Source organism: Chanodichthys erythropterus, chromosome 20 (genome assembly GCF_024489055.1).
Source record: "Chanodichthys erythropterus isolate Z2021 chromosome 20, ASM2448905v1, whole genome shotgun sequence".
In the NCBI taxonomy this organism is placed as follows: domain Eukaryota; kingdom Metazoa; phylum Chordata; class Actinopteri; order Cypriniformes; family Xenocyprididae; genus Chanodichthys; species Chanodichthys erythropterus.
The window spans coordinates 26,152,914-26,271,902 of NC_090240.1; the positions used below are offsets into that span (position 1 = coordinate 26,152,914).

At 37.5% G+C, this 118,989-nt stretch overlaps 6 protein-coding genes and 1 long non-coding RNA gene across 23 annotated transcripts; 1 reads left to right on the plus strand and 6 right to left on the minus strand.

Annotated features, from left to right (window-relative positions):
• Positions 1–16,253: 16,253 nt before the first annotated feature.
• znf362b (zinc finger protein 362b) lies at positions 16,254–74,000 on the plus strand. 4 transcript variants are annotated; one of them, XM_067371967.1, is made up of 9 exons: positions 16,254–17,009; positions 65,956–66,036; positions 66,320–66,566; positions 67,790–67,894; positions 67,979–68,300; positions 68,412–68,636; positions 68,722–68,800; positions 71,159–71,317; positions 71,400–74,000. In XM_067371967.1, the coding sequence occupies exons 1-9, from the start codon at positions 16,986–16,988 to the stop codon at positions 71,514–71,516; spliced, it is 1,359 nt and encodes a 452-aa protein (XP_067228068.1). In that variant the 5' UTR covers positions 16,254–16,985; the 3' UTR covers positions 71,517–74,000. The 4 variants fall into 4 exon arrangements, with proteins under 4 accessions (XP_067228068.1, XP_067228069.1, XP_067228071.1 ...); XM_067371968.1 differs by lacking the exon at positions 16,254–17,009 and adding an exon at positions 63,751–64,222 and having other exon boundaries at positions 66,293–66,566; XM_067371970.1 differs by lacking the exon at positions 16,254–17,009 and adding an exon at positions 63,751–64,222.
• zgc:154075 (uncharacterized protein LOC556929 homolog) lies at positions 17,165–22,988 on the minus strand. Of its 3 annotated transcripts, XM_067370865.1 has the most exons (15): positions 22,776–22,988; positions 22,444–22,514; positions 22,206–22,310; positions 22,027–22,111; positions 21,863–21,936; positions 21,662–21,721; positions 20,204–20,311; positions 20,056–20,112; positions 19,839–19,969; positions 19,360–19,414; positions 19,163–19,255; positions 18,408–18,542; positions 18,196–18,297; positions 17,946–18,107; positions 17,166–17,858 (listed from the first exon to the last, which is right to left on the minus strand). In XM_067370865.1, exons 2-15 carry the CDS (start codon positions 22,444–22,446, stop codon positions 17,721–17,723), a joined length of 1,308 nt encoding a protein of 435 aa, XP_067226966.1. In that variant the 5' UTR covers positions 22,447–22,514; positions 22,776–22,988; the 3' UTR covers positions 17,166–17,720. The 3 variants fall into 3 exon arrangements, with proteins under 3 accessions (XP_067226968.1, XP_067226966.1, XP_067226967.1); XM_067370866.1 differs by lacking the exon at positions 22,444–22,514; XM_067370867.1 differs by lacking the exons at positions 22,027–22,111; positions 22,206–22,310; positions 22,444–22,514; positions 22,776–22,988 and having other exon boundaries at positions 17,165–17,858; positions 20,204–20,304; positions 20,816–21,721; positions 21,863–21,935.
• On the minus strand, positions 31,120–41,347 carry ttc34 (tetratricopeptide repeat domain 34). Its single transcript, XM_067372134.1, has 8 exons — positions 41,150–41,347; positions 39,999–41,038; positions 36,838–37,060; positions 36,544–36,736; positions 36,037–36,203; positions 34,180–34,480; positions 33,144–33,358; positions 31,120–31,681 (listed from the first exon to the last, which is right to left on the minus strand). Exons 1-8 carry the CDS (start codon positions 41,345–41,347, stop codon positions 31,145–31,147), a joined length of 2,874 nt encoding a protein of 957 aa, XP_067228235.1. The 3' UTR covers positions 31,120–31,144.
• Positions 44,316–50,010, minus strand: LOC137009574 (uncharacterized). 2 transcript variants are annotated; one of them, XR_010892930.1, is made up of 5 exons: positions 49,197–50,010; positions 49,032–49,095; positions 48,690–48,778; positions 48,300–48,374; positions 44,316–44,798 (listed from the first exon to the last, which is right to left on the minus strand). It is a non-coding gene; the product is annotated as an uncharacterized lncRNA (long non-coding RNA). The 2 variants fall into 2 exon arrangements; XR_010892929.1 differs by lacking the exon at positions 44,316–44,798 and having other exon boundaries at positions 48,140–48,778.
• On the minus strand, positions 51,474–59,756 carry si:ch211-112c15.8 (tumor necrosis factor receptor superfamily member 1A). 2 transcript variants are annotated; one of them, XM_067371335.1, is made up of 10 exons: positions 59,556–59,756; positions 58,498–58,576; positions 58,270–58,377; positions 58,042–58,167; positions 57,812–57,923; positions 55,236–55,288; positions 54,957–55,115; positions 54,717–54,754; positions 54,448–54,574; positions 51,474–52,818 (listed from the first exon to the last, which is right to left on the minus strand). In XM_067371335.1, the coding sequence occupies exons 1-10, from the start codon at positions 59,583–59,585 to the stop codon at positions 52,499–52,501; spliced, it is 1,152 nt and encodes a 383-aa protein (XP_067227436.1). In that variant the 5' UTR covers positions 59,586–59,756; the 3' UTR covers positions 51,474–52,498. The 2 variants fall into 2 exon arrangements, with proteins under 2 accessions (XP_067227436.1, XP_067227435.1); XM_067371334.1 differs by having other exon boundaries at positions 54,717–54,757.
• A 726-nt stretch (positions 74,001–74,726) lies between the features above and the next one.
• Positions 74,727–102,765, minus strand: ccdc30 (coiled-coil domain containing 30). 8 transcript variants are annotated; one of them, XM_067371020.1, is made up of 30 exons: positions 102,715–102,765; positions 102,505–102,591; positions 102,055–102,198; positions 98,353–98,532; positions 98,070–98,190; positions 95,937–96,115; positions 94,621–94,689; positions 94,376–94,450; positions 93,745–93,898; positions 91,064–91,135; positions 90,741–90,856; positions 90,560–90,634; positions 90,388–90,446; positions 90,102–90,294; positions 89,939–90,028; positions 88,811–88,936; positions 88,082–88,219; positions 87,773–87,951; positions 87,421–87,640; positions 86,644–86,766; positions 85,958–86,128; positions 84,878–85,087; positions 84,624–84,781; positions 82,927–83,092; positions 82,722–82,843; positions 78,971–79,112; positions 78,756–78,892; positions 78,555–78,672; positions 78,393–78,457; positions 74,727–76,897 (listed from the first exon to the last, which is right to left on the minus strand). In XM_067371020.1, exons 3-30 carry the CDS (start codon positions 102,067–102,069, stop codon positions 76,684–76,686), a joined length of 3,687 nt encoding a protein of 1,228 aa, XP_067227121.1. In that variant the 5' UTR covers positions 102,070–102,198; positions 102,505–102,591; positions 102,715–102,765; the 3' UTR covers positions 74,727–76,683. The 8 variants fall into 8 exon arrangements, with proteins under 8 accessions (XP_067227121.1, XP_067227125.1, XP_067227117.1 ...); XM_067371024.1 differs by having other exon boundaries at positions 74,727–74,995; positions 95,925–96,115; XM_067371016.1 differs by having other exon boundaries at positions 95,925–96,115.
• A 3,039-nt stretch (positions 102,766–105,804) lies between these two features.
• usp21 (ubiquitin specific peptidase 21) lies at positions 105,805–113,107 on the minus strand. 3 transcript variants are annotated; one of them, XR_010892882.1, is made up of 14 exons: positions 112,981–113,107; positions 112,338–112,530; positions 112,046–112,084; positions 111,908–111,961; positions 111,698–111,815; positions 110,289–110,403; positions 110,034–110,156; positions 109,884–109,948; positions 109,305–109,408; positions 109,137–109,223; positions 108,977–109,055; positions 106,719–106,849; positions 106,524–106,638; positions 105,805–106,286 (listed from the first exon to the last, which is right to left on the minus strand). XR_010892882.1 is itself a non-coding variant. In XM_067371530.1 (14 exons), exons 2-14 carry the CDS (start codon positions 112,491–112,493, stop codon positions 106,196–106,198), a joined length of 1,254 nt encoding a protein of 417 aa, XP_067227631.1. In that variant the 5' UTR covers positions 112,494–112,530; positions 112,981–113,107; the 3' UTR covers positions 105,805–106,195. The 3 variants fall into 3 exon arrangements, 2 of the variants coding, with proteins under 2 accessions (XP_067227631.1, XP_067227632.1); XM_067371530.1 differs by having other exon boundaries at positions 106,742–106,849; XM_067371531.1 differs by lacking the exon at positions 112,046–112,084 and having other exon boundaries at positions 106,742–106,849.
• Positions 113,108–118,989: the final 5,882 nt, after the last annotated feature.

A 118,989-nucleotide genomic window follows, 5' to 3' on the forward strand; every position in this document is an offset into this window, starting at 1 on the left:
CCAAAAACGTTGGGACAAGTAGCAATAAGAGGCCGGAAAAGTTAAATGTACATATAAGGAACAGCTGGAGGACCAGTTTGCAACTTATTAGGTCAATTGGCAACATGATTGGGTATAAAAAGAGCCTCTCAGAGTGGCAGTGTCTCTCAGAAGTCATGATGGGCAGAGGATCAACACTTCCCCCAATGCTGTGGCGAAAAATAGAGGAGCAATATCAGAAAGGAGTTTCTCAGAGAAAAATTGCAAAGAGTTTGAAGTTATCATCATCTACAGTGCATAATTTCATCCAAAGATTCAGAGAATCTGGAACAATCTCTGTGCGTAAGGCTCAAGGCCGGAAAACCATACTGGATGCCCGTGATCTTCGGGCCCTTAGACGGCCCTGCATCAAATACAGGAATGCTTCTGTAATGGAAATCACAACATGGGCTCAGGAATACTTCCAGAAGCCATTCACCGTTGCCGGCTAAAACTCTATAGGTCAAAAAAGAAGCCATATCTTAACATGATCCAGAAGGCGTTTTCTCTGGGCCAAGACTCATTTAAAATGAACTGTGGAAAAGTGTAAAACTGTTCTGTCAGACGAATCAAAATTTGAAGTTCTTTTTGGAAAACTGGGACGCCATGTCATCTGGACTAAAGAGGACAAGGACAACCCAAGAAGCCTGCATCACTGATGGTATGGGGTTGCATGAGTGCGTGTGGCATGGGCAGCTTACACATCTGGAAAGGCACCATCAATGCTGAAAGGTATATCCAAGTTCTAGAACAACATATGCTCCCATCCAGACGTCGTCTCTTTCAGGAAAGACCTTGCATTTTCCAACATGACAATGCCAGACCACATACTGCATCAATTACAACATCATGGCTGCGTAAAAAAAGAAGGATCCGGGTACTGAAATTGCCAGCCTGCAGTCCAGATCTTTCACCCATAGAAAACGTTTGGCGCATCATAAGGAGGAAGATGCAACAAAGAAGACCGTCAGTTGAGCAACTAGAAGCTTGTATTAGACAAGCATGGGACAACATTCCTAAACTTGAGCAACTTGTCTCCTCAGTCCCCAGACGTTTGCAGACTGTTATAAAAAGAAGAGGGGATGCCACACAGTGGTAAACATGGCCTTGTCCCAACTTTTTTGAGATGTGCTGATGCCATGAAATTTAAAATCAACTTATTTTTCCCTTAAAATTATACATTTCCTCAGTGTAAACATTTGATATGTCATCTATGTTGTATTCTGAATAAAATATTGAAATTTGAAACTTCCACATCATTGCATTCTGTTTTTATTCACAATTTGTAACGTGTCCCAACTTTTTTGGAATCGGGTTTGTATGAATATGCTAGCCTTAAGGTTATGAATAAGCTGGTGTGTTCCAAAACAATGACAAAATTCACATTTAGGAGATATAAGCATTCAAAACTTACAGTTTCTCACTTCTGCTAAAATGAGGATTTTGGGATTTTCATGACATCACTGCAGACTTCAGCTTCTCATCAAATCTTCTGTCCAATCAAATGCTCTATAGAATCTGAAATCCTGCCCCCTCCTACACTATAAACAGATGCTGAAGCTACGGCTGAAATCAGTCATTTGTTCACACGTTTACTAGTTCCTATATGGTAAATGGCACATAGTGCACAATATAGGGGATAGGGTATGATTCCATTGACCCAAATGAAGTCTGTTTTTGCGTTAGTGTCACGTGAACAGCCGCAGCATGAGCACAGTATGCTCCGGTTTAGAGACAAAAGAGCACAGAGCGGACCATACGCGTGAGTCGGCACAGACCACAAATCATTCGGACACATTTGAATTCTACAAACAATGCTATATTTTAAAGCAATATGCTGGAGAAACGGTTAGAGATTATTGGGTTTTACGAGCTCAACGGCTCTGGCTGAGCTGTGATCTCTAGGCGATTGGCTATTTGAAAAAAAGGGGAGGGGCTTCTAGATATATCACACCCTATCTTCCTGTTTCACTGGAAATTGTCAACAGAGTGAATAAAACTGTGCATTCCAAGGCACTTCAGGGGGCTTTAATAATGTGGAACAAGTAGGTTTTCCATTTACCTAAGAAGACCTGGTAAACTACTTAACAAACCTGTCTGAGATTGATACCAGTTATTTAAAAAGATATGAGAAATAAAACAAACGCTTTCTTTGAAAAACTAAAATCTGAATGTTTATTGTACTAAAATCCTACTGATATGTCACTTGCATAACCATTTGAAACACAGTGTATTTAATTACCTTAGTTGCCAAGGTTCTAGTTCTGTAGTTCTAATTCTGTTAAAGTTTTTCATCTAATATTTATAATTTATTTCAGTGTTATTTCAGTTACTGAAAATGATTTTTAATAGTTTTAGTTAACAGTAACAACTCTGGCTGTAATAAATCTGCGATCACACAATATAACCTTACAAGCAATAATGTGAGCTGTATCCAACATCATAGTCTTGAGATTTAACCAACTTCCTGTTAAAGCCATGAACAATAGGCACCCCGTGGGCCTTCTAACAACCCCAAAATCAGCCTTGAGAAACAGCTTATCTGGAATATTGGGCCTTTCTGGGAATGAACTGTGGGTGTGTGGTCAAAATGAAGTGCTCCCAGGTAGGCGAACACAGTGCAGAGCAATATCTGAAAACCACAAATCGTTTCTACAGGAAGTCTATATTTGAATGCTATCTCCTGATGCAAATTACCAAATGTTTTAAAATTACCTATTTTAGCCATGCTTATCTGAAGCATATAGCATACATTTGGCGTACACTGAGGAATCGCGTGCCGTAAACTGCAAGGCAAATGTTTTACAAGGATGACTGCTTTCGGTGCATGTTTTGTCAATTCACAGAATGCTTCCCTTGACATACACATCTTTTCACCCTCTGTTCTGGATGTTCCGCTGAGTTCTCCACAACATGAATGATGGCAGCTTGAGAATCCTTTGCATGTTCTCTAGAGCAATAGAGAAAGGAACAGCCTGCTGACTGATAGCATTTCCTCTGTCCTGATTACTTGCTCCAGATATACTCTTTATCTCTAAGAGCAATAGAGGAAAACAACTGAATGGAAATGACATTATAGCATGGGAGGAGATCTCTGAGCAAAATAAAAATTTTATTGGTGTTTTTTCTATTAATGTTTTAGCTGTTGTAAAAGACATTGTTTTGTAGCCTGTCAAATATACCATCACTTTTTTTTTTTTTTCTTTTTTTTTACCCCTTTTACATGATCGACTTGAGTTAGTTTAGGTGGAGGAACCTGACAGGGCTGTTGAGTGGCTTTCTCTCTTGTTGTTTTAATGGGTCATGGTGGCTCAGATCACCCACTGCATTTTTTCTTATGAGTAAGTCTCTTTGTAACCAAGTGCTGCAGTGAGCTTCACTCGAAAGGCGGGGTCATGCAAACACACTGGCTGCCCCTGTCACTCCATAGCACCACTGTACTGCTACATGTCTGTGTATGGATACACTCACACAATGTACAGAATGAAAGGAAGTAAAATAATTCAAGGATGCCGTAAGATGGATGCACAATTTCCAACTCAGAATATGATAATGACTATAGAGCTTTATTGTTTGACTATAGAGCTTTAACCATTCAAGTCATTTTTTTATTTTATTTTTTTGGGAAAGAAATTACTTTTGATCAGCAAAGATGCATTAAAGTACGGAAGAGGATTAGGGCCAAGCAATAATAAAAAAATAAAACCATCTCGAGAACAAATTCGTTAAATTATGAGAAAAATGTTGTTAAATTTCGAGAAAAAAGTCGAGACAAAATGCTGAGAATAAAGTCATTAAATTATGAGAAAAAAGTTGTTAAATTATGAGAACAATTACTTTTTTCTCGTAATTTAATTACTTTATTCTCATAATTTAATGAGTTTATTCTCGTAATTTAATGAGTTTATTCTCAACATTTTATCTCGACTTTGTTCTCGAAATTTAACAACTTTTTTCTCGTAATTTAACGAGTTTATTCTCAATATTTTATCTCGACTTTTTTCTCGAAATTTACCGATTTTTGTTTTCTCGAAATTTAACAACTTTAATCTCGAGATTTTTTTATTTTTTTATTATTGCTTGGCCCTAATCCTCTTCCGTACTCTTCCATATTTAAAGGGATAGCTCACCCAAAAATGAAATTTCTGTCATTAATTACTCACCATAATGTTGTTCCAAACCTGTAAGACTTTCTTTCATCTTCAGAACACAAATGAAGAACTTTTTGATGAAATCTGAGAGTTTTCTGTCCCTCCACTGACTGCACAACTACCACTTTCAAGTCCCAGAAAGGTAAAGACATCATTAAAGTAATCCATGTGACTCCAGTTGTTTAACATAAATTTTATGAAGCGACGTGAGTGCTTTGTTTGCGCTCTATAAAAACAATTTACCACTTTATTTACAAAATATCTCTGGCGCACATTCACGCGACCGTCTGCTCTCATGTCAACACATCACGCATGAGTCGTCATGCTCTCGTGAACGCAGAGATTACTGTTTTTTAAATAATGTTAGGAATTATGTTTTTTAGCGCGAACAAAGCACTCGCGTCACTACGTAAAATTGAGGTTAAACCTCTGGAGTGGTAGTTGCGTAAATAAACAGAAAGCTCTCAGATTTAATTAAAACGATCTTCATTTTTGTTCAGAACGACATGTGGGTGAGTACAGAATTTTCATTTTTGGGTGAACTACCCCTTTAAGTTGATCAAAAGTGACAGTAAAAACATTTGCAATGTCACAAAAGATTTTGAACTTTCTACATAAAATTGCATTACGGTTTTCACAAATTATTAAGCAGCACAATTGTTTTCAACATTGATAATAATAAATATTTCTTGAGCAGTAAATCAGAATGATTTCTGAGGGATCATGTGACACTAAACACTGGAGAAATGGAAATTCAGCTTTGCATCAAGGAATAAATTACATTATAAAATGGTGAGATTAAAAATTATTTTAAATTCTAATAATATTTAACAATATTACACTTTTTACTGTATTCGTTAAAATAAATGAGCAATTACAAAATTGACTTTTTTTACAAAATGTTACCAACCCCAAACTTTTGGACATAGTAAATACACACGTAACATATATATATATATATATATATATATATATATATATATATATATATATATATATATATATATATATATATATATATATATATTTTAGTTGGTTGTTTAAATAACTTAAAATGTTATACTTAGTATATGTGGACAATACAATTACCCAGGATCAATGATGTTAAAGTATTACTCATTGTCATTTCATGCATGCTGAAAACAGCCCCACTTTCCGGATATGTTGTAAGACAAATGGTACCAAAGTTGGACTATTTAAATAGTCCCAAAGGTTGATTTAGAAATATTTGCATTTCATCATATTCTGGGTATTGAACAAAGGTTGTTGGGATGTGTCAGGCTGCCATACGCAAACCACACAAAAACTCCAATGACTACAAAAAATGTCTTTCTAACACAGAAAAATATTAGGCTTTTAAAACATAATGAAAAGGATCTACATGGGAGTTTTTTCAATGAATGAACAGGAGGATCAATTTCCTGTCACTGAGTCCCTTGAATGTGACCTTGAGCAGCGAGAGCAGCTGCGGGGACAGTAAGTGCGGCACTATCAACCACGACTAGCAGGACCAAAGAGCAAACGGAAGTATAGATGTGTATTTTTATACCAAAGCAGCTGCTCATACAAAAAGTGGTTGTATTATATAGATAACAAAAACATGAGGCAAAATGCTTATCTATTGCCCCTTTCATTAAAGTACTTTAGCTTACAAAAATCACAACGGCCACTCTCAAGAGGAGTCTGGGACAAACACAAACACACACAAACACTGAGCTCCAGTCACAGGAATACAAGGGCATCCATTCTCAAGTCACGCACACTTTCCCAGGATTCTAAGGGAACTGAGACAAAGGGAGTCATTTAATTGAATAAGTGTGCTAGGAAGTAGCAAATGATTTGAGGACAAAAAACTAATGATTTCATGGTAACAGAAACTATGAAAGGCCATTTAGGCTGGATCGTAGAAAAGAAAGAGGTAATTACTGCTGTTTGCCTGGGATACGGCAATAGAAGGACGGGTCACTCAATTACCCATGGTTCCAGGCAACAGAGAGGCCATGAGGTTTGTTCACTCAGAGGGGAGGCTTCCGCAGTATGTGAAGAAAAGACCAGCACATTAATCTCCTCGAAAAGTGCCTTTTTTCTTTAGGCTGAGCTCCAAAGACTCAGACTCAGAGAGGAATACAAAAGAGGCAGATCTTGAGGAATAAGAAGAGAGAACAAACTTCCTTGGATCATTTATAAGGAATTTGGTTACTTGGGGCATGTGTTTTGACTGCTAAAAAGCACTCGTTTTATATGTAAAACATTGAGATTAATGTTGTGTTTTTAACGACATTTACATTAGTACCAAGGCAGCAGGTCACCATTTAAAAAATGTGCAAATAAAAGTAAAGTAAAATAAGAGCCTTGTCACCCTTCATGACCAGCAACAACTCAGCTAAGTTCTATCTGAAAGTTCTGCTGAAAAAGCAGAAATAATAAGAAACACATATTGTTTGTGTTTATTTTAAGTATTTACAATGCTATTTGAAAATTTGGTGTCAGTAAGTTTAGTTAAAGAAATTAATACTTTTAATCGGCAAGGATGCATTAAATTGATCAAGCATAACATGGTACAAAAGATTTTGGTAACACTTGAACTATCACTATTAACGGGATAGTTCACCAAAAAATGAACATTCTGTCACCCTCATTTACTCCCCGTCAAGTTGTTCAAAACCTGTATAAAATTATTTGTTCTGCTGAACACAAAGGAAGATATTTGGAAGAATGTTTGTAACAGTTCTCGCCCCCCATTGACTGCCATAGTAGGAAAAAAAATACTATTGTTGTCAATGGGGGTTGAGATCTGTTACAAACATTCTTCCAAATATCTTCCTTTACGCTCAGCAGAACAAAGGATTGTATACAGGTTTGGAAAAAATTCTATTTTTGGGGGACCTATCCCTTTAACTAGTTTCTTATTAAAGGGTTAGTTCGCCCACAAATGAAAATAATGTCATTAATTACTCACCCTCATGTCATTCTACACCCATAAGACCTTCGTTCATCTTCATCTTCAAATTAAGATATTTTTTGATGAAATCGAATGGCTCAGTGAGGCCTGCATGGCCAGCAATGGTACTTCCTCTCTCAAGATCTGTAAAGTTACTAAAAACATATTTAAATCAGTTCATGTGAGTACAGTGGTTCAATATTAATATTATAAAGCGACAAGAATATTTTTTGTGTGAAAAAAAAAGACTTTTTAACAATATCTAGTGATGGCTGATTTCAAAACACTGCTTCTGAGCATTATAAATCTTTTGAGTCAAATCAGTGATTCGGATCACATGTCAAACCGTCAAACTGCTGAAATCACTTGACTTTGGCGCTCCGAACCACTGATTCTATTTGTAAAGCTCCGAAGCTTCATGAAGCTGTGTTTTGAAATCGGCCATCACCAGATATGTTAGTCGTTATTTTGTTTTTTTTGATGCACACAAAATATTCTTGTTGCTTTATAATATCAACTGATTTAAATATGCCTTTAGTACCTTTATGGAGAGGAAGAGACAGGAAGTACCATTGCTGGCAATGCAGGTTAACTAAGTTAGTTTACCCAAAAATGAAAATAATGTAATTTATTACTCACCCTCATGTCGTTCCACACCTGTAAGTCGTTTGTTCATCTTCGGAACACAAATTAAGATATTTTTGATTAAATCAGTGAGGCCTGCATCGCCAGCAATGGTACTTCCTTTAGTCTAACCCTTTAACATGCATATTACTAGGAAACTGGCTGTTTATTAGTACTTAAAATACATGTTAATGCATTATTCTGCATGACCATATTCTACATCCCTTAATCCAATACAATACCTAGACATAATAACTACCTTCCTAACTGTTAATAAGCAGTAAATTAGGCCTTTATTGAGGCAAAAGTCGTCAAAACTTTCAAATGAAAATTACCCAAAGTTTTACTCACCCTCAAGCCATAGGTGTAGCATATATGACTTTTTTTTTTCTGATAAACACAATCGGAAAAATATTAATAAGTATCCAACGCATCCGAGCTTTATAATGGCAGTAAGCATTACCAAACGAGTATGAGCTGAAGAAAGTGTCTCCATCCACATCCATCCATCATACACATAGTCCACATGGCTCCGGGGGGTTAATAAAGGCCTTCTGAAGCGAAGCAATGCGTTTGTGTAAAAAAAAAAAAAAAATCGAAGAATTACGAAGAATGTGTAAAACTCTAGCAGTTCACAAAGCTTATGCTACGACCTACGCCTTCTTCCCAACTTACGGAAAAAGTGTAACTGATGCGATGCCAGTTTACACTTTCTTCGTAACTTGAATACGGAAGGTGGTGTATCTTACTTCACAACTTGGATTTTATTTATTTATTTATTTTACACAAATGCATCATTCTGTTTCAGAAAGCCTTATTAACCCACCAGAGCCGTATGGAATATGTTCATGATGGATGGATGGCTTGAGGCTGAGTAAAGCCAAAGTCCCTTTAAGACAAGTCATTTCACTCGGAGGCCATCTTTGAAACGCCTCTCGGGCATCCTGGGCATTATGCAGCTCCTATCTCTTTGAATGGGGAAACATCAAATTCTCCAAAACTGTATGCCAACCTTACGATTAAATTTCATATTTGAAATCACCAATGAAATCTAACAACAACCGGCTCATAAATTTAGTTTCTAAACGCTCGAATCATGACAGAAAAAAATATTTTTCAGGCTGGATCAAGTTAATACGCATGCGCAGACTTAAATGCGCGTCTCTTCGGAGGCGCGAGTCTGACTGTTTTTATAGAAACCGGTGATTCTAACGGCCGCTGAAGTGACGCGATGACTTTACCAGTCGGCGATGGCTCATTTAGAAGGCGGGATTCCGCCATATTGCGCGTTACACTTTCTCCCGTTCAAAACAATACGAGTGACACGCCTTGTGTTATTCTATAGTCTTTGGTAAAGCTTGGGGTAATTTTCATTTTGATAATGATACAGACAATTCAGCTTCGTCATCACAGGAATAAATGACATTTTAAAATATATTCAAATAGAAAACTTCTATGTAATAATACTTCACAATAGCCTATTACTGTTTTTACTGTATTTTTGATCAAATAAATGCAGCCTTTGTGAGTATAAAAGACATTATTATTATTATTATTTTTAACATAACAACAATACTGTATAGCGTTTATGTTTTTACCCTTACAGAAGGGCAGAAGAGATTAAAAAGTGAGAGGGAGTGACTAGTCATGTGTGGAAAGGAGTATCCGGTTATAAATACGGAAGCGGTCTGTCTATTTAGTCCTACAGATTTCCTCTGAGGTCCCAGCCAGGAACTTGTTTTGGAATCCAGGAGGCTGCTGCTGCCTCCACGTTTTTCAGCCAACACTCACCTCACAAGCTACATCCTGTGACTCACCATATCAGAGTCATGTTGAACAGTAACAGTTCCTGGCCTGACTTTTTTCCTGATTCCATCAGCGTGACCTACATACATCAAAAGAATAGATTTTGAGTGTCATTCAGAGACTTTCAGGATGCGACTCAAAGATTTAGGCCATGTGCAATTATGGAGTTCTTTTTTACTTAGACTTCCTGTGGCTTACAGTTTGCCATACTGAACCGTTTTAACTCCCACTAACCAATTATTTAGAAAACACACATTGATTCCCGGAACTGACTTTAAGAAAAACAATAATTCCACTCTGTTATAAGAACCATTTGAGTGGATTATTGAGCAACCCAAGTTTTGAATAACTTTTGTGCTCGCTAGAAACCATGAATATGTCCGAACCTGACTGGAGATTTTAATCAACATAAAAATCCAGTTGAAACAAAATAGGTGTGCAACTTTGAATGTGCAATATGCACCTCAATACATCCTAGTGACATCACTAAACCTAGATAACTAACTAAGCATATCACACAGCTCAGTAAGAATGCAATTGTACTTCCAAAGGATAAAAAGCCTGCTTTTGTCTGAGTCAACAGCTGTATTTTATGAGTCACAAGGTTCTCAAGCTGAGCTCATGATGATGCATGCTGGTTTCGAATGGAAATCATTTGTTCTTGGCTTTGGCCTCACTGATGAGATGTCATAGTAAAAAAAAAAAAAAAAAACATTTTCTGTTGGCTATAATAATCAAATCCATCTGTGCAACGCTCATGTTAGAGGTGGGAGCTAGTCGTCATCTGATTCATTACACAACCAGTGAGCTCACTGTTCACCCTCCCTCACAGTCATAACGAAACTATGCTTGTTGAAAAGTGGCCACTGAGCAAAGTGACGCAATGTGGTATATCCAGTATTTTAGACATTGTGGCAAGGAGAGAGTTTTTATTTGACATTTTGTGAGTCAGTCAGGGCAGAGATTTTTAAAATGCACCAAGATTCATCCCCTGGCTCTATATACAAGAGAAAGAAATAATGACTTCAACAGGGCCTTAACCACAAAGCTTAGGACAGAGATTTAATAAAGTTTCATGAGCTCTACTGTATGGACTACAGTTCAGCCTCAACCATTAATTTCTGTCTAAATCATTCATACATCCATTGAATTGAAATCAACTATTTACATAAGAATGGTTCCCTTTCATGGGAATTATCGATGCTACGTCGGATGACGTGATGGGAACCCTCTGTATTTTGTGTTCGTGAAGCACCTCTGTATCCAACCAATGAAAAGATGCGACGTCAGAGGCGGGTGACGTCACGGATCAGGAAGCTATAAAGCACACCTGAACACAAAGCACGCCAGCTTCTGTTGTCTTCAGCAAGCGCTCTCTGTATCTCGTTTGTCTTATTTATTGTTTGTCTGTCTGATATATTCACACAGTGATCTCTTCGTCCGAGGACAAGAGTTTCAAAGCACAATAAAAAAAGACATATAAAGAGAAATATTATGGCGGAAAAGCAGCAATTCAAAAAGTGTGTTCCTCCCTGCCCACGCTTCATTGTGGAAGGGGATACACACGATATGTGTGTAAAATGCCTGGGGGTTGAGCACGCACAGGCGGCTCTCGAGGGAGCCGTCTGTGTGCACTGTGAGCGGCTCACCCTCAGAGTGCTGCGATCGCGTCGAGCGCTCTTCGAGGAGGGTGCCGAGGCGAGTGTTCCCTGCGGGTCCGGTCCCGCTGCTGCCGAAGCACAGCGCAGGCTGTGCTTGTGGGGTTCACAGATGGATCTAGCGGAGGGGGAAGAGACGGGCCCTGCCTTATCGCTTCCCTTACCTGCTAGACCCAGTGTCTCTCCTTTGGTGGCGGAAGCACGCGTAGCGGTTTCTTCCCCCCGAAGAGAGGCACCGATGCTCAATATATCTTCCTCCGAGGAGGTTGATGTAGAGAGTGTCGATGATGTACCGCCATCAACATTACCGGCTTATGAGGAGCTATTAGAGGTAGTGACCAGGGCTGTTGAAAAGTTGAATATAGAATGGCCTGCGGAGAAAGCCGAGTCCAGAGTTAAAAGTAAACTGGATGAACGCTTTCTTCCCCCTCGGTCACTGCCTCAGTGCTGGGGTCTCCCGTTCTTTCCCAACCTCCATGCCGAGGTGTCGAGGTCGTGGAAGAGACCCGTGCAGTATCGGCTGTACAGCCCGCAGACATCGCTGTACAGCAATATTGTTGGCCTAAAAAATCATGGCTATGGGGCGATGCCTCGGGTAGAGGAGACGCTTGCGAGCCATCTCTCGCCCGAGACCGCGTCGTCCCTTAAGACCCCGGCGCTGCCCACCAAGCCTCTGAAAACTACATCCAGCTTGGTGGGCAAGGCTTACTCGGCAGCAGGTCAGGCGGCGGCATGCCTTCATACTATGTCTATCCTCCATGCATATCAAGCCGACCTGCTGGGGGAAATTGATCAGAGCGGGGAAGCGTCCTTTGAGGCGATTCACGAACTGCGTAAAGCCACAGATTTAGCTCTCCGGGCCACCAAGGAAACGGCCAAATCCATCGGCCGTTCTATGGCAGCCCTGGTGGCCACGGAGAGGCACCTATGGTTGAATCTGTCCGATATCAAAGAACGTGATAAAAATACGCTCATGGACGCGCCGCTGTCTCCTGATGGCCTGTTCGGCAACGCAGTTTCAACAGTCGTTGACAGGTTTCAGGAGTCATGCAAACAAACGGCGGCGTTCTCTAAAATCATTCCCCGCCGCGCTCATCCCCCCGAGGCTGCTGGGCGGGAGCAGCCTCGGCCGACAGCCAGCTCCTCAGCAACATCCGCGCACAGAGCGCAGCAAAAAGCTAGTGTCGCCTCCCGTACTCCCCCACGCAGTGCCTGGGGACCGGGACGGGTGGCACAGGCGAAGCCTTCCGGAGGTAGGGCGGATCTGAGGACCGTCATTATCTCTCGGAAGGCTTCAAAGAAGAAGTCCTGACACTAGTGTCACAGGATTTCTTGAGGGCAGCCCCCTCCGGGAGGATTCGGATATCGGGTCCTCCTCGGTGCCCTCAGGGGACCGTTCTGCCAACCCTGCCACCAAGTGTGAGTCAGGGTGCAGCGGTCTCCACCGATCCTCCGAGGGGGGTCGGTCAGCACGTGATTCGCTTGTCTGCCGGTGCGCCGCATCAGATGGACAAGCCAAGTGCTCAAAAAACACCAGAGACCAGTCTCGAGAGACTGGTTCCCTTAGTAGAATATTTGGAAGAATGGAAAAATCTCCCGAATGTTTCGAAGTGGGTGCTGCTCATGATAGAACAGGGCTACAGAATTCAGTTCGGTTCACGACCGCCCAGGTTCAACGGGGTGCTTCCCACGGTGGTAACCCCAGAGCAGTCTCTGGTGATGGAGCAAGAAGTAACGACGCTTTTGCAAAAAGGGGCTATAGAAAGGGTTTCCCCTCCCAGCAAAATGTCGGGCTTTTACAGCCGCTACTTCATTGTTCCGAAGAAGGATGGAGGGTTGCGTCCGATCATAGATTTACGTGTGCTAAATCGATCCGTAAAGAAGCTGAAGTTCAAAATGCTTGCACTCAGACAGATCATCCCTCAGATCAGGTCCGAGGACTGGTTTGTAACGATAGATCTGAAAGACGCATACTTTCATGTATCCATCCATCCTTCACACAGGAAGTTCCTCAGGTTTGCTTTCGGGGGCGAAGCTTACCAATACAGGGTTCTTCCGTTCGGCCTATCCCTCTCACCCCGCACGTTCACGAAGTGCGTGGATGCAGCGCTGGCTCCGCTGAGACTCCAGGGCATCCGCGTGCTGAACTATATCGACGATTGGTTGATATTAGCTCAAACAGAACAATTGGCAGTTCAACATCGAGATGTTGTTCTGTCGCACATGAAGAGGCTTGGGCTGAGGCTCAACGCCAAAAAGAGTGTACTGGTCCTGAGTCAGGTTGCAAACTACTTAGGTGTATTCCACCACGATGCAGGCGCAGTTGTCCCCTGCTCGTGTGAGTTCCATTCTCGGGGCCGTGAAAGGGGTGAAGTTAGGCCAGTCACTCACTGTAAAACAGTTTCAGAGACTGGTGGGTCTGATGGCAGATGCGTCCAACGTTATTACTTCTGGCCTTCTGCACATGAGACCCCTACAGTGGTGGCTCAGGACCAAGGGGTTTTCCCCCGAGGGGAAATCCTTTTCGCATGGTCAAAGTCACGCGGCGATGCCTTCGTGCTCTGGTCATGTGGAGGAAGCCTTGGTTCCTAACCCAGGGACCCGTGCTGGGGACTTCTGGTCGTCATGTAAGGCTTACGACAGATGCTTCCCTCACGGGTTGGGGAGCGGTCATGAGTGGCATGACAGGTCTGTGGGAGGACCATCAGCGCTCCTGGCACATAAATCGGCTGGAGATGATGGCGGTGTTCCTTGCACTAAAACACTTCCTCCCCGACCTGAGAGACCATCATGTGTTGGTCCGCACGGACAACACTACGGTGGTCTCGTATATCAACCATCAGGGGGGTTTGCGGTCTCGCCCATTATCAAAGTTGGCCAGCTGCATCCTCCTCTGGTCCCAGGGAAAGCTCCTCTCGCTGAGAGCAGCTTACATCCCCGGGCAGTTGAATGTGGGAGCGGACGCCCTGTCGAGGCAGGGCGCGAGACCGGGGGAATGGAAACTCCACACCGAGGTGGTGGAGTTGATATGGAAAAGGCTACGTCTACGAGGCTACGTCTGTATGCATTCCCCCCAGTCTCAATGCTCCCGGGAGTTCTGGAAAAGGTTCGCCAGGAGAAGGTCGACCTAATATTGGTGGCCCCTTACTGGCCGACCAGAATATGGTTTTCGGACATAATGTCTCTACTGCACGGCTCTCCCTTGGAGCTTCCTCTCAGGCAGGATCTCCTGTCTCAAGTGGGCGGCACGATTCTCCATCCCCGCCCAGAAATGTGGAAACTGTGGGCCTGGCCCCTGAGGGGGCAAGGCTCATAGAAACTGGTCTCCCAACCGAGGTTGTGGAGACCATCCTTCATTCCAGAGCTCCCTCCACGAGGAAATTGTACTAATACAAATGGAAAGTGTTCTCTCTGTGGTGTGAACAGCATAATTTGGACCCGGTCCATTCCTCAGTCTCAGAGGTGCTTTGGTTCCTTCAGGAAAAGTTCTCGGAAGATTTAACCCCTTCCACGCTGAAAGTATATGTGGCCGCTATTTTGGCTCATCATATCCCTGTAGGGGGCTCCTCGCTGGGTCGAGACCCCCTAGTAGTACGCTTCCTCCGTGGTGCACTCAGGTTGAGGCCTGTGGTGCGCACAAAGACCCCGACCTGGGACCTCACTATTGTGCTCCAAGGGCTGGCTGAGGCTCCCTTCGAGCCAAAAGAAGAGGTGTCAGACAAGTTCTTGACACTCAAAACTATCTTTCTCTTGGCCATCTCTTCTCTGAAGACAATTGGTGATTTACAAGCACTGTCAGTCACTCCAACTTGTCTTGAGTTTGAGGTGAAAGCCTTTCTACATACCAGGCCGGGCTATGTCCCAAAGGTTCCGACGAAGGTCCCAGGCCCCATTGTACTGGAGGCCTTCTGCCCGCCTCCTTTCGCAAACGTGGATCAGGAAAGGAAGAATCTGCTTTGCCCTGTAAGAGCATTAGATGCGTATGTCCACAGAGCTGCCCTGTGGAGAAAAACAGAAAAATTGTTTGTGTGTTATGGGTCCCCTAAGAAGGGGGGCCCAGCATCTAAGCAGTGGATGAGCAAGTTGGTGGTCGAGGCCATCTCACTTGCGTATGAGACGGTGGGGCGCCCGTGTCCTTTGATGGTGTGGGCTCACTCCACGTTCCCTTAGTAAGGGAACGAGACACTAAGTCACGTGGCCGTATCTCCTGCATACCTGGTGCGCTTGCTTCAGAAAACCTACAGAAGCTGGCGTGCTTTGTGTTCAGGTGTGCTTTATAGCTTCCTGATCCGTGACGTCACCCACCTCTGACGTCGCGTCTTTTCATTGGTTGGATACAGAGGTGCTTCACGAACACAAAATACAGAGGGTTCCCATCACGTCATCCGACGTAGCGTCTCGTTCCCTTACTCAGGGAACAAGGGTTACACTCGTAACCTGAGACGTTTTACACACACACCGTACTGTTCAAAAGTAGTGGGGTCGGTAAGATTATTTAAAGTGTTCACCAAGGCTGCATTTCTTGTAATATTGTGAAATATTATTACAATTTAAAATATTTTAAAATGTAATTTATTCTTGTAATGGCAAAGCTGACTTTTGAGCATCATTACTCCAGTCTTCAGTGTCACATGATCATTCAGAAATCATTCTGACATGATGATTTGCTGCTCAAGAAAATTATCAATTTTAAACACAGTTGTGCTGCTTTTTTTACTTTTTTTGTGGAAACCATGACACGTTTTTTTTTTTTTTTTTTCACGATTCTTCAATGAATAGAAAGTTTAAAAGAACAGTATTTATTGGAAAAACACATTAAATAAACATTATGGTAACATTATAGGTCATCTTTTGATCAATTTAGTACATCATTGCTGAATGTTGAGTATGATTAACAAAGTTAAAGTTCTGCTCATGTTTCAAGGCACATGATTTTTGTAAGAAAACAATGTTTTGTAAAACAGTTGCTATACAGAGCATATTTAAAGGTGGTATGTGGTGTTCATAAAGACATTCATAAAGGTTTTTTTTTTTAACTTCATGAATGTCAAATGCATTGCTCTTGTAATCTGTTCAAGTAAGATAACCAACCCACAAAGTCACCAAACTAATAAGGTTGAGAACTGTGTGGACAGACTGCAAGGTTATGACACCCTACAACTCACTGTGACACTCCACCTCTCCTCAGTCTGAAATGCCATTTACTAATGTAAATGACTAATGTAAAAAATGGCTGTTACATAACTATAGACAATTTCACTATCACGTCACCAGCGTTTACATTTTAATGTATTTCAGTGATCATTTGTCATCGTCATTGCTTTAAAATATGGCATTAAATATGGCATTTAAATTAAAGGGTTAGTTCACACAAAAATTAAAATTCTCTCACCCTCATGTCGTTCCACACCCGTTAGACCTTCGTTCATCTTCCAAACACAAATTAAGATATTTTTGATAAAATCTGAGAGATCTCTGACTCCTCCATAATATAATCAACACTTTCAAGGTCCAGAAAGGTACTAAAGACACCGTTAAAACAGTCGATATGACTGCACTGGCTCAAATTTAATTTTATGAAGCGATGAGAATACTTTTTGTGCGCAAAATCAAAACAAAAATAATGATTGTATTGAACAATTTCTTCTCTTCTGTGTCATTCACCTACACTGTTTACGTTCAGCGCTTCCAGGTTCTATTTCAGAACGCCAACTCCTTATTGGTCGATGCTGTTCACATGACCAGCACGACGCATGCATGTGAAGCTGACGCAGGAGCGAGACAAAAATGAGTCGCCGTTCTGACATGAAGGTGAGTAATTAATGACAGAAATTTCATTTTTGGATCAACTAACCCTTTTAAGAAATATTCTGATTTCATTACATAAAAAATACAGATTTTTAAAAAACTTTATATAAATTCAAAGCATATGCAGACAATCACTTAATTTGACTGTAAGCCTTTTTCATAGTCCACTGCATGACCGCAAATGATTATGCATCTTTTGTACAAACACAAAAGACCATTATCAGAGTAAACCACTGACAGATAAACAGAATATAAAGATGAAAATTTGCACTTTAATTCTGTAAAATCCATATTTTGTTTTTTCAAGTTTTGGAGGGCTACTAAAATAATAAAACAAAATAAAAATCCATTCAAACTGAACAAAACGGGCAAAATATGATTATTTTTATTGAGGTAATTTATAATTACACATGATTAATTTGAATTTGAATACATGGTCACATAACTTGATCTAGATAAATATTAATATAAAACATTAGGTGTTACACAAATTCAAGTATTGCAAGAAACACGATTCAAAATGTACTGTTTTATAAATCTTCTAAATAAAACAGACACGATTACATAAAAAAAATCTACATTTATCACATTTGGACAACTTCTAAAATAACTGAATAAATCACAATGTAAGAATGTAAGTGACATCTAGAACAACAAAGAGAATGTGAACACGTAGTGGAATATAAAACAAGTCCACAATGTGCTCTTATACATTTATCTGCTCTCGCCATCACATGGATTCCCACAGAACATAACTCTGTTTTCCAAACGGGCCCGTTCAGCCGCAAACACTAGTTTATGACTTGCCAATGTCTCCTTAGGACCTGACCTAATCAGAGTTGGGTCCTTATTCTATATTAAGAAAGAGAGAAGCATTGGAAGTGATCAATTTACTCAGATTCTACAACAAATACAGAGAAAAATTATCTATCGTCTCACCATCACAGCTGCAATGAAGGAGTCGATAAGGTGATAATCTGCAGGCCCGTGACCACCTTTACCAAAGTTGCCTGGAACTCTCATGTCTGCGGTGTGCTTTGTGGTCCTATTAGTGAGGAAGTCAAACACTTTGATCTCATGTCCATCATAGGACAGTTCCCCCTTGTGAGAGAATAAACAAATAGGTGTTAAGCCCCCTTACAGTCATCAAAGTGCTGGAATGTTGACATAAATGAGCAGGAAGTCATACCTTACTACCATGGATAGATGTTCTGCGTTTACATATTTCCTCTGTAAATGCTACCATGGTGAACGCAGCAGTCAAGCCTCCTTCAAATTCCATGGTTACTACCTGCAATAAATTAATTAAATAAATAATAAAACAATATACTTTGTTAATGACAGGAAACATCATTACTGATTATGTGACAAGCAAGAATATACTGTATGAGATTCTCCAACCTGATTTGAGCACACATCATTGTCACATTTGTAGACACAGCGGCCATAAGGTCCTGTTGTGAGGGCTTCAGTCACAGATTCAATATCAGGAACCGAGTTTTTGCAAATCACTGAAACTGGCCAGCCAACCTCCCCCTGATTTAATAAGCATACATTCTTTTTGTATTAAATACATCAAATGATTATAATAAACATCAAAAAGTACAGTAAAGAAAGTTTTGAGGTCTGTAAGATATTTTAATATTTTTAAAGGAAGTATTATATGTTCACCAATTCACCAATTCTGTTCATAAATACAGTTAAAATAATAATATTGTGAAATATTCTTTAAATTTAAAAGGTTTTCTATTTGAATATATTTTAAAATGTAATTTATTCCTGTGAGGACAAAGCTGAATTTTCAGCATCATTACTCCAGTCTTCAGTGTCACATGATCCTTCAGAAATCATTCTAATATGATGATTTGCTGCTCAAGGAACATTTCTTCTTATTATCACAGTTGAAAACAATTAATATTTTTGAAAAATACTGTAATAGATGTTTTTCAGGATTCTTTGATAAATAGAGAGTTCAAAAGAACAACATTTATTTGAAATAGAAATCATTTGTATGTTATAAAAGGTATGTTATAAAAGTCCTTACAGTCATTTTTGAGCAATTTAATGTGTCCATGCTGAATGAAAGATTTAATTTCTTTAAAAAAAAATCTTACTGAAGCCAAACTTTGGAATGGTAGTGTACAGAAATACGTTACTCTTTTCACTCGATCCAGGTAGATCTTCTTTGCAGAGTACGCACAATCCCCCTCTACAGGACAGTCTAAACAGCGATTTGCAGCGTTTGCTGGCTAGGAAAATTGCAAAATAATTGCATTTTTAAGAAATCTCACAATGGCAATGTTTTTCATTTAACAGATAAAAAATAATATTACATAATATTAAAAAACCCAACCTTGTTCTCTTTTGTGAAGTGGCTAAGCGACCCAAATGATGAAACTTTTACACACCTGTAAAATAAAATCCCAAAAACTATTATTTCACCATCTAAACCAGGGGTGGGGAACGTTGATCCTGGAGGGCCATTGTCCTGCAGAGTCTTCCGGATTACTAAAGTTACAGGCAGGCGAGTGTTTTTTTTTCAGGGTTGGAGCTAAACGTTAGGAACATTAATACACAAAGAAGCTGGAAAAGTTATATTTGCGAAAAGGAGTGTTAAAAAAGGCAAAGACAGAGCTAAAACTTGAAAGCCTTTTCCATATTATTGACCCAATAACATGAGGTTAAAAAAGACCATCCCATGCAATCAGCCTGAACATATAGAGAAACACTGATAAAAGAAGATAAGACATTCCATTCATTCTTTCTATGCATTCACTATTTTTTCAGCCCAGCTCTATCACATGTGTGCAAGTCATGTTAGATTAAGTGTACCTTCGTCCACCAGCCCAATGATGAATCAGATCCAAATCATGGCAGGATTTGGCTAACAGAGCAAAAGAGCTTTCTGCCTCGTTTCTCCAGTTTCCTCTGACAAAGGAGTGAGCAAAATGATAGAACCCCACCTATCAGAGAGGACAGGGCTGACACAACACAAAGAGACATTGCACGCAGCACACGCACACTGCAAGTTTATTTAAACACATCCTACCGGTTCGAAATGTTGAATGTGGATGACATCTCCAATTACTCCGCTGTCAATCAGCACCTGATTTGTAGAAAAAAAAAATTGTACATGTTTACTTTTGCCTGAGAACTAATATAATTGTTTATTAGGATTTAAAGGAAAGTGTAACTACTTTTATTTTGTGGATGACTGGGTCGTATCGGAGAACGTGGCACACCGTGAGCATGACACCACTCTGAATGCAAGTCTCTACAATCTCTGTGCAGTCCTCCTCTGTAACCTTAGAAATATTATTCATTTAATAATAAAATAAAATCATACAAAAATCACAAACAATACCACAGATGTTTGTGTATCAATGAAATATAGTATGAGAGTGAAAAATCGTGTTTATGTAAAAGAAAAAAAGAAAGAAAAAGCATTATGTCAAGGACAGGGTAGCATTAACGATTTTGTCATTATTTACTCACCCTGATGTTGTTTCAAACCTATATAAGTTTCTTTCAAAAAAGAAGATATTTTGAAGATTGTTGGTGACCAAAATGTCTGGTCTCCATTGACTTCCATAGTGTTCTTTTTTATACAATGGAAGTCAAGCTACTGTTTCATTACCAACATTTTTCAAAAAAAAATCTTATTTTATATTCCACACAAGAAAGAAACTTATCCAGGTTTGGGACAACATGATGTTCATAAATAATGACATAATTTTCATTTTTGGGTGAACTATCTCTTTAAAGGGTTAGTTCACCCAAAAATTAAAATTATGTCATTTATTACTCACCCTCGTGACATTCCACATTCGTCGTCTGAACACAAATTAAGATATTTTTGATGAAATCTGATGGCTCAGTGAGGCCTCTATTGCCAGCAATATCACCGAACCTCTCAGGATCCAGAAAGGTACTCAAAACATATTTAAAACAGTTCATGTGACTACAGTGGTTCAACCTTAATATTATAAAGTGACAAGAATATTTTTTGTCTGCCAAAAAAAAAAAAATAATAACAATTTTTCAACAATATTTAGTGATGGCTGATTTCAAAACACTGCTTCGAAGCTTTACAAATCTTTTGTTTGGAATCAGTTGTTAGGAGCACCAAAGTCACGTGATATCGGCAGTTTGGTAGGTGATCCGAATCACTGATTCGAAACAAAAGATCCGTAAAGCTTTGAAGCAGTGTTTTGAAAAAAAAACGCCACCAAAATGGATAAAATGTCCCTGAAATTCCAGATAATGCCCCTGAATGAGTTTTCTTGTTTTTTTATATTTGTAGTGTACACAAGCAAGAATGCTGTTTTCCTGAATATCAGCACAATTGCAAATGTGATATTTACTTTATACTAACAGTTCAAAAACCAAGAAGATAATATGAAATTTCTTTTATTTTAGACACAATATTGTATGTCTTTGCCAACGAAAATAGTTCTAACCAAAGCCACAGCAGAACAGTTGTGTGAGCAACACACAGTGGTGTTTCGTTCCTGAATGAATTCACGTTTGGAAAGAATCAGTTGAGTGAATGATTCAATGACCCATTCATAAAGTCAGTCACTTGCTTTGTTCCTGAATGAATACGCCATTTTGAATGAATCGGTCATGGAGCCTTTTGGCAAAAAGTCACTTACAGCCATTGGTTTCTCCAGCAATACATGGTAGCCTTTCTTAGCTAAAGCCACAGCAGGGTCCTGAAGAGCAAAACAATGGTTGGACACAGCTGACAACTTGAAGTGCAAGTTATGTCATTCATTAACAATTAAAAGTTGCTAAGCACACCATGCTGATCTAAAAAAAAAACTGTATCATGTGAACACTGCCCAAACACAAACCTTGTGAAGGCGATCGGGTGTGCAGATCAATACAGCATCTGCAAATTTCTCTCTCTCTGCTATACAATGCCAATCTATGCAAAAAGCAAACAAATGTACTGCAAAAAGAAACACAAGCAACACTTTTATTGTAACAAAAAGCTTGAAAATGAAGCTGGACATACCATTGAAAGTGTTTTGATCAGCCACTTTGTGACGTGCCTGAAGCTTCTTTCGGGCAAAATCTCTAGGGTCAGCAATTCCTACTACCTGTGAGGAAACAGTTATAGTCATGGTTATTTTGGTGGTGATGAAAAAACAGATTTGCTGACTGTCGATGTGAAGATTGAAACACAATTCATACCCGCATGCGGTCAGGATAAATCACAGCATAGTCAGAATAATTTTCTCCTCTGTTGCCAGCTCCAACCACGATAACATCCACAGGCGAAGGCATTATAGCAGACCCCTGCAGATTTAACAACCCATAGACTTAATGTTTTTTAAGTTTCATTCTTCCTTCAACCAAATAATCAGTAAATACTGGCCAAACATACATAGTTTGATCTAAATATTAAATAGTCTAGCTTTTGACATCTTACCATGCAAAACTCCTAAGACTGAGTATCTGTGGTTGTTGGGACTTTGCTTTATAAGTTTGTCTTTCCTTTAACTTCACAGGATTATAAAGGTCAGTGTGGCTTTATGATGGGTTAGATACTAGTTACCAGACTGCAGTAAATCATTAAGTCAAAAAACTGGCATTTTAGCATGGTATTTATGCTAAATCAAATCTTTGCAGTGACAAGCAATAGACTGTGAATCTGAATGGCAGAGACATTAAAGCGAACTTTTCTTTTTTGTAAACAGATCAAACGCTTTGTGATATTATCTGAAGAAATAAAGGGGCGGGTTTTGTTTTTTCAAGCGTTACCTTATATCGAGCTCCCAGCGCGCTTTAACAACGCAATAATATCTCACATCGGATTTCTTGATCCTGAATCAGGTTATGTGCGTGATTACATGTATAAATACAAACATCACCAGTGATTACATATATAAACATATGTAAAACAAAACGGAGAGACAATTTAGGCTGACAGCTTCTGTTTCAGATGACTGGAGCGCTCGGCTCATTCACTATGGATTTGTTACTTCCGTGTTTACGTTTGAGCGATGACGTTTAAATGACGCAAGAGCAACACTTGAAAGAACATGCCATCGTTCCACGGAACACATACAATTTTTGAAGAACATCCTGGCCTAAAATTACATAGAAACGCCATAAAAGCACTTTCATAAATGATACACGGTTTGTGGCCTATAGGGTACAAACGGGGTAAAAGACACACCTTAAGGAATATTTGCTATTTACTAATCCAGTCATGCTATAATTGTAAAATATAGCCTATATATATATATATATATATATATATATATATATATATATATATATATATATATATATACATTTATTGGCCATTGATAAAGCAACACATTTTGTGGCAAAATAAACAATCAAAGTAGTTTGTTTTAATAAAAAATCATATAAACTTAAATGCGCTGAGGGGGGCCTTTTACAAGTGGGGTAAAAGGCCCACCATGGGCTTTTTACCCCACTAGTGATGTAAACATAATACTGAGTAATATTTCAGTTAAAACTTGTTCAAAATAACCACTTCTGCAAAGGTTATACCATTTTGTGTTTATTTTTTACTTTAATAAATATTTAAAACATCTTACTTTAATAAATAAAAAGCAATAAATACAACAGATATGCATATATTTAAATCATTTCAGAAAACATGGGACATTTTCAATCTATAATAGTTATTTTAGGCATATTTCACAAGTAAATCTGTCTCCGTTGTGATCAGAACAATCAGTGTGGGCCCACTTTTCGAATCACACATCAAATCCATTCACTGCAGTAGAGGCATTCAGCATCTTTCTCATCTGCCAAACACTCTTTTTGGTGTTTTTTTTTTTCTTGACATTTGTTGTCCTTTTGCCTCTAATATGCTTTTAAAAGGAGAAGATGTTAGGACAGTGGCAGACTCCGCTTTCCTCTTTCGTGGTCTGTGCTGTTGCAATTTTGAACGCGGAGACAGTTCTTTTATGAGTGCAGCAACTGACAAAACAAGTATTCACAAATTATAATAATAGAAAAAGCCCAAAGAAAAAGAAAGAAAGAAAATAGATTCTGATAACAGGTGGTCTGTAATATCTGTAAAGGTGGGAGTATTTTCATGTCACACATATGGCTGATCTCCAGTAGTTAAAATATCTGACCTGGAGATTACTGTATTACAAAACATAAAGGTTTTGTAACCTATTACACCTATTTGCTATTTGTCTTCTGTATTCTTTCTTATTTCATATATCTCCTTTTCTCAGTCGAACTATATTTTGAGTTATGGGTTCTCAAATATATGGTAAGTACAGTTTTTCCTTCAGGAATTACAAATCTGATACTACGTGAGATTTATACTATAGAGTTTCCACTTCTTTTTCAGTCCATGTCATTAATTCAATTTGTTCTTTGAGCTGGATGAATGTACTGGTTTTATGTTAATATATGTAGGCTTTTGCATCAAGATCACCTGAGGCAGTACTCCCTCTTGTGGACGCAGTGATAAATACAGCTGTCAGAATTGAATCTGTAATGCATTTATTTAGTTTTTACCAAAAATCTACATTCACACATTTAAAAGGTGCAACAATTTGTCATATACAGGATTTCTTTTAGCTTTTAACTGTTCTAAACTCACCCACGCGATCATTTTGGTGTCACCTAAGAGCCACTTCATAAAATTTGCTGACGACACAGTGGTCGTGGGACTCATGACTCGAGAAAGTGTAGAGGCGAGAGACAGTTGTGGTGTACTGAGTGGTGGAATTTCTTCAGAGTAAGACGATACAAGCAATGTCTGAACTTGAATAGACATTGTCTTGGAGGGCTGAGGGACAAACATCCTAACAAGAACTACAAGACTGAAGCTTTTTCAACAGTTCATCAGTCAGCTAAACAACACCATGTCCCCTCCACAAATCAGAAAACTGCTGAAGATACTGACCTACTAAGCCCAACTAGTTTCCAATGCAGACATAATTTCTATATGCAGTATCTCACAGAAGTGAGTATACCCCTCACATTGTAAATATTTTATTGTATCTTTTCAAGTGACAACACTGAAGAAATTACACTTGTATAACAGTGTAAATTTGCTGTCCCCTCAAAATAACTCAACACACAGCCATAAATGTCTAAACCGCTGGCCACAAAAGTGAGTACACCCCTAAGTGAAATTGTCCAAATTGGGCCCAAAGTCAATATTTTGTGTGGTCCTCTTCCACTCCTCCATTACGACATCACGGAGCTGGTGGATGTTAGAGACCTTGCGCTCCTCCACCTTCAGTTTGAGGATGCCCCACAGATGCTCAATAAAAAACCCCGGGTTTAGGTCTGGAGACATGCCTGCCCAGTCCCTGCGCCATGGACGGGCATTGGGGGGCCTGGCCCGCCCTGTGAGTCACTGGTGCCCGCCCTGGATGAATCAACTCCAAGTCCCACCAACCACCAGTCCTTGCTTTTTTTTTTATCAATAGGCTACTATTATCAAAAGTTATCATTTTGTATATACATAACTCCTGGATAAAAATAAAAATGTGTTTGGTCTGATTTAAAATAAATAAATAAATTAAATGGATTTGATTGGTTTGTCGATAGTGAGCGCGGAGGTTGTGTGCTAAGCATAGCGCTGCCGCTTAATGTAAGCTGTCATTTTTAAACAATTATGCTGGGATCTCGTGTGACAGTGACTGAGGATATACAGCGTTTCTTTGATCAAAGACCACCAAAGTTGGCAGGAGAGATCAGTGAGGTAATGCTAGGCGAAAGCCCGAGTGTTGCTGTGAGACTGACGCGCTTCTGCTGTGATCTTTGTTTGAACTATTTTCGCTGCTAAAACAGAACAAAAACAGTCAATATTGAGTCTAAAATGTAAGTAAATTCATATTACTTGTTTATAGAACTGCCATATGAATCAATGTCACATTTTCAGTCGTGATGGTATTATTCGGCACTCTTGGTCGTGTAATGTTGCTTTACTGTATCATGTCATAAATATAAAAACTCCACATTTTGAATTTTTACTGCAGTATTCAACCACGGCTCGTCTGTATGGGCAGGTGGGGCAGAGCCCAGCAAAATATTCATCCAAACATAGACCTCTATATACACTGAATTAATAATAAATTATAAACGTGTTCAGCATTCTGCAACAAATATTTTTCAGATTTTCTAGTCATAAAGTGAGCAGAATATATTAAATGTAGCGCAAGGATTCGGCAGGCATGAATCATGATAAGCGGGGCATCCGGTCTCAGAGCCCTCCCAGCTCTACAGCGCCACACAAATTTCCAATGTAAATCTGTGGTGTAAAATGGAACTGCAGCACCCTCTCGTAGAGAGCAGATTTCTGGCTGCCCCGCTCATTTCCATGTGACGTTACCTCACGTAAACCTCGCTCGAGACCAAGACGACATCAGTCCGCTTCATATGTGTCTGTATCTGGTAAGTAACTAGATGGCATGTCTGTTCTTCCTATGTGGAGTAGCGTATTAAATGAATGAGAGTATAAACCTTAATTTAAACGTGCTTATGTGAATATCTTTTATATATAATTTAGTAGTTCTGTTGTGTTTGTTTTATGTTTTTTTTCTGAGAATAGACAATTCCTACATACCGTGTAACATCCTAAAACACCATTCGAACACAATAAATGCTACATTGAGGCAATTCAGATTTTATGCGTTTGTTTGTACTAAAGTCTGTCAAACATCATTAGAGCGCCACCCTGAATAACGCAAGGACATTCGAATTCTGCCAAACTGATGTGTTCAGCGATTAGGATATAAAGCTTACAAAATGTTTATCATAAACTAGCACTAAGACCCAGAATCTGCCCTACCTAAATTTATGGCCAGGAGACGCTACTGGCAGGATGTTGACTGAGTTTCTTTGTTTCTGCTGCGCTCATTTTTTTCTGCTGCGCACATTTGTTTCGATTTCTCCTCGAGAGGCAGCGCGAGCGCATCAACAGCGCAACGTTTTGTTAGCGTCAGTACAATAGTCAGTACAATATATTATTATGCAATATCGATAATATGCTCTATCGATAATATAGATATTATTATGCACTAAGCCACTTAGACTAAATGAATGCAGAAGCATTATCGCGTTTTGGTGATTCCCTAGTCATTTTTTTGTTATTGGCGTTTAAATCAGGCCAGGTAATTAAAATTCTCTTTCACTAGTCCCTTTAAAAAAATCAACTTGTCCCGGGCAATGTCGAGCCCTGCGACGTGTGTTTAGTTCTTCCTCTTTTTTTTTTTTTTTTTTCCCATTTAATTCATAATTAATGTTACTATGCAGTGAGTTTGATCTCATTTGTGCCCCCCTGAAAAAAATGTAATGCCCGTCCGTGAATTTGTGTCTGGCGCCGGGTCTGTGCCTGCCCAATTGATTACCCTTTACCCTTAGCTTCTTTAGCAAGGCAGTGGTCGTCTTGGAGGAGTGTTTGGGGTCGTTATCATGTTGGAATACTGCCCTGCGGCTCAGTCTCCGAAGGGAGTGGATAATGCTCTGCTTCAGCATGTCACAGTACATGTTGGCATTCATGGTTTCCTCAATGAACTGTAGCCCCCCTGTGCCGGCAGCACTCATGCAGCCCCAGACCATGACACTCCCACCACCATGCTTGACTGTAGGCAAGACACACTTAGGTACTCCTCACCTGGTTGCTGCCACACACGCTTGACACCATCTGAACCAAATAAGTATCTTGGTCTCATCAGACCACAGGGCATGGTTCCAGTAATCCATGTCCTTAGTCTGCTTGTCTTCAGCAAACTGTTTGCGGGCTTTCTTGTGCAACATCTTTAGAGGAGGCTTCCTTCTGGGAAGACAGCTATGCAGACCAATTTGATGCAGTGTGAGGCATATGGTCTGAGCACTAGCAGGCTGACTCCCCACCCCTTCAACCTCTGCAGCAATGCTGGCAGCACTCATACGTCTATTTCCCAAACACAACCTCTGGATATGACGCTAAACACGTCAAAAAGTTGACGTCAATTTGATGGGGGTTTTTTTCGACATCAATTGGACATCAGTGTGTAGACGTCAAATGGATGCCAAGTTTTTACCTTCAATTTGGTGTTTTTTTTTTCTACATCAATTGGACATCAGTGTGTGGACGTCAAATTGGCCTAAAAAGTTTACGGGGGTTTTTTTTCAACATCAATTGGACATCAGTGTGTGGACGTCAAAAAAGCGTCGTCAATTTGATGGGTTTTTTTTTACATCAATTTGATTTTTTTTTTCGACATCAATTGGACATCAGTGTGTGGACATCAAATTGATGGGTTTTTTTTCGACATCAATTGGACATCATTGTGTGGACGTCAATTTGACATAAAAAAAATGACGTCAATTTGATGTTTTTTTTTCTACATCAATTGGACATCTTTGTGTGGATGTCAAATTGATGTCAAAAAATTGACATCAGTTTGATGGGGTTTTTTTTCCACATCAATTGGACATAAGTGTGTTGATGTCAAATTGGCCTAAAAAAATTGACGTCAATTTGATGGATTTTTTTCCAACATCAATTGGACATCAGTGTGTTGACGTCAAAAAACTGACGTCAATTTGATGGGGGGTTTTTCAACATCAATTGGACATCAGTGTGTGGATGTCAAATTGACATAAAAAAAATGACGTCAATTTGATGTTTTTTTTTTTCTACATCAATTGGACATCATTGTGTGGACGTCAAATTGATGTAAAAAAATTGACGTCAGTTTGATGGGGTTTTTTTCCACATCAATTGGACATCAGGATGTAAAATTGACATAAATTTTATGGGGGGTTTTGCCACATCAATTGGACATCAGTGTGTTGACGTCAAAAAATTGACGTCAATTTGACGGGGGGTTTTTCAACATCAATTGGACATCAGCGTGTTGACGTCAAATTGACGTCTTAAAACTGGCGTCAATTACATTTTTTTTTTCGACATCAATTGGACATCAGTGTGTCGAGGTCAGTTTGATGGGGGGGTTTTTTCCGACGTCAATTAGACATCAGTATGTGGATGTCAATTTGATGTTTTTTTCCCACATCAACTGGACATCAGCATGTGGACGTAAAATTGACATAAATTTTATGGGGGTTTTTGCCACATCAATTGGACATCAGTGTTGACATCAAATTGGCCTAAAAAAATTGACGTCAATTTGATGGATTTTTTTCCAACATCAATTGGACATCAGTGTGTTGATTTTTTTTTTTTCGACATCAATTGGACATCAGTGTGTTGAGGTCAGTTTGATGGGGGTTTTTTTTCGACGTCAATTGGCATGGCCGCGGGAAGTGGGGGTGCTGCAGCACCCCCTAGTGACGAGAGGGAGATTTAAAAAAGATTGTAACATTTATTTTTTTGGCAACAAGTGTGGGATCAGCTTTGACTAGCCAAGTAATTGTAAGTAGTACACTATAGTATTTTTGTAAGGTGGTGGGGATGGAAATGGAGAGTATTATTTCGTTCGGGTGTTCTTTGCGTAATGGTTGTGGAGAACTGTTAAATAACGTTTAAATAGTCAGAGATTATTTCCTTGTGGTTTGTGTAAAAAGGTTGGAGATGGAGACAGAAAGCTTTATACTGTGCGTGTGTCCTTTGCGTAATGGATGTGGAGAACTGTTCAATAAACAATTAAATTGCTTATATAGTCAGAGATTATAGGGGTAGGGGTTTCCACATAAATTGGACATCAGTGTTTTGACGTCAAATTGACGTGTTAAAATTGACGTCATTAGAACATTTGCATAAATTAGACATCAGGGCTGTTTTGACGGCTATTAAACGTCTTACAGACATAAAATTGCTTGCTGGGTGGAGCGGCAGTCTTTTTAGCTAAACATTCACAGCATCCAAAAATCAAATTAGAACGAGTTGAAATGTTTTGAAATCACTTGCACCTTACCTGATTGAGAGGGACAAAAAATCAGTCTTTCAAGCGATCTGCCTGTGTCCGTTTGATTCTTTTCAAATAGCGCGCTAGTCAGCTCGTAAACGTTGGCCGGCAGAAGCGCCCGTTTGTTGTTGTTGACCGGTAGGACATGAGCTGTTGACACAACTTGCATCTTACGTTTTTTGGATCATCTTTTACCATTTGAGAGTGCATCCAATTCTACACTTTAGATTTTCTTATCCCAGACATTGTTAAAGATTTAATCCCTGCTGCTCCTCCTCGGTCACGGACCATATGAAGTGAAACTTGAATCTCTCATCAGGGGTGGTTGGATTTATTCACATTAAAATATTTATTAAAAGCTTCTTTCTTTTCACATTTTTATTTCACAGTAGGCTGTATATGAACAGGTCTATAAATGGTAATTGGTAGTCGAATCAGGCTCCTCCTATCGAAGCATTGAATTGTCGACTAGGGTCACCCCTGATTATGACAACTGCTTTATAGTTGTAAAGCAGCATAACTGTAGCAGCATAACTCGAAGAGAAACATTTACAGACAAAACACAAATAGCTGAATGAACATTAAAATTCGAAAGTTTGTAATCTGTAAGTTTTACGCTTTTGAAAGAAGTGTCTTATTCACACCAATACATGAAAAAAAAAAAAACAGTAAAACACTCATTTAAAATAACTTTTCTAAAATGTAATTTACTCCTGTGATGGCAAAGCTGAATTTTCATCAAACATTACTCCAGTCTTCAGTGTCACATGATCCTTCAGAAATCATTCTAATGTGCTGATTTGCTGCTCAAGAAACACTTCTTATCAACGATGAAAACTATGTGCTGCTTAATATTTTTGTGGAAACCATGATACTTTTTTCAGGATTCTTTGATGAATAGAAAGTTTAAAGGAACATTATAAATTCTTTACTGTCACTTTGGATTACTCCATGCTAAATAAAATAATTTAATAAAAATCATACTGACCCCAAACAAAACAGTATGTCAGACATGACTACACCAAATGTTCAATTTTGACAAAACTTACATTAGATAATAAAAATTCCAACACAAAAAAAACTGTATAAAATGTTTTTTACACAAAGGTAAATTGTAAGAGACTGTAAGTTACAATACTGCATTCTTATGATTAGAAATTCTTGCCCTTATGTTTGCATGATTAACCATAAATTACAGTAATATAAAGACATAAACCATTCTATCACTATCGGTTCACATTTAAACATCTTATTTATGTTTCATCTCTAATGGACAGTACATGGACCAGAGACTTCTCGCTTTATTCTAGCCCTCAGTCTGCGCAGTTCTACATGGCCACTGTCCACTTTAAGCCCGGTCTCTGTCAGAAGCCAAGCTTTGTCAAGTTTCTGCTCTCCATAGTTCTGCAGGGCAAAGCGCAGGAACTTTTCAGCAAGGCGTTGTGTTCCCAGACCAGCCTCCACACACAGCAGAGCCTGTCCCTCGTGTAGATCCAGGGCTTGTGAAATGTCCTGTAAGCCAGACTCTTCATGGGAACACAACAGCAGGCTACGGCCTCGGCGGCAAAGGTCCTCTGCCCAAACCCTTGGCTCCCCACTCGCATCTGCACTGTGGCCCTGGATGACCTTACTCAAATCAGATACGGCCCTGTCGTGGAGGCCCAGGTGGGCCAGGCAGGCTGCACGCTGCCTGAGGTACTGAAGCTTCATCTCATTGACCGCTCGCACTGCTAGTGTAAGGAGGGCTAAAGCGTGCTCCCACTGACCACCTTCAGAAACAACGCTGGCCTGCTGAGATGCTGCCTGGAAGCACAGAATCAATTTATTAAATACAGTTGAGTTGAATTTGCCTTGAGTAACATAATCACATCTTGGAATCTCCATATTAATGTAGAATCAAAATAGGAAGTATGTTTTAAATAATATTTGTTTAAAATCTTTTAACAAAGTAGTAAACAAGGCCAGTGCTGCACAATACTAATAACATTAGTACTTCAGTTTTCAAAGATAAAATGTGTAAATTATGTGCAATTTAACTGTAATGGGTTGTCTGTGTCTGTTTTGGTTGCGTTTCACATGTGTTTTAGTTCTGTTTCCTGTGTTTGTATAAGTTCCCATGGTTTCTTATTGATTTCATTATGATTTGCACCTGTTCTCTATTTTGTTGATTATACACCCGGCGCATTGTCTAAAAGGGTTGTCCCTATTCTCTTAATGAGTAATGGGTGTGTTTGAGTCTCATCTCCCATTCCCTTTAAAAGCCAGTTGCGCTCGCGCCATGACAGATTCGCTATTTACATGTCGGAATGTGCAAGTGGAAAAACGGAATGCTTCTCTAGCGAGGAAACGGCTCTGCTCATGCGCGAGGTTAAAGCACGCAAGCGGATCTACGGGACAAGCCAGATTCCACCAAAGCATTTTTATCTTTATGCACACAATAATAATCTTTTACATTGTAATCCCTTAATATTTAATTTTTAGATATTTGGCATGTTTGTGTGCTGCTGCACATCCGTGTGAGTAACAAGCAGATAGGTGCATAATACTAACGCTCTCTTTAAATAACAAAAAAAAAAAAAAGTGTGCCATTGACTTTAGACCAGGTTTCATTTGGTCAATGGTGCAGTCTATTTCAGTTGCCTCAAAATAGCAACACACCTCATTTTCAGATCAGCACGCCCATGGGCGCACATAAATTTGCCAATTAAACAACGTGGCTAAATATTTATTATATATTACTAAATATATATATTTCATGCTAAATATACAGTAAAATCATTAATTAAAACATTTCTTTATATTTTTATGGAGCCTCTGAAAATGGAGCAAAACAGTGTAGCTCAGGCAAAGGGAATAAAATATGGACGGTGCATTAATTATTTTTTAATGCAATGAACAGTCTATCTTAATCATATTAACACTTAACACATTATTTTTCCAGTCCTAATTTGTCAAGCTATTGTACTGTTTTTTTTTCTGACAGTGCAGTCTATCAGTACTGAACATATCAATATGCACACACACACACACACACACACACACACACACACACACACACACATTGGTTTCCATGTTTTATGGGGACTTCCCATAAAAAAAAAATGATTCTTAATCAGTACAAACTGTATATTCTATCCCCCTACACCAAACCTACCCATCACAAAAACCTTTCTGCATTTTTAGATTTTCAAAACTCTTAATATAGTATGATTTATAACACACACACTCTCTCTCACATACACACACGCACACAACTAGTGATCACCTGTGCCAAGCGTTTTCTTTGAGCTGACTGAACAAGATTGATTAGAAAGTCAAGAGTTGCTGGATCTTTCTCAGCCACCACACTCAGATAGTTGGCTGCCACTTTGTAACTCTGCTGCCAGGCCTTCACGACACCCCATCTGGCCTTAGCTGCGACATCTCGAGGCTCTTGACCAAACACCTGCTTCAGGTGTGCTCCTGCCGCATTCACCTCCCCTTTACAAACATCATTTAAAACACCAACTTTATAAAAAAAAACATTTAAAGGATTAGTTCACTTTCAAATTAAAATTGCAGCTTCAAATTGTTCTAGAAGACGATCCCAAACGAGGAATAAGGGTCTTATCTAGAGAAACCATTGCTCATTAAAAAAAAAAAAAATTCTATACATATTAACCATAAATGCTTATCTTGAATTAGCTCTCTTCTTCTTCTCTATTAGAATTCTTGCAGTGTAGACATTGCTAAGTGTATTACTGCCCTCCACAGGTCAAAGATTGAACTAAATTGTCATATACAATATGCTAGTGCAAATATATAACAATTAGTTCAAACTTTGACCTGTGGAGGGCAGTAATACACTTAGCAGTATCTACACTGCCTGAATTCTAATAGAGAAGAAGAAGAGAGGTAGTTCAAGATGAGCATTTATGGTTAAAACATATATAATTTTTCATTTTTTTTTTTAGAAAATGAGCAATGGTTTCTTTAGATAAGACACTTATTCCTTGTCTGGGATCGTGTAGAACGTTTTGAAGCTGCAATGATCATTTTGACCTTCAACCGTTTGGAGGCCATTGAAGTCCACTATATGGAGAAAATTCCTGGAATGTTTTCATCAAAAACCTAAATTTCTTTTAGACTGAAGAGAGAAAGACATGAAAATCTTGGATGACATGGGGGTGAGTAAATTATCAGGAAATTTTAATTTGAAAGTGAACTAATCCTTTAACAGACATAATGTGCAACATACATATTTTTAATTTGTCTAACACATTTAATGTGCAATAAACAACCTACTGGCCCTCATACTCGACTCCTATATGCTGTATACTGCTCCCTACCTTTGGCAAGTAGTGTATCTATGTACAGGAGGTGCCACCTTGGTTCCCTGCAGTCAGTGTTCATTAGTGCTCCACCAATCAAAAAGGCCTCTCGCAGGTGTTCCTCCCGGCAGGGTACAGGGTTGGCCAGCAGAGTGTCTGACAGGCTGCTGCGACAGTGCTGACCCAACCATTCACTGACGAGTCTCTTCGCTTTGTCTTTAAGTGACAGCATGCTCTGAGTGACCTCCTCAGCACCACACTGAAGGGCAACTAGTATGTCTAGTGTGCATTCCTGGTGAATTATTGATATTACAGTGTCAGTTTACAAGCATGCAGGAAATATTACTTTAATGTGTGGTTTCTCAGACAAGGCTTAAGCCTAGTCCAAGACTAAAATGCATTTTTGAGCTGTCTTAACTAAAAGCAACTTGTAGTGACTTATCTTAAAATATGCCAGTGCCATTGTTTTGTCTCAAGATTCACACCAGTAATGTTTTTTCTAAGGCACATTTAAAAAAGTTACTTAAATGTCCTAATTTAACTAAGGCGTAATCCTGGCTTTATTTAAAGGTGCCATCGAACGTTTTTTTACAAGATGTAATATAAGTCTAAGGTGTCCCCTGAATGTGTTTGTGAAGTCTCAGCTCAAAATACCCCATAGATTTTTTTTAATAAATTTTTTTTAACTGCCTATTTTAGGGCATAATTAGAAATGCACCGATTCAGGCTGCGGCCCCTTTAATTCCTCACGCTCCCCGCCCCCGGAGCTCGCGCTTGCCTTAAAAAGCATAAACAAAGTTCACACAGCTAATATAACCCTCAAAATGGATCCTTACACAGTGTTCGTCATGCATGCTGCATGCATGCATCAGATCATGTGAGTACAGTATTTATTTGGATGTTTACATTTGATTCTGAATGAGTTTGATAGTTCTCCGTGGCTAAAGCTAACATTACACACTGTTGGAGAGATTTATAAAGAATGAAGTTGTGTTTATGAATTATACAGACTGCAAGTGTTTAAAAATGAAAATAGCGACGGCTCTTGTCTCCGTGAATACAGTAAGAAACGATGGTAACTTTAACCACATTTAACAGTACATTAGCAACATGCTAATGAAACATTTAGAAAGATAATTTACAAATATCACTAAAAATATCATGTTATCATGGATCATGTCAGTTATTATCGCTCCATCTGCCATTTTTCGCTGTTGTCCTTGCTTGCTTACCTAGTCTGATGATTCAGCTGTGCACAGATCCAGACGTTAATACTGGCTGCCCTTGTCTAATGCTTTGAACATGAGCTGGGCATATGCAAATATTGGGGGCGTACATATTAATGATCCCGACTGTTACGTAACAGTCGGTGTTATGTTGAGATTCGCCTGTTCTTCTGAGGTCTTTTAAACAAATGAGATTTACATAAGAAGAAGGAAACAATGGAGTTTGAGACTCACTGTATTTCATTTCCATGTACTGAACACTTGTTATTCAACTATGCCAAGATAAATTCAATTTGATGGCACCTTTAAGCCCTGTCTGGAAAACTAGGCCTAGGTGTCTATTATTTCATCCATTTCATAAATAATTTTAAGTAAATCTATAAATATAAATTAAAATTAAAACATGTTTGAAAATGTATTAGTATATGTAGAAGTTGACATTAACCAAGATTATTAAAAGTTTGTTTATTGTCATTTTGTGATATCTAATGCATTAACTATGCGTTAACCTTATTGCAATGTATTACTGAATCATGACCATCAAACCATCTCTAAAACCACATTTTTACAAATAGGTGGAGGTATTTCCTTTAGGTGGAGGTCTTTGTTTTTGCTACCACACCTTTTGCTGGTTCAGCATAAGATAAGTAAATCCTCTTCCACACAAAGCCTGCACATGGTCTGGGTGCTCTTTAAGGATCGCAGTGAAGTCATAGATAGCCGTCTTCCATTGGCCCAACAAAGCATAACATCTTGCTCTCTCCAGCAGGGAATCTATTGCTTCACCACCTAAAGAATAATCGGTTAACTCAGTTATGAAAATAGCAGTGTTATTAGTTACCTTCATCTGTTTCTTTATAATATAATTTCTGCTAAGTAATTATGAGAGTTATATGAAATATAAAAACCAAGATTATATAATGGAAATCAATTACAGACAGAAGTAAATGAAAATTGAAGAGCTGAAGAGGAAAAAAAAATTTTCTTCCCCCAAATAGAACTTGCGTCAGTCAGATAAAATCAGTGGTGTGAAATAAATTCCTGTTTGCATTTGCACTTTCCTCTATATTTGATAACCAGAAATATTTTGTAATGTAAAATAATATATATCTGAATGCGTCCTTGTTACCTGAAGCCATAATGGCAATGGACAAATAAGCCACAGCTTCCCTTATTGCACTTTCTGCTTGTTGGCCACACAGTATACGTTTGGAAGCAGAGTGACAATGTTTTTCTAGAAGTGCTCGGTCTTGTAAAGACGTTACAGAGAGAAGGGGACGTAGACAGCTGGTGTCACCTGAATTAATCAGCTTCTTCAGTAGCTGTAAGACACCAATATAAATAAATTATTATCATAGAAATACCTTAATAATTGAAATGTGATTTAACTATGGTGAGCTGCAGGAGGAATATAATCTGGCACCTGATAGGCATCATAGAGGAAGCCACGATGCAGCTGCAGAATTGCAAGGCGTGCGAGAATCGGTGGTCGTGGGGCTGTGTGCTCAATGTTGAGAAGAAGACGATAAGCCTCCTCAACACGACCCAACTGGTACAGAGCATCTGCTGTGAGAATCTGGGGTCCATCGGCACCGGGCTGTAACTCCATTAGTAGAAGAGCAAGAGCGTGCACACCAGCCGAAGACCTGGAGGAAGCACAGGAGACTGAATAAGACAGTGGTGTCCAATCCTTCTTCAAGATGCCCAAGAACCTACAGATGTTAGTTACAACCAGGGCTTGACATCCATCCGTCAAATGCGGGTGGCTTTCAGCAGTGGCGTGTAACGCAGTCACTCCTACTCTTACGACAGGTTTAATTTAATATATAATATATACATTTTTCAATTGTAGTCTTTTAAAAAAACATCTGAAATAATAAACTAAGTGCAATGTAGTGTTGTCAAAAATATAGATTTTTTCGATACATATCGATACTGAAATATCTGAAACGCTTCTATAACTCATTTTCTACAGAATAGATACATGATACCAGTTGCACTTTCTCACTCTCTCATCTCTCCGACAGCAAGTTGACACACAAACCTGCCTCCCCTCAGCCATTTCATTTGCTGAGGATGAATATCATTGGTGTTACAGGGCTTTACTTTGAGCGTGAGATTGCGTGTATTGCACATAATTTTACTCATTCCCGCAGATTTTGTGCTCACAGCCAAAGTGCGTGCACATAAAGCCACCTTTCAGTACTAAATTGAATACTTTTTCACTGCTTATCACAATTAAACAGTCAAATACACAAAATAATTTCAAAATGTTAGTCTAGGAGAGTATTTACATAAACACAGTCAGTTATGTTTTAAGTGAAAGTAAACAGTTGAGAAAGAAAACGCATGTGTAACAGTATAATAATCCATCTGTCAGGTTTTAAAGTGACAGCAGCCTAATATGCCAGCTGCCAAATTATGAGATAATATTAAAGAGCACCTATTAAATTACATTAAGATGTAATTTAAGTCTCAGGTGTCCCTAGAATGTGTCTGAAGATTCAGCTTAAAATACCTCACAGATCATTTATAAATCCATGTTGTAAATACCCATTTCTGACTACAGCCAAAAACAGGCTATTTTCGTGCATGTGCCTTTAAATGCAAATGAGCTGCTGTGCCCCGCACCCTCACCACGATCACAGTTCCTGCCTCAATTGGATTCTCTGCCAAATAAATACTAACAAGACATTTGCTTGGTTTTGATTATCATCTAAATCGCGATCACTCTCATGGATAGCATAGTTCTTCTTTCATCAATAAAGTTTATTATAGTTAATTTATAGACTGCACCCTAGGGAGGTTGCATATGTTGGCTGCATACGTCATTAGGGCTTTCTCATTTCAGAAAAGTAACCATTCTAAAATTTCTTGTGAGAAAAATATAAATTAATATCATTTATTGCTTACTTTGGAATCTAATGGTTACTTTTCTGAAATGAGGCAGCCTGAATGATGTATGTACCCAATAAATGTGAGCTCTGGAGGGTGCAGCTTTCAAAATGAGACACAGCAACTAAAAACTTCTAGTCTGGTGTGTGTTTCCCAAAAAGCATTGTTAGCCAACTAACGTCGCAACTTCCATCGTTACTAAAATAGTTCAAACGAACATTCGCAAATTGCACCGCAAACTTGTGTGGTTGGAACGACAGCTCTCGAGCTGTAGCTAAAAGCATACAGTAGTTACTTGTCATTTACATATTTTAATTTATCAAGAGATTTTAAGCACCGTTTTTGAAGAGTGTGCATGTGCGTACGTGCTCTAGTACGTAAGAACGAGCCTATGATAGAATCTGGAAATAAAGCAAAATAGTTGAGAAAAATGAGAATTAGTCCTCAGATGCCATGTCCGTAATTTCTAGCAAAAAAATCTAGCATTAATTCGATCTCAAACAGATTCACTTAAAGAAGTTATTATTCCACCACTGGTTGAATGACAGGTTTACGGCAATACGGTTTCGGAAAACAGTCGTGACTAGCTAGTTGATTTGTTCAACAATGCATTGTAGCTACTATGGTAGTTAAAGGGTTAGTTCACCCAAAAATGAAAATTCGGTCATTTATTACTCACCCTCATGCCATTCCATGCCCGTAAGACCTTCGTTAATCTTCGGAACACAAATTAAGATATTTTAGTTGAAATCCGATGGCCACCATAGGGAGCAATGACACTTCCTCTCTCAAGATCCATGAAGGTACTAAAAACATATTTAAATCAGTTCATGTGAATACAATGGTTCAATATTAATATTATAAAGAGACGAGAATATTTTTTGTGCGCCAAAAAAAAACAAAATAAGTGAAGGCCGATTTCAAAACACTGCCTCAGGAAGATTCGGAGCATAAATGAATCAGCGTATCGAATCATGATTCAGATCGCGTGTCAAACTGCCAACGGCTGAAATCACATGACTTTGACGCTCTGAACAGCAGATTCGACACACTGATTCATAACGCTCCAATGCTTCCTGAAGCAGTGTTTTGAAATCGGCCATCACTAAATAAGTCGTTATTTTGGTTTTTTTTTGGCACACCAAAAATATTCTCGTCGCTTTATAATATTAATATTGAACCACTGTACTCACATGAACTGATTTAAATATGTTTTTAGTACATTAATGGATCTTGAGAGAGGAAGTGTCATTGCTCCCTATGGAGGCCTCAGGGAGCCATCGTATTTCAACTAAAATATCTTAATTTGTGTTCCGAAGAATAACAAAGGTCTTACAGGTGTGGAACGGCATGAGGGTGAGTAACAAATGACAGAATTTTCATTTTTGGGTGAACTAACACTTAAAGCAGCGAGCTACGTCGTGGTATGGGAAACACACCACAGGTAGGTTGGAGCTTAACCCTACAGAAAGGTGGCCCTCCAGGAGTGCCTATCGACACTGATAAGCCGATAAATATTTTCATGTCATGGCTGATTCTATACTACAGTATTTTGTCTAAAAAAAACCTACAAAGTGAATTTAGGCATGACAAAATTACAATTTACAGTATGAAAAATGGATATTCACTTTAAGACAAAAGGAAACATATTGCAAGACTTCATTCAGAATTTGAAAAATACAAATGTACCTCTGTTTGTTGTTGGTGTGAAGTTCCTCATGCTCTTGTTGTGCTGTAGGGTTTGAGTCAGCTTTTTGTTCTTCAGTCCCCTCAAGCATAACCCTTCCCTGTTCCAGCAGCACAGTGCACAGCAACCCACGGTAGTTCCATGGCACCAGGCACCTAACAGTTACAGCGGTGTCCTGCAGCTGTAATCGGCTCGCCGTAACGTAATCTAGAGCAGTAAGGTAGTGTGAGCCAGCCATCATACGCAGGGCACCCCTACCACAGAGCGCACGGACACAGCTGGGCGGGTGAGGAGTGCTATGTTCAATAACCGCTTGGAAATCTTCTAGAGCACCTTTATGGTCCTCAGTGAAGAGTCGAGAAAACCCTCTGAGCACTTGCACTGTGTTCTGGTAGCTCTGCTGGGCTGGAGCTGCAGCAGCTAGCTGGCTACTTATGGAAAGGGCTTCTTTATGTTCCCCACGCAAGAGGAGGCAGTCTGCCAGACGCACCCGCAGTTCCCTACCTCCACCGTCTGACTCCAAGTGGCAGAGAGCTCGCAGCTGAGCAATAACGGGATCCAACAACTCCACTCCTTTCAAAGACCGAAGGTCAGGCCTCATAAGAACTGCCTCCCTGAACTCCAAGACACCTTTCTCTGCCTGTTGGCGCAGCTGGATGCGAGCAGCCAACCCTATACCAGTGTCCGAGAAAAGGCTCTGGAATTGCTGTCTTGCTGTTGCCGGATGAAGTGCAAAGCCGTCACCCAGATCTTTGCAGACTTCTCTTGCTCGTCCTCCTGCTGAAAAGTGAGCAGCTGCTCTGCCCACCAGTAAACAAGCTCTTTTCTCTGGTGCCATTACATGTTCTGTCTGTGATTCACCTAGTTTAACAGCCAGCGACAAAGCTTCTGCACTTTCTGTGAACTTTCCTGATGAAAACAAGACTGCAGCTTGAAGCTCTCTCACCTGGATATCATTAGGTGAAATGGCAAGTAAAAACTCAACAGTTTTAGTAGGATCGATGCCGTCACTTGCTTGTGTAGAACTCGATGCTTTCTTCATCTGAAGAATGGAATATCTCGGAGACATTTGCTTATAAAAGGCTTTAATTAATAGCTCCACATGTTGAGTTTGCCTTTCTTTAACAAGTCTAATAGTTTCTGATTTATTTACATGAAAGGCTTGCAGATAAAGCTGAGGACCTTTGGGACTTTGAGGGTCTGAGAGCAAGCAGGCCAGAGCTCTAGTTAACTCCAGAACTAACCGTGTGTGGCCCGCAGGTTGGGGCATTTGTTTTCTCTCTAGAAGAGCAGAACATCGTGCAAAAATCTCGTCCGAGGCATGACCTGTCCCCTGCAGGACAGACTCCATTTTATAAAGAGAAGCAGAAATATTATTGGGGCATAATGTAGACAGAAATACAGCAACAAGACCTTTGCTCAGACCCTCAACTGAGTTGTTCGAAACGTCATCAAGCGAGGCCTCCAGAGCTGAGATCACCTCCTCCAAACAACCTGTGTCGAGGCCACGCATGTGTCCTACAGTGGATCCTGCATGATTTCCAAAAGCATGGGTGTACAGAACCGCAGCTCTGCCAGGGTCCCCAGAGAGTAATATTTTGTCCCCCTCTCTGCACAGTTCAGCTGCACCTTGTATGCCATTCATCTCTCTTCTCTGTAATGCTATTTACATTTGGATATTTCCTCTACAAGAGTCCTCAAAGACCTTTAAAAAATTATTAAAAGACATCTTTATCTTGCTTTTATTAATATCACGCATTGAATGAGTTACTATAAATATGAATTGCATAAATAAATGACACTAGTATCTTTTTATGTTAGCTATTTTTAAAGTAGAGTGATGAGTATATTTTTCTGTTTTACTAGTAACTATTCATAGACACTAGTAATTATTCCAATGTTTACTAGGCAACCAAGTCCATTTGTACCAATCATTAGGTGCTTATTTCCTAGTAGTAATTAGCCAAGTAACAAGTATCTATTTCAGTGTTACTAGTGCTTATTTATTAGAAACTTGTAACTAGATATATCTACCATTTATCAGTTCTTAAACTTGTTTCCTTATAGTATAATGGCTAGTCAGGCTACTTTAAAGTTCAAGTACTAATCTAATTAAAAATATTACTAGTTAGTTGTCACTTTTCGGATAGTACCAGTGATTAACTCGCTGTTGGAATACAGTAAGTAGGCTTTGAATAGTTGTTAAAAATAACAATGAAACAGATAGCCTACTGATGGATTATCAGCAGCTCTAAGCTATAAATGTTAACATGGCTTCCAATAGACATCAATGTAAAACAGATTACAATATTTATGAAAAGAGCAGGGCATTTTATCGTCTCATATGAGATCGTACACACTCTTAATGATGTTTACTCACCTTTCTGTGTCTGTGAGAGTCTGAGAGAGAGAGAGGCTACAGTCCACGCACTTTTGGTCGACTTCTCCTGTCTTACGTTAAACGAGTTAAACATTATTTTCTGAGATGTGCTGCATATTAAACACCATTTAGATGGACCACATTGGAATCTTCATAGACTTTATTCAGGATAACTGTCAAAAGACGCGACTGTCTGGTTAAAGAAAAGCTTTGTCCCGAAAAAAGGTCTTGCTGAAACTCAATATGCCGACCCCATAAGTGAAAGACGATAGGAAGACGAAACATTAAAATAAATAAATAACATTTTTAACATATAGAACACACAAAATCTAAGACGTTAAGGAATGTAGCTATAGGTTTCGGGCAGGTGCTCGTCTGTTCTTTAGTAAGAATACTAATAATTAGGCTACTTACGACTATGTGACACAACGCGTCAGTCTTCATTAAATACTTATCTTGTTATATCTTAGCAACGTATAGGGCAAAAATGTAATGAAGTCTTAAGGGTCTTTATTCAGTCACCTGTTGCGCGACTTTGTTACATCCAAATTCCAAAAACTTTGGCTCCAGGCAAACACGCGCTTTGAGATGCATGTGTTCACTGGTTGCTATGGAAACGATCAACTAACAATGTTGTGTTCTAAGAACACTTTTCTAAAGTTTAAGTTTCCTAACCATTACATTATAGAACCGTTAGTACCAAAAACTCCGAAAAGGGAATGTTTAAAAATGTTTTTAAAACGTTCTGGTTATACAAACGTTCTAGATATTAAACGTTCTAGATATTAAAACGTTATTAAAACATTCTATTTTGTTATTATGTACATCCTGTTGGCATTTTGCTTATATTCTGTTGTTTATGCACCGAAATATCCACATGATTATGACTGAATTTGCGACAGTTAAAGAGGATTAGACAAAAGTAGCCTACAATAAAACACATATAACATAGAACATAAAGTAATGAAATTAGTAGATATAAATAACCTAAAGCACTTTATATATATCAAAAGAAAAACTAATTAAAAGTATTAAAAAAAAACTAAAATAGTATCTCAATACTATAATAACAATGATCTGTGGTAGGTCAGATTCAGGGAATGGGTCTGCAGGCTGCAGAGAGAGAGGTGCTGATGAAATACAGACAAACAGGGTGAAAAAAAAAAAGTAACACTGGGCATAAGGATCAGTGAGACCTGATTTTCTATAAAGCTGTCTTTATAATACTTATGGACAAAATAAAACTCTGAAACACCATGGACAAAATGTAACGATGTCTCTTTTTTTTCTTCATCAGTGACAAATGATTGGCTGTACAGCGACACCTGAAAAAAGTTGTTGAAATAGTGGCCAGGGTGGGCATTTTAGTTAAAGGGTTAGTTCACCCAAAAATTCTGTCACCTTACAGAAAAAACACATGAACTTCACATGTGCAAAAACTCATGTGGTCACATGTGACCACATGCACATGTGATTTTTGCACATGTGAAATTTAACATGTGAAAACATGTGAAAAGCACATGTGATCACATGTGACAAAATGCACATGTGAAATTTAACATGTGATCACATGTGAAAAGCACATGTGTTCACATGTGATCACATGTTTTTCACATGGGAAATGTGTGCTTTTGGAACATTTACACATGTGAAACACATGTTTTCCCATGTGAAACACATGTGAAACCCATGTTTTCCCATGTGAAACCCATGTAAACATGTGTATATTCCCATGTGAAACCCATGAAATCACATGTGAAACATGTATAAAATAGCCATGTGAAACGCATACATTCCCATGTGAAAACCATGTAATCACACGTGAAATGTATATTCCCATGTGAAACCCATGTGATGGAATGTGAAACCCATAAAGTCTCATGTGAACCCCAAGTAATCACATGTGAAATGTATATTCCCATGTGATCACATGTTAAACCCTTATATTCCCATGTGAAACCCATGTAATCACATGTGAAACGCATATTCCCATGTGAAAACCATGTGATCACGTGTTAAACCCTTAAATTCCCATGTGAAACCCATGTAATCACATGTGAAATGTATATTCCCATGTGAAACCATGAGATCACATGTGAAACATGTACATTCCCATGTGCGATCCTTGGAATAACATTTGAAACCCATCAACAATCATTTCTAACAAAACAACAACAGAAAATGATAGCATGTTCTTATGTAGGGCCTATAGCCATGTTTCCCAACATTAAAACAAACAATTCAAATTTATTTACAATTCTTTATTTATAAACAATTATTTTATTTAATTTCATTAGAAATACAAATGTGAATATGAATTTTTAAAACAAAAAAAGCAAAACCAAATATAAAAATATGAATTGTGAGTTTCTGAATGTGTGGAATGTCGTTTCAGTCCTCTGTGTCTCCTTCAGCAGGTTTCCTGTTTTGGGATAGTAAAACAATCAGATTAGGGCAGTGCAAACATCTATCCTGATAAAGTAAACTTAATAAATAAAGTAAACTATCCTGATAAAGTAAAGTTTTATTTCTTTTCTTTATGGATTTCAGGATCGTATATGATATGTTATATTGGTAGTAGCCAATCATATCCTGTGCGCACCTACAGCATGCCCTCTAGAAGCCATCCAAAATGGGAGTTCTAATGACTAAGGATTTCTAGTGAGGTAAAAACATAGCATATAAAGATTTGTATCTGACTCGGAGTATTCTATTTATGTCTACGTATATGCAGGGTTCGTACGGGTGCTTGAAATCCTTGAAAGTGCTTGAATTTTGATGATGTGTTTTCAAGGTTTGAAAAGTGCTTGAATTTTGGATAAAGTGCTTGAAAATCATTGCAATTGTAACTGTATTTCTTTTACAACAAATACCTATCTGTTTAATAAATGGAGAAATAAAATGGCGCGTTTATATTTTCGCCTGGCTCCGCTTTGCGAGCATAGACCGTAAAATAGTGATGTGTCGTTCATGAACGATTCGTTCATTTTGAACGAGTCTAAAATATGACTCGGGACAACGAGTCATCTCAGAGAGCGATTCGTTCATTTTGTGTTGACCGCGCATGCGCAACATCTCATAAGCATACTACGGGAAACAGAAAAGATTAGTTCATTTCTCGAGTCCGCGGGTCCGAGTCGTTCGTTCATCAAGTCACAGCTCCATATTAGGGCACGGATATGCAGTCTGTACTGGTGGAAACAGAAAAGATTAGTTCATCTCTCGAGTCCTCGGGTCCGAGTCGTTCGTTCAAATCCCCATAGGCTGAATACAGAAACAGAAATGATTAGTTCATCTCTCGAGTCCTCGTTTGTAATAATATTTATTTTAAATAATTTAAATAAAAACAACACCACATTTAACAATAAAAATATTCTTACACAAACAAGATGGAACTTTCTTTTTGTTCAGATGTTTATTGCAGACTTATTTTGATAATTTTATGATAATTCTTAAATATAGTAAAATATACAGTCTATAATCCGAATGTAATGTTGTATATTTTGCGAGACACTGGACCGGGAAGCGGTCACGTGACAAAAGAACGAGACTCGGACCCGAAGACTCGAGAGATTAACTAATCATTTCTGTTTCTGTATTCAGCCTATGGGGACTTGAACGAACGACTCGGACCCGAGGACTCGAGAAATGAACTAATCTTTTCCGTTTCCGGATGCTGGTGCTGGTATGCTGGTCATCAGCATACCAGCACCAAAACACAACATATGCTGGTCTTGCTGGAATGGGATGCTGGTGCTGGTATACAGTTTTATTTTATTCTATTTACAACTACATTGAATTTTGTTATGATGAAAATCATGAAAATACAAGCTTTCATTAATACACATAAGTTAATGTAATAATAATAATATATTGTTCAGTAAACAACATTAACACAATAATAATAATTTTTTAACAAAAACAACAGTCATCTGGCTCAGCAAGCAAATTACAATAAAACATTAATTCAACAATAATTCATTGTAAGTGCTCAAATTTTTAAGGATTTTATGTTTTTTTTTTTGGTCTGTTGAGTTGCGAGTTATAGTCAGAATTGCTTGATATAAAGTCAGAATTGTGAGAAATAAAGTCAGAATTGTGAGAAATAAAGTCAGAATTGTGAGAAATAAAGTCAGAATTGTGAGAAATAAAGTCAGAATTGTGAGAAATAAAGTCAGAATTGTGAGAAATAAAGTCAGAATTGCTTGATATAAAGTCAGAATTGTGAGAAATAAAGTCAGAATTGTGAGAAATAAAGTCAGAATTGTGAGAAATAAAGTCAGAATTGCTTGATATAAAGTCAGAATTGTGAGAAATAAAGTCAGAATTGTGAGAAATAAAGTCAGAATTGTGAGAAATAAAGTCAGAATTGCGAGTTATAAAGTCAGAATTGTGAGAAATAAAGTCAGAATTGCGAGTTATAAAGTCAGAATTGTGAGAAATAAAGTCAGAATTGTGAGATATAAAGTCAGAATTGTGAGTTATAAAGTCAGAATTGCGAGATATAAAGTCAGAATTGCGAGATATAAAGTCAGAATTGCGAGATATAAAGTCAGAATTGCGAGATATAAAGTCAGAATTGCGAGATATAAAGTCAGAATTGCGAGATATAAAGTCAGAATTGTGAGTTATAAAGTCAGAATTGCGAGATATAAAGTCAGAATTGCGAGATATAAAGTCAGAATTGCGAGATATAAAGTCAGAATTGCGAGATATAAAGTCAGAATTGCGAGATATAAAGTCAGAATTGCGAGATATAAAGTCAGAATTGCGAGATATAAAGTCAGAATTGCGAGATATAAAGTCAGAATTGCGAGATATAAAGTCAGAATTGTAAGATATACAGTCAGAATTGTGATATATAAAGTCAGAATCGCGAGTTATAAAGTCAGAATTGCGAGGTATAAAATCAGAATTGCGAGATATAAAATCAGAATTGCGAGATATAAAGTCAGAATTGTGAGTTATAAAGTCAGAATTGCGAGATATAAAGTCAGAATTGCGAGTTATAAAGTCAGAATTGCGAGGTATAAAATCAGAATTGCGAGATATAAAGTCAGAATTGCGAGTTATAAAGTCAGAATTGCGAGTTATAAAGTCAGAATTGCGAGTTATAAAGTCAGAATTGCGAGTTATAAAGTCAGAATTGCGAGGTATAAAGTCAGAATTGCGAGATATAAAGTCAGAATTGCGAGTTATAAAGTCAGAATTGCGAGGTATAAAATCAGAACTGCGAGATATAAAGTCAGAACTGCGAGATATAAAGTCAGAATTGCGAGATATAAAGTCAGAATTGCGAGTTATAAAGTCAGAATTGCGAGTTATAAAGTCAGACTTGCGAGGTATAAAATCAGAACTGCGAGATATAAAGTCAGAATTGCGAGGTATAAAGTCAGAATTGCGAGATATAAAGTCAGAATTGCGAGTTATAAAGTCAGAACTGCGAGATATAAAGTCAGAACTGCGAGATATAAAGTCAGAACTGCGAGATATAAAGTCAGAATTGCGAGATATAAAGTCAGAATTGCGAGTTATAAAGTCAGAATTGCGAGTTATAAAGTCAGAATTGCGAGGTATAAAATCAGAACTGCGAGATATAAAGTCAGAATTGCGAGATATAAAGTCAGAATTGCGAGTTATAAAGTCAGAATTGCGAGTTATAAAGTCAGAATTGCGAGGTATAAAATCAGAATTGTGATATATAAAGTCAGAATTGCGAGATATAAAGTCAGAATTGCGAGATATAAAGTCAGAATTGCGAGGTATAAAGTCAGAATTGCGAGTTATAAAGTCAGAATTGTTTTTACTGTATGTTGATCCAATGAACGCAGCCTTTGTGAACAGAAGATACTTTAAAAACATTAAAAATCTTATCGACCCCACACTTTTGAACATTAGTGTATGTTTAAGAGGCTTTACTTACTAGTCATTTGGTCCGACAGGAACTTTTTTATCCGCTCCAACTCTGCTATGGTGCAGGGCATCAACAGGGAAGGATCTAGGAACATAAACAATTTGTCACAGAGCCAACAATATTATTATTCAATGCCAGGTTCATTAAAAGAAAAGAAGCTAACGTTACAGCAGGAAAAGAAGAATACACATAAACTGAATTTATGTTTTTTTGTTTACTTATTCATTAAATATTGCTCATACAGTGTCACTTACATTTGGATGTCAAAGCCTTCTTAAAACAAATTAAATAAATAAAAACTGTAAATTTGAGAAAATAAAAGAAGAAAATAACAGATGCATGGTATAGGTAAAAAATATTGTGGAAAAAATGGATATGGAGTTAATTGGTGAGTTTCACCTGTGTTTCCTTCCTGTCAGCAGGTTCCTTCAGAAATGCTGAAATCTTCTGAGCTTTCCCTCTGTTGTAGAGGGGTTATTTTGTCGCTGCTGAAATCACAGAACAATGTTTATCAATATTTGTTTACCATGAGAGATCAAAACGCTTTTGAAAACTTGTGCTCCCTGCAAGTTACGTCACCGATTAACAGTAGGCTACATTTACGTTTATAAATTAGCCAGCTTCTAATCACCCATAGACAGCAAAACCTTTACACATAAACCTCTACACATCATCTACACATAAAGATGTGATTAAAAGCCTAAACTATTATAAACAAATCGATCGTTAGAGTTAGCCTACCTCTTCTGAAAACGGGATGCTAACGGAGATGATAACGGAGTTTTTCGAAGACACTAAACTGTTTCTGTAAAGTAAATATTCAACATAAGTGTGTCAATTACATGTTAGAGAAGTGTCAAGAACAGTTGTGTGTGTTATTCGTGTGATTTTAGCGACTAAACTCACCTGAAAGAAGTGAAAACAACAGCGAGAGGCTGCTGTTTTTGCTGCTTGTCAGTTGTTGTTTCTCCGTTTCCATGGCAACTCTGCGCCGCTCCAGTGTTTGAAAGCGGTTCGGCGCGCACACGCATTAAAACACGTCACAGTCATGCAGCACTTACATAAATAAACATCTAGAATTAAAACATTACATAAAAAAATCTCATTAATATTAAATCATGAATTTAAAACTCATTTTGTAGTTTTATGACCCTATAGGAGCAAAATGCCACCCCAGCATAGTGGGACAATTGTGGCACTTTTATAACTTAATAAGTGTGTAACTTTTATAACTTAATTATTTATTTTTTTTTACAAACATTCAACCACGTTATTTTATTTGAAAGCGTGCCCATAGGCAGTTTTTTTATACCAAGTTTTTGATATAGATATTAAGTCAGTCTTAATATTTTTTATTCAGACTTTCAGATTTTTTAACTGTAAAAATAATATAAAATAAATACACACTTATCAAAAAAGATGTCCTGTAAGCGCTTAGTAGAAACTGGACCGATTATCGGCTTGCCACTGGTGTACCAACGGTGACCCAGCAGCGGCAAACCGCTGGTGATGTGCCACCCAAAAAACGCTGTCAGATTGACGGCATTTTCAGATTGGTCAGCTTGCCGATGGTGTGCCGACGGTGGTCCGACCGTTTCAAGCCGCTGACTTTGTGCCGCCCAAAAAATTACAACATGTGAAAATATATTCCACATGTGCTCCACATTATAACCTATAGGCTAGTAACATGTTTTCCATATGTGCCACTTGCTCCATTATGTTCAAACTTTGTTCACATGTGGTGACATGTTTTTCACATGTGGTGATTCACATGTGGTGACATGTTGTCACATGTGTTGACATGTTGTTCACATGTGGTGACATGTTGTTCACATGTGGTGACATGTTGTTCACATGTGGTGACATGTTGTCACATGTGGTGAAATGTTGTTCACATGTGGTGACATGTTGCTCACATGTGATCATATAAGTTCACATGTGATCACATGTGGAAAACATGTGATCACATGTGAAGTTCATGTGTTTTTTCTGTAAGGGTAATTACTCATCCAAACACATAAGACTTTTGTTCATCTTCAGAAAACAAATGAAGATCTTTTTGATGAAATCTGAGAGCTTTCTGTCCCTCCATAGACAGCTGCGCAACTACCACTTTAACGCTTCAAAAGGTTCATAAAGAGATCGTAAAACTAATCCATATGAATCCAAATTTTCTGAAGAGACTCAATCACTTTATATGATGAACAGATTGAATTTAGGCTTTTATTCACATATAAACATTCATCAACACATCAGGTGTGGTAAACCTAAGCTCAAGCGTGTTTGCTTGATGCGTGCGAGAATAACCAATGAGGTTCTTTCTTTTGTTACGCAGCACGTTTCAGCTTCCGGAAGAGGTTTGTTCTTGCTCATCATGCAGTTTTCATTGAGCTTCTGTTTATGTTCACTGATCAATGTTTATATGATCTTCAGAAGATGAATGAAAGTCTTGTTTGGAATGAAACAAGGGTGAGTAATTACTGACAGAATAAACTTTTAAGCTACTATTGATAGCTAGCTAAGTAATAGGCCTACTTTTGTCTAAAGAATTTTAACTCTAACCATGTAAACTAAGTAAACATTATGTATGTCATCACTAATCAAAGTAGACTATAATATTTTGATCATCCACTCATCAAAAAACTCAACTATCTAGCTAAGTAAGCAACTTACCTGACAGGTGCTGTCTGGTTATGTCAGATAATGACACACATCCATGCCCTTCAAAGTGACTTAATTACTGTAGAAAAATGACTTTCATAGGCCTACAAAAAGGCTAACAGGGCCGTGTAAAGCAAAATAATGGAAAATAACATGTATTACAATAGGTCTGTTTTCCTGATGGCCTGCAGTGTATGGAAAAACCAACAAAGCAAATGTAGTCTGAGTCATTCTTTTATCGAATTTCTCAAAAACATGAGCTACTTACTGGTTCGGATAAGTTTGACTGCATTCACTCTGTGACGTTACTGCTGGAATGTTTGCTCAGAACCTTTTGAACACTAAAATGTTTTTAATTTTAACAGAACATTACATTAATTTACATTAAAATACTTCTTTTTTTTTTTAGTAAAAAGTATTTATTACTGTTTGGTTTACTCTTTGGAAAAAAAAAATACATTTAACAAGGCAATTCATACAATATGCTTATGAGCAAGTAAAAAAAAAAAAAAAAAAAATCCACCAAGTTTCATATTTATTTAATAATCACAATAACGAATAAATATAATGTCATTTGAAATAACTAAAGTTATGGGTTTGAGGGGTAACGTTTCACATTTCCCAGAGAACATACGTTTCTTCGAACTGACAACAACTAGGTTATGGTAGTATTCAAGCCTGGAAAAACAAAATTTAAAAAAAGTAAAAATCCTTTTGATCTTCAATTGTGGTTTAAACAGTATAGATGAACCTCCACATGAGGGGAATTTCCTAGATCAGAGGCCACAGCAAATGTTTGCTGACATTAACTAAACTTAATGTCAGTACTTTTCTCTTTCTGCACAGCAAGGACAATTTCACTGTCACGGTTTTTATCTATAACTACACATTGCTGTCAGTATCTGAGCCATACATATTCCACACATTCATCAGTTGTGTTTTATTAAGAAAAGTAACAAATATACAGTGGTGTGACAAAGTGAGTCAAGTAATACTAGCCCAAGTACAATATGACTTATAATAACCTTTAACATTTAAGCACCTACCTATTTATCCTGAAAACCAGTACAGTACCTTCTTAAGTTAATAGTGGATGATAAAGGATTGCTTTCACAGCCAGGACTAGGCCTTAGTTAAATTAAGACATTTAAGTAGCTTTTATAAACGAGCCTTAAAAAAATTACTGGCGTGGCCGTGTGGATCTTGAGACAAAACTATGGCTCTGACATATCTTAAAATATTCAGTTAAGACATCTCAAACTCAGAATTGGTCACTTACTCTTTAAATATTCACATTTGTACAGTATAGTGACACAAGGCAGATTCATGTGACCAAAGATTATAATCACTTATTACAAAGCCACTATGTGCTTAATAATTATTTGACTTTATTATTATGCTTAAATAAAACAATTCATGAAGATGAATATTTGTATCCATGACTGAGCGTTTCCTGTTAAAAGTACAGAAGACAGAACATTTGCTGTGCAGAGTTCCCTGTAAATGATTGCGAAATTCAACTGCAGCCCTCACACGAGGAGATGGTGTCAAGATGAGGCAGATTGCATGCTTGCCTGCAGTTGCTCTAGCTTCTCTTGCAGTTCCTGGGCGCAACCTGACAGGTTCATGTAGTGTAACGTTGAGTAGATATTCTCAAGCTTCGCGCCACTGCTCTGGCTCCAAAGTCGTAGCATCAGGTACTGTTTTTCTAGATAGGATGGGCCTGCCTCCAGTTCGATCCGTTCCATCTGATCATCTGACACAGAAAGCAGTCGCAGAAATTCCTTCCAGCGTGTCACGGGAGTCTCTCTTATGATGGTGTAGAGCACTGGTGCTGGCCAGGACTCCTTCTGCAACACCTGCATTACTGGAAAAAAATATGTAGATATGGCCTTTAGATACAGATTATCCAAAGTAAATGGTTGAGTCTAAAAGGTCAAGAAACCCCAAGCTGTCAGGTTAAATCTCATGTTGATTGCTTTTGATGTTTGAGTTGGTACACTATGTAACTCTTTTTTGTTCAAGATGAATGAGTCAATACATCAACAACCCTCAACCCCGATTCACCATGGTAAGCCTATTATTAAATGATGTTTATATTTTAGACCACAGTCGTCACTCGCCCGTGCGCGTCTCATCATATCCGTAAATAGAGTAAACTTGCTATGGCTGCTTTGAAACATGTATGTTGTGAGAGTTGTCACAATGAGCAAGAAGGTTGACTAATCTCTAACCTTAGGGGAGTTATCCAAATTATTATTTTTTTTTTAATGCAGAATAGAGGAAAATCTGCTGGCAAAAAGTGAACGAGATAAAACGAGAATTAATATTGGCTTGGGTTTTCGGAGATAGCAAGAACTAAGGGATTTGAAATGTTGTAATGGCGATTGCGTTTTATTACTCAACAGGTGAATAAGGTATTTTATTGAACAGATACATTTTCATATGTGGCTCTCTGACTGAGTTCATTGTGAAGCATGATCTATTGTGACGGATCATTTCATTATGGGTTGCTGTAGCGTTGTGCTGGAATTTATTTTGGTTAATGGGTATAGCTACAGTAATGTTGTCAGCTAGTCAGCCTTTCCATTGGTTATATCTTGTAAGCCCTGTAGTGAAGGTTTAAAGAGAGTAGTAGGATAATCTCTGTCTCTTTTCTTAGTTATAAGAAAGAACCATATTCATCCGCACAATCACACAACCAAAACACAACCAAAACAATGTTGTTCTGCTAAATGTTTCTGCTAGAAAACAAATAGTTCATTACAATGTAACAATCAGTCTAGCAACAAGAGGAACATTTCAACAATATTATGGTATTATGCTGAACTCCTCTGCAGGTCACTAAAAATAGAGTCCAATGTACTGTGTTGATATGAAGGAATTTTCCATATTGATTTTTCACAGGTGTTTCCCCTGGGATATACAGTGTTTTAGCCAATATAAGGCTGCTGAATGCCCCAATATACCAGTCAGAATCAAGTTTTTCTGAGAGCCATGTAATAAGAACTTTTAACTGCAATTTTAATATGCAGTTGTATCTTTCAGGTTTTTTTTATTTATTTATTTTTTTTATGTGTGCCTAATTAATAAAAGGTAAAAAATATTAAGGCTATTTAGTAAGAACTAAAACAAAAATCCCTCTTTTCTTTTTATTCGCACCCACTCTGAAAATTATCTGCTGTATTTAATCAGCAATTTGTATTGCCCTTTTCAACATGAAGTTCATGAGGCTTCTACCACACTGACAAAGAAGTACGTGAAAGCGTGTGAGTTATTAGAAACTACTATCTGATTAGACAGTTCTCAGAAGTTATTTGACTTTGATTGCGATCACCTAGCTTTCAGGCGTAGCATACAATTTTTAATACGCCTACATGATTGACAAATGGATAAGAAAGACTTGAAATGGTCAGAAAAGCAATCATAAGATTCAAACTACACCTAAGCTACAATTTATTAAGTTTTGCAATATCTTAATTTTTTATATAATTACATTTTGGATTTCCATTTGCAATCAGGGGAGCCATGATGCTCTGTAAGTCTCCACTGAAGACGCTGTGTGGGTAGCTGGTCACTGGTATTTTGATATTGGTTTCATTGCAGGCTGAGGCATTTCTTTCCTTTAAAGACAAACAAATGATTATCAGTGTGACGCTTGTCACTTAAAATGTCAGATATCATGGAAAAAATAATCCTAAACAACATTTCTACCTTGTAATTTCATTGTGCATAACAGAAAAATGTTAAATAAAAATTACAAACCATTGCTATGGGAATGCTGATTACGTCATTAGGTTGATCTGCTAAAAAAGACAGTTTCACTGAATATATTATTTGGAATATGACACCATACAATTCTTTTAAATCAGTGTGCATTTCCTGTTTTAAGAATGAACTCTCTGTCAAATCCAAAAAATTAACAGAAACAAAACCAACATTAAACTGTTTCTCTCTGACAAGCTTCATTTAATCCAAATCGAGTACATGTAAATGTATATGAACCTGGTTGAATGTGAATGTTTGGATGTTTGTCAACATGCACATTTTTGGTTCGGCAGCAAAGCCATCTTTGTCTACAGAGCCAGATGAGAAATAGGCAGAGAAGACCACCCAATAAGGCCACAATGATGAGATACAGCGGCGACAGCGGGTGAGGGATGTCTAAGATAAGGGACAGTTTATATAAACACACACACACACAGATTAGTATTTCTTACTTATATGGTTCGCATATATAAATATTTCTAAGTATGCATGTTAGGATGTTGTGATATAGGCTACCTGGTTCAACTGTGGTACAAAAAGATTTACAGGAGTCACTCTTGCAGCTAAACCTGAAACAAATAACATTAAGCAATAACATTTATAAACAATTATAGCTTAGTTAACATTTATTGTGCCTTAAAATAATTTTGTCTGCAAAAATGTCTGCAAAATGTATCTATAAAATAATCAACATATTTACCACATAAACATTTTCACAGGCTTATATAATAATTTATTCTATTCTTTGGTGTGGTGGAAACTGAAATAGTGTTTTATTGCTAATATCATGGGTAAACAATAGAGATGTGCCTGACGCTCAATATACCTTATTCAGAAAAGCATGGAAAATGGCTTCAAAACAAAAAACAAATTCTACCGAATAATAGGGAAAATATTCAGGAGACACAGTCACTCCTCGTGTTTGATGAATAACAGTTGAGCCAGGGGATAGCATAGCATGATATTATACATAATATCGTTGTCACGCATCTTTCACAAATCAGAGCTTTGACAAGTGATATCAACAAAGATAGTACTACATCATACACGCTTTACTAATTGATATAATTATTTAAATGTTTTTACCTTGTAGGATTTTTCAATTTATTTATTTAGTATTATTTAATCAGAACAAAGACTATAGGATAACACAAGACGTGTCACTCGTATTGTTTTGAATGGGAGAAAGCGTAACGCGCAATATGGCGGAATAAGTCCCGCCTTCTAAATAAGAGCCAATCGCCGACTGGTAAAGTCATCGCGTCACTTCAGCGGCCGTTAGAATCACCGATTTCTATGGAAACAGTCAGACGCGCGCCTCCGAAATGAGGCACAAGAGACGCACATTTAGGTCTGCGCATGCGCATTAGCTTGATCCAGCATAAAAAAAACTGTTTTTTTGTCATGATTCGAGCGTTTGGAAAAAAAAAAATGAGACAGTTGTTGTCAGATTTCATTGGTGATTTCAAATATGAAATTTAATCGAAAGCTTGGCAAACAGCTTTGGAGCTGCATGATGCCCAGGATGCCCGAGAGGCGTTTCAAAGATGGCTGCCGAGTGAAATGACTTGTCTTAAAGGGACTATGATCAGAAGCTTTTTCAACAAATTTTATAATTATAATAAAAAATTATTACTTTATGAGTTATGCAAGGCATATTTGGTAAATGAAACCTATGAAAAAAAAAAATTACATTTAAAGGATTAGTTCACTTGCAAATGAAAATTTCCCCAATCTTTACTGAGCCCTAAAGCCATCCTAGGTGTATATGACATTCTTCTTTCTGATGAACACATCAGAAAGAAGTTAATAAAGTACTGCCTCCCGTATTTAACTTACAAAGAAAGTGTAAAACTCTTGCAGCTCAAAAAGCTTATGCTACACTCTAAAAAATGCTGGGTTAAAAACAACCCAAGTTGGGTTGAAAATGGACAAACCAAGCGATTGGGTTGTTTAAACCATGCAGTTGGGTTAAATGTTTGCCCAACCTGCTGGGTAGTTTTACTTAACTCAACTATTGTTTAAAAATTACAGTATTGCTTACTTAAAAAGAACCCAAAATATCTTGAAAATTAACATGTATTAATATGTTTAATAAATGAACATTTTAATTTCATTTTAGATTCATTTTAAGTCAGCCATATAGTCATTTTCAAACAATAGTTGGGTTAAATAAAACTACCCAGCAGGTTGGGCAAACATTTAACCCAACAGTTGGGTTAAAACAACCCAATCGCTGGGTTTGTCCATTTTCAACCCAACTTGGGTTGTTTTTAACCCAGCATTTTTTAGAGTCTACGTCCAACGCCTATCATACAACTTACGGAAAAAGCTTAACTGACGCGATGCCAGTTTACACTTTCTTCGTAACTTGAATATGGAAGGCGGTCTGGCGGAAGCTAGATATTTTACTTCATAACTTGTTAAATATGGATTTTTTTTACACAACCGCATCGATTCATTTCAGAAGGCCTTTATTAACCCTCTGGAGCTGTGTGGAGTATGTTTATGATGGATGGAGGTGGATGGAAGCACTTACTTCAGCTTCATACTCTTTGATCCCAACCCGATCTTACAGCAACTTGTACGTATTTTACAAGGTGGCAAATTAGTACCTCGCTCGTACGAATTCGTATGTTCTTTGCTAAATTGTGTGTATTTTACAAGTTGCCAAATTTGTATGAATTTGTACGAATGACCTATCCCAAACCACGTCCCTACACCTACCCGTCACTGGGGTTCAGACAAATCGTGTGAATTATACGAGTGAGGTCGTACGAATTTGTAACTTCCGGTTAAAGCCCCGCCCATGTCCGGAATTATTCGAATACAGATAGCCTAAAAATAATTTTGCAACTGTTACAGAAAAACATGGATCCGCTCCACACCTCTAGTAAACGATCACAAATGCAGGAAATTCTGATGCTGATGCTAAACCTTATGCACAGGAAAACCACAACCCATTAACCTACATGCTAAAGCCTAGAATAATCAAACCAAAACTTTCAAAACATCCTTATTCTCCACAAATAAGTAGTAATTTACCAAATATTAATCAAGATTCAAAGGAAGATTCAAAATCTACCACATACTTTACACAGCTTTGGCATTTTCCACCATCCAGAAAATAGCCAATCCCACAAACTGCTGTTGTGGTTGTTGTAGTAGTCGTTTGTCGGTTACATTTCTCTTTACAGTTCGAACCTGAGAGATAAAAGGAAAAACAATATTCAGTCACAGTTTCCTGGCTACAAGATGTTCAGCAATTTTTAAAGCATCTGTGTCCCTTGGTCAAAAGTTTAACTTCCTTTATGGTACTTACATTCTGCGCAGTGTGAGCATTCATGACAGGGTGCACAGAAACCATCATGTCTTTTGTAAAACCCAGGTTTACAAACGCAGACTCGGTTCTGTGTTGATGTGCAGGTGGTATTCTCTACTTCATGAGCTGTAAAACCATGACTGTCAGAGTCTTACATTACGATTTAAAGGTCATCCTGGTACAATTATATAAATGACAATACCTAGAGTATTCTGATATTTTACTCACCAATTTTATCACAGTTTCTACATGAAAAACATTTTGACAATCTATTTGAAGTGTTCGTGTAAGAACCACTGTTACACATCACACACTCGTGTCCTTTTTTGTAATATCCTGCAAAATAATAAGATAAAATATTTATTCCAAAGAGGTAGAGGTCCATCTTTTGTGTGTGTTTCACTGTGGTTTTACTATTACTTTTATTTCAAACAGTGGGGAGGTATTTCTGCTTACCTGCTGAACATTTTCCATCTGCTGTGAGTGCTATTTTGAATTGGCATTGGCATTGGGAGGCTATAAATAGTATAAATACCTGAAATAAAATAAAAAAATTAACTGTAATAAAGTTAAAAAACACACATGAGGTTTAACAATCTGTCAATGTCTTCTGAACATATGAAATACCACCATATTTAACAATCGATTCAGATATTATCTGAATAATAAGGGACTCCTTTCGCAAAATATAAATTATCATGGCTAAGTAGCGGTAGATATTTGCTATCTGTTACAATTTGTGGAATGTGAGAAAAATATATATTATATAATAATACAAAACAGCATGAATTCAAAAGGGTGGGGTAGAAGGAAAAAGAAATACAATGTATTAGATCATTAGAATTAAGATACAATTTTTAAGTCCACTTTTGGCTAATTTCAAAGGGTTCTTTCTGTATTCTTTCTGCTAGCTTGACATGTTTGAGGATGTGTTTATGTCCAAAGCTGGATGAAATTGATGTAATTACCAAAAATTACATGCAATCTCAACAATGTCTCAAACTGTTCTCAAATTGAAGAAGCAAGTCATATATTACAGTATGAACTCAAATATTTCTCATCAAATTCTTTGAATAATCTGAGTACGCCACTCACATTAATGTGACAGCTCTGTACTCTTAGAGTAAATCAACAGCTGTCTTTTATTTCAGGGGAAACAATGTTGATACTTCAATGTATATGTGAAGTGCTGTCTTTATCACACTTAAATTATTTATTACATTAAGTATATGAAAATGTACATATAAATCTGCATTGTTAAATTACACATATGTGTTATTTTCATTGAGGTTAATCAAACGAGTCGAAATAACATGTAACCAAAGGACTGGTTATTGTAACAGGATGGGGGTTACTGAGAAGTTATTTCTCAACAACCTGTAATCAGAATTGAAAAAAAATAACAGTTGAAACAGAGAGAATGATTTACAAACACTTATAATAAGGAAATGTAGCAATTATACATGTCTAAAGAAAAGCAATAACAGATTTGCTGGTAAGAACTGAGGACTTACCAAATCAAAACACAGTGTTGACACAGTCATGATGAGACGTTCAGTTTTAGCTAAAGAGTCATGAATGACGAGTAACAGTACGGTTTGAATTCATAGACTTACAAATTGATGAAAACATGAAATATTCCAATTCTGCTTCATGTCAGCATTTGTGGCATCCACCTTCTGCCTCACTCTGACAGATTATTTGTGCAGACAGGAAAGTGAGTAACCAACACACAAAGCTTTATGTACAAGATGTAAGAGAGTGTGACAGATGAGAAACAGGAAAACACGTCAGACCAGTAACCTCAGCGTGGTACGGCTGAAGAACGTTTGGTTTGTCATTTGTTTAATAAACGTATCCTTATGCATTCATCAATTTTATCGTAAGCTAATACACATTCTATAACGTAAAAAATAAAAACGAATGACATTATGAGTAACCAAATCAAACATTTTGAAACTGTGACATCCAGTGGAGGAAATTTTTCATTTTTCCTCTGTAAACTTTTTATAGTTTGAATGGTGTGGTCTCAACTTTGAATAAAACTTTGATTTTATAAAGTAAAACTATGCTAGTTTGGTTAGGTGGTACTCTCAAGAGGGTTAAATGCTCTACTGTAGCCAAGCAAAGAAGACAGATTAGTACTCTTGTATCTTTATGATCACTTAGGGCCATGTAAGCATGTTGTGGGCTAATTGCTTCTTGGTCTAGCTCACTGTAGTTTGGTATCTGCTTTAGGCCTAAAATGTGCTTCATGTGATAACATTTAAACATATACATTATATATATATATATATACGAATCTGTTGAGTGTATGATTCAATAACTCACCCACAAAGAGATCACTTGTCGCCACCTGCTGGGTGTAAAAGGCGCCTCGAAGTAGCGCAGTAAATACAAAATAAAAGATCAAAAACCTGTCAATTTCAAAATAAACACCCAGTGCAGACTCATGTGGGATAGCAAAAACACAACAATAAACAGAATTAAACTGGAAAAAAAAACAAACTTTTAACTTACCCATTTTAGAACACAAAAAAAAAATCAAGCAAAACAACATAGGACAGGCATATCACATGGTCTCGCGAATCCTGTGGTTTCGCTGCTAAAATGCTCCTGGTGTGAGTTGGCACCGCCCATAGGATGGAACATCGCCAGAGCCGTGACGTGCCTCAGATGTGTGCGGTGTAAACAAGGCTTAAAGTCCCCCTGAAATCATGTAAGTTTTTTTAGCTTTTAGTATGAATATGTTAGCCTTAATGTTATGAATAAGCTGGTGTGTCCCAAAACAAAATTTGCATTTAGGAAATATAAGCATTCAAAACTTACAGTCTCTCACTTCCGCTAAAATGGATCACGGATTTTCATGACATCACATCGCACTTCAGCTTCTCACCAAATCTTCTGTCCAATCAAATGCTCTCTAGAATCTGAAGTCCCGCCCCCTCCTACACTATCAACAGACACTGAAGCTGTGGTTGAAATCAGTCATTTGTTCACACATTTACTAGTTTCAACATGGTGAATGACACATAGTGCACTATATAGAGAATAGGGAACGATTCAAGCAGTGTAAATATGCTTTCTATAGATGTGAATGAAGTCCGTTTTCGCGTTAGTGTAACGTGAACCGCCGCAGCGCGAGCACAGTTTGTGGATCATATCCGCGAGACGGCTCAGACCAATAGGTATCGGACCCATTTGAATTCTGCACAGAATGCTATATTTTAAAGTGATAAAGAGAAGATTCTGAGGATAAACGGTTAGATATTAAAAGGAAACAGAGGTTTTACTGAGTTTAACGGTTCTGGCTGAGCTGTGATATAAACAAAACACTATTGGCTATTTTTTTAAAAAGGGGCGGGGCTGATCGATATATATCGCCCTGTCTTCCTGTTTCAATCAAAATTACATCAACATATTAAATAATGCTGCGCGTTCCAAGACACTTCAGCGGACCTAATACGCATGCCGTCACCATTTTCAGATTCACGTTTTTGCAGTTTACAACACAGTATCGTTTTCAAAAACTTGCACTTTGAAACCCATTTTCAAAAGTTTCGATTTCAGGCCACTTAAACGCCGTTGTCGTGTAAATGAACAGCTAAAACGCATAAAAAGTTTTCCATTTTAATTGAAAACGGTGTCGTGTAAACAGCCCCTAACATGACAAGTGGAGTGATACAAACAGCGAATAGTCTTGAGTGCTGTGGAAACGCCACTCAGCCAATCAGATTCGAGAACTGGAACTAACTGTTGTAAACTGTTTATTCAAATCTAAATATTATTTAACATCACTGAACAAACCTAAATACATTAGTTTGCACTAATAAAACTAAATTTAAGGTAGAAATAGTTCTTTAAGGTAAACTGCTGATTACCAGTGTGATCAAGGGAAATACTGTAACTTTGAAGTTTATGAATCACCAGTTGTGGTTTGAAGTTATGATGTGCAGATTACTACCACCAACACACCAAGCATGTAGGCATGACTTAATGTCAACGAGAGTGCATTTCATTAGAATGTCTATCTGTGTCTTTTTGTAGGACTTGTAAAATCTTTAAACTTCAAGCTTTTAAAGTCACCATGAAATCAAAATTGACATTTCTTGTTTTTTTTTTTTTATGGAATATTGTAGTATTTATTATAAATTATTTATCCATGCACATTATTACTTTTATTTTTTAATTTATGTAATATATATATATATATATACAGTACAGTCCAAAAGTTTGGAACCACTGATTTTTAATGTTTTTAAAAGAAGTTTCGTCTGCTCACCAAGGCTACATTTATTTAATTAAAAATACAGTAAAAAACAGTAATATTGTGAAATATTATTACAATTTAAAATAACTGTGTACTATTTAAATATATTTGACAAAGTAATTTATTCCTGTGATGCAAAGCTGAATTTTCAGCATCGTTACTCCAGTCTTCAGTGTCACATGCTGATTTGCTGCTCAATAAACATATTTTTCAATGATGAAAACAGTTGTGTACTTTTTTTTTCAGGATTCCTTGATGAATAGAAAGTTCAAAAGAACAGCATTTATCTGAAATACAAAGCTTCTGTAGCATTATACACTACCGTTCAAAAGTTTGGGGTCAGTGAGAATTTTTATTTTTTTGAAAAGAAATTAAAGAAATGAATACTTTTATTCAGCAAGGATGCATTAAATCAATCAAAAGTGGCAGTAAAGACATTTATAATGTTACAAAAGATTAGATTTCAGATAAACACTGTTCTTTTGAACTTTCTATTCATCAAATAATCCTGAAAGAAATATTGTACAGAAATATTTTGTACAATTGTACACATTAAATGTTTCTTGAGCAGCAGATCAGCATATTAGAATGATTTCTGAAGGATCATGTGACACTGAAGACTGGAGTAACGATGCTGAAAATTCAGCTTTGCATCACAGGAATAAATTACTTTGTGAAATATATTAAAATAGAAAACAGTTATTTTAAATTGTAATAATATTTCACAATATTACTGTTTTTACTGTATTTTGAATTAAATAAATGTAGCCTTGGTGAGCAGACGAAACTTCTTTTAAAAACATTAAAAATCTTAGTGGTTCCAAACTTTTGGACTGTACTGTATATATACACACCACAACACACTTGTAGACAATCTACAACTGTTTGAAGCTGCTGTGCTGCTGGCGACTAACAACTAACTCTTGCTTGTATATGAAGAGTGGTTCCAAAACGCTAACAGCATTAAAAAAAAAAAGAAGAGTTTCTGCCAAAATCAGTACTGTATCTGGTCGGTATTGAAAAGTAATTCATTAATTTTGTGCAAAATGCAATATCCGTCGTGTTATTCCGTCATGTTTTCTCCCCTTCTTTCTCCCTTCTATGCAGAATGCAATATATCCGCTCAACCAATCACAGCGCACCATTCCACCCACTGTAAACAGCGTCCCTTCGCGGAAAAACGCGTTTGTCGCGTTTTGGAAAGAAGGGAAGAAAACATGACGGAATAACACGACGGATATCGCATTTTGCGCAAAACTACAAATTTTTTGTTCTTCCTTGTCGTTTGTTCGTCATCTACTTTATTTTTCACAAAGCATTATTTTGCTTCACATGAGCTATGATAAAGAGATATCCACTCTTGCATTGCGTTCATGCATTTTGGGGGCGGAGCAATGAAAGGATGTGTTTTGAGTCTCAGAAATTGCTTACTGCACCTTTAAATTGATCAAAACAACCAAACTAGTCCACCAAACTAGCTACTACAACTTTAATAAAATTACTCTGGGTTAACTTGCTAACTTAAATACCTTTCATTTAAAAATATTATTTTATAGTAGGAACTATAAGTATAGTAAATCACGTTACTATAGTGAATTTTGAATGGGAAAGTCTCAGTTCTGTGTTCTCTTAAATGCCTCCCTTCTAAATAGAGGCACAGTGTACACAGCTAAAACAGGCGGAGATAACTGACCACCTACTTGAGCCTAAAAGCAATGATCTGTGCGAAACAAAAAAGCCTCAGATGAAGGCTACCAGCTAAAATTAGAGATTTTGGAGTACAGCACCCAGAAGTGAACAGGCTGACCCGGAAGCTGTGCTGTCTGGAGGCGCATAGAGAACATCCAGCCTCTTCACTGCTTTATTAAAGCCTCTCCTGCGAGAAAAAACACTCTGACATCGATATAAAAGGTTTGTGCGCTCATATCGTCTTTTTCTTTTTGCCCACACTGAGCTATATCGTGCACATTATTGCATTGTACGACAGATAACTGTTCGACGGGAGCGATTTATCGCCTTTGATCTACCACAGGTTGCACAAAGCGAAATATAACATTATAAATGGCATTATCTGAATGCATTGTACATGCATGTACTAATGGTTGAAATGTGCATTCGCTATAGCGCTGTTATAAAGCGATCGGGACGGCAGATGTTGTAAAAATTACACAACCGTGCGCAGCGTTTCGCCAATTGTAAGACATTTTTGCACGGCATGATTGTCGGAAGTGTCAGTTTTTTTTCAAGGGGGGCCGGGCAATTCAAAGGTGCTATTCTTCATAAACAAACACACACACACACACTTATAACCACACTTATAACACCTCGTTGATCGATCGGTTCCTCCCTGAAAAAAATGGACCTACTCGAATGTGAATTTTTGGGCTCTGCAGAATATGGCGTCCTTATGAAAATATAACAGGCTGCCATTTTTGTTTTTTTCTTTTGTCTGAAATGTTTTTGGTGAAATTGTGCAGGAATTAGTCAGAGGCTCTGGGTAATCAGTAGATACCGAGATAACAGTGTTGTGCAGCTGCTGTATGGGGGAAAACAAATGGCAAAAGTTTCGTGACTGTTGTTTTCCTGTAAAGAGGGGTCAGGATTTTTCTACTTTAGATCTTACGGGTCTGTTGAATTCTGTCACTTTCTTTCCAAACAGTTTTGAAAACCCTCGATTACAATTCTGAAATTCAGATGTTTGCCGCAGAGTAGAACTGGAGTCAGATATGAGTCACATGGCAAATATTACAATTCTTGACACTTCACTTGCGCTGACGATGACTCAAGTAATTTGTTAACAAACAAACAAAAAAATCACTATGGTAACAATAAGGTTAAAAATAAAAGTTGTTTTATTTTACTTAAAACATAATAGTTTAGATAATTAATTTAAATTTTGATTCTTGAGGGCATTGCCCCTTAAGAAAAAAAGTTAATTTCTGACACTATTAACAAAAGTTTCTGCCAAAAAGTCTATTATTTTTAACTAGTTGTAAACCGCCACAGTCGTAAAAACAAAAAAAAATAGTAACAACTCAAGTAATTACGACATTTTGATAGAAAATATGCGTTGCATGGTGAATTTATGTACAGATTTATGTAAAGGCATTCATTAAAGGAACCGTTGACACCAAAATAGAACTTGTCATCATTTACTCACTCTCATTCCATTCCAACCCACTATGACTGACTTCTGCGGAACACAAAAGACAGAATGACAGCCTCAGTCACCATTCTCTTTCATTATATGGAAAAAAATTAGAAAAGAAAGACATGGAAGATTGGAATGAGATGACAATGATGACAGAATCGTTTTCATCAAGTGTGTAGGAGAGTTGTGAACACTTGTAATAAGAACACAAGCATATTACATACAGTTGAAATAAATTAATATAGATATGTGATTGAAAACAGGTGTACTTTATATTATAGATATTGCACTAGTCTGTATTATGTTTTTATTAAATTACTAAAATGTACAAAAGATGCAAAACTAAAATAAATATGATTTATTTACATGTTATTAGTAAGAAATTCATAACTAGACTCAACTTTTCTTGAGATTTAGTTGAGAAATATGTTTTTAACTACAAGCTTATAGGCCTATTTGTGATTTTAACCTGTTATATGTGTTTTGACTCTAGCTCTGTTTTTTGAGAAGGATGGCAGAGCCTCGATTCAATAATCCATATTTCTGGCCACCGCCTCCCTCTATGCCTGGTCAAGTGAGTATTGTGTTTTATAATTGTCGCCTGACATGCACCAGTAGTGGTACTAGTCAGGTGGTTACTTGGACATACTGTACATTACAGAGCAAAACTATGTGGCATTTAGCGATTGTCTGAACATAAGAAAGCATGACAATAAGCATGTTTGCAAATCTGTAAAAACCAATGTGGTCTGCCAAGACGTGCACTGAAAGCTTGATGAAAGTTTCCCCCCATGTTTGTTCAGTTGGTTTACGTAACGTGATGTCCCCAGTCAAGCTTAACCGCTGACTTTTTTCAGCTGGATAACCTGGTTCTTATCGACAAAATCAAAGAGCAACTGATGGCTGAAAAGATTAGACCTCCGCATTTGCCGCCCACCACTGTTCCCTCTCAGCAGACCCTGCTGGTGGCCTCTCCACCTTCAGATGGTGGGCAACATGTGATGTCTCTCCCCAAGCTGCAGCAGGTGCCGGGTCTTCAGGCCCACAATTCCTCTCAGCCTGACATCGCCCTGCACGCCCGCCCAGCATCAAGCACCATTGCAGGTACTGATAGCCCTTCCATGCATTATCATGACAAAGTTCACGTGTAATGCTTCATCATTAGGTATTTTACATCTTAGTACATGTAGTAATCTTTTATGTGGGTCACCAATTGGTTCATTTATCTGTTAGAACTGCACAATTAATCATAGGCCCTCATTTACACTAATGTGTTTTTGTTTTAAAACGGCATTTTAAAATGAAAATGATCCTCGTCTACACTGGCGTTTACCAAAGCGTTTCGATCTCCATCTCCATCATGACTGTTCAAGCACACTGAACATGTGCGTACAAGTGTAAACAGTTGCCTCTTGTGCATATAGGCAGCTGAAGTAATAAAAATATGCTGAGTTTAACTGCATAATTGCTGCTAAAAATGACAACAGAGCCAGCAAAGATTGCAGTTCAGTCTCCATGTTATTGTTTACACGGTCATCAAGGATACGCAGAACGAACGTGGGCAGCCACGGCATCGTTTTTAAAAGTCTCCATTTTGGTACAAACTAAAACTGGGTCTGCAGCATTTTCGGAAGTCTCGAAAGACCGGCATAGTGTAAACGACAGGCATAACCGTATAAAATATTATGCATTTTAAAACGAAAATAAATCACGGTCTCTATTCAAAAACCTATGCTTCAAATAAAAATTATATCATTACATTGTTACACCAGTAGGTGGCGACAAGTGAGTCTTAAAATGTATGTCATTGAATCATTCATTCAAAAGATTCTTAAAAAATGCTGATTCATCCAGTAATGAAACAAGTGATGTCTTTTATGAGAGATCATAATTTAAAAAAAAAATTAATATACTACACTATTGTAGTATTTTTTTTTTTATCAATATATAAAAAATATTTTGATATATACTTTTTTTTTTTTTTAATCGGGGCATAAAGTAGAATATTTTTTTAAAAAAAAGAAGAAAACCTTAAGTAGTGTGTAAAATTATATAATATATAATACAATACAATAGAAGAATATAAAATAATTACATTATTGTTATGATTATTATTATTAAAGAAAGGAATTAAAGAATTAACCAACCCGCTTCATTAATATTTCATTAATAACTGCTTATTAATATTTAATAAAGTCATGTAGTCCAACCAATATGCAAAACAAATACCACATAGTCATTTAGTGCAACTATTTCTTTATCATGGACACTCTTGTATGTCATTGACCCTGTAGTGAAATCCATGCTATTTTCTTACATAATTTCAGAGCTGACTATTGATGACAAGTCTGCGGTGAAAGCGAAGGGGTTATGGGAAGACTGGCATATGCGACAAGCAGTGGACCAAGCCTCCAGAGCAAATCATCGCTCAGGTGGAACACATGCGCGTACAAACACAGAAGTCATATTAAGTTTCCATTTGCCATAGACCCCTTCTTTTTGATGTTCAAAAACAGGTCTCACGCTGTCATCGCGCACTGAAAGCCACAACACCTCTGAGGCTATAACTCCGACCACCCCGACATCCAGCAGTCAGAACCGCTTAGGCGGAGCACCTTCCTTAAACACCATTTCCGGCCTGGCCAGCGGTCCTGGCATGGAGCACATGAAAAGTGGAGGTCTGATGGGGATGCTGGGACCACAGCCCAAAGCTCCACGGGGCCGCAAGAAGATTAAAGCAGAGAACAACACGGGCCCCTTGCTGGTGGTGCCCTACCCGCTTCTGGCCTCAGGCCCTGACCAGGCGGTTACCATCGCCAAAGAGGGAAAAACATACAGGTTTAACTCACTGTCAATAATGAATCATATAATTTGACCTGTATTAAATCTCGTATTACGCATAAACTTTAATTTCAGTAATCAGCTGTTACATTTTTGCATTTCATACAGGTGCAAAGTGTGTCCGCTCACTTTCTTCAACAAGTCAGAGATGCAGATTCATTCCAAGTCCCACACGGAGGCCAAACCCCACAAGTGCCCTCACTGTTCGAAGTCCTTCGCCAACGCCTCCTACCTAGCACAGCACTTACGTATTCACTTAGGCATTAAGCCCTACCACTGCTCCTATTGCGAGAACTCCTTCCGCCAGTTATCACACCTCCAACAGCACACCAGGTCAGCACTGTAGTGCATGTGCCACTGAAAACTATAAAACCAGTTTAGAATTCTTTAGATTAATATATCTGTGTTTGCTTTCAAGGATTCATACTGGTGACAGACCATATAAATGTGCCCAGCCTGGATGCGAAAAGGCATTCACACAACTCTCAAACCTACAGGTGAGGACAGCTTAAAGGTGCCCTAGAACTTTTTTTTTTAAGATGTAATATAATAAGTCTAAGGTGTCTGTGAAGTTTCAGCTCAAAATACCCCATAGATTTTTTTTTATTAATTTTTTTAACTGCCTATTTTGGGGCATCACTTTAAATGAGCCGATTCAGGGTGTGTGGCCCTTTAAATCTGGTGCTCCACGCCCCAAGAGCTCGCGCTTGCCTTAAACAACATAAAAAAAGTTCAAACAGATAATATAACCCTCAAAATGGATCTTTACAAAGTGTTCGTCATGCAGCATGTCTAATCACGTAAGTACAGTGTTTATTTGAATGTTTACATTTGGTTATGAATGAGTTTGATAGTGCTCCGTGGCTAACGGCTAATGCTACACTGTTGGAGAGATTTCTAAAGAATGAAGTTGTGTTTATGAATTATACAGACTGCAAGTGTTTAAAAATGAAAATAGCGACGGCTCTTGTCTCCGTGAATACAGTAAGAAACGATGGTAACTTTAACCGCATTTAACAGTACATTAGCAACATGCTAATGAAACATTTAGAAAGACAATTTACAAATATCACTAAAAATATCATGATATCATGAATCATGTCAGTTATTATCGCTCCATCTGCCATTTTTCGTTATTGTTCTTGCTTGCTTACCTAGTCTGTTGATTCAGCTGTGCAGATCCAGACGTGTAATGCCTTTCATAATGTTGGGAACATGGGCTGGCATATGCAAATATTGGGGGCGTACACCCCAACTGTTACGTAACAGTCGGTGTTATGTTAAGATTCGCCTGTTCTTCAGAGGTCTTTTAAACAAATGAGATTTATATAAGAAAGAGGAAATAATGGAGTTTGAGACTCACTGTATGTCATTTCCATGTACTGAACTCTTGTTATTCAACTATGCCGAGGTAAATTCAATTTTTTAATCTAGGGCACCTTTAAAAATAAAGGCAGGCTTATAGTTACATTGTACAAAATGTAGAGACTATATAATATATAATTAGTAGTCAACATTTGAAGTGGATCAAAACCTTTCATCAAAGTTGTCCTAAAACCTTCTTCTTAGGACAACTTTGATTAATTTTTTGATCCACTTCAAATGTTAACTACTGTATATATAACATAGGATTGTAACGGTATGTGTGTTTGTTCCGAACCGTACGGTACAGACGTCAGGGTTTGGTTCATGCAGTTAGATGATAAATACAGTCAGTCACAGACGATTCACACTCCAATCCACAAGGGGCGCTTGGTAATGCAACGCTGTTTGCTAACCGCTACAACAGAAAAAAGCGCAGAACAACAGACGATCTAGATATGCATTTCAACTGAGGAAAGACATCAATAAAGCAGCTTGAGAATAATATCTCACGGACATGTAGCATTACATTTACCTCAGGCAAGTCATTTAGTGTCCGCAGCATATTAGTTCACTAGAGAAATTAACTGTAGAGAGGAGCATTTCACTAAATATATGCACTATATTAGCTTATATATTCATTATATATATATATATATATATTAGTAAATATATTAATTATATTTACTTGTTAGTAATGTCTTAATTATTTAACCTGTGTTTAAATACATTTGTCACGAAAACAAGTTATGACAGTAACTGTGTAAATAATTATATTTCAAAATTGAATTGGAATAATAATTTTATAATTAGATTTAGAAGTTCTTGCAAAACCTGCCTTACGTGCAATTTACTTTTTTTTTTTTTTTTTTTGAGTGTTGATGGATCTAAAAATAAATAGCGATTGAATTTGATATATACAGTCAAAACTAAAATTATTCAGACATTTTTGACATTTTTACTAGTGGGTGCAGGACACTATAGTTCATTTATGTAAGTAAGTGAGGATAGCAAAATAAATTAAACTGTGACATATTATGCCCAAAAATTCTTCATACAGTGGACTACCAGTAAAATTAATAAAAATTATTCAGGCACTTTGACCTGACCATGTTTTGCTGAAGTGTTATCTGACATAATTAAGATAATTTTTCAACTCTGAGATCTTGTCATATTTTATTACCATTTTTTTAAACTATAGTGAATAAACTGTAATTATGAATTAAATGTTTAAGGTGTCTGAATCAATTTTGGTTTGACTGTGTGTGTGTGTATGTATATATATATATATATATATATATATATATATATATATATATATATAAAATTATATTACATACATGCACATATACAGAATTGAAATGTGCAAATGTAATAAATAAATAATATAAACAGAATTTTTTATATGCCGCATATTTGTGTATATGTATTGTTTTAATCATTACTGTCTTAATAGGTATTAAACTTTTTTCCTTATTTATTTTCCTATTCAGTCTCACCAGAGACAACATAACAAAGACAAGCCATACAAATGTCCAAACTGCTACCGGGCCTACACAGACTCAGCCTCCTTACAGATCCATCTCTCCGCACATGCCATCAAGAACGCTAAATCGTACTGTTGCAGCATGTGTGGCCGCGCATACACCTCAGTGAGTACCGATCCTCCTCCCTCCTCAACATATGGGAAAATATCTCTCTTGTCATATTCTAACACCATCTTCTGTTTTTCAGGAGACCTACCTTATGAAGCACATGTCCAAACACACTGTGGTGGAGCATCTCGTCAGCCACCATTCCCCACAGAGAACAGAATCTCCCAGCATCCCCATACGCATTTCACTTATTTGAGCTTCCTCCCTTACGTTTCTCTTCCACGAGAAGGTATTTTGTTCGCCACGATGGTCTTCCGTAGAGAAAAAAGAAGAATGTGATAAGAGATCTCGGAGGACGTTTGAGTCTGTCATTGTCTTTGCCCCTTTAGCTCTTAGTGATATAAAGCCTATAGGCCACAGACTCAGCAACTGCTGTCTGAACTGAATTGTTCAATTCAACTGCAGACACCAGTCTAAAAGGATTTGATTGATTATTCCAAAAACAGAATTGTGATCACTTTAACATTTTGTTTCAAAGGTGTGTAAGGGAGACTTCCAAAGATACTCTTTAAGCACTTTTTCAGCCTCGTGGTTTCGCTCAAAGCTAAATGAATCTTTTCAGAATGGGAGCAGCTTCTCGCTTTGGGCAGCTATGAGAGTTTTAGAAAGTCAGACGGATTTTGTTGGTTTCCGTCTCAACTTCTACTCCTTGTTTGTTTTAACAGGATATTGTGATTTATTTTACTGTGGATGTGACACTTCTTCCACTTTAAGCTTGTATTATCCTTTTATAAGGGGTATTAGGTCATGGTCGAGAAATGAAAAGTGATGTTTTGAGTTCTGTATGCCGTGATGTGGCACAGTTGAGGTCCTTTTTTTTTGTGGATTTTATGAGCATGTTCATTGCCCCAGTATTTTTACACTGGCAAAAGAGACCCAAATAAGGAATTGTTAAAAAAAATTAAAAAAAAATCCCCCAGATGATTAGTTTACATAAAAGAGGGTCAAAAAGATATGACGCTCTCTAAAATAATGGCTTGTGTAATTTGCATCATAGATGTTTTACTAGTTTTACTTTTTCAGACAAGGCCTTTTTTTGTGTGCAATGCAAATGTCATCCCTTCCAATCACAGTGTTTTGAGGAAAAAGTGTCCTTTTTTGTCATTTTTTTTTTAAAAATTAAATGGCATAAATGCATCATGATAATGTCCATTAAATGGATTTTTGTTGTGATGTAACAGAAGAAGTGTCACATGGGATCAGTTTTAACTGAATTACACCTTTAGGGTGTAACGTGACCTCTGAACTCCATTAAGTGTTAATTCCCTTTATTCTCCCTAAGACAAACGATGTAAAAGCACCTTGAGACATTAACTCACACCGATGGATAGCTGAAAGTTTTAGGGGTTTTATAGATTGATATAATCCTATTTTGAAATGTTTTTTATTTGTCAAATTGGAAGTTTGTACACCAAAACATCAGTAATGGTGTTTAAAGAAAATATAGAAGTCAAAAATTGAATTTTGAATGTAGTCGTGTTCATTTCCACCAGTGCGTTTCTGTTACATAAATTCATCCAAAATAAATAACTCTGTAAATCTGTTTAACAATATTTTTTTTATATATATATATATGCTTGCTCTGACAAGCAAAACCAGCATACAAGCTGATAAAACATGTTTTTAACAGTAGTTGGCAGCCGTTTAAAATGTTACTTACTGGGTTAAAGCACACTTGGTCTATTGAATTATTCTAGCCAAATTTGATCATACGTGATCATACTTGCCGTATGTGATTTATGTGATGTCAACAGGCCACAACACTGCAGCTCTACAACATTCATTTACTTTTGTGGTCATTCATACCAGTCATTTGTTAAGCTTATTGTGTTCAATTCATGTATATTTAGGAAACTTTTTTTTTTTTTTTTTTTTTTTTTTTTTTTATTTGTCTGTTTGCAAAGGACCAAGTTGTTGCTCACAAAAATGCTCTCAAAATCCCCCCCAATATATGTAATATTGAATATATATATACAGTATAGGTGATTTATCACACAGTATTGGTTTACTGGGTCAAATTCTTCTTCTTTAATATTTGGGAATGTGACCAATACCGCCATTTTAGATAACAGCAATTTGATGAGGATCTACTTCTTGGTGCTTTCTACAAAACCTCAGCTCATTGCCGGGAATAGATTATTACATTACAGTATAATCCTGGCCTTTTCAGCCTCAAATCCACTTTAGATCAGTAAGACGTGTACATTTGCTATAAAATATACCCTGTATTCATTAATAGTGCAAATTGCAAGGTTTAGATACTGTACTTTGTTCATTTTTGTATCTGTTTAGTATATTTCAACTATTAATATTTGTTTTTCTGTAAGTACTGATCATTGTTTTTATAGGTATCCTTGTCATTTTTACATGTACGCCTTAATTTTATCATCGTTGAAAGACCGGTTTCTTTCTCTTTCTTCCTCCATGTCGATGTTTTTCAGTATTTCGGTTTTCTTAAGCCTTTTTTCCGCATGGAACACTGTAATCGTTATTAATTAACTGTTAACATGTATTACGTAAGACATTGTTATATATGTTCTGAAATAATTCACGTTTTCCTTTGTCTTGCATTGTGGTTCCATATAAAAATTTTGTTTAATATGCACAGACATGACTGATAGGTGAATTAAGAAAATATCAATGTCAAGAACACTTTGTATCTCTATCTTGTTTATTAAATTCAGACTGTTATACCTGAGCCTTTGTATTTTTTTTAAGATGCATTGGAGTCAAAAAATCAGTTTTGAGCCTGTTAACACATTGTGATAAATATCACAATATTTATAAAATTTGCTTCCTTATATTAGCTTCCATAGATTGAACCTTGAATCCTGTTTGTCTGTAGATCTAAGACTTTACTTTGACGGCAATACCATATGATTTTCAGGGATTTTCTGGATTTTTTTTTTTTGTTTGTTTTTTTTGAAGGATGACAGGAGTTTCCTGATAAACATTAATGAAGATTAGTAAATACAGTAACAAATGTACTGCTCATGGTTAGTTCATGTTAGTTAATACATTAATAAATGTTTAACTAATGAACCTTATTGTAAAGTGTTACCAATCATCAAAGGTCAGCAGCAAAGACATTGGTTAATAAAGTGAGATTGAATACATGTTATTTTCAGCAATACTGAATCTGATTGGTCTCACCATGGGGACAGTAGAGTCAATAAATAGGAAAACAAAGTAACTCAGATATTTTGTTACCTGAAAAAAGTAATCTGATTACATAACTTGAATGTGTTCCCCCAACACTGATCATGTTGCCAATAATTTGTTCATGAACAGCTGTTGGCGTTGCTTAATTTCAGTACAAGTCTGTAGTTTTGAATGTTTTCTGAGTATGAAGTCTTTTTTTTTTTTATCTCAGATTGATGTAACCAATCAAACAGGCATCATGAAAATAAGTTTATTAAGAAAATACAAGCTTTGTCAGTGTGTACCATGTACACTGATGTCTGTTGCAATTTAAATGACATGAGCCCTATAGGAATATTTTGTGAAAGTTGCATCCTAATATCAAATAGCAGCAGGACACAATGTACAATGCTCTCATAATGTACAGGCACAACTGCAGGATCTTGATCCTTTTGCCACAGCTCAAAGTGATACAATTTCTCATCTGTCAGATGATTTTGCTCCCAGATCACAGGTCATTTCAGTCTCCGAGGACTATATACAAAACACAAAGGGAGTGTAAAATAAAATATTTTTAAAAATCCCATTTCACCCCATTCCATTAGTAAACAATACCGTAAGGTTGCTAATGCTACCAGGCCTGCATTTTTGTCAGTAGCCAAATAATACCAGCAGACCAGAAAAATATTCATCACAACCACATTGCTTGTATTAGTAATTAAGCATATACTACACATAAGCAGAAGTCTAAATAAATATGCTGTCATTACATGGCTGTAGTTTTTGCCCTCTCACTGAAAAAAAAAAAATAGTGGACATGTAAAAGTTGCAAGATCAACTATCCACTGAAAAGATGATATAGATATAGTCTTTACACCGTGAACTAAACACAGATACACTGCCATTCAAAAGACTGGGGTTGGTAAGATTTTGTAACGTTTCTGAAATAAGTCTGCATTTATTTGATCTAAAAATAGTAATATTGTGAACAATAAAGGATCTTGACATTTGACTTGACATTGGTACATTATTTTGGTGGCACAGCAGCTCTTAAAGAATAGTGTCATTGTCAATATCAGTTATCAATGTAAAGCTGCTTTGACACAATCTATATTGTTAAAAGTGCTTATATAAAGGTGACTTGACAATTTAAAAAATGTTTTCTGTTGTAAATATATTTTAAAATTTAATTTATTACTGTGATTGCAAAGCTGAATTTTCAGCATCATTACCCCAGTATTCAATGTCACATGATCCTTCAGAAATCATTCTAATATGCTGATTTGGTGGAAACATTAAGCAGCATAACTGTTTTCAGCACTGATAAAAATAATTTTCTTTTGTGGAAACTAATATGTTTTCTTTGAAGAACAGAAAGTTTAAAAGAACAGCATTTATTTGAAATAGAATTATTTTGTAACAACGTACAAGTCTACTTTCTCTTTTGATAAATTTAACGCATACTTGCTGAATAAAAGTATACATTTCTTTCAATCCATCTTACTGACCGCAAAACTTTAAATGATAGTGTACGTGCTTTCAGCTACAAAGGAGTGTAGTACTCTCAATTCCGTGTAACATTTTACCAATTTTTCACCTAAAAATCAGCACAGAAATGAGAAAAGGTCTGCTGACACATAAATGGGTTTCAAAATGTATCGGGTGACATTTACACCAAATCTCACAAAAACAAACAAACACTTGATTTCAACTTGATCTCAAATACTTGCTGTTTATCCAAAGGCAATAGTGCATTTCAGCTGTAAACACCTGCAGATGGTACCATCTGAACACAAATTAATAGTGCTTTAAGTGCTTTTCCACAGTTGTACCATTATAGGGTAAATGTATAAAAAAATACATATGGCATCTTATAGATGTGACAAGGCTACTGACCATAGCATCCAATGAAGTGTCATGTTTGCGAATGATATAAAATCTCATGCATTCTAGCCTGACTCTATGTGAGCCACAAAGGCAATGTAACTGAATTCAACGCAGGTGATATGAGCCTGAGCAAGAATACATCTCTTCACACTAAAAGACCTAAAACATGACACACAGTCATGGTGCCACAGAAACTATTTCTTGAGCAAGTTGTCTATTTTACACATCTAAACATTTTACCCCTCCACAGTTGCTTATTTTTAAGCTTTGACTGTTCCAGTGACTTTTCAGATTGGCAAACTCTGTAATGGCATTTCACAGTCTTTGTAACTCCCTCAAGCCTCATCGCTTGTGGCACTGAGACTCTCTTCCTGCTCTAACCTGCTGTTGGGAGCCACAGGTGAGGTCACATTCAGGTAGCCTATCTCAGTGGACTGTGAAACGGGCACAGACGAGGAGATCTCCAGGCTCTTCACTCCACTTTCACCCACTTTGACTTTGCGAATGGCATCCAATATTCCCCATGAGTCACAGAGCCCAGGCTGTGGACTAGAGCAAGATGTTGAGATGTAAGATGTCACCATTTGTTTACTGACACAGAAAAATAATCCCATATTGCACTGCAGCCTCAGTGGAAAAATGAATCCAAAATGGCAGATGAGACAAGTATGGAAGAGGATTAGGGCCAAGCAATAATAAAAAAATAAAACCATCTCGAGATTAAAGTTGTTAAATTTCGAAAAAAAAAAAAAGTCGAGATAAAATGATGAGAATAAACTCATTAAATTACGAGAAAAAACTTGTTAAATTTCGAGGAAAAAGTCGAGATAAAATGTTGATAAACTCGTTAAATTACGAGAAAAAATTTGTTAAATTTCGAGAAAAAAGTCAAGATAAAATGTTGAGAACAAATTTGTTAAATTACGAGAAAAATGTCGTTAAATTTCGAGAAAAAAGTCGAGATAAAATGTTGAGAATAAAGTCATTAAATTACGAGAAAAGTCATTAAATTACGATAACAAATTTGTTAAATTATGAGAAAAATGACGTTAAATTTCAAGAAAAAAGTCGAGATAAAATGTAGAGAATAAAGTCATTTAATTATGAGAAAAAAAGTCATTAAGTTACGAGAAAAAAATCGAGACAAAATGTTGAGAATAAACTTGTTAAATTATGAGAAAAAATTCAGAGAAATTCAGAGAAAAAAGTCGATAAAATGTTGAGAATAAAGTCATTAAATTACGAGAAAAAAGTCGTTTTTTCTCATAATTTAATGACTTTATTCTCAGAATTTAATTACTTTATTCTCAACATTTTATCCTGACTTTTTTCTCGAAATTTAACAAGTTTTTTCTCGTAATTTAACAAGTTTATTCTCAACATTTTATCTCGACTTTTTTCTTGAAATTTAACAACTTTAATCTCGAGATGGTTTTATTTTTTTATTATTGCTTGGCCCTAATCCTCTTCCGTAGACAAGATATACCTTTCAAAAAATTGGCAAGATTTTCTTTATGTTTTTGAAAGAAGTCTCTTATGCTCACCAAGGCTGCTTTTATTTAATCAGAAATAAAGTAAAACACTTGTAACTTTTTTCTGTGTTAATATTTATTTTAAAATGTGATGGTAAAGTTGAATTTTCAGCTTCATTACTCCAGTATTCAGTGTCACATGATCCTTCATATATCATTCTAATATGCTGATTTGGTGGAAACGTTTCTTATTATAAATGTTTTAAGTGGAAACAGTGATACATTTTTATACATTTTCAGTCACTTGACTATTTAATGCATCTCTCCTGAATAAATATATTAAATTCTTAAAATCTTACTGACCGCAAACTTTCGAACGGAAGTGTATATTGAATACTAAACTTAAAATTAGGTAAAGAAAATTAATGAAAAAAAAAAAAAAAAAAAAAAAAATTTACGGTAATTAAAAACAAATTATATTACCCAATATTTTGCGTGCCATGCATTTTTTGATTTGACTAGATTTTGGAACAGAAATATCAAGTTGGAAGACTGAAAAAAAGTTATTATACCTCGGAGTTGATGTCCGCAACAGGCTATCATGATGAGCGCCAGAAGGAAACATTTTCTTGACCTCCTAAGATAAAAACACAAAATAAAAGCATCAGTGCAATCCAATAAATTTGAAATGCTTAAACTATAATAAAAAGAACATTTGCTAAATAAATGTGTACCTCAACAGTACACATCGACTGAAGGTTTCTCAATGCGCGATCTAAAATTCCTATCTGATTGGCCAGTGTTAGAGTTTTTTCTTGCAGCTGTTTATTCTCCATCTCCAGGAATTTAACTCTATGAGAAGACAGGACAAAGAGATGGTTAGGATGTTTCTGTGCTTTCCTGTCAGGTGTAGAAGAGAGTAATGAGATGTTTACCTCTGCTGGATGCTAGTGGCGGTTCTCAGTCCATTGTTTCCCATCTCCTCAGCTTCACTTATTCGCTGCAGAAGTTCTCGTCTCTCCAGGAGGAGCTGGTCGTTTTCTTCTGTCACAGTCCTAATCCAGTCCTTCTCCTGCTCATAGTGGAACACACTCAAGATGAAGTACATGCTGCGTATATAGTGTTATAGGTCAAGTCTGAAAACACTCACTTTCTCTGAGAGACTTGTCGCAAGAGCCAAATCGTTCTCCAGCTGCTGGATTCTGTGCTCATGTTGGGAGACTGTCTTCATGAAGATCTGTTTAGCTTTGCGCAACTTGGTTTTGTGCTGAGAATGTTTCTCGTTGTGTCTCCTGCAGGACACAAGTTTAATGATTTCATATTAACAAATTGCATGTAATATTATGTACTATTAAAATAGTATATTTGCTGTAAGAGTAAAGGCTGGAACACACTACAATACTTTAAAACCTGTACTGACTGTAAAACACTAGGCATGATCATACACTTGCCAACTTTGTGGCAACTCAGTGGACCGATAGACAACTGATTTCAAACGCTCACGTGTGTATCTGTGTAAGTGCTCGGTGAAGAGCGTAAAATATGTCTATTTACAACATGTTTTTTAAGAGTTGATCATTGTAGCCAATCACAGGCATACGTATCTGTTGAGCACGTGAACACAATGGCCAATCAGAGGTGTTTAAGTTAAGTCAAGTTAAGCTCAACAGCGCTAAAAATGCTAGGGGGAAATGCTGGTATCATCACATTTTTTACTTTTCAGTACTGACTGTACTTTTGACAACCCTACATCATACACTACATGATTTTCACAAGTTCACACTAACATACAGTGAACAGCATAAATAAGTACACCTCCTCTGAAACTTATGAAAGTCAGAAATTACTCAATTACTTAGAAGACATGTTAGGGTTCTTTAGAGATATAATGTTCCAGCAAGTCTACATAATCAATTACTAAAGAAGCATGTCAAAATTATTCAGGAAAATAAGATTTTCTTATCGAGGTGATAAAATGTTGTGAAGCAAAAATGAGTACACCCTCCTAAAAGTTACTAAATTAAAAAAAAAAAAAAATCTGGTGTACGTTTAAGGCAATGTTTGATCAACAGGTAAGTATGCTGAACCAAAACATTTAAAGAGAAGTAAGTTCTTGACAATTAAAAGTGATATATAGCCCACTGAATCATTCTCAGACTTAATGCTGACAACAATGGAAGCACTTGGGAGAGAACTGTCAGGAGACTTATTTCTTAGCACAAAAGAGGACAGTGGTACAAGAGGATTACCAAATCATTGTTTAAGTGTGAAAATATAGCAAAAGTAACACAGAAGTTCAAAAACAATGGACTTGTGACAAGGCCCCTGAAATAATCAGGCCCTTATTTTAAGCTTTCATTTAGTGATGAGGGATTTTTTTGCTAGACAAAAAGCAGAAGAAATACCAAGCGAGTTTCTCAGAGCCAGCAAAAGCTATGAAAAGAGTGACTGTTTATCTCACAGAGTAAGATGCAACCTGCAGAAATGACATGGTTGTTGTTCTCACTGGAACTACCTACTGTAGCCAAAACACAATAAAGTCAGTTAGCCATTTCCAAAGCCCATATTTACAAAATATAGATTCTGGGAATCAATATTCTGGTCTCATGAGACCAAATCAATCATTTTGGATTTAACAGCATCCAAAATGTTGTGGTGTTGCTAGAGGAGGAGTACAGTGAGAAGTGCCTGGTTCCCACAGTAAAGTTCAGTGGTAGTAAAGCTCTTTTATAGTAATGTATAAGTGCTGAAGGTGTGAGGGAGTTGTGCTTTATGAATTCCCACACCACTGTGTAATTTAATACACAAACTTAAAACAGAAGATGTTACCCTTTCCTCATTCCCTGCATTGTTGGTAGGGTTGTTCCGATTCCGATACTAGTATCGGAAATACCACCGATACCAGAAAAAATTCTAGCATCGGTATCGGCGAGTAATTAAACTCATGTTCCGATCCGATACCGTTTTCTTAAACAATATCTAGTTGTGCCATGTATCTTTGCTTAACGCAGCAAATCGGAAATCAATTCTTCTTCACGGCTCAGAATGCAAACACAGGACGTTGTGCTGTGTTGCCATAAGCAACCAATGTTTACAGCAGCGAAGAAGTGAAAAACAGGGTTATTTATTAGAAATAAAACTAAATAAGATGCTAAACGAATTAATTTAAAGTGAATCTGAAGCATACCTTTCTCATTCGGCACTGTTTCCTTTTCGAGACGAATACTAAACTATTAGACTATTTATTATGTAAGCTTTGTACTTCACTCGCATTATCGACATCATTCTTCACATAAAAGCATAGTCAGGCGGTGGTCACAGGACGGCAGATTGTATTACAGAATTGAATTGAGCAGTGTAAAGTTTTATATGTTTGGTTGATTGTATTTTATTTTAATATTTAACAGTTGAGCTGCGATATCAAGTAAGCAATGCAAGAATTTGTGTGCGCGCGCATGAGGCGCCGTCGCGACCACTGGAACGTTTTTTTCCTAAACAGTACTTTGTAATTTATGGTTTATGGTCGTAATTTAAAAGCCAGACATAATTCATACATTTACAAAAGACATTTAAATAACGAAAACAAGCAGAATGTCTGTTTCCTTTCCTAGATCGCTGGAGTGCACCACAATGAACCACTTTCATTTTGTTTATATGTAGACCTAATTATATGGTAATATTTCACGTAGCCTATAGGCCTAAATATTCCCTTTTGTTGTATATGTGTTATGTTAGCCTATAGTTTTATTCTGAACCGCTGCATGTGCGTGATGTGGCGTTGTGTGAACTCATGTTCTACATATCCTGTAATTTTCGCTAGTTTCAAAACGCACAACAAGCTGCATATTAGCCTACTTGACATTCATGTTAACTTAAATGTAGGCCTAATGGTGACATATATCATCGGAAAAACTAATGCCAGGGCATTGCCATTGTAACTTACCTAACCTATGATTACATGACAGCTGAGCCTGAGCGCATCAGCGCGGGCATATCTCACTTTAGAGCGTCAGCGCGGGCATTTCACTCACGTCAGCGTCACATATGCATAGGCTGTACTATTTGAATTCGTGATTGGTTGGCTGCCAAAGCAAAATATTAAATAGAACGAAAAAATAATGTTATTAACCGGTTAATGGCCATTTCAAATGAGCGTTTCTGTTCAAAACTATTAAATCTGATTCAGTTTCCGTTTCTGTTCTGGTCAAAATTTCGTTCGTTTCCGGTTTTCGTTCCTTGAACCAGTTCAGAGCCCTGCACCCTGGTATCAGATCAGTACTCGGTATCGGCCGATACCCTGATCTCAGGTATCGGAATCGGTATCGGTAATGGAAAAGGGGTATCGGAACATCTCTAATTGTTGGGCCTTTTTTCAACATGACAATGAGGATATGCAATGAGGATATTAAAGATCAGGGCATTTAAGGAGCTCATCATCCAGGAGTTAAACAGGACAGATGTGACAATTTGTCATGAACTTGTACACTACGTGCCAAAAAGGGTCAGAGCAGTATATTCAAAATTATGAAGGGCATACTAAGTGCTAGAATATTATACATTTGTTGAATTAAATCTAGGGTGTACTCATTTCTGCAATACTTAATTTAAACAAAACTGCCTAATTTATTTTATGGCTATTAATGACATATATTTCTCTCTCTCTCTATATATATATTATATATATATATATATATATATATATATATATATATATATATATATATATATATATATATATATATATATATATATATATATATATATATATATATATATATATATATATATGGGCCTCCCCTCATGCTGACTGGATAGATTAGCTGAATGAAAAAATCTGAGCAAAAGTCATGTCTTGTATTCCAGCCTCAAGACTATAATGTCCACCCAGTGAATAATGATACCTGATGTGAGTGTCGAGCTGCTGAACAACCAGCTTCAGTTCCTCCTGCAGTCTCTCAGACTCATGCTGGGAAGACAGAAGCTGTTCTTCCAGCCTGTGGCAGCTCTTCTGACTGCTTCTCTGCTGCAGGGCACATTGGTAGTTCATGGGCAGCAGCTCCACTAGCATCATTTCAGCAATTAGTATGATAGTTTTATCTCACAAACCTCTTCTCTAGCCGTGTTGAGTTCACTCTCCAGCACCTGCAGCCGTGTCTCCAGCTCCTGTGTGCGGTGTGACATCTCCAAGTTGGTGCGTGTTAGAGTCGTCTCCTTCGCCCGCAACGAACGCACTTGCTGCTGGAGTTCCTCATCTTTCTGCTCAAGTAATTTCCTATCAGAAAACACAGATGTATATTGGCTAGTGATATAGTAAATAACACATGGATAACAATTGTTGCAATGGTTATAATTTATATTAGGTGTCTTAAACTACCAACTACTTACATCAAAAACTAATAATTGTTAGGTACAATGTACTTTGTGTTCATGTTGTTTTGGGGACAGGTTTAGTATATGGTTAGGTTTAAGTCTCGAGCCACAAGATCTCATGAGATTAAAATGTGACAAGATTTCTTGTCGAGGTGAAAAGCTGTCTCGTGATATTCCCATTACAGAGTGTGAGGGTAAAATAAGGATAGAATATGCCACTGCTACGTTTATATTATGCCTCCACTGTTGTTTTGCTTTTTATAGAAATAAAAAACATTTAATTCAGTTGGATAAGGGTCACGTCAATCCCATCCAGCTCATCCAACACAAGCAGCAGAGGATTTGTTGCACAACAAAGCCTTTTATTAATTAGTAATTTATTAAAAATTAGTGTCTGATAAATGTCTTATCTTGAGGAATCTTGTAAAAGAAAAAAATTTGTGCTCGGCACTGCCACTCCCTATTCACAGAGTACGCGCGATTGAGAAAGCGAAAGTAAAACGTGATCACACATTCAAACGTGATTTCAATACCTCACATTTTGAAAGCGGCTCCCTAATGCATGCAAAAATCTCCCAATATGAAAGCTATCTTAGTTGTGTAGTTGTAACCATCTCTTAGCCATAAATAAAATAAAATAAGTGCATTGTATCAAATGATTACTGATTACTGATTACTGCATAGTAGTTAAAGACACCATATATAACATGTATGTAATAAAATTGATTTGTTTTATATATTTACTAAATTAGAAATAATTAATTAGTACAAAATAAATCAAGATGCAAAAAATAATTTGAACTTGATGAAAAATAATTCTGTAAAATAAACAGATTTATACTTCAGATAGAAACTTCTTGATTCTGTAATACCATTATATTATTTTTCACAAATAAATAAATAGGTAAAAACAGGAGGGGGGGGGGGGGGCACTCGGTAATCTGGCAAGTGAGTGCATTAGAAATCATATTTTGTCAAAGACCAGGAATTGCTCATTTAAACAGCACACAGTGAATATGACACAAATATGACAAAGCAGCCAACCGGTTATAATGCAGAATAGTCTGAAATGTCCACATACAGCTCACTTGGTTGGAGCGTCACCCACAGAGTTCACACATTTGTATGCGGACTACCAATGCACACTTCAGAAGTGTTACCAAAAATTCACCAAAGGCTGCAAGGTACATGTATTTAAATGTTTATTATATATTCAAAGACTTGTTAAAATGATATAGAATTTTCTGAATGGTGATGGTATAAGAGAAAGTATTATAGCATTTGCCTTTCTTTTACTGATATAGAAAGGAAACTGCTATAATATTTTATTCATATACCATTTGCTTTTTTTTTGCATCTGCACTCTCTGCATAAGTGCAATTTATCGGTTGACCAAGATTAAGATTGGCTTGTGGTGCAGTGACCCGTCTGACCTTTGTAGTTGATCCTCTTGCAGTCGGGCTCTGAGGGCAGACAGGTTATCAGACATGTCTCTGGTGTCTCTCTCTAGTTTGCTGGTCTCTCCTGCTCGGGCCTCCTCCAGGCGCAGCTGGTGCAGAGCGTTCTTCAGTTGCTGCTGCAGTTCTACGACCTGCAGAGATGTTGATGAACTGATAAATAAAGACATTCCTAATAACTGTTATACTGCTGAACAAGTGAATTTCAGCCTGCTCTAATAAACACGCACCTTTTTGTCAGCAGCAATCACACGTGCCCTCTCTGAATTTAGCTCCTCCATCAAGCTGCTGTTAGTATATCGGTTCTGAGTGCTTCTGGCCACCTCCAGCTCCAGATCTCTGGCTCTCTGCTGGAGTCTCTCCAGCTCTGCCACCTGTCCTGCTGCACTTCCTTCCTGCTGGGCTACTTTGGCCTGGGCCTGCTTCAGCTCTGCACACAGCTAAAGAAGAGCAAAAACATAAGGTTTAAGAGCATTGAAAATAGTGCTGTGTAATTCTGACTAGGGATAGCCCATGTCCGATATCATTTAAAAAGAAACAAATTAGAAAAATAAAATTAGGCCTACTTTCTAAAAAAAAAAAAAAACATTGCAAAAACATTAAGTACGAGGTCAATGTGCTTTTTTTTAAAAGAAATTTTTATTCAGGAAGAACAAATGAAATTGGTCAAAATTGACAGTAAAGACTATAGAATACATACAGATTTCGATTTCAAAGAAGTGCTGTTGTTTTGAACTCTATTCATCAAAGAATTTTGAAAAAAAAAAAAGTATCATGGGTCTCTAAAAAAAAAAAAAAAAAAAAAAAAAAATATATATATATATATATATATATATATATATATATATATATATATATATATATATATATTAAGCAGCACAATAGTTTTCAACATTGATAATAAGAAATGTTTTTGAGCAGCAAATCAGCATATTGGAATGATTTCTGAAGGATCATGTGACACTAAAGTCTAGAGTTTCACAAAATTACTTTTCTAATGTATTTTTGATCAAATAAATGCAGCCTTGTTGAGCATAAGAGACTTCTTTCCAAAACAAAGAAATCTTACTGACCCCAAAAACATTATTTGGACACTTATGCCACACTTCATATATTTCCTAATGCATTATGTAACAAAATATCTAAGTAAAAGTCATCTACTATATTTATTTATTTAAAACACTTACCACTTGGTTCATATGTTGTTTTCTATTGCAGTAACATTCATTCATTTCAAATGTAATTTAAGTGTCCAAATACTTTTTGGTGCCCCGCACAATTTCTATGAGTATTTTTTATTTTGTTTTTACCTTGATCTTCTCCTGGTCTAGGAGTGCATTGTGTCTCTTAAGGTCTAGATTTCTCTCTCTCTCATAGCGTAGCTCTCGCTCAGCAGAGGTGAAGAGGTGCTGGGTTCTCTGCAGGTCCTGTCTCAGCTGTTTGTTCTCTTCTCCTTTCTGTTGTAGGAGTGAGTCCTGAGCCTATGCACAACCATATAATGGTCACGTTATGCATAGCAAACAAGGAAAATATAAAAAAAAAAAACAATAGTGTTATTTAGGGCTGGGCGATATATCGAATGCTTTTGTCACGCGCATTTCGTCAGTAAAGCCGGTTCCCTGATTGCCGTTAAATCGCCATCACCTGCTTTCAAATGGAGCGGCATTTAATAGACAGAGCCGTAGATCATTTACAAGCCACAAGTCGCAGATGAATCGCCGTCGATATTGAACGCGATATTGCGTGGTTTGTCAGTGAACTATGGCTCTGTCTATTAAATGCCGCGCCATTTGAAGGCAGGTGATGGCGATTTAGCGGTAATCAGGGAACTGGCTTTACTGACGAAATGCAGGTGACAAAAGCATTCTATATATCGCCCAGCCCTAGTGTTATTACAAAATTAACCATATTATACAAATATTTTGTGTATGAAAGTAAGTAAAAATGAATGTGAATATGTTTGTGTGGTTGTATGAAGATGAAGAGCAGGGCTGACCTTAGCCCGGGCCTGAACTTCACTGATCTGGGCCTGCAGGGCCAGCTGGTGTTGGCCGGCCAGCTGTCTCTCCTCCTCCAGGGTGGAGTGTAGCTTACTCATCTCTGACTTAACACAGGCCAGCTAAAGGAGCAGCACATAACATCAAACAGTTTACACATTACAACTTCAGCTAACAGTCCTAAAACTCCATGTACATTGTTGTTTAAAAGTTTGGGGTCAGTTTGTTTTTTAATACTTTTATTCAGGATGACTGCATTAAATTGATTGAAACTGACAGTAAAGTCTTTTCCATTGTTACAAAAGATTTCTATTTCATATAAATGTTTTTTTGAACTTTCTATTCATAAAAAATATTTTGCAACATATCAGCATATTAGAATGCTTTCTGAGGGATCATGTGACACTGAAGACTGGAGTAATGGCTGCTGAAAATTCAGCTTTGCATTACAGGAATAAATTACATTTTAAAATAGAAACATTCTTTAAATTGTAGCAATAATATTTCACAATATTACCATTTTTTACTGTATTTTGATCAAATACATGCAGCCTTGCGAACATGAGACTTGTTTCAAAAACAAAAAAATCTTACCGACCCCAAACTTTTGAAAAGTAGAGTCAGGCAGAAAGTATTCAAGAAGACACTGGCGGCACAGCCACTTCTGCTCTGCTCCCGCTGCTGCCTCAGCATGCAGTGTGAATGCTCTAATCTGTTAACTTGGGCGCTGAAAAAAATATGCGTTGCTTACGCATCCAGTGTGAAACAAGACTTACCTGACAAAGCCCCTCCTGTGCAGCAGGCTTGTGGTTGGCCGTGTGCTCCTGTGATGCTCTGGGCATCTGCTCTCTGGTACACTGGAGCTGCTGTTTCACATGCAGGAGCTCCAGACAGAGTCTCTCTTTCTCCCCGTCATTCTGAAGCCTCTCGTGGGCTTTCTCGCTGAGCTCCCTCTGTAGCTGCATCACTTGCCCGCGCTTCTCCATCAGCTCATCTCTAAACACAGGCAAAGTATATCTTACCAGATGCAGATGCAACATTTATAATAATCATTTAGAAATTTAATGTCATAAAAAATGACATTGAAAATGGGGGAAAAAGGGATGTATCTGTGGCAGACTGCCTTACCTTAGTGTGTTGTGCTCCTTCTCTAGTTGAATCAGTTCTGTTCTCAGCTTGTCCACCATGGACTTAAGCTCTGCCACCTGTCCCCTGCTGTCTCTCAGGTCCTCTTCAGCCCGGCTGTTCTCTGTCTGAAGTGTCAGGTTGTCCTGGAGACGTGTCTGAGCACGCTCCAACTGGGCCACCTGCAGAGTACAAACATAGCCTCAGTGAGTATTTGCAAGCTACAGGAAGTATATCACAGCATCCCAACAACAAATGGATTGCTTTCTTTGCAATATAAACCTGTAATCGAATGATCTTAATTTATATTACCTTTTCTTCTAAAATTCCCTTTTCTCCTTTAATCTGCGTGAGGTTCTTGTTAAGTGTCTTCCCTTGTCGACATTCTACCTCTAGTCTCTGGACCTCCAAACGTAACCTCTTCAGCTCCTCGTGGTCTCTTTGCATGACCTGTCCACATGTAGCATGTTCAATCATGACAACTCTCTGAAGATTATTAGCATGGTAATGGATATGACAATGTTAATGTATTTGGTCTTGGCGGAATAGATCTACTACGCTGCTGCTGATTATTGCTGCTGCTGCAGAGCAAGTACAGGAACTTGCTACTGCCAATACATATGTCGATACGCTGCTGGGAGTAAGACATGGTGCTGCTGCACAAATAGCATATATCAACAACCCATAGCAGATTTATACAGGTGGAGCTAGGGAAGGTGGAGGGTTTTAGAGGAACTCTGAAGCGTGCTGCAAACTGCTATATAAGCCATTTAAATGTGAGCAACAAGCTCATTGGCTGCAGAAGTGATGTGGACCAATCAGCTTGTGCCAAGTAGTTAATGTTGTAATTATCATCAGTTTGCGTTAAGGACCCATCTAGCCTGCGCCATCTAGAGTTTCATGACTGAACTATGTCTTTCATGGTTTCAGATCACTTTATAATAATTCTTCTAAACAAATGCATAGTGCAATATGAAAAATGGCTTTCCAGGACTCTAAACTGTGTATTTTATGGTGAATCATGCATATCAATGACATTACCTCTTTTTCCTTTTTGAGCGCAGCCTTGGCTACAGATAGATCCACCTCCAGCTGTTTCCTCCAACTTTTTTCTTCAGCAAGACGACCCTCAAGGAACTTCAGTCTTTCTTTAATGCTCTCACTGATCTTTGGAATAAAAGATTATGAAAATAACATTTATATACCACAAGAGGGTGCAAGGAAGTGGCTTTTTCTTAAAGGAACACTCCACTTTTTTTGAAAATAGGCTCATTTTCCAACTCCCCTAGAGTTAAACAGTTGAGTTTTACCGTTTTCGAATCTATTCAGCCGATCTCCGGTTCTGGCGGTACCACTTTTTGCATAGCTTAGCATAGTTCATTGAATCTGATTAGACCGTTAGCATCGCGCATAAAAATGACCAAAGAGTTTTGATATTTTTCCTATTTAAAACTTGACTCTTCTGTAGTTACATCGTGTACTAAGACCGACTGAAAATAAAAAGTTGTGATTTTCTAGGCTGATATGTCTAGGAACTATACTCTCATTCAGGCGTAATAATCAAGGAACTTTGCTGCCGTTCCATGGCTGCAGCAGGCGCAATGATATTACGCAGCGTCTCTCACATACGTTTCCATGGTTGCAAAGCACGTTCCCTGTGCAAGCAGGGGCTCACGGGCGCTGCGTAATATCATTTAAATAGGGAAAACATAGAAGAGTCAAGTTTTAAATAGGAAAAATATCAAAACTCTTTGGTCATTTTTAAGCGCGATGCTAACGGTCTAATCAGATTCAATGAACTATGCTAAGCTATGCTAAAAGTGGTACCGCCAGAACCGGAGATCGGCTGAATGGATTCGAAAACGGTAAAACTCAACTGTTTAACTCTGTAGGGGAGTTGGAAAATTAGCCTATTTTCAAAAAAAGTGTAGTGTTCATTTAAGGCCTGTTTACACCAAGAACGATAATTATAACGATAACTATATTAGCGTTCATACCAATGGACAATATCGTTTTGTTTACTGCGTGCTGTTATTAAGTGCGTGCTGCAGTTATGTTGCCTGCCACTTTATATATATTTACAATTATTATTTAGAACAATTTTTAGAACCATATCTTTGTTATCTTTATAGATATTGTCCTTGGTGTGAACAGACCTTCATCCTTTACCTCAGAGTCAGTCCCTCGAGCCTGATCTTCACCTTTTTTCTCAGTTTTCTTGATTTCCCTCTTATTCAGTTCTTCCTCTATACCTTTAATCTATAACCAAAAATCAGTGTCATCTTCAACATTCAGGTGTTTTTCTTTCCATAACATCACGGCTAAAACGCACCTTTCTCTGTAACCCCTCTATCTCACACTCATGATGTTCTCGCTCGTCTTTGGCTGCGTTCTGCGCCTCCCCCAACAGTGCCTCCAGCTCCTCATTCCGCTCCACCAGTTCCTCGTGCTCCCGCTGCTGCTTCTGCAACCTCCTCTCCAACTCTCGCAGACGGCTGTCCTTATCTTCAGACTCTCTTCGACACCTGCCGAAACACAACTGCCATATAAGCATCTTTAAAGTGTGGAAGCAATGACATGTACAGCTTCAAGTGAGATAAAGGAGAGCAAAGCTTCACCTTTTGTGGAGTATCTCGTCGTCAGGAGCCAGAGATGAATCCACATTATTCTCAACATCCTGAAAAAAAAGCATCTGTAAGTGTTCTAAGAGGAAACTATACAAATATTGCATTACATGTGTCATGCAAACTAGCCCCTACAAGAGAGGAATGTAGTAGAATGTGTATCTACCTGTGCAGAGTGTATTTTATTGAGCTCTAATGTCTCGTTGATCCCTTGAGCCGAGTGCAGCTTTGATTGTTCAACCTGTGGCACACCCGACATGGAAATATATATCTTTTCTGCGTTTACAAATTGTAAATATCTAGCATGTCATGGCCCTAAATTAATATTTTGAAAAAATGATTCTTGCCAGTTTAAGAAGAGTCCTCCTCTCTGTGTCCAATGAGCGAACTCTATCCCTCAACACACGGATCTCCCCATCCAGTCGCTCATTGCGTTCCTTGGCCTTCTGCAGCTCCACCATATCTGTCAAACATTGAGATTACAACCAGAAGACATCCTTTTGAACTGTTTTCATGATCTGGTTTGTTACATCTTAATTCACAGAATTAAGTGTAGACTTTGGTCTACACTGTAGTTTTTTGAAGTGTCTTTATAAATAAAAATGTGTGAAGCAAATGTGTGAAGATTTTCAATGAGTGACATGATAACTTGCTGCTGACAAAATCTCACCACACTGTTTAAGCTTGTCCACTTCCTGTTTTAACTGCTCCACTTCCTCCCCAGTTTTCTGCAGGTCAGGTACTGAAATGTAAATATATAGTTTAGATGTGTAACAAATAAGCAGGGATGCACAATATATTCAAAACATATTGATATAAACATGTTGATATTAATGAGTTCATCAGTTAATTAGTCAAACGGCACCAGTTTATATTAGATATTTAATTGTTCATGGTCAATTCCTGTTTTGTTACATTTAAATGACATTAACTATCATCTGACTAGTGCTGTTATTGTGAACTAAAAAATGATCAGTAATTGAAATAAAGATGAAAAAATAATTATTAGATGAAAAACTAAAAGTTACATGAAAATAAGTACAGCAATTCACTAAAATAAAGAAAGTTGAAGTGCTAAAATTACTTTAACTAAAATGATTATTAATTAAATCTAAATAAAAATATTAAAACTGTATTAAGCAGTGACAAAAGCACATAATAAAATAGCTCAAATTAAAATTAAAACTGAATTAATAAAAATAGTATGTGTATTTTAAATACTAAATGTACTTTAATACCAACCGTCTACAATGTGAGTAAATCAAGAGGCGACTAAAAATATCTTTTATTAAGCAAAGGCTAGTAAATTGTATGATTTCAGTCTCCTGTAACTGATTTTGAGGCAAAAAATTAATTTGGCGCAGATATAATTTCATTGCCTACTGAGCCATACACACCGTCGCTTGGCTGAGAGCGCCATCTGTCGCTTTCTTTCGCATATGTACACTAAACGTGATGGAAAGAGAGCACATGCAGGGCTCTTTGACAGAACTGTCACTGTGCTATTGCTTGTAGTTTGATTATTTGATTTTATTTTATTACAGACTGTTTACTTGACTTTAATAGTGTTTGACATTTATAAATTATATTTATGTAGAATTTTTTTTTTTTTTTTGCATTATTCATATATTCCATGTACGGAAGAGGATTAGGGCCAAGCAATAATAAAAAAATAAAACCATCTCGAGATTAAAGTTATGAGAACAAATTTCATAATGTTTATTCTCAACATTTTATCTCGACTTTTTTCTCGAAATTTAACAACTTTTTTCTTGTAATTTAATGACTTTATTCTCAACATTTTATCTCGACTTTTTTCTCGAAATTTAACAACTTTAATCTCAAGATGGTTTTATTTTTTTATTATTGCTTGGCCCTAATCCTCTTCCGTATCCATGTAAAAAGTCTGCAGAGTAAAATAAAAATGTACTAGCCAATGGTGACTCAAGCTTTAGTGTGTCTGTAGAGGGTTGAATACTAAAATAACACTGCATCTAATGCTCACTTTAAGTTTTTCAAAATACTAATAATTTAAAGGGTTAGTTCACCCAAAAAATTAAATTTTGTCATCATTTACTCACCCTCTAGTTGTTCCAAACCTGTATGAATTTCTTTGTTCTGCTGAACACTAAGGAAGATATTTGCAAGAATGTTTATAACTAAGCAGATCTCGGCCCCCAGTGACTACCATAGCATTTTTTTTCCTATTATGGTAGTCAATGTGGGGCAAGATCTGCTTGGTTAAAGGGATACTCCACCGTTTTTTAATATTAAACTATGTTATTCCCTTAACTAAGACGAGTTGATACATTCCTCTCTCGTTTCTGTGCGTGCACTAAATCGCTCTGTCTTGCGGCGAAACTTTATTAGCACTTAGCTTAGCCCAGTTCATTCAATAGGGGCCAAGCAGAGAAGCTACCAAACACCTCTACGTTTTCCCTATTTAAATACAGTTACTCGAGTAGTGTAACTCGACTTGGGACGGTGACACAAAACAAAACGTTGCGCTTTTCTAAGCATGTAAAATGGATAACTATATTGTATGGCGGAATACCATAGCAAGTGCTCGGGAGCACTTTGACTTGGCGCAGTAATATCTTCACTCGTGAAAAGTCCTCTCACCGGCCCCCGCTCCCTCTCCTCCTCCCTCTCATTTCCGTCAATAGAACCAACGTGACTTTTACAGGAGAGGGAGCGGGGGCCGGCCATACAATATAGTTATCCATTTTACACGCTTAGAAAAGGGCAACGTTTTGTTTTGTGTCACCGTCCTAGGTCGAGTTATACTACTCGAGTAACTGTATTTAAATAGGGAAAATGTGGAGGTGTTTGATAGCTTCTCTGCTTGGCCCCTATCGAATGAACTGGGCTAAGCTAAGTGCTAACAAAGTTTCGCCGCAAGACAGAGGGATTTAGTGCACGCACTGAGACGAGAGAGGTATGTATCAACTCGTCTTAGTTAAGGGAATAACATAGTTTAATATGAAAAAACGGTGGAGTATCCCTTTAAAGACATTCTTCCAAATATCTTCCTTAGTGTTCAGCAGAACAAAGAAATTCAACTTGAGGGTGAGTAAATGATGACAGAAATTTCATTTTTGGGTGAACTATCCATATGGTTAAATGTGATCTTTAGCAAATCTCAAAATAACAATTTTTTATACTGTGAATTATGATGGTATGATGCCTAAATTAATTTGTAGCATTTAAAAATGATTGATTTTAATTATTAGTGTTTTATTTTTCATTTATGTATGTGTATTTTAATATTGCCAATTATCGGTCATCAGGCATAATATGAAAGTAATTATCAGCATATCAATATCGAGATCTGAATTGTTATTCACTTACCAGACAAGTTTTGGACCTTACGAGCAAGATCTAGTTCATCTGTCAGGTGGCGAATCTCTTTATGTGCCATAGCAAGGCGACTCGATGCCTCTTCCAGATCCCTTTCCAGCTTCTGCCGTTCTGTGCGCTCTCTACTGAGTTCTTCACTGTGGCCCTATAGGGGACAAAGCTTTCAGTGAGACATAAACCTGGCTGCACTGGGTGGACAAGCAAGAAGCATGTTGGCATCCAAGCGTTTTTAACATGCATGAGCCACAGAACACGGGTGAAGCTGAATGTGGATCATGTTCCAGTGTGAACAGAGTTTAATATGTGCCTGCTCTCCCTTACAACCATCAGAGACAATGGTAACAGTGGGACAAACAGCCTCTGGTTAGTAACCACCCAAAAAGAAAGCGCTCCAGAGTGAAAATAAGAGGTGTTAATATAATCATGCTAGGCTCAGCATGTGAGATGATGTCAATATTCTCTGCTTTGAATTCATCCAAGGCATGCATTATGCTGCCCTAATCTGCTTTAAGTGGATCATCCTCTCAAGGACAATACGGAAGGTTCCACCTCTGTTGACTTTACACTTCTATCATGCCTTTTTTACGAGTCCAATCGAGTTATGACAGGTACGGGAACGTACAGGAAGGTTTTGTGCTCTTAGTGTCGCCTTGCGCACACCAAAGAACTTCCTCCAAGGACTTTGAACTGATGATTCCTGTCCATTTAGGGAGGGACAAAGAATCAGGAGAAATTATGATGCAAAACATATAGAAGGCTGGACAATGAAAAACTTAAATATTGATGAGACACTGATGATATGGGATATTCTTTGAATCCACTGCTTTTGAAATTGATGCCTGCTCATTGGATCTGAGATCTTCTCACCTTATTCAAGTTATCCTTTTGCTGTCTGAGTTCCTCTTCCAGTGCGTGACGGATATGATCCAGCTCTTCCTGATTTCCATAAAAGAGGAGATATTAAAATGGCCAAATTAATAAGCCACGAGTGAGGTATTACTATCAAGAGAAGAGTCCACATATTTCTAACACCATTATTATCATTCTTTCATCCAAAGTGCATTCAAGGTATACATTTTATGTTGCTATAGGCTCTTCAAGAATTTTTGTATCCTAAATACACACAATTAAATAATATTTAAATATTAAATATAATTAAATATAGTTTACGATTAAATATAGTTTTTGCATAATGGTCTACCTGTTGACCTACACTTTTAAAGGTGCCCTAGAATTAAATATTGAATTTACCTTGGCATAGTTGAATAACAAGAGTTCAGTACATGGAAAAGACATACAGTGAGTCTCAAACTCCATTGTTTCCTCCTTCTTGTATAAATCTCATTTGTTTAAAAGACCTCCGAAGAACAGGCGAATCTCAACATAACACAGACTGTTATGTAACAGTCGGGGTGTACGCCCCCAATATTTGCATATGTCAGCTCATGTTCAAGCATTAGACAAGGGCAGAACGTCTGGATGTGCACAGCTGAATCATCAGACTAGGTAAGCAAGCAAGAACAATAGCGAAAAATGGCAGATGGAGCAATAATAACTGACATGATCCATGATTACATGTATTTTTCGTGATATTTGTAAATTGTCTTTCTAAATGTTTCGTTAGCATGTTGCTAATGTACTGTTAAATGTGGTAAAAGTTACTATCGTTTATTACTGTATTCACGGAGACAAGACTGTCGTTATTTTCATTTTTAAACACTTGCAGTCTATATAATTCATAAACACAACTTCATTCTCTATAAATCTCTCCAACAGTGTGTAATGTTAGCTTTAGCCACGGAGCATAGCCTCAAACTCATTCAGAATCAAATGTAAACATCCAAATAAATACAATACTTGGCGAACACTTTGTAAAGATCCATTTTGAGGGTTATATTAGCTGTGTGAACTGTGTTTATGCTATTCAAGGCAAGCGCGAGTTCCGTGGGCGGGGTGGCACGAGAATTAAAGGGGCCGCAGCCTATATATATCAGTGCATAGTTAATTATGCCCCAAAATAGGCAGTAAAAAAAATGTATAAAACTGAGCTGAAACTTCACAGACACATTCAGGGGACACCTTAGACTTATTACATCTTTTAAAAAGACGTTCTAGGGCACCTTTAAGAACATTATTACTGTTTTTTATTACGGCTTTATTTCTCATAGTACCTGTAGATGTACCTCTCTGAGGTTGCCGGTGAGGGTCTGGGTGTCCAGCTTTCTTTCAGCAGCCTCCAGTCTCTCCAGCAGAGTGACTCTCTCCACCAGCAGATAGGCCACTTGCTCACTGGCACTGCTTTGGCTGATCTCTGCTAGACCCTCCTGTTCCAGCATCTCCACCACCTCCTTACATTGGGAGTCTGACAGACACAAGGTACGTAAGGACTACTTACTGGACTTTAAGTGGGTTCAATTTGGGCATTGTGCAGAATGCAAGAGCTATGTTGCGAATGGAATACTAATGGAATACTCATTTCTGCAATAAACATTATTTTGCATTCTTAATGAAATTCTATGTAAAAACCAGTGTTGTTAATTAAAACTAAAAATATGAATAATTTCTGTTAATTGAAAAATTAAAAATGTTGCTATGGCATCTAACTAAAATAAAATAAGTTTAACTTGATGTACTAAAAATATTAAAAAACTAACACTGAAATAAAAATAAATTAAAGCTAAATATGAATATTAAAAGGCATAGTATGTATTTTTTACCACTAGAGGTAGCATATTCAAAACAAAGGCGTAGCTTGATGACGCCGAGATTGAGCACGGAATCATAGGACATCGTCTTCACCTCACAGCCAGTGAAATAGAATCAGGATGGGACATGGGCAGAAATCATGCTCATGGATGAGATTATTAACGTTACTATAGTATTAAACAGAGCGGGGCCAAGTGCTGTGGAAGCTGAAAGAGGCCGCTGGAGCAATTGCTAATGAGAGACAAACGCAAACACATCTCGAGAGAAGCAAAACATTTATTATGCCACTTTTGCTTCTTCCGGTTAATCGTATATGGGTTAAAGCAGTGCTGTTTTATCATATTAGATACATTTGAGAGTGTTGAAAATTATAACGCACATTTACTCAGCGGCTGCTATGAGACACTTGTTGCATACTGCAGTAAACTAGATCGATATTAGCATATCATATAAAGAAAACGAGATTCAAACAATAAGACTAAACGTGTTGCGTTACATAACAATGATTAGTTTTATGTCAATAAATGTATCCAAACAGTTGTTCCCTTGTCTAATAAAACAACAATAATAATACATTAACAATAACAAAAACAGTATATTAAAGCATTTTTGGTGTTTCCATGGAAATCAAGGGTAATACTGGTATGATGTCATTGATAGGCGATGCATGGACACAGTCCTTGTCCTGATTAAAATGGCTTATTTCTCTGGATTTAAACATTTTTGGAAACATCTGGGATAATGTAAGTACACAAGTCAACAATATATAACACTGTCCTACAGGTTTAAGCACTGTTAAATCTCACATAATGTTCCTTTAAAGAAAAAACTAAACTATTAAAAATAAAAATGTCAAAAGCACATAACAAAATTGAAACTGAAAATATACAAGCTAATATAAAAAGATATTAAAATATTATTTTTAATATCAAAATGCATTATTATCACAATATTAATAAAAACTATAATAATAAATCAATTACACTAAGGGTATGTTTACACAACAATGTTTTTCGTGTACAGATGACAATGTTGTCAAAAAAAAAAAATCCCTTTCACATGGATCCGCGAAAACAACGCTGTTTTATGCATGCCAGGCCAGTAGGTGGCGATGGCACTTTATAAAGAAACACTGCTCGCCTAGACTGAACATGCATGACGTGCATGACGTCACCATTTTCACAAATTTGCGTTTTTATAGTTTACATGGAGATGATAACATGTAAATAAAGATGCATTAAAATTTTTCAGTTTTTAGTAGAAAACGGTGTTGTGTAAATGGCCCCTAAAATAACACTGGTAATAACATCTTGCCAAATCAAATGAGTTATTGGCTGATATTAATTCTGGATCATGGATCATGGAAGAACCAGTCAAGCACACTGCATTGTGGGACACAGTATTCACACTGTTATATACTGCACATTCGAGAAATGTGGTAGCTGATCTATGTGTTCTAAGACTACAGAAAACTTTTCTAAGGATACAGAAAAGTATGTATAATGCAGAGTATTATGCTATTCGAAACACAGGCAAGGAAAAAACTGCGAGGCACATTGTTTACTACAAACACATTCTTAAGAATGATAAAATCAATATAAAACCCTCACCCTGTTGGTGTTTCATTAGAGCGAGTTCAGCACGGAGCTGTTCGTTGTCACGTTCGTACTCCGCTGTAAGAGATTCCCTCTCCTCCAGCATGTTTCGAATATGCTCCACGTAATTTTCCACCTTGAAAAAACCCATCAAACAACCAGTCGGCACAGCAAAGGCATTAGCTACAGGAGTTTGTTTTGGTCAGGAAACAGCGTTGTCATGTTACAATGTTGATGAGGGAGACCATAATTAGCTATTCTTTATGGCTGAGGCCCGGCCTGCCATCTGCTGGCTCACCTCTCTCATCTCGCTGGCCTGCTGTGTGCGCAAAGTCTGCAGGTCTTCAGTGGCTGCAGTCAGGCTGCCCTCGCTGCGCTGGAGCAAACACCACAGGTGCCGCTCACGCTCCTCTGCTGAAGCCTCAAGGGACACACCGTCCCTGTGCAAGCGCAGGGTGATCTCGTCCAGCTCCTTTTCCTTAAGAGGAAACAAAACAATGAGCCTTTTTTTTTCTTGAACTGTAAATGAGGCCTGGGTTACTTGACACCATCTAGTTGTCACAGTCAACAGCGTGTCTAATTGTTCTGTGTGAAGCAGGTCTCAGAAGCCTATTATCCTCTATACTGTAACTGTATCATTAAAGGATTAGTTCACTTCAGAATTAAAATTTCCTGATAATTTACTCAACCGTGTCATCCAAGATGTTTATGTCTTTCTTTCTTCAGTCAAAAAGAAATTCCAGGATTTTTTTCCATATAGTGGACTTCAACGGCTACCAACTGCAGTTTAAATGCAGCTTCAAATGGCTCTACATGATCCCAGTCGAGGAATAAGGGTCTTATCTAGTGAAACAATCTGTCATTTTCTTAAAAAAGCTTTTTCTGAAGCTGCAATTTGGACCTTCAACCAGTTGGTAGCCATTGAAATCCACTATATGGAGAAAAATCCTGGAATGTTTTCCTCAAAAACCATCATTTCTTTTCAAATGAAGAAAGGAAGACATAAACATCTTGGATGACATGGGGGTGAGTAAATTATCAGGAAATTTTAAAGAGGACATATCATGAAAGGCCATGGCAAAAAGTCTGAGCAAAGCATGCTAACTGTTCTGTCAATGGCTGCACAGATGAGCACAGAACACTATTTAGAGTCTTGTTAACTTGTATAGCCTGCAAGTTGACTCTGGCAAGCTCGATTGCTAAAAAAGCAACTACATAAATTTATCCACTAACCATTCAGAAACATTCAGTTGCATTCTAGAAGTTGTAACTTCTTCCTGAGTCTCTCAATCAGTGTCAGACTGGTTTGAACAATGTAAGGCTGAACACCGTAACAATCGTCATTTTGGCTGCGTGAGATTCTCCAGCTTTGTTATTGTTGAGCAACTGAAGCACGAGCTGTTAAAGCTCCACCCTCTTTTGGAAAGCAGGCAGGGAGCAGCAGCTCATTTGCATTTAAAGAGACACACACAAAAACGGCATGTTTTTTCTCACAACCAAATAGGGGCAAATTTGACAAGCTATAATAAATGATCTGTGGGGTATTTTGAGCTGAATCTTCACAGACACATTCTGGGGACACCAGAGACTTATATTAGATCTTGTGAAAATGGGCATTATAGGTCCCCTTTAATTCTGAATTGACCACAAGATGACTTAAAAAGTTTTAAAATTAGACAAAACAAGGTTTTAAATAAACCAAAACAGCTACAAATCAAGATGACAACTGATATATTTTTATTTTAATTATTTTCCTCAACAACTGTCATTTTTATTTAAGAACTGAGGTTCTCTTATTCTTGGAAAAGCTGCATATTTGAGGAAATTTTGATTTTTGTGAGATTCTAGACCTGAAAAAGTTATGAAAACTAATAATATCATAAAGTAATGGAAATTTCCATAGTGAAAATCTATTTTTATAACAAGCTCTGAAATATGTTGAAATCATAATATGTAGAAGAATTTGCTGAAAAATTGCCATAAATTTCAAATAATTTTAAAAACTTTATTTCACAATCACAGTCATTTAAATTCATTCCTGAACCATCAAGAACACTCAGTTATCGAATCTACTGAAATTACAGAACTTAAAGGTGCCGTCGAATTGAAAATTGAATTTACCTCGGCAAGTCGGCATAGTTGAATAACAAGAGTTCAGTACATGGAAATGACATACAGTGAGTCTCAAACACCTCCTGCTTATATAAATCTCATTTGTTTGAAAGACCTCCGAAGAACAGGCGAATCTCAACATAACACCGACTGTTACGTAACAGTCGGGGTGTACGCCCCCAATATTTGCATATGCCAGCCCATGATCGAGGCATTACACAAGGGCAGCCAGTAACGTCTGGATCTGTGCACAGCTGAATCATCAGAAAAGGTAAGCAAGCAAGGACAACAGCGAAAAATGGCAGATGTAGCGATAATAACTGACATGATATTTTTAGTGATATTTGTAAATTGTCTTTCTAAATGTTTTGTTAGCATGTTGCTAATGTACTGTTAAATGTGGTTAAAGTTACCATCGTTTCTTACTGTATTCACGGAGACAAGAGCCGTCGCTATTTTCATTATTAAACACTTGCAGTCTGTATAATTCATAAACACAACTTCATTCTTTATAAATCTCTCCAACAGTGTAGCATTAGCCGTTAGCCACGGAGCACTATCAAACTCATTCAGAATCAAATGTAAACATCCAAATAAACACTGTGCTTACGTGATTATACATGCTGCATGACGAACACTTTGTAAAGATCCATTTTGAGGGTTATATTAGCTGTGTGAACTTTTTTTATGAAGTGATAGAGTCGAGAGCTCGGGAGGGGGCGGAGAGCGTGCGATTTAAAGGGGCCGCAGCATGAATCGGCGCATTTCTAATGATGCCTCAAAATAGGCAGTTAAAAGAATTAATTTAAAAAAATCTATGGGGTATTTTGAGCTGCAACTTCACAGACACATTCAGGGGGACACCTTAGACTTATATTACATCTTGTAAAAAAACATTCAATGGCACCTTTAAAGGCCTGCTGAAGTGTCTTGGAATGCGCAGCATTATTCAATATGTTGACGTAATTTCAACTGAAACAGGACAACAGGGCGATATATCGAACAGCCCCGCCCCTTTTTTAAAAATAGCCAATAGCATTTTGTTTATATCACAGCTCGGCCAGAGCCATTAAACTCAGTAAAACCTCTGTTTCCTTTTAATATCTAACCGTTTATCCTCACAATCTCCTCTTTATCACTGTAAAATACAGCATTCTGTGCAGAATTTATATGGTCTAAGCCAACTTGCAGATATGATCCACTCTGTGCTCTCGTGTCCCTGGGCCAGAGCAGACTGTGCTCACGCTGCGGTGGTTCACGTTATACTAACGTGAAAACTTCATTTGCGTCAATGAATAGCATATTTACACGGTCTGAATCATTCCCTATTCTTTATATAGTGCACTTTAACATGTAAAATTAGTAAATGTGTGAACAAATGACCGATTTCAGCCACAGCTTCAGTGTAGGAGGGGGCGGGACTTCAGACTCTAGAGAGCATTTGATTGGACAGAAGATTTGAGAAGAAGCTGAAGTGCGATGTTATGTCATGAAAATCCGTGATCCATTTTAGCAGAAGTGAGAGACTGTAAGTTTTGAATGCTTATATTTTATAATACAGTGTATTTTCTGTAAATAAAAATCTTTGAAAACAAGCAGCTTTCTCATTACAACGGAAGTACCAGAAATATCAAGTCAAAAATAAATTGACAACCACTGAACTTTCATAGCATCAGGACAGCGTGATAATGCATTAAATTATCTTGAGATAAATTACTATCTGATAAAAATAGAGTTTATGGGAGGGGGAGGCTTTTTTAAATAATTTAATCAGACGTACATGAGGAAACTTTGTCAATTGCCATTATAAGCATATTACATGGTATCAATGTACTGTTTCCTGCTTACTTATATCAAATGTATAAATACAAAAACGACGACACCATACCTCTCTTTTTTCCATGACCGAGTACAGCTGAACTGGAGTCCGTGCATCACTTGCAAATTAGCCAGAAGTGTTTATGAGAACAAAGTTTAGATTGTGGTTTCCAGCATTTGCGTCCGCCCATGGCAGTCTCTGACCTAATCATCACTTCATTAAAAAAAAAAAAAAAAAAAGGGAAGCATAAAACATAACTCAATGTGTTACTATAGTTTGCATGTCTTTAAATGAACACAATACAGCTTTAAGCAACGACTTTTATATAACGTAAGTTACACTAATAACAATACAACTGTAACAAATGACTACACAAGATCTTCTGCATAATCCAAAATCCATTATCATCCGTCATCAAAACTTTCTCTCTCATATTCACAATTTATCTGCAGTCACGGGTGTATTTGACAGGAATAATGTTGCTTCGGGTTTTTACTAGAATATAAAAAGTTTTCTAACCCTAGCACAGTCTCAGTCCGCTAACTTTGGCTAGCGGGCTAGTCCGCAGGTATTACGCACGAGCCTATTTTCATATCCTCCAGGCGGCTGTTAAAATAAAACAAATTAAGATTGTTGTTGTCCTTCAACATCGATTTATGCCAGTTAATTATGCCTGTCTCTTTGCAAATATTGATGGAACACTAGAGTGTCGTATCTCATGAGGCCTACCAAGTGTTTTGTTGCAGCTGCTCGCAATAGCTTGGACCGAGTGCCTAGGCAACGGGTTAAACCATTACTGACAGAGAGGGGAGAGAAGACTGCGTTGAGAAGTTTCAGTTCACCTTAACCCAGCAGCAGATGGCGGTGTTTGTTCTATAAAGCAATTTATTGGCAAAGCTGAATTTTCAACATCGTTACTCCAGTCTTCAGTGTCACATGATCCTTCAGAAATCATTCTGATAAACAAATCCGATGCTCAATTATTTTCATTACTCAGTTATTAATAATCAATGTTGTCTTAGCTACTTGAGATTTTGTGGAAATTGTGAAAGTTTTTTTCTTCAGGATTTTTTAAATGAATAGATGTTCAACAGAACAGCATTTACTACCAAAAAAAAAAAAAAAAAAAGATATTTTTGATCAGTTTAATAGATAATAAATCCTTGCTAAATAAAAGTGTGTGGGTGTGTTAATTTTATTATTGTAAAAGCAATCACATTTGAAACTATTTAAGGTAACAGTGAATTAAAGGGTTAGTTCACCCAAAAATGAAAATTCTGTCATTTATTACTTACCATCATGCCGTTCCACACCCATAAAACCTTCATTAATCTTCGGAACACAAATAAAGATATTTTAGTTGAAATCTGATGGCTCCGTGAGGCCTTCATAGGGAGCAATGACATTTCCTATTTAAATCAGTTAATGTGAGTACAGTGTTTCAATATTAATGTTATAAAGTGAGGAGAATATTTTTGGTGCGCCAAAAAAACTAAATAACGACCTATTTAGTGATGTCCGATTTCAAAACACTGCTTCAGGAAGATTCGGAGCATAAATGAATCAGTTTATACAACAGTTCTGTCTGGTTCTCGAATCTGATTGGCTGATAGCCATGCGATATTTCAGTGATAACAGCACTCCTACTGCCTTTTCACCGTTTGTATCACTCCATCACTCCGCTTCCGCTTGAAGTGACCGTCATGGAGGCCGATCAAATCAACCGTAATTTTTACAAATACTACTTCTTGTACCACGAACTGTAGTTTTAATAGTTTTTAAGGCGAGAATGTAGTTGTTTAGACCTGAAACATGTGACTCATATTTAATAACAGAGCCCATTTTACAATTTGTTTTGACGTTTTCGGAGATGCGAGCTCGAGTGCGTCAGCGGCCGTTCAGTGCTTCTGTAACCGCCGAGAACAGCTTCATCTCGGCCAGTGCCTCAGGGATTTGCCGTTGGCTCTTATAGTGGTTAAACATGAGACATAATTCAATTTGAGTACATAGAACGGGCAATCTTTGGTCTTATTAATCTATTATTTTATATCTATTAGAGCAAGTCGAATTGTGCTATATTAAATTTGATAATAACGTTACGTTACATCACATTGGCTACAACTAGACGGGACATATCAGACTCTTCTCCGCTTCAAATACGTAAAACATTAAACTTTATAAACATGTTTTTTTGAGTAAAGAAAACGCTTTACATTTTTTTTTCAAACATCAGATCTTTATTTACCTTTGCATTGCACAGAGGAGATGTCCAAACTGCGTGCGCACTTCATTTAGAGGTGAGGCGGATTGATTCGGCCTCGTGCCTACGGACGAATCACAGCGTGCTGATATACAGCCATATCGCACGGCTGCTCGTGTGATATTGCTCATGTATCGAATCATGATTCAGAACGCATGTCAAACTGCCAACGGCTGAAATCACGTGACTTTGGCACTCCGAACAGCAGATTCTATACACTGATTCATTTGTGCTCCGAATCTTCATGAGGCAGTGTTTTGAAATCAGCCATCGTTGTTATTTTTTTTTTTTGGCGCACCAAATATTCTCGGCGCTTTATAATATTAATATTGAACCACTGTACTCACATGAACTGATTTAAATATGTTTTTAGTACTTTTATGGATCTTGAGAGAGGAAATTTCATTGCTCCCTATGAAAACCTCACGGAGCCATCAGATTTTAATTTGTGTTCCGTAGATGAACGAAGGTCTTACGGGTGTGGAACGGCATGAGGGTGAGTAATAAATGACAGAATTTTCATTTTTGGGTGAACTAACCCTTTAAAGCACACCTAATCTGACGGGACTCGGACAGAAATCATGTTCATGGATGAGATTAACATTACTGTAGTAAGCAGAGCAGGGCTGAGTGCTGTGGAAGCTGAACAAGGCCGCTGGAGCGATTACTAATGAGAGACGAACGCGACGTGCAGCTCGAGAGCAGTCGACGCTTCCGCTTCTTCCGGTCAAATGTTTGTGTGGTAACACAGCGCTGTTTATCATATTAGATACATTTCAGTTTGTTGAAAATTATGTTATAATGTGCGTTCGCTCTGTGGCTGCTATGAGATACTTGTTACACACTACAGTAAGCTAGATCAATATTAGAATATCATATTAATATAAACAAGAATACGAGATTCAAACAATAAGACTAAACGTGTTGAGCTATATAACAATGATTAGTTTTCTGTCTATAAATGTATCCAAACAGTTGTTCCCTTGTCTAATAAAACATATAGTATAGTAAAGCATCTTTGATGTTTTCATGGTTAATTTCTACAAAATTAAACCCGAAATCGAGGGTAACGCAGGTACGATGTCATTGATAGGCGACGCACGGACATTATTTCTTTGGATTTAAACATTCTTGGAAACATCTGGGTGTAAGTACACATATCAACAAATATAACACTGTTCTAGTGTTTTTTTTTTTATATTTTAATCCAAAAATCTTACATATTGTGCCTTTAAAATAAGTGAATTGGAGTCAGATGTATAAAACATTAATTTATTAAATTATGTGTGGGTGGCCTGCAGTAAAATACTCTCTATATATACTAACTCTTATACATTTAAACTAAAACAAACATTAAAGGTTTTTAACACATATATACAGTGAATATATGTTAAATCAAAATAAGTTTAAAACTATATCTAATACATAGCTATAATCAAGCTGAGGTCACCTCTAGACTAAACTTAAATAGGAGGAATTCATTTATGGCACAGTATTTTACATGTCATTGCATTAATCACAAGAAGCATAAGAGCTTTTATGTGATGGAAGTCCTCATATATGTTAAGCCAGACAAATCCCTTGTTTAATTTAGCCCTGCTTTTACATTTGTAATTAAACAACATTACAACAAAATTCAGATTTCAACTGCAGAATAAGAACATGCAAGAAAATGAAAACAAAAGTCCATACACATCTACAGATTTTTTTATAACATATTTTTTTTTTCTCTAAAAGAATGAACATTAAGTTAATAAGTTAATACAAACATTATTTACAGTAGTAAAAAATACCTCAATAACATGGCGTTAATAATGAAGTTTAACAATGAAGTAAAATGACCATACTGGCTCATTAGCTTTTTAACCCATATCACAGTGCAACTTTTTTCCGGTGGAAGTTTGCCAAATAATCATTGAAGTCTCTCATAGCAACATACATTCTCTGCCTTCATTTTCTGGTGATATTGCAGCTTTGGAGCTCATAGAAGAGAACATATGCCTGATTGGACTGAAGCTTCTCCTCTGATATTGCATCAACACTGTGAAAGGAACAGAGCATTAATGTTTTCTGCTCTATTAATCAAAATAACTATTAATTCTTTATTACGATAATAAAATCTTAATGTCATCAAACAAAGAAATATAATCTTTCTATATTATCTCTAATAGGAGCAAATTACTATTCTTGTGTATTGTAAGAGGATTTCTCTTTGAATTGCCCTTTAAATACCATTGTTTTATTGTATAGAAAAGGTCAGAGCAAAAACTGCACCCACCATGAGTCATTATAGTAGCACCAGCCCTCCTCCTCTCGACATGCGGCTGTGTAGTGACCCATATTTACTGTGCCCGAATGATTGCACACTGCATACAGATCATACAGCACTGGCCCTGAAAGCAAGCATTCAGCCTTATTGCATACATCACTAAACATAACAATATTCAAACTTTATCATGTATAAAGTTAGTACATTATACTCATTCTTGTTCTCACCACAGTCAACCGGTCCAAATGGCCCTAAATCCAGCCCGGTCAGGGGGAAGGAAACGGACACTGTGCTTTTAGAGATTGAGTACCTTGACATGGTAAATCGATTTAAGTCTGAGATGGCAAGTTAAGTCAGTGTCAATAAGCATGTACCTTTTGTAAAGCATGTACTTGGTCACATGACCTTACACTTACTGCTCCATTACTGTTTGATTAAAGTGATAGTTCGCCCAAAAATATATGACTTTCTTTCTTTCGATAAACACAAAGATTTTTAGAAAAAAGAAATCAATCTATGTGGGACATATAATCAGTGTTGGGGGTAACACATTACAAGTAACTTGAGTTATGTAATCAGATTACTTTTTTAAGTAGCAAAGTAACACATTACCTTTTCAGTTTCCAACAAAATATCTAAGTTACTTTTTCACACTTATTGACTGACAGCTCTCCTGTCCCCATGTTGAGAGAAATAAAGTGCAGAGGCGTTGTGTGCGCTGTGTGAACATGATGGTTATTGTAGTTCTAGACTAAATGTGAACATGCATTTACTCATCTCACTTGCACGAAAACATTCAGTATTCCACAAAATGAATAAAAACAGTGAAATGCAATCTCAGAATTGTACGCAAACCTGTAATAATTAACTATATTAAATTACACAAATATACTTTATGTATTTAATCTCACTTTATAAACCAATGTCTTTACTGCTGACCTTCAATGATCAAATTCAACCATACTAATTATCAAAAATTAGTAAATAAGAGTGTTCCTTCTCCTGTATCCTATTATTCTTCAATCCAGAATGGCAGCACAGCTGAAATGTTTATTTCAGGTGTAAATATGGATTTCCTTCAGCCTGAGGCTTACTCATTTCACTTTGATGCGAAAGGGCCTTTACATTTGCCAAAAATAGAACTTTTTTGTTGTTATTAAAAAACAAACAAGCAAGCCTAGCCCAGGTAAGAAAAAGTAACGCAAAAGTAATGTAACGCATTACTTTTCACAAAAAGTAACTAAGTAATGCAATTAGTTACTTTTTAGGGAGTAACAAAATATTGTAATGCATTACTTTTAAAGTAACTTTCTCCAACACTGCATATAATCAAAGTCAAAGTCATTTCACTCGGTGGCCATCTTTTAAATGCCTCTCGGGCATCCTGGGCATCATGCAATCTCTTTGAATGGGGAAACATCAAATTCTCCAAAACTGTTCGCCAACCTTACGATTAAATTTCATATTTGAAATCACCAATGAAATCTGACAACAGCTGTCTATTAAATGTTTTATCTAAACGCTCGAATCATGACAAAAAACTGTATTTTTTATGCTGGATCAAGCTAATGCGCATGCGCAGACATAAATGCGCGTCTCTTCTGCCATGTTCCAGAGGTGCGCGTCTGACTGTTTCTATAGAAACCGGTGCTTCTAACGGCTGCTGCAGTGACGCGATGACTTTACCAGTCGGCGATTGGCTTTTATTTAGAAAGCGGGACTTATTCCGCCATATTGCGCGTTACACTTTCTCCCATTCAAAACAATACAAGTGACACGTCTTGTGTTATTCTATAGTCTTTGATATAATGCAAGAATGAGTGGCGCTTTTTTGATGCTTGAAAAACCACACACAGCAATCATGGCGGTAATCCATATGATCCTAGTGGAATGAATCAATGTCTTCTGTTATTAAAATTTTCATTTTTGGGTGAACTATCCCTTTAAAGGTACAATGTGTAAATTTTAGCGGCATCTAGCGGTGAGGCTGTGAACTGCAACTAACAGCGCACACCCCTCACTCCCCTCCCTTTCGGAGGACCTACGGTGGCCGTCTGGGCGACACAAGACAAAGATGTCGTCATCTGAGACAGCAGAGAGCCTGTGTTGTTGCAATGAGGTTTGTTCTTACTTCTAACAAAGAACAATCTCTGCTTTTAATAAACCAGATGAAGACTACTACTACTACTACCACTACTTTGTGCTTATTCAACATAGTGACGATGCAAGCTGCCTCTAAAAACACGAACGTATAATGACGACTTGACATAAAGGGGGAACCTGCATGTATGAGATAGAAATGGCTCATTCTAAGGTAATAAAAACATAACGGTTCATTGTGTATGGTCTTATGCACCACTGAAAACATAGTTATGTATATTATATTGCATTTCTGTCAATAGATCCTCACAAATGTTACACATTGCACCTTTAACTCAGCACTGACAAACTGAAAAGGATACGTATTACCAGGATTCTAGGAAACCTCTGGATGGTCAGTCTTTTTGTGCTCTCAGTGCGACGGTTACACCGCTCACACATCTAAGACATACACAAATCCACAGGTATCAGTGTAAAAAGCCCATTTTAAATGCAAGCAAACTGGACATTCTTTTCACTTACCGGCGAGTTTTCTTTATCAAGTTTTTCCTCTTGGGAAAAGAGGTCTAGACACTCTCTTAGAGTGACAGTTCGGCCATAATCATTCTTCTGCAACACACAAACACATAAAAAAAATGACACATCATCCGCACAACACTAGAAGGTGAGGACAGGACCTGAGAGTATTACCTTTGGGATGGGGAGTGACAGGTCACAAAACACATCAAAGGTGTTGGAGTAATGGGAGCAGACTGAACAGTGCAAGGAACTGCGCAGCTGACCAGAGAACAAATCTGTGACAAGGGAAAAATGTTTGGGCACCAGGTGATCAGGATTTAAGATGGACAGAAAATAAAAAATATACAAACATAGCACAACATATCAATATTTTTATTTATTTATTTTTTTTTACAGCAGTGAAGTAAAAAGTGAATAATTTATGCAATCAAAACATTTAAATATTATGTAAATTTTACTGTTGCACATGTAATGTAATGCTGTAATGCCCTCCAGATGGTACTTAAAATTAAACGGTTAGTTCACCCATTACAATTACTCACCCTCATGTCGTTCCACACCTGTAAGACTTTCGTTCATCTTCATAACACAAATTAAGATATTTTTTGATGAAATCTGAGAGCTTTCTGTCCACATAGCTGTCTAATGAGGGTGAGTAATTAATGACAGAATTTTCATTTTTGGGTGAACTAACCCTTTAAAGTTAAAGAACCAATCATTTTATTGGAAAAGCTGTTGCATCATACTTACCAACAATTTTACTGTCATCCCTGTCAAGATGCCTCTGCCACATTGCAAAGGCTTCCTCTGAAATCCTGCAGGAGAGAATGAGTGATTTAGAGGATCTGAATACCTCCAACTCAGTTTGTTCTTTGCAGGATCTGTCTCTTCATGGAGTACCTGAATCGGGTGTATGTTGGTTCCTTAATTTCAATAACTGCAGGACGTTTGGATGGACGACGGTTAATTTCTGTATGTAGCCTGTCCAGGAGGAACCGCAAGAACTCCTGAGCATCCTGCTGACTGTGTGAGAGAAAGAAATGAGATGAGTAGATTATTTGATTGCAACATATTATATACGGTACAAACCAATTTTGCATAATACTGACAAATTTTAATATTGTGTTATTCAGTTATAATTTGTATTGAACATACCTATAGCCACTGAAGTAAGGCACAGACTCTTTAAAGACGCGATAAAACTTCCCAGGATTCACTGTGGTTTCCCCACCATCACATTCCCACAGGCCAGACAAAACTTTGGAGAATTCTATGAGAAAGTCATAAACAAAAATATTACAAAGAGAGTACCTGAGAAATAAGCACAGACCACAAAACCCATTTGAATTCTGCACATAATGCTGTATTTTAAAGGTGCCCTAGAATTAAAAATTGAATTTATCTTGGCATAGTTAAATAACAAGAGTTCAGTATGTGGAAATGACATACAGTGAATCTCAGACTCCATTGTATCCTCCTTCTTATATAAATCTCATTTGTTTAAAAGACCTCAGACGAACAGGCGAATCTCAACATAACACCGACTGTTACGTAACAGTCGGGATCATTAATATGTACGCCCCCAATATTTGCATATGCCAGCTCATGTTCAAGGCATTACACAAGGCCAGCCAGTATTAAAGTCTGGATCTGTGCACAGCTGAATCATCAGACTAGGTAAGCAAGCAAGAACAATAGCGAAAAATGGCAGATGGAGCGATAATAACTGACATGATTCATGATATCATGATATTTTTAGTGATATTTGTAAATTGTCTTTCTAAATGTTTTGTTAGCATGTTGCTAATGTACTGTTAAATGTGGTTAAATTTAACCTCGTTTCTTACTGTATTCACGGAGACAAGACTGTCGTTATTTTCATTTTTTAAACACTTGCAGTCTGTATAATGCATAAACACAACTTCATTCTTTATAAATCTCTCCAACAGTGTGTAATGTTAGCTTTAGCCACGGAGCATAGCCTCAAACTCATTCAGAATCAAATGTAAACATCCAAATAAATACCATACTTACGCGACTAGACATGTTGCTTGACAAACACTGTGTAAAGATCCATTTTGAGGGTTATATTAGCTGTGTGAACTTTGTTTATGCTGTTTAAGGCAAGTGCGAGCTCCGTGGGCGGAGAGCGTGAGCATTTAAAGGGGCCGCAGCCTAAATAGGTTCATATTTAATGATGCCCCAAAATAGGCAGTTAAAAAAATTTATAAAAAAAAATCTATGGGGTATTTTGAGCTGAAACTTCACAGACACATTCAGGGGACACCTTAGACTTATATTACATCTTCTAAAAAGACGTTCTACGGCACCTTTAAAATCTTTAAACTGATACAAAAATGTGATAAAATAATATAAAATGTATTAAAAACAAAATGTAATTAAATAAAATAATAATAAATAAATAAATAAATAAATAATAATACATTTTCATGTTTTTCTTTTTAAATAATCATGCTGCCCCAAATCCAACCCATGGCACTCAAATTTAGATTTTGTTTTTGTACCACCACACCTCAAAAAATAATGTTTAAATGACAGCTGACCATTCATAAGCACAGGTTCTTGGTTGGAGTGCTTGTCCTGAAGGAAGGCTCTCATCAGACAGTAGTCCCGAAGATTACGAGTGTGGGAGAGACACTGCACGATGGCATTGAGGAAACACTAAAAACAAAAGATATTGTGTGAATATGTATGGAAGACAATACCATTTTTAAAACATAGGCATTACATCATATTTGTTCATTAGAACATACAGTATTTCCAACGTTACGCAGTCCAACTTGTCCATTTCCCAATTGCAGCTCTCTCTGTGGGAAAAAAAGTGACAGCAAATGACTGTCAGCGTGACTTCCTCAAATTACATCACAAGCGGTGACAGGTTTGCCATTTACCATTCCTCCTGCAGTGATTGAGTGTCCATTTATAGATCTCTGATCCAATTATAAGAGGGAGAGAGAACACTATCACATATAACACTGAGGTTAAGACCAGATATACTTAACTCACTGGAGAAACGTCAGTGAGAATCTATACAGGTGTCAAAACACATCTATTTTTATATTAATTATTAATTTGGTTTGCAGACAAGCTAAGCCTTTGGTTTCCAACATACAAGTGTTGACAGGATAGGCCTATATATAATATATTCCATGTGTCAAACACACTAATAAGGCACTGTCTCACCTCTTTGTCCGTCACCAGTAGGAGTCCCATGATGGACGTATATAGTACAGACTGTGAAATGTCCACGTTCTCTGGCTGAAGGCCGTTTTGAGAGACTAAGGTGCGGCACAAGGCCTGACAAGAGCTGTCCATTGCAGTGGATTCAGATCTTGGCATTACCACGTATTCATAATACGCAACCTCACCACTGAACCTATGAATGAAATGACGAATGAATAATGAAAACATTACATTATTTACTAAGTATTTTTAGCGGCTATGATTGTCTCGGTGTGCCGTGTGTAAATCGAAGTGGAAAGAGTCTACACCATAAAACAATATTTTTAGATAGTAAATATTGCTGAAAACATTCATTTTTGATTCAGTCCTCTTCCCAGCATGCACTGGAACATGAATATTTAATATGGTCACATTGTTTGACAATTTTACGAAGTTTACAACTCAAAAAAAAATTTATCTAAATTTTTGACTGATTAATAAATTATTGACAAAACTACTGTCTATAATACTGCTATAGAGAATGCAGCATTGATTCAGTGCTTGGCTATAATACTTAGAAACATTAAAATAGCATAACCGTTTACAAAATAATAATTATGCATTAATTACATAAAACGATTACACAAACATTTTGTGTACTCACCCTTAGAAACCCAGTATCGTCTCCGCTAATTTTTCGATTGATGGTCAGTGAGCGCCAGTGTTTCTGTCTAAACATCAAGCCCAATTTTTAAACATTTAAGCGTTACTGTCCTCTCATTACACCCGTTGTTCACCTGTCTGTCCTGTCGCTGTATTTGTGAACAAGCTTTAATCATGGCTAATCTTTCCTCTCTCTCTCTCTGTAGGACCTTCTATAATTAGCCATGTCTTCTCCTTTGCTTAAGAACAGCTTTGACACTGACATAGCATGTCTACACGCAACCTACAGTCACTATATTAAACTACAGCACATGTTATGAAAAAAATATGCAAAGCATGCAAGTTTCGATGTTTATAAAGAGTAGGGTATGGTTGTAACACTTTTTGTTTCAGTATTGAGGTAGAGTGCTCAAACTTTTTTAATACAAGGTACCTACATTTGTTTACTATAAAAGGCGCCAATTCAATCCTCTGTAAAAAAAAAAATATCACAGCCCTAATGAGTTAATGTCATATACTGTACATGGTGTGCCTGTGTTACAACCTATCCCACAACTGGGGTAGGATGTAACACATGCTGGGGTAAGATGTAACAATTAGACAAAAGAAGCAAAAACAGCAGCCATGCAAAATGCTTCAAAACATGTTTATTGGAACAATCCAAAAGAACAATACAGAACAATTGCTTTCTTTTTGTGACTGACAACAGCTCAAATCTACTTACTGTTTGACTCAGGAGTGTGTGAACAAACTTCCTTAACAATATTTATGCTTAAAGGGTTAGTTCACCAAAAAATGAAATTTCTGTCATTAATTACACACCCTCATGTCATTCTAAACCCGTAAGACTTTCGTTCATCTTCGGAACACAAATGAAGATCTTTTTGGTGAAATCTGAGAGCTTTCTGTCCCTCCATAGACAGCTTTTACTACAGACAATTTAGGCTTTTAGTCACATATAAAAAGTAATCAGCAAACATAAACAGAAGCTCAACCAAACCTGAATGACGCGCAAGAACAAACAGCTTGCGGAAGAAACATGCTGCATAACCAATGAGACTCAGGATGTGTCCGAAAACTGGAAAATGCTGCCTTCTGAGGACACTTTTCAAGGTAGGAAGGTAGGAAGGCATCAAGGCACGTCCGAATCCAATGTTTGCTTCACTTCCTGTCTCATGAGATACCTTGCTCAAATCGATTTTTGAAGGAAGCATAGATGTATCCTTAGCTGCCTTTGATATCCCACAATCCTGTGCTTTCCATTCTGTGACAGTTGAGCTAGAAAAATAAAGATGATGTCCAAAGGTTGCATTTGCTGCTCAGTTTGTGTGTAAATGTACGATTTTGACCAACATATTTCAATTTTGATATAATTTCTATCGAGAAATTACTACTGTAATAATTAAATATTTGTTTAGTTCTCACCAAAGTTCGCACTATTTTGCTGTAGATCATTAAACTGTTACGCTGCCTCAGAAGTCTGTCCGAAATCAGTTTTGTGAGGTGCCTTCATGCACAAACGCTGCCGTACAAGTCATTCTCTTATAAGACAGCGAGGCAGCAAGACAGCTAACTAGGTTTTCGGATGCAGCCTCATTCTCGTGTGTTATGCAGCACGTTTGAGCTTCCGCAAGATGGTTAAATCTGACGCCACGTTGCAGCGCTTCCGTGTCCAAACGCTCTATCTCATACCACAAGAAAACAACAAATGGTGCTAATATAGCCTACATATACACAATGTGGTGTAATACTACCAAAAAAATAAAATCATAACCTTTATCTTCATACCAAAATCCCAGATGACCAGACAGTGATTCGTCTTTTATAAATCATTAAAATATTAATGTCTGTAACGTTGTGAGCATGGAGACTGGGGATGTAACGATATATCGATATTTCGCGATGCAAAAATTTTACGATATTTCATCAAGATGAAAAATTCTCAACTTTTCAGAAGGTCATGTGACATGAACCAACCGATCAGCCCCGGCCTTTCCGTAACAAAACCTCAAAACCTCAGCCGAACAGCTGATCATAGCTGGACAGGGTGGTTTTTATATCTTATCTCGATAAATATATCTAGTAGTAAAGCTAATGCAAGGGCTAGAGAAATCAATTTATCCTTTGCTGAAACTTCCTGATCCTCTTGGCAAGCGCAGTTAATGTTTGCATAGCAACAACAGACGCCACGGGAGCGCAAGCGCTTTGGAAAGGAGAAGCGGTGTGGCCGCGCCTTCCACACGTTTTTAGACACGATATACGGTGTAACGAGGTCAGTAGATATGGGGAAGAAGGAGGCAGGAACCGGCGAACGTTCAAACAAACTTTAATGTAAAATAAACAAAGAACAAAACGAAAGTAATGCCGGCAGACCCTCGCGGACGTCTGCCGGCCACACAAACATAATAAAACATAAAATATAATTTATTATAAAATAAAGTCCAGGCCTGGTCCTCTCTCGTCCTTCACGGTAGTCGCTCCTCCTGTTATGCTCCCGGAGCTCCTCCGTGAGGGACTCAAGGCCGGTGCGCCTCCCAGGTGAAGCTCATTAACACTCGCGCCACCGGCCTCGCGCCGTTCCCTCACGGCTCTCGCCCGCCCTGGTCACCATATACCCCCAACGCCCCTCGCAGGCCGGGGGGTACTCCCGAGACTGCGCTCTACTCCCCCCCAGGGCCTGTCTCGGCGGCCGCAGCACCTGGGGGTAAGGACAGACGAGACGAGAGAAAGGAGACGGAAGCAAGAGGAGCAACAGGAGGAGAGAGGGGAGAGAGGAAAAAGAAAGAGGAAAAAAAAATTCTGGGTCCGGTTCCCCGACACACTGCCGCTCGGTCCTCAGCCTGCCAAGAGGCTCTTCCTCGTGGTGCCATGCGGTGGCACTGGACGCTTGGTGGACGGCCCGATCCTCGACCGCCTCCTGGCGGCCGGCGATGGCTCCTCCGGCTGAGGGCAGCCGGCAGCGAGTCCCCCGTCCCCTGCTCCTCCCCTTCATGGCGGACGGCAGCAGGCTCCGGCCCATGGCGGACGGCGGCGACTCCTCCGCTCCCTCCTGGACGGCAGCCACCCCACCTCGTCCCAGGAGCACGGCATCCGGGTCTCCGTCCCACCTTTCACTATGCTCCAGCACCACCGCCTCGGGCAGCCTCTCGCGGTCTTCACTCCCGCGCTGCCCGAACTCCGCAGCACCGCGATCCCCCTCAGCAGCGAGGGCTCTCCGACAGCATGTCCCTCCTTCCTCCCGGGTTTCGGCACCAATGTAACGAGGTTAGTAGATATGGGAAGAAGGAGGCGGGAACCGGCGAACGTTCAAACAAACTTTAATGTAAAATAAACAAAGAACAAAACGAAAGTAATGCCGGCAGACCCTCGCGGACGTCTGCCAGCCACACAAACATAATAAAACATAAAATAAAGTCCAGGCCTGGTCCTCTCTCGTCCTTCACGGTAGTCGCTCCTCCTTTTATGCTCCCGGAGCTCCTCCGTGAGGGACTCAAGGCCGGTGGGCCTCCCAGGTGAAGCTCATTAACACTCGCGCCACCGGCCTCGCGCCGTTCCCTCACGGCTCTCGCCCGCCCTGGTCGCCACATACGGTTTTTATTAAACCTGAAATGTGGTCTTGTATGTACAACAAGGAAAAGTATTGAAATTTGTTGATGTTTTTAAAATAAATGAAACTGATATTCAATTAAGATTTTGTTCAAAATATCGTGAAACGCGAACTCCGTATCGTATCGTGAACTCCGTATCGAGATGTTGTGCACAAGTATTTTATATGTTTAACTTTAAAATGTTAAATGTTTAATATGGATAAATAGCGCTCATAAACGGGAAGTCATGGCTTTGACTGCTGTTCCAATGCACTTTCACGGGTAGAAGGTTGGAAAAACACGGGTTACGGGAACGCGGCATTACTCAGGACTTAACAAGCGGAGAGGTTTGTTCTTGCCCGTCATTCAGGTTTGGTTGAGTTTCTGTTTATGTTCACTGATCAATGTTTATATGTGAATAGAAGAGCCTAAATTAAATCTATTCATCACAAAAAGCAATCAATGGATGGATTAGTTTTCTGCTCAGGACTTTTGGAAGCATCAAAGTTTCAGTTGTGTAGGCTGTCTATGGAGGGACAGAAAGCTCTCAGATTTCATCAAAAGGATCTTCATTTGTGTTCCGAAGATGAACGAAAGTCTTACGGGTTTGGAACAACACGAGGGTGAGTAATTAGTTTTCATTTTTGGGTGAACTAACCCTTTAACCCTGTAGTGTAGGCGTGGTGGGCCCAGAGACTACATATAGGGCACATTTTACCCATATTTGTTGGCTTTGAGAAAACAGTTGTATGCAAGGGGATGGTTGTAACACTTTTCAAAGCTGTGTTGCATGCGATTTCACTTTTTTAACTTTAGTTAGTGTGTAATGTTGCTGCTTGAGCATAAACAGTATCTGCAAAGTTACAGCGCTGAAAGTTCAATGCACACGGAGATATTGTCTTTTAAAGTTATGGCATTTTATTGCCTACAAAAACGGGTGGTTTGGACTACAACGAGCTTCTTCCCGGGTTGGTGACATCATAAACCCTTGCTATTAACATAAACACTGCCCCCGGGATCACGCAACAAAGTGGGCGAGACCATGTGGCACAGCATAATGAAAGCGGAAGAGTTGTTTACACCGAACGCGAGCTGTGCGAGGCGACGCATCAAAAGATAATAGAACCCATTATTATCTGTGATATTTTCTACACTGGATGCGGCGCTGAAGACAGATTCCAGAATCTACACGAGTTTAATGCTGGATTTACACAAAGACTTTTACTGAAAGATGAAGCAGTTTCCACTTTAAAAGCAGAAGCTGCTGTTTATCAGCCCCAAACTGTAAGTACGTTTTATTGTTTGTCTTTTAAACGTAATGTTATAGTTCTGTTGCTATTTTTAATGCATCTAGGACGTATACAAAGAGCAACCGGTTTTTGCTACCCAGTTAGCTAAATTCTAGTGCAACAAACACCAACAAACTTCTATGTTCATAGACAAACAGTTGTTCATGCTATAAATTAAACGCTACCTTTACAAAAATGCGACTACTACGGCATGTATTTACTACAGGAAAGCTTTAATCTGGATAAAACTGTATATTGAAAGCTAACAAACAGCAGTGACAGCTTATCTAAACACTTTGACACAAATACTAAATGAAATACCATTCATAAACATCCTTCAAAAGCCGCGATTGCAGAGATTCTACGTTTTCCTTTTCATCTGGGTCTGATTCGGCTCAATTTGATACAGCAATGTAGACGCTATTATTTACTTTCCACCCAAGCGCGAAACTACGAATGGTAAGGGGCGTGGCGTTTCCGGACGCTTCAGTGAATCACGACAGACTGGGCCAGTAACCAACCTGCTGACCAATCTGAGCACATTGCGTATGTCGGAGGGAGTGGCTTCATAGAAGCAGGAAGTCAAACGAGCCGTTCATATGACAGTGGAAACAGAGGTGTAGAATAAAGATAAAATATATGAAAAATACAGCATTTAAAAAAAAACGAAGCATTAAGACATGTTAAACTGTGCCCCCAAAACACAATCAAGCCTAGAAAAAAAACATGTAACCCCCCCCCCCTTTAAATGATTTTATCTGCAAAAGTTTAAGTAGGCCTAATAAACAAAATATAGTTTTGGCTAAAAACAACAATAACAAAAAACATTCTTACCATTACATAATGTGCCTATTTCCAGCCTTGACATCCATTCTGGGAGGAAGTAGGTAAACACTGAAATAATCAAAGGACTGCTTATCCCTGATTGGTGGAATTGGTGGTGCTACAACTCTCCCCTTGTCACAACCATACCCGTTCTCTCCCTATAATCTTAATTACTATCTATTAGTGGATGAAACAGGGGCTTAGTTGTCACTGGGAAGTTGTGGAAGTCACAATCGCTGTCTCTCATTAACTACAAGGTATAAGTCAAAAGTCAATTAAACATATGTGCATTTTCTCTAGCAGTGGTTT

Bases quoted from the DNA above. Each gene is read 5' to 3' on its own strand.
- znf362b (XM_067371967.1), top strand. From the start codon at position 16,986: ATGAGTCGCCGTTCTGACATGAAG. The intron at 66,567-67,789 runs GTACTGATAGCC...ACATAATTTCAG, and splicing joins AGCATCAAGCACCATTGCAG to AGCTGACTATTGATGACAAG. The intron at 68,801-71,158 runs GTGAGGACAGCT...TTTCCTATTCAG, and splicing joins CACAACTCTCAAACCTACAG to TCTCACCAGAGACAACATAA.
- zgc:154075 (XM_067370865.1), bottom strand. The intron at 19,415-19,838 runs GTACACTTAATC...TTTATTTTACAG, and splicing joins CATTGGGCTGGTGGACGAAG to GTGTGTAAAAGTTTCATCAT. The intron at 19,256-19,359 runs GTTGGGTTTTTT...CAATTTTCCTAG, and splicing joins ACTTCACAAAAGAGAACAAG to CCAGCAAACGCTGCAAATCG.
- ttc34 (XM_067372134.1), bottom strand. From the start codon at position 41,347: ATGGAGTCTGTCCTGCAGGGGACAGGTCATGCCTCGGACGAGATTTTT. The intron at 37,061-39,998 runs GTACATTTGTAT...TGCTTCCTCCAG, and splicing joins CACACCAACAACAAACAGAG to GTCTTCGGCTGGTGTGCACG. The intron at 31,682-33,143 runs GTGATCACTAGT...CTGTGCTTCCAG, and splicing joins AAAGAAAACGCTTGGCACAG to GCAGCATCTCAGCAGGCCAG.
- si:ch211-112c15.8 (XM_067371334.1), bottom strand. From the start codon at position 59,585: ATGACTGTGTCAACACTGTGTTTTGATTTG. The intron at 57,924-58,041 runs GTAAGTACCATA...TTTATCTCTCAG, and splicing joins ATGCTCACACTGCGCAGAAT to GTTCGAACTGTAAAGAGAAA. The intron at 55,289-57,811 runs GTATGTGGTAGA...TATTTGTTTCAG, and splicing joins AAATGCCAAAGCTGTGTAAA to GTTTAGCTGCAAGAGTGACT.
- ccdc30 (XM_067371016.1), bottom strand. The intron at 96,116-98,069 runs GTGAGGGTTTTA...TGTGTCTGTCAG, and splicing joins TCTAATGAAACACCAACAGG to ACTCCCAATGTAAGGAGGTG. The intron at 94,451-94,620 runs GTGAGAAGATCT...CTAAATGGACAG, and splicing joins AAAAGGATAACTTGAATAAG to GAATCATCAGTTCAAAGTCC.
- usp21 (XM_067371530.1), bottom strand. From the start codon at position 112,493: ATGCCAAGATCTGAATCCACTGCAATGGACAGCTCTTGTCAGGCCTTG. The intron at 111,962-112,045 runs GTAAATGGCAAA...TTTTTCCCACAG, and splicing joins CAATCACTGCAGGAGGAATG to AGAGAGCTGCAATTGGGAAA. The intron at 109,224-109,304 runs GTAATACTCTCA...TGTGTGTTGCAG, and splicing joins TGTCACTCCCCATCCCAAAG to AAGAATGATTATGGCCGAAC.